General features: G+C 41.6%; 2 protein-coding genes across 12 annotated transcripts; one reads left to right on the top strand and one right to left on the bottom strand.

Annotated features, from left to right (window-relative positions):
• Positions 1-18,346: 18,346 nt before the first annotated feature.
• Positions 18,347-23,755, top strand: TMEM271 (transmembrane protein 271). The gene is made up of 2 exons (XM_053932713.1): positions 18,347-20,424; positions 22,907-23,755. The coding sequence occupies exon 1, from the start codon at positions 18,358-18,360 to the stop codon at positions 19,429-19,431; it is 1,074 nt and encodes a 357-aa protein (XP_053788688.1). The 5' UTR covers positions 18,347-18,357; the 3' UTR covers positions 19,432-20,424; positions 22,907-23,755.
• Positions 23,756-64,876: 41,121 nt separating this feature from the next.
• PIGG (phosphatidylinositol glycan anchor biosynthesis class G) lies at positions 64,877-139,640 on the bottom strand. 11 transcript variants are annotated; one of them, XM_053931596.1, is made up of 13 exons: positions 139,406-139,640; positions 136,009-136,214; positions 134,805-135,014; positions 133,109-133,297; positions 131,426-131,564; positions 127,840-128,052; positions 119,553-119,770; positions 115,460-115,741; positions 107,878-108,335; positions 99,989-100,180; positions 97,973-98,282; positions 88,576-88,739; positions 64,877-65,308 (listed from the first exon to the last, which is right to left on the bottom strand). In XM_053931596.1, exons 1-13 carry the CDS (start codon positions 139,563-139,565, stop codon positions 65,083-65,085), a joined length of 2,967 nt encoding a protein of 988 aa, XP_053787571.1. In that variant the 5' UTR covers positions 139,566-139,640; the 3' UTR covers positions 64,877-65,082. The 11 variants fall into 11 exon arrangements, 10 of the variants coding, with proteins under 10 accessions (XP_053787571.1, XP_053787572.1, XP_053787576.1 ...); XM_053931598.1 differs by lacking the exon at positions 64,877-65,308 and adding an exon at positions 87,018-87,114; XM_053931597.1 differs by lacking the exon at positions 133,109-133,297.
• Positions 139,641-144,179: the final 4,539 nt, after the last annotated feature.

Raw genomic sequence — 144,179 nt, 5'->3', positions numbered from 1 at the left:
TCTCTGAAAGGTAGGTCCACTGGCTATTTTACAACTGCCACTGGTTGCCAGCTACATTCTTGTAGCTGATCTCATGTTGCTGATCTCATATAGCTCATGCCCACTGACAGCCTTTCCTTCTGCTTCAAGAGAACTAAATCTTGGCAAGTTACAAGTTTCACTGGTGTATTTCAATGATTTTCCTTGCTGGTCCTCAAAATTCATTATCTTTGAAAAACCTTGCCAATGAATAAAAAAAAAATGGTCTAATTCTTTTATCTTTGCAGCAGTCTTTTTCAAGTAAGAGTAAACACAGTTGTCTTGTCTTTTTTCTGACTACTCCATCTGACTGTCGAGTCCTTGTCTTATTTCACAAACTCCTCTGATTTTCACAGCACCCTTCTGTGCTCCTCTCTGCAGTGAACAGGGATCTGAGAACTGCACTGAGGGTTGTCCTGCAGCAGGTTTACTTGTTTCACTCTTTGCTTTCCCTTTAGTGCACCCTGATTTTTCTTTCACTTTCTGCCCAGTAACATCATGGTTTTGCCCCTATTTCTCTGCTGGAGGTGCACCCACTGGCACAGATCCTTATTACTGCCTACATTTCCCATTTCCTTGGCCTGATCTGAAGGATACTTGTATTTGCCTTCCTCTCCTTTAAGGAATCATCAAATGTAGGGCAGAACAGGAACTGGAGGTGGACTCTCACATTTTTCTAATAGTCACCAAATGGAAAAAAAAAAATAAAATAAACACAATCTGCAGCTGAGAGTTCAGGATAGCCATCAAATTGCTCTTCCATTACTGATCCTGCTGCACCATGTCCAGACCCACTATTCTCTCTGACCAGCACCAGCTTCTGAGTTTCCTGAGCTTTATGAGACTAGAAAAGCAGAATAAGTAACAGTTTATTCTGAATATAACTGTGTGGACAAGCAGAGACTCCAGGTACCTTATCTTTCCACATGTAGAAATTCAGTTTTCCAGCACCTTTTGTTCACTATTAAATACTAAATTAGGTGTCTGTCACTCTCAGCAGCAACATTTCTTACCTAAACTGCCTGCTTTTCCCTACTTCATCTCCCCTCTTCATCCCTAACTCCCCTTAACATTTTTTCCTCTTTTTGTTATATCCCTTATTTCAGGGTTATGCATATTTCAGTTCCTAATCCCTTTTGTATGCCTCCCTGAAGACAAAATCTGGGATTGAAAAGGTACATCACTCATGCAGATGCCTTTCCCTGGCCACTGCCCAGCATTGTAGCTGTGAGCTGATGTGCTGGACTCTCCCCAAACTGTGACACAAGTGATACGGTCCAGGTAAAAATATCCTGACAGTATTCCTGAATATTTGTAGTGGCCTTCAAATGGGCAGAATACTCCCTGCAAGTTAAGTGCATTCATCAGTCAGAGGGTATAACAGAGACTGGCATGATGGTACCCATGGGAATGAGTACAATAAAAAAATAAAAAATGTGAGTTGCACAGTGAAGTATATCCTTTTACTGAAAGGGAAATAAAACTAAAAAAAAAAAAATTTGCCTGTTCTAATCCATGGAGTTCTTTGCACATCCCAGCTTTTAAGGAGAGGCAGTTCTGGAGATGAGATGTCACCACTCCGTACATCATCAGTACTGCAGCAGGAAGTCTCTTGCAACATAGAGAGAGCAAGTGCTAGGTTTTGACATTTGTGTGACTGTAAGATTTCATCTTAGAGAAATAGTGACACATCTGTAGAGCCTGTCGATGCAAAATGCTTACAAATGGGCAGAGTATGAGACAAGCAACAGAGAAAAGATGCTATCTTTTTTATAAACTCCATCTCCATTGCTGGAGTTCACTGGAGAGGAACAAGCACATAGAACATGAGCTATTTAATAAACCACCACAGAGATCTCCCCACCAGGGAACAGAGCAAGGAAAGATACACACACACAAAACAGATATTAACCCTATTCTTTGCTCACGGCAAATATCTGATGTTGTGATAATGGACACACTAACAGGACAGAAACGGACATCCTGCTGTGGAAAGCAACACAAGTCTCAAGAACTGCACCCAAGCAAAACCATCAGCAACCCAAAAGCCTTCCTATAACCTTTCTGAGAGATTAAAAAGAAAAATACATACATAAGCAGCCTCTATTCAGCCTGTGGAGCTCATAGGTTTCCCTGCAGGAAACTACGTGCGTTCTTCACCCACACACAGATGCTGCATGTCTAGCTGTCTCTGAGCTGCTGGCCTGCATTAGTGGAATGGCAACAAGGCACCAATTAATGGGAGACTACTACCCAAGCTCGTTGATAGTTCTGCTGGCTCAGTTGTTGTGCCATCTTCATCAATGCTGCAGACCACTGGTAGTTACTGGTTTTGTGTGCTGCTAATGCCATGATTTATTTCCTTTGTTCCCCTTCCTCTTCCCCCGAACTCACCCAGATGGACATACACCACTTCTGCATGCTTTGCAGCACTGATCCAAGTGGAATGGAAGTATTTGCCAGGTGCAGAATACCAACAAAGGAAGCTCTTCGCTTCCCCACACCTTGATGGAACTGGGAGCACATAGATTTCATTCTAGCAGCTCTGTCTGTTGCGATCCACAAGCACTTCACTATTAGGAAACCTAGATCTGGATGTACTGACACCAGAGCTCTGCTCAGCCCACCTGGAGATGTGGGAGCAATGATCACTCCAAGCTCCCTCCTCTTCTAGCTGCTGAAGCTCTGGGGACTTTCCAACAGCATAAAGGTGCATATCCAATGAATTCTGCAACAGATTCCATGCATGAAGTGTCAGATTAGTTCCCCTGTTGAACATGAACCTCTCTAAAGCATTGTTAGCATTGCCTCTAGTCCCACCTTGAGCCCCTTTAGTGCTGCTTTCACCTAGTATCATTCATGAACATGGTCTGGTTCAGGTTCTCCTCATATGAATGGGCTCTGTTAAATCTTTTTACCTTTTGCCTATGCAGGCAGCATGCAAGCACATTCATACTTCATGCACTAACACCAAATGCCACCAAAGCAAATTTAAACAATAAATATGGTATGATGAAAAGGCTAATTTCAGTATTTCAATTATAGTGCTTGATGTTCATCTTCTGTATGATGTTAATCTTAGTCTTCCTTTTTGAAATGTTTTTGCTCTCCACTGCTTCAAGTGCACGATGTCCCTAACACAGCTACAAGAGAAATTACTTGACTTTTGCAGACTGCATTTCTAATGAGAAAATTGTTCTGGTTTATTGCAACTTGATGTATATAAATATTCACTGCAGGATAAAACTCCTGAAAAAAAGTCTTATTTTCAAAGTGTCCTGGGACACAGCAGGGAACAACAAACAAATTAATTCACAAAAGAATTTCATATTGGGAAAATATTTTTTTACATCAATTCCACTGAAACAAAATACTACTACTACTACTACTAGTAATAATAATAATAATAATAATAGTAATAAATTTTAAAACATAAACCCAAACCATGCAGGCATCCCATTTTAATTCCAAGGGAGATAAGGCACAGAAAAAATACAAGCATAGGCAAAACTACTTCCCAACAGAGAAGGATGGTTCCTGTAATCAGAATTTTGGAAGAGGAAGGAGAAGGGAAGGGGAAGGAGAAAAGAAAGGGAAAGGGAAAGGGAAAGGGAAAGGGAAAGGGAAAGGGAAAGGGAAAGGGAATGTTTCATGCATCCAGCAGACCTATTGAACTAAGTATGTCCAGAGGCCTGGCAAATGGATTCAGGGAGACTGAATCAGGTTTAGAAGTTTTCACTGAAAAAGACACAGAGGTGGCTCTAGGCAACTGATCAAATAGACCCAGGAACCAAAGCACGGTGAAATGGACCATGGAATGAAGTGGAGAATGAAGAAGAAAAGGCAAAGATATGTATAGTCTTAGCTCTGTACAGTGGCAAAGACTGAATACACTCACATCATGAAGGTTTTAACAGCTGAAATTTACAAGGATCTATCCTACTATATTTTAATATACTCTAAATCTGAACTTTAGTTCATGCATTAGATATTTTTAGTATTTTCTCTAACTTTTAGAAAGTGGGAAGTACACCATGCACAAATCAGTGTCTTGGCCCCTGAGATCTGGATGCACAAGAAATATGGCTGTGTTCACAGAGCATTCTGCACAACTGCAGTCCCTAAAAGCTTCACAGGGATTTTGAAACTCTCTCACTGGAAGTAGCAAAGTGCTGGATTTCGCAAACAGAGTGTGCATGAAGTTTAGCAAGTCTAAAAATGTATGGAAATGCACTTGAACAAAAATAGCTCAAACTTTTATGTAAGCTGATGTTCTGCAAGTGAACTTTTGTATGCCATCAAGGGAAAGCCCTCTGAGTCACCACACCTAAGTCAACACTGTCAGATGCCCTGAAGCAGGTGAAGCAGCTACAGTGTGCATATGTGCTGTAAAGCATGCTATCAAGATGATCTTAGGCAACTGCATATTTTCTTCTTAGTATAACAAACAGGAGTCTGGGGCCAGTGCTTAGAGACAGTTGTCCATACAGCTTTTCCTTTCATAGACCAAATGGAACTTTTCAAGGAGAACCTGGAGCAGCAATTAGGGCTGTTTGTCCCAGCCTAGCTTTTCAGCTCTTCACATGGAGAAACAACACATTGAAAATTGCAATAAGTGCAGCCTCAGCCATCGCTCTGCTCCAAATTTTGTTGCTTTCAGGTTGTCTTAAAAACCATGGCTGGGAGTGGGGAGGGAAGGGATTGCATTTTTTTCCCATCTTTTCTGAAAGCTCATACAAGATGGGGAAAGGGGTGAGGCTGTGAAAATGCAGTATACCTTGTGGGATCCCTGTTCTGACATCTTACAATTGCTCAGGTATAGACTTTTTGCTGCCTTTCAGTGCCCTGTCCCCCAAGGTTGACTTGTATAGCAGATGAAGTGAATGGGTAGGGAGGATTCATATTTTTTAAATTCACATTTAAGTGTTGCACCACAGGCAAAATCTTGTGCCCTCTCTCACTGTTTCCAGAGAGTGCTATGATAAGCACCTTTTGAAGGTTCCTAGGTGATGGGCCATCCCAGAGGCCTGAGGACACCCATGGTCCGGAGAATTCATCTTTCATCTACATCAGGCCCATAGAAGCACAGAGACTTTTAATTCACTGAAATATCAAATAGAACCAAAAAGTACAGCAGTGTGTTAGCCTCTCAGAAAAGCAGGCTAAAGAGGCACCTCAGCAGGAACAGCTCTACCTGAATGACCTATAGCACATACCTGCCAGTCTGTTATTGGATAATTTTAATAACATCGTTTCTATATGTTGTCAAGCCATATGTTCCCCAGGAAAATATCCAGACAGACTGAAAGTTTTACTTAAAACCTGTGACCACTAATCTTGCCCGTAGATATGACAATAGGTTACTCATTTCTTCAACATGGTAGTTTTCGCAACTTACAGTACAAAGCCTAGGGCCTCTTCCAGCCATTTCTCCAGAGGCAGATTTCAACAGACTAGTATCAACACATCTTCTAGTAGTCAGCCTACCTTCCAGACTCCAAGCCATGCCAAGGATAAGGTCAGCATGGAAACTGACCCCCCTTCCCACCATTGCCTGGACTCTTTCAGATCAGGCAAAGGCTGGCCAAATGCTGTGATAAAATCATTTCACTCCCCAAATTTTCCATGAGGTGTTTAGCAACAGCTCTAAGCTAAATACCTTTAAAATCTATGAAAAACAAAACAATCTCCAAGCTGCCCTCACACGCATATCCACACCCACATAAAGGCTAATTCTGTTTGTAGTTCAGCATTTTTGATTAAAAGTTGCAGGAGGTAACACTGCTACTAAAATTGCCAAGTGACAGGATTTTCTGGCTTTCTGTGTTGGCACTACACTTGTGGACATCAAGGTTTCACGCAGCCCTGACTTGAGAAAGGATACAGCTTCAAGAAGAATAGGCCAGACCCAAGGTTATTTGAAAACCCCACACCACAAAATCAATATTTAACACACTGGATTTCCTAGTGAGTCTTCAGAGACAAGTGTCTGACATTTGAGTTGTCCTGGGTCAATATTAATTGTACATATCTTCTCACCTGCATTTACTGCCACATTTCCACAATTAAATTATAAAAACTAAATGAAATATCTGAATTTCATAGTTAAATCTGCATGCTAAGTTAATTAACACTGTAATAGAAACCACAAAAAAAAAAAACCCTCTGGCCTGTCTGATCCAAAGTCCATTAAAATAAGGGACAGCTTGATTATAACCTGAGGCAAATTAATAGCCGTGCAGCTTTAAAAAATGGGGTAGTGATTAACTGTTTCATAGATGTCAAGAAATGGTTTTGCATGGATGCCAATGGAGAGACCTCCTTCTGCCAATGTCAGCATTTCTGGAATCTACTGTCTGTGCACTCCCTGTTTTCCATCAACAGGACACAGGGCAGACCTTGCAACACATGCTAGCAGTCTTACTGCTTCCAGCTGCTCTTTAGGAGGCAAAATGCTAAGATATGTGTCAGCCAGCATCTAAGGTATAAAGAGCCATTGTCACATGATGATGGGCTGAGCTACAAAAGAAGATGCCAATTTTATTTCATGGGAGGTGCAGGATGCTGGGCACCAGAGAGTGCCATAAGATGCCATAGTATGCACACATAAACTGCATCTTGCTCTTATTTGTATTGGACTGCATTTGTATTTCAATCAAATGCTTATTTGCATTTGGACTATTGTATAAGACTGCATTTGTATTTCAATCAATCAACTGTTCTTTACAACTTCCTAATGCATGACACCTCAGAGCACTTTACAGCAAGAGCAAGTGTAGCAGAGGCCCTGAAAGGCCTCCATGGCGGTCACTAGCCTAAGATAAGAAATGCAGAGTCATGATGAGTGGAACAGAGCTGCCCCTCTTCCGCATTCAGACCCCTGTTATCTCTCTGTAAGGCTATAGGTCGTATGCTCCTCGACCCTAGCCATTGGACAATTTCCAATCCCCCAGTACCCTACTTAAACCGTCACCTCTGCCCAGTTCAGTGGAAGAGCTGTCACTGGAACCCTTTGCAGAAGCTGCCAATAAAGACATCTCCACAGAACTCCACACAGCCTTCACCTCTCTCCATCCCTGCGTCTGCCGAGGCACTTTGCGAGCACTGAGCTGAAATCACTGAGAGCTGAACTCACTAGAGCTGAAATCACTCCACAATTGCTCGCTAAAGTTGCCTGCGGCTCGGAGCTAGCCGGAGGGCCCAGACAGGCTGTGCCTCATCAGCACAGCGCTATCCGGGACACCTACCGCGGCAGCTGCCCTGGGGGCCAGATGGACCCCCGGGACCCCAGGCCGCTGTAAGCAACACAGCAACAAAATTAACATTAAAAGGAAAAAATAGGGAGAAGCAGACTTCAAAAATAATAAAAGCCAAAATTTTGGCTCAGTGGTTAAATTAGAGGTGAAGGCTCATTCACCATGTGTAGCACTTGGGCCTTTGTCAAACATAGCACATACTCATCCAACCAGCTTTGGCAAGGTAAAGAGTTGTAAAATAGGCACTGAGATGCTGTCATGACCAACAGCTCCCAGAAGCATCACGTGAAAAGCACCAATGATGCGCTATGAGGATCCTGCAATCAGAGTCCTACAAGCTGCAAATTAATTACGCAGATAACTGAACCACAAATTATTGGATTCAAAGTCATAGTACTGAAAGAGAAAAGTGAACACCTGGAATATGGATGAGTTTGTATAACCTGAACCTGCAAATGTGGATTTCTTAGTCATAAGCCAGCTTTAAAATACGGCAGAAGTGTTGCAAAGCTTAATATGGTTAATTAAAGTTAATGATATCTAATTACGTATGTAACATATTGCAGAGAGTTACCTCAAAACAAGTATGTTTAATAACTACAAACAGCACACATAATAGGGAATGCTACAATGAAGTTTTAAAGAAAAATCATCATCTATATGCTCAAAAGCAAAAGCAGAGTGACAAATGTTGTTGAGCAGCAGCTGCTCACACCGTCCTTCTGAGAGTATCTGTCAGGGGATGCCCTGAACTCCCTTCTCTCCCTACACTCACTTGGTGAAAGAAACCCACCACCTTCCTCCTTCCAGCCCTACCCCATGGAGAGCACACAGGCCTGACCATCCAGCTGTGCCCACAGGCACAAAGCCTCATCGCAGAAGGGCACTCTGGCATCTGCAGTCCCCACAGGCTAACACAAAATGTCACTGCTGGATCTTGTGGACAAAGAGGCCAAGAAACACTATCCTGTCTCTGTCAGCAAGTTGTTCCTGCTCTAGGTTACCAAAGGAGATGCAACTGATGGTCAGGTCCAAATATCTCACAAAAACACTGCCCGATGTCCTGCATCAGAAAAACAATGTATTTGAGCACAGCCCCCTGGACTGGGACTGCCAAGGAAACAGGCTCAGAGTTGCTGGGATGAGCTTCAGAGAAGGGAAAAAGTAACAAGCAAACCCATCACCAAATGAATTATTTTACAAAATGGTAATGGTGGGATACAGCACAGGCTTCTGATTTAGCAAGACTCTTATGAGGTGAAAGGGGAATCAGACCACAACCTCACTAAAGAGTAGGAGGTAGTTGAGTCCTTGCAGGACTTCTTGCTTTACAAATTGTGTCACTTATGAGGTGTTCAAGTTTCATCCCACCTTGCTGGGCCTTGAGAGCTTGCTCAAGACAAATTAGTTCAACATGCCGCCAAGAAGATGGTAAGGGCCGGAGGATACTTAAGACCCCCTTACAGAGACCTATGGTAATGTAATACCAACATCTCCTATATTTAAGTGTTCACTCACTGTGACTGCTATAGGAAATGGGTTTCATGTACCTAAAATCATTCTTTGTCCTCCAAAGCAAAGTTGGACTACATGATGGATTCATATAAATCAGTTTTTCCTAGCTGTCAGTTCCTAGGCCTCAGCTGGGCTTTTCCTAGCCAAGGAAAAAGAATTGCCTGTGCAGCACTTCAGCTTTGAAACCCGCAACTTTGCCCAAGGTTTTCTGCCATCAGAGAAGACCACTGCCTATCAAATGATGGAAAGTATAACTCACAACACAGACCTACAATGAAGACAGTAGCATCAGATCTAGGGAAAGAACTGTAATTCTCTAACGTAGCAACTGAAGAAAAAATTACCTTGACAACTGAGTGAGGAATCCAAAGAGTCCATAGGCAGGAATGAAGGGATCCAGCAACAGAAATTAAGTTCTAAGTGCAGTGGTAGGTTCTTTCATGCTTTTGAAAATGAAGGCAAGAAACAAAAGTCTGAAATCATGGCAGTGATGGGAAGACCTTAAAAATTTGTAGACATCGGGAGCAGATGAGAAGAACAGGCATGGCAAGCATCCTTTACAGCATTCCTGAGTATGAAAAAGAATCTCTGACAAATGCACCTCAAAGTCAAATAGGAATCTGCAGCCATGACAGAGGAAAAGAAAGACAAAGAGAAGATGGCTGAAGACATATAGGACAGCACAGATCTTTAGCTCTGGTCAATGCACAGAGCAGAAAACACACAGCAAAAACAGACTTCCTCTAGAGGAATGAGGCACTCCCATTAGAGGTGAGGTACTGTTTGCACCCAGATAATGAAAAGGAGAATTAAGCAGAAGGAACTGTGATAGTAAAGAAGAAAGGAGCAGAAAGTCTAACATGAGAAATAAGGGCAGAGAGAGGCTCTATGAGGGAGCAAACAATATCAAATAGACAGAAAATTATAACAGAGAGAACTGGAAGCCAGCCTACAAACAAGAGAGGGGCAGATTTACATAACAAAGGACTCTGGGAAAAAAAAAATCTGTCATCTGAGGAAAAAAAATAAGGTTCTTTAAGTAGCGAGAGGCACAAGGAAATTTTCAACAGAGAGAGAGTTTGAAATATCAGAAAGAAAAAGATTTAAGTACCTGAATGTAATAACAGAAATTCGGGGGAAAACAGACAAATAGAAGGAAAGGTCATCAGTGCCCCCAGCTGGCAGCCCCGCAGCTGGGTAGAGGACAAAGAATGAGGTGCACTGAGTACCAGTATAGCCTTCTATGGGAAAGATCTGGGTAAAAAGCAATCAAATTCTAGGAAAATTGGGAAAGGACATTCTACTAGAGATGAGGAAGCTGTAATACCATCATTCAAGGCCTTGGTAAAACCACAAAAGATACAGCATACAGTCCTGGTTATGTGCTTAGGGATGAAGTCAAACTGCAGAGTATAAAGAGTTTTTAATACAAAGGGGAAAAGAAAGAAAAAGGGAAAAGAATAAGAAAAAAAGATCTGGCCTGTTTAGCAAAATGAAATCTCAGAGGGAGTATGTTTGCTGTCTATAAATACATCCAAAGAGTAAACATCAGAGAAGAAGAAGAGCCATTTAAGTTAAATGACAATGTTGGCGCAGAAAAATGGGAGCAAGCTGACCATAAAATACACTTAGCATTGAGACGGGCAGTTTCTAATCACCAAAGGTGTTAGGCTCAGCACAATCTTCCAACAGGTAGACAAAGAATTCTAGAGAAAAATGGGAGTTCTTCATGGTGCTATGGCAGGGATATGATGTATGCAAGACCCACAGCCTTACAAGCTGTCTTATGATGTCCCTTGTGTCCCAACATTTGCTAACAATTTCCACCCTTTTTTAACCTTAAAATATTTCCAGTGGTCCTGCAGACTCAGTACAGTGAGTTTATGTCCCCTGACAAAAGTTTCCCCTTACCAGCCCTTTAAAAGCAGTCCACCAATGTCCCAGGGAATCAAGAACAGTCCAATGCTACCTGTTTCCATGGAGAGTGAGCTCTTCCCCCAGCAGCTGCTGCTATGGGCAAAAATGACAGTGTGTCTGCTGCTCATCAACTGCTGCTCCTTCAGTAGTACCAGCTTCACTGCCCACTGCTCACCAACCTACACCTCCAAGTGTTCTCCACTGGCATGGAAAAGGATGCACTTTGATGGGGATCACTTGCAATTACAAGCTAGGGAAAGACCAGGCAAGCAGCTGAGATAGAGCCTGAGACCCCTGGAAGAAACAAGCTGCGACAGGCAGCTAGGACAGCAGTCTTGTTACCAAGCTACAGCAGAAACCACCGCTCAACCACAAATGCAAAAATCTGTAGGCATCATTCAGGCATCAGCCACACTGAGCCCTCAGGCAGCAGGGAGGTACTTCCTAGGCTACAGATCAGTGTAGATCTACATGAAGGCAGACTCACCATGCTCTTTGCATTCAAGAACCAGCCTGATTATTCCTTGTCTCAACATCCAGCCAAAGGAAGAAATCATGATGCAAGTGAGCTACACCTTCCTAGCATAACTTTTGCTTACAAGGCAGCCACTGGTATGAGAATGATTTCCCTATTATTCTGATTGAAGAAGATCCTAATGTACACTTTCCCAGTATGACAACTCTTGCTGGAGTGTAGACCTTCTCTCCCCCTCCACTTCTGCTTTGTAATCTCCTTCTGTAGAAAATTCAAGGTTATTTAGGCTAAAAAAGAAGCACCCCCAATAGGGCAACAAAGTTTAGTAAAGTACTCAATAGAAGGTGACTTTTAGTCCCTCCTTCATGAGCAATTTATGCCCCTGATATTAAACAGTCACTGAATGAAATGCAATTCAGGTGCACAGAAATTCAGAAGTACAGCATTTTCTGAGGACAGTCTCCTCTAAGACAAAGTAGCATCAGCAGAGTTCTCAAGATGCCTGTGTCAAGTCTGGTACCTAAATTTTGCACCTGGGCAGGTGAGACTGACAAGACATCTTCTTGAATAAGTGAGCAGCATCTGATCCATCTCAACTCACCTCATGCACATGCAATCCTTCCTCTGCTCAGATGCAAACAGGTTTGTTGTCCCAAGAGATGGGAGGGTACAGTGTCAAATTACAGGACACAGAGCTAAGTAACCCTTTTTTCCCAAATTAGGAAGCTAGCTCCCCTACCCCTAAACCTGAAATAAACCCTGCTTTGCTGATTTTGGCTTGGCTAGAGTTAATTTTCGTCATAATGTCAAATATGGGGCTGTGTTTCAGATTTGTCCTGAACACAGGGTTGATAATACAGAGATGTGTTTGTTATTGCTGAGCAGGGCTTACACCAAAGCCTCTTCTGCTTTTTGTACTGCCAAGCTAGAGAGGACGGTGGAGGTGCCTGGGAGGCTGGGAGGAGACACAGCTAGGACAGGTCACCCAAACTGACCAAAGGGATATTTTAGACCATTTCACATCATGCTCGGTATTTAAAATGGGGGGAAGAAGGAGGAAGAGTGGGACACATTTGGAGTGATGGTGGTTGTCTTTCCAAGTCACTGTCAAGTGTGATGGGGCCCTGCTGTCCTGGAGATGCCTGAAGACCTGTCTTTCCATGGGAATTGGTGAATTAATTCCTTATTTTTCTTTCCTTTTGTGTGCAGCTATTCCTTTCACCATTAAATGATCTTTATATCAACCTACAAGTTTTCTACTTTTTGCTCTTCCAGTTCTCTCCCCAATCCCAATGGTGGCGGAGTGAGACACTGACTGCATGGTGCTTGGTTGCTAGCTGGGGTTAAGCCATGAAATCATACAGATCTTTCAAACTTCTTAATGTCTTTATGAGCACACATTGCTCAGAAGAAGACAGAGCACAGATGTATAATTGCTGCTCAGGTCCTACGCTGAAGGCCTAACTAGAAGCTAAGAGATAAGTCAGTCTTAAGCCTTTGTATAGCACTGATCTCAAAGATATGGGAATATATAAAATATGCAGACTGAACTGAAAGACTAAACAGAAACACTCTTCAAAATAATCTGAAAGCCCAAAGTGAAGGACTTTGAGACACCTTTTGGCTGGCAAAGTGCTCAACAGTCTTTTATGATCAACTTAACAGCTTCCTAGAACCTACACACTAAAATACTGCCCAGGTCCCACCATTGGAACAGTAGTTAGGAAACTATTAGTTTTCCAAAAATTTGCCATAATTTAACAATTTTGTGACATAAGTAAAGAAGTCCTTGTTTAAGTAATGTATCAAATAGTATCAAATAGCCCCAAGCAACCCAGTCCAACCCCGGAGACGTGCCTGCTTTGAGCAGGTCTTATTAGACACCTCTACTGGTCCCTTCCAACCTAAATTACACCATGATCTTAGAGTGCAAACCACCATGTTGTTCTTATAACCCTAACTTCTCAAACATTTCTTCCCTTATTCCAAAACTCCTAGCAGCAACAGGAAAGCCTTACATGTTCAGCTTCTAGCATAGGCTTTGCTTTCTCTATTTTAAATCCTTATGTTATCTTCCTGACCTCTCTGAAATGTCACCCATTGAAGCAGCATTTGCAGAAGTTTTTTTCATCAGTGCCCAGTGATCAGTTAGGTCCAGACTTTTAGCCTTATATAGGTCCTTTTCTAGCATGTGTTCACCATAAATTCCCTGCAGAGATTAGTCTTTCCCATAAAACACTGTGAAAATTAGAGAACAGCAGGCCTCTAGCACACAGAAATATGTTTGTGGACCTTGTAAATGGGAAAGAAGATGAATCAGAAAGAAATACAATGGGTTTCACCTTCAGAGTTTCAAATTTCTAATTTCTAATGTATTCTTAGTAACTGCGTGTATAGCAATTTTTGCAAGGAGATTTTACAGTCCATAATGTCTGCTATGGAAACAGGAAAAAAACTAAAAGGAAGAAACAGAATAAGGTATGGTAGGTTACACAGACATCATGACTGAATAGTTAAAGCTATGACAACCGTTTATCAAACTGGCACAGAAATAACAACACATATATCTTATAAACACAGTGTGGGAGAAGAGGCAGACAATAAAATAATGTAATGCACTTCGGTGGCATAAACTGAAGATCTCCATCTATTTTACAAGCATGCATTTTAGCTTTAAGCCTAAAGTACAAATAATTAATATCTCTGTTGTCCTTTGTGCCACTGAGTCACCACAAAAAGTTAAGAGGCTGATCTGCACGTTACTGAAAACATCCAGTTCTGTGCACATTAAGCAAAGCAAGCCCACCCAGTTGGTCATGGCAGTGCCTACTCTCAACAAGGCATCCAACCCAACAAGCAGGGCTCCCTCAGCTCCCCTGTGAGCCAAACAAAACTTCGAACCAAAAATTTCCTACCATTCTTTGGAGACAGGAACTGGCCATAAATGACTACCACTGCAACACACAGAAAGCCCAGACTATGATTGTGAAGACACTGTTGGGAACATATGTTCCAGGCTGGTGCTACTGTACAAAACCTTATACACTTGCTCCAAAGCCCACCAAAATAACTCTTGAAAACAACTTATAAACTTTGGAAAATGAAAACATGACTAATAAAGTTTAGTGATAAAACAGCTGCCAGGGACTCAAAACTACCTGCAACAACTAATTTAGCGACTGATGTCTGTCAAGGCCAAGTGGCTTGCAGTTCTCTCATCTTTTGTTGCATACAGATACTCTTTTTTTTTTTTTTTTTCAGCAGGCAGACCTGGCTGAGGAATTAGACACACACAGATCAGCTATGAACATGCAAATGGGCATCCTAACTGTACTGGAAGGGGCCACTAGCTAGCACTGAGGTGATCAGCATTACCCTTTGGGGTCCAGAGAACTCTTCAGTGACCTTTATTTGCAACAGGTCAGCCCTTCTGTTTACAGTAATGCCAATTCAGTCATCAACAAATCAATCAGAATAGGTATACAGATGTTTTATAGAGTCTTATGTCTACTATTATTAATGTACCAATATCATTACAATGTTTTTAGACCTGTTATCCAAAGAAGTTGACCTTCAATGTGCAGGATATGCTAATGACCGTACTCTGTGTGCATGTGTATATGTGTGTTTAAAAAGTATCTTGTCACTGAAAATGTGTCACAGTGCAAAGCTGTAAGTAACCTGGTGAAAAACTGGGCTAATTCAGAGCGGCAGTGAAACACAGGAAGTTTATGAATAAATAACATGTGGTGAAACAAGTTGGCAGTGAAACTTGTGGCTTTGCATATTGAACATGGTGCTTGGAATACAAAGAGATGTTTTAGGGAGAAGCAAGTAAAATCTGGAAAAGGTTAACAGCAGCAAGCTGCTCCACAGGAGGAATAAAAAGGTACAGCAGAATTATTAATTACACTATTAACTTTGTGTGTTAGCCTGGCCTCTCACAACGCACAGCTTTGTGGGATGCAATCAAAAATCAGTCTCCTATCACAATCACATGGAAGAAAAGGTCCTTTCTTTAGAAGATAACACACAAGATGAGGAAGACAATACCAGAAACAGCTGTAGGAACACCTGAAGAACCATGCTGGAGAAGCCTTGTTGGCCACTTCTGGCAGTTGCCAAAATGAGAAGGAAAGGAACACCAAGAAAGGCTTTGAACAAAAAAGGAACAATTTGCTGCCAATGGAAAGTTTGCTTTTTCTACTCTAACCGTTGTAAGTTAAAGGCTGATTAATAAATTGATGCATAAAGGCTTAGAACTTTTCTTAGTTTTGTATTTATTTAGTGTTAAATTAATGTTCTCACCATTCACAGTAAATATTTCATTTTTTAAAGGTTTTGACAATCAAGTTATACAAATCAAACATTTCCCTCACATATAAGTTTGTTGTGTGTCAGGGAGTGTTGTATTGTGTTTTTATATCTCTGTAACAGTTCTGTAATGTTTTGCCCCTTCACCCCCATTTTCTCCCGGTGGTTCCACCCCGAGCTTTTCCGCCTTTCCCTCAATGCCAATCTCCCTGAAAATGCTCAGTCATTCCCCTGTCCCCTCCCTGGCACCCTGTCCATCACTCGGCTCCATCCCACTCTCCCAGAATCTTCCACCTTGGGCACCGAGTGAGTGGACGAGGGCCACGGGTCCCTCCCTTGAACTTCCCCCATTGGTTTGTGTGTCTGTCTGTCTTTCTGCCTTCCACTCCCCTGAATCCCCCCACTGGGAGGTGGGCGTCCCTTCCCCCTGGTTACCGCCCCAGTATTTGTGCTGTTGCGAAAGGCTCGAGTGTATTTTTGGCCCGGTCGGATGCAATGGCATTCAGAGCTCCTCAGAGCTCGGATTAAACCTGAGACTTTTTCCCCGGCCTTGAGTCGACTCCCTCATTACTTCGTCGGACGCCACCTCTCCTCCTTACATGGCAGACAGCGAAGCACTCTGTCTTAGCCGCTCCCCGACTTTCCACAAGAAACAGGGGAGTGTCCCCCGCTGCTGACTGTGCCTCTGCCGGGCAGGCGAAGCCAGGGAGCTTCAGGGCAGACACGGTGGCAAGGGAGTAAAGCACTTTGCCCATTCTACATATAATTAGTTCATTACGTGTTTACCCCCCACTAACTACATCTCCTCATCCTCCACAGAGAATGTGTCTACCAGGGTTCTCCGGATTAACAGCTGGATTGAGAGTTTACATGTGCTTTCCAAAGCAATATTTTGGTGCTCAATAGAGATCTCAGGAGGTGCATGCTATAATTTATAAAATCCTGTGTGTCCTCTATGTATCCATGTTTTAAGAGTGATGGGGTGAGTTCTTTTCCAGACACCTGAAGATCTTCCTCAGCAGTCCAGGCACCACGAGCAGAGCCAAAGTCACAGATCCTGCAGCAAAATCTTCACATGGCCATAGATCAGCAGGCCAACACACTCAATCCAAAGCGTAAGGGAAAACTTGAGGATGACTGGGGATAAGATATCCAGCCACCCCTTTTTCGAGGGACACAAGACAGGTCTTTTGTCAAAACACACAAATCAGGATTTTTGTGTTTTCTCACATACTCAGTGCTCCATGAACCCTTTGTGAACAAGAGGGAGAGAGCAAAATTCCCTCGTCTATGGGGTCCCACAGGGCAGGATGGCACATCCCTTAGATGCTTTTGGATACTGAGCCAATGATAATTCTGGATACTGCAACTTTTAGAGAGCTGGCCTCCAGGTAGGACAGCCTCCCACCAAATGTCCCTGGGAGGACCACTGCCCCATGCAGGGCCCAGAAACCTCTCTTGGGGAGGAGCAGCTGCTGCAAAGGAGACCTGTGCCCATCTGCCCGAGATTACAGCTGGGTGCTGTTGCTCCTCAGGGAGGTGCCAAGAGGGCCTACCCCGACGGGACAGAGGGAGTAAGGTCGCATCTTGCAGAAAGCTAAACGCTGGATAATGCCACACATGCCCCTCCTGCCACCAACAGGTGCACTTGCACTGCTGGAAGAGAAAACAATTTGGAAAACTGCTTTTTCTCTCTCGCTTGCTCCCCTGAATGCTAATCAACGGTGCCGGCTAAAAATAGCCAGCAAGGCTGGCGTGTGCACGGCAGATAGGGAAAATGGGGGAGCTGAAAGGTTACAGCTTCCCGGAAGAAAAAGGGACTGGCGAAGAAGAGCCTTCCTCAAGAACCCCTTGCCAGACTTGCCTGCTCCAAGGCTGAGGTTCCAGCCTCTCCTTCACAAGGCTACTGCAGGTCCTCCCGGAGGAGTCGCCGGGCCACCATCTACCGGGGCGACTTTTGGCACCACCCCCAAACTGGCTTCCACCCCGGGCGCTGCAGGCGCTCCCGGACGGGGCGTCCCGAGGGTGCTGCCGTGGCCATTCGTCCCTCGAGCCCCGCCGCCCACGGGGTGCAATCCCACAGGATTTCGTGCCGGCGGTGCACGAAATAAAGAGGGCTTATGGGGACCGCCGCTCCCGCCGGCACGGAGGACTTGCGCCGGGCACGCGGCCTGGGGGCCTTGGTCCACTCTCTCGCTGCATCAGAGCCGCCGACAGACCGCAACGCGGTCATAGCGATGCACGGTGGCTCGCCAGCCTCCTGATGAGCGCAAGAGCTAAGAAATAAATAAATAAAATTAAGAGAGGGAGAGAAGGCAGGAACACGGAGACTAGCAGCAGCCCTCGGCAACGGAACCCGCGGGGGTGTTCAAACCCCCGCCAGCCCCTGCCCGAGCCGCGGTGCGGAGCCGGCCGGAGGGCGACGTGCGGGCCCCCGCGCCACGCGGGTGGGAGGGCGGGCTGTGTTGCTCCGCCACCCCCGGCCTCACCGGGGATCGCACTCTCCCCCTGCCACCCGCGATGGCCCGGTGGGCCGCCCCCTCCGTCCCCCCGCCCGCCGCGGCTTCCATCCATAATTAATCGCCCCCCCCGCAGCCGCCGCGATAAGAGAGGGCGGGCGGGGACGAGGAGGCGGCGGCGACCGGGAGGCGGTGGGGGGAGCGTTGCGCGCTCGCCGCGCCCGGCTCACTGCGGCCGGTAGCTGCCTGCCGTGCAGAGCGGAGCGCAGCCGCCCCGTCGGGGAGCGCCGCGCTCGCATGGCCGCGCCGCGCCGCGCCGCCGCCGCCGCCGCGGGGCCGGGGGGGTCCGCGGGAGGAGGATGAGGCGGACGGCGGGGCGGCGGCGGCGGCGGCGGCGCGGAGGATGAAGTGGAGCGTGCGGGGAGCCTGCGCCGCGCTCTCCAGTTGCCTCCTGCTCGCCTGCGCCCTCAGCGCCGCCGCCGTGGGCCTCAAGTGCTTCTCGCTGGGCTCCGAGCTCAAGGGCGAGCCCTTCCGCCTGGGCACCGCCGCCGGCGCCTTCTACTCGGGACTGCTGCTGGCCGCCGGCCTCTCGCTGCTCGCCGCTGCGCTGCTCTGCTGTCGCCCGCCCGACGAGGCGCCCGTGGCTCCGGCACCGGCCTCTGCTTTGGCCCCGGCCGGGGACCCGGGCCTGGCGAGCGGCGGCCCCGGCGGGGCGGAGGCGGCGGCCGCACCGTCGGGGCCAGTGGAGAAGGCGTCGCCCGGGGGGCGGCAGAACTTCCTGCTTCTGGGGGTGCTTGTGTTCATGCTAGGCGTGCTGAGCGCCTTCGCCGGCGCCGTCATCGACGGCGACACTGTGTCGTTAGTGGAGAGGAAGTACTCGCACTATTGCCTGCTGCAGCCCGGCGGCGCGACCCGCCCGCGGAGCGGACCCGCGGCCCCTGACGGCACCGCCGCGGCGGTCCGCTGCCAGAAGCTGCGGGACTACCAGCAAGGCTTGGTACTCTCCACCGTTTTCAACGCGCTGGAGTGCCTCCTGGGCCTGCTTAACCTGCTTCTTGTCAAGAACTACAAGGCCGCGCAGCAGCGCGGACGGAGGCGGCGGCGGCGGCGAGCGGCCCCGGCGGCGGCGGCGGCGGCGGCGGGCGGGCGGCGGCGGCGGCGGAGGGGCGGCGGCGGTGGGCGGCGGGTGCCGCGCCACAGCCAGGGCTCCCTCTTCTCCGGAGGCGAGCCCGAGCTCAGCCCCGGGGATTGCCCCTTTCGGGCCGTGTCCTACATCAACGTGGGCGTCTTCCACGTCTTCGACGAGGCCGGCGTGGAAGTGCACTGTGGTGGACATCCCTCCGTCGAGCTGCCCGGCTACTCGCCCATGGACCCCGAGCTCAGCGCCTCCTATCCCTATTGCTACCCTCTGCCCAGTGAACAGCCACCTGCCTACGAGGAGATCTATCCTGGGGAGCCCAGCGCTCACGGCACTTAGCGTCGACCGCCGCCGGGACGCCCGGCTCCCCGCCCGGCCCCCGGATCGCCGTGACAGCCAGGAGCGGGCCCGCCAGCGCTTCGCAGCCGCGGGGCTCGGGGACACTTCTTGCACCACTGACGGGATGGTCCCGCCGTCGCGGGCGCAGCGGGACACGGGCGGTGTGCCGCCGTGCCTCTGGCTCTGCGGAAGCTTCTCCTCCCTCCCTTCCTGCTCTCCTCTTCCTTCCCCCCCTTCCCTCCCCCACACCGACCCTTCGTCCGCCGGAGGCTGAATTTTCCGAAGGCTGCGCAAGAAACTCCTAAGGGTTGGTTCCTCCCGTCGCCTCTCCTCTGTAGCCAAGTTTAGTTCCCTTCAAGTGATTCATCAGTCTCCAGCTTTAGCAGTCCAGAGTTACCCATTTATGATAACCAGCCAGTGTAAGGAAAAGGTGTCATGAAGCTTCTTTACCTCTCAAAAGAGCTAAATTTCTAAACAACGCAGAGACATTTGTGTCACGTTTACTAGAGGTGTATTGGGGATCTTTAACGTTTACACTACTCCTTGGGAGAATTGAGTTCTGTTTTAAGATTTAGTGAGTTAAAACATTTGTTTGTCTTGTAAGATGCACATTGAGAAAAACCTGCACTTTGAAAAAGAAACAGGAAAAAAATCAACAACGTTTTTGTACACTGACGTGCCTGCTTTTGTTGATAACTTCTTACTGTAAAGGCTTTCAGAAGTCTATAGTGAAAATGTTTGGTAAATTCACTGCAGTTTAAAATTGATGATTAATTCCTTTACTAAAATAACTGAGATGTTGCTAGGATATGGCAGTTAAAAAGGAAGTCCAAATGTAGTACACATTCCTTTTTGTAAACAGGTTCAGTGTTTTTAACGCAAGGCAAGATTTCTTTTTGTTTTGCACAGGTGAAGGGCATAATTCTATTTTGTACAACTACATGGTTTACCTTGTAAAGAGTTCCATTTTACCTGTTACAATTCATCAATCTGGTAAGCTTGAATATTAAAAGTTTTATTTGAAAAATATATATATTGTAAACAGCCTTAACTGGTGCAGTAGTCACAGTTTTAAAGGATAAATAAATATATATATATATATATATATACATACACACACATATATATACATATATATATATAAAAACCATCCTGGAAGATATGTTCCAAATGTGTTTTCAAACAGTATTTATACTCCTATTTTAAAGCAAGGATTTTGTTTTGTTTGTTTGCTTTGTTTGCTTATTTAAAGAAAGGCCAGTCTGATTTCTGAAAAGGGGGAGGGAGGATGTGATGGGATCATATGCTGTTAACTCTTCATGTACTGTGAGGTATTAAAAAGGGTTTCTGCAAAGAGAAGAAATGCTAAATTCTCCTTTTGGATTCTACTGTGGAATGCCAGTACCAGATAGTATTAAAAAAGTGCTAATTAAAGAGAATCAGATGCGACATATTTTATTACATCATTTGAGAACAAAGGCTTGATTTCATGTTGCACGAAGAACCAAATAGCAACTCTTCTGTTTGCATTTGGTTCAATACCCCCTCCTCCAGTTAAGGTATATTGAAATGAAGTATTACAAAATAACCTTTTTGTTAATCCTGTGTTTGGAGCCTGCTGCATAATGCCAGTGTGTCAGCTACCCAGGGGCTGGGGGGGTGGGGGGAAGGTGGAAGAGGAGAGGAGACAGAGTGGAGAGAGAATTAAGAGTATGCAAAGTTACAGTCTATTTCTGTGGTTAATGGAAAATTATTTTGAACTTTTTAGCTGCAGAGGGGCTGACGTAATTTGCAGCCTTAGAACTGGAGAGAGAGAGATTTGATTCTAAAATATTCAAGTATTTCTGCACTGTTGCTTTCTAAAATGTTTTGACTTGCACACTGTATAATCTAAAATGCAGAATGCCTGAAAAGTCTTAAAGTTGCAAATTGATGTCTGTGAAGCTCACATTTAAAGTTCTAATCTAGAGAAGAGAGTGAAAAGCAGCAGTTGCCAATTTGTCAAGTAGTTCTAAATAGCAGAAATTTAAAATAGAGCTCCTTTGGGCCAGCAGATTTCCTGGTGTGGAATGCCAGTCTAAAACATATGCCCTAGCTAGGTCCCATTTTAGTACTGAAGATTGGTTTTATGCTGCCTCTCTGCAGATGCACCTTCTTAACCCCTTATGGGAAAGTGAGAAGTCCAGTAATTTTTGCCTGTAATGTTGATATAGGCACAAGACCAATTCCATAGCATACCTTATTGCTCATACAAACGAGATTTTGCAAAATGAGTAACAAAAGCAGGGAAACTAAATTCTTATGTAGGTCTCCAACTGAATGAGTTGGAGATATAGTACCTGATACTGAATTAAATGGGAACTGCTAGACTGCAGAGTGATTTTGAAAAACAGACAAACCAGCTAGGTGCCTAAATACAGATGCGTAATAATAGTTGTTGGTTTTTTAAAAATTGGCTACATACATTGTAGTTCATGGAAGTTGTATCCTAGTTTTACTTAAGGAATTGGTTTTTTTGTCATAAAAAGACAGCATTTAGGAATTATGAACTAGACAATTCTGAAACTCCAGATGTTCCAAAGATCAGTGCTCAGGGAAATAAATGGAAAGTCAAGAAAGCTACCTATTATACTCAATTGTTTAAATGTAAACAATTTTAGACTATGGATTTTTAAGATTGTTAAAGTCATAACTTTTTTTTGTATGCATGTGTGTGTACATGCCTGTGTAAGTGTGTTTGTGTTTTATTTAAGTATTTTCAGGATGCCATTGAATTAGAATATTTATTTGCAGCTCTGTTTTAGTTCCCAAATTTCTACTTTTCTTCATTTGGGCTTTTATCTCTGGAGTAGTTTAATTTAGTGGTGGACAGATTGCCAGAATAATATCCAAGTCAGACTCCCACGGAAGCCAGTAGGCATTGTTTCATTGACTTCAGTGGATGGGCACAAATGATATGTAACACCTACTCTAAATAATCTTCAAAGTAATCTCGATCTTCTGGCATGACAGGATGCAGCATATTATTTCTCAGTTATTTGTGATTTCTATGGATAGCTGTATTAAGGGAGGTCACCTATGGTGTTATACATATGTTTTTAAAAGCGGGAAAAGAAATCGGCAGGCAAATTGACCAAACAAGTCATGTTTTATTAAAGATGGTGTATCAGTGTTTCAGGTATCTGGTGACTAACTTTTCTGACAAAACGTGAAACACCACACAAATTTATTTCTCAGTGAGAAGAAACTTATAAATACAGGATATGAGATGAAGCTTCACAGGCATGATTGCAGTATTGTGAAGCTGTTTTTAGTAAGCCTGAGTCATCATTCTATCTTCTTGAGCAATAATGTTAGAGTGTATAAACTATACTGTGCCAAAATTGAAAATAGGCTGGTGTGGGAAGCAGTGGAGCTTAGGTTAATTACCTGAGAGGACTCATACTGTCCCTTTATTTCCCATTCTCCATCACAGGATTGTCAAGGCGAATGTGAACCTGATCAATTCCTGTCACCGAAGGGTGATAACTGCAAGGCTCCTGCCTTAAGTGGCAAAACCAGGGAGAAGGGAGGAGAAACATGTATGTGCTATCAAATCTCCATTTTGCCTTCCTGAAGTAATGACAAGACTTCTTTTTACCTTATGGCTTCTTGTTTTAATTTGCTTCCAGCTTTATTCACATCTGTTCAAAGGAAAGGAAGAATAGGCTCAATAGTACTCTTTTGGTCACAGTGAAGTATTGATTTAGTAGCAAACTGCTCTCAGCTTTTGTGTTCCTTCTGCAGGTAATAGTGGCTAGTCAAGGTGGGAAATCAAGTCTGCTGTGTTTGATGAGACAGGAGTTGCCTTCATGTGGAAAAAATTTATTCCCACCAGCCTATTAGCAATTCACATGAATTATTTTCACACTCCAACATCCTTGCTTAAATCTTACTTATACTTTGCATTGTAATTGACAGACTGAATATACATTAATCTAAAAACAGGAAAAAATATTTTAGAGGGAAATTGTATTAAAGTAGTACAGATTTTACTCAAAGTTTGATTTCACTGTAGGACTTCTTTGGTTCACCAAAAAGTGTTATGGAGGCTGGTATAACTTCAATATATTTCAGACATACTGTTTAGTAATCAGAAAAGGTTTCTGAATGTTCACAGGAGAATGGCAATCTGTTTCTGCTTTTGGATATAGTACATATGAAAACCTTTTCTTCATTTTGCCATTTAATCCAAGATTGATCCTCAAGAAAATGTCAGTAATTGATCTTGTAACTTTAAGATCAATAAAATAAGTTTTAAAGCACAGCATATCCTATAAGAAAAGCCTAATGCTCTTCATTTCATATTCTTTATTGTCTTAGGTGGATGTCTAATAGTAATAATAACTGAAACTAGTATTTAATTACCATTTTCATTACAAAAACTTGGTTTTCAGATACTTAAAACTGGTACAAGAGGAACCATGGTATAAAATTCCAGGTTTTACCATGAAGTTGAGTCTGTTTCCATAAGTCAGGTATTTCTCAGTTACAAGATGTTCAGATATTTTAGATAAATTCTGCTGGTAAAAATGTGTTCATTTTGTATGATGGCACTCTATATAGGTGTTAGAGTTACCTCTCCTTAATACAGGCACCTATTTCCAATTAAAATGCATAAGGGTAGGACTCACATTTGTCATGATCACTGTCCAGTTTTTAAATTTCTTAATTATTTCTCAGTAGTTAACGGCATGGGGCTAGGGCTGGTGTATGTTCCAGAATCAGCTGCAGCTCATCTAATAACAGTTTGGCAGATAACAGATGGACTTCAGGAAATCCACAGGCTAATGGAGTGCTGAGGGAAAATCTTCAATCACCTGTTGCAACGATTCAGCATACAGTGTTTCCCACACCAAAGGAGGCACTGCCTAAACAAAATAACTAGAAGAAATCTGAATTTTAATTTTAGTATATTGTGTTCTCATTCTTGCACTACCAGTTCTGAAGTTCTTCCCTTGCATAGCTTTTGAGGAGTGAAATCCTTCTAAAAATATGATTTGAGTAACTGCCTCGCTTTCTATTGGCCAGGTGTGCTATGTACTTTCTAGCCAATGTTGAGGCACCATGGGGAAGTTCAGTTGAAGTTTATGGCTATGTTTCCCTGATGTCAGCCTAGATAGTCTGTAATTGAAGACCAATTCATCTAAGAAGCCATAAGACTCTCTTAGGTGTATCTCCTTTACAGATGAAAGTCCTGCTGTCCTGTTTCATTCATTTTTCAGACCCAAACACCTTAAACTTCAGTGAATTTGCCTTGAGGCAGGAGTGGAGATGACATTACAGTTTGCCACTACTTTGATTTTAGAATTTTAGATATCTGGAAGACCTCCTTAGGCTTTGTGGAAAGAAACACTTCTAGTGAAAAACATATACTGACTCATCACCAGAAAAGTCAAGTGTAGATGTATTCCCATAGCAATACAACTTAGCAGAAGTTACCAGGGTTTCACTTATGGACTACTTCTGGCACGGGTCTGTCTGATGGGGAAATTCATTTAATGGTCTTTGCAAATTAATAATTTGTTTCACTTCATCAGGTAGGATTTAAACACCTACTAAATACCTCAAGCATCCTTACCAGTTTGTCTCCTCTGTGGCCATTGTTAGTAGAGGATAAAGTGAAGTGTGGGAAGAGAGAAAGCTTATCATGATCCTCTTAATGGGTTCAGAGGACTAAATGTTCCAAAGCATTCATTGGTTTTATATAAAGATTTGAGAATGGAAGAATACCTATAATATCTAAAAGGATTATTTTCCAGGGTTTATATATTTGGAAATCTAATACTTAGGTTTAGAGAAGGTTCTTTCAGAATTTGCTTTTTCTCCCAGGTTCTACATTTTAAATGAAAGCTCATCTCACAAAAATACTCAGAGAAATCTCCAGGCATTTAAATTATTAAATTTAGGGAGATTAAGTAGAGCTGTTCTACAAATTACTGAGTGCCACCAATTCCTGTAGAGGTCATATAAGGAATTTGTCACATGGTGGGGATAAGGCCTTACTTGCCAACATTAAAATTCTGGCATTTCATCACAAATGAAGGAGGCAACAGCACAAATTTGTGCTACAAAAAAGGAAGTTACAGGCAATCAGACAGTCATGGGTTTTGGATTAAGTATGTACAGTCTCAAGGTCTATGCAACTGCCATCCATTCATTATTAAAATGTGTGCCCGCACACAGGATTGTCAATGGTGGATCTGAGTAGAGGCTGATCTTGCTACATCTAGGTCCAATGGCTCCTAGAAACATGGAAAAGTCCTACCAAAAGAAACTCATATTTCACTAGAAAGGAAAGAGCCACTGAGACATTTCTATTTCCTTGCATTTTGGAATCTTTACCATTTCCTGAATGACACAGAAGCTACTGGTATATGCAGATTGTCTAAATTAGACTTCTAGGAAGATAGGAAATGGAAATGTAAGTGTTGAAAACTACTTAATCTGTAGTAAAACCTTTTGATGTGTAATCAAAAGTTATGTTAATTCCAGTAGCATTTCCTCCTGACCTGGGCACTCAAAATTACTAGAATTGAAAAAATTGCTACCACCAAAATAAGACTGAAAGATTGAAAAAAAATTAATATTCTGCTTTCTGATTCATCTTTTGCTCTAAATCAAAAAGAAATTCTGATACAGCTCTTTGTGAAACTGTTGCTAAGAAATATGGTTTGTTATTCTGAATGGAACATAAGGGTGCTTCTCTCAACAAACTGGGAGATGATAGCTGCACAGAAATACATTTGGCTACTACAGAGACTTCCTTATCAATGAAGTCCCTGGAGAGCTAAAAATATATTGAAAGGCACCATCATCATCCAGGTTTACCTGGACCATTGTTAACTGCATTGAGCTTCATGTTCCCCTAAGCAATGGAGCTTGTCTTGTCAGTGGGAACAAGCATCTGTCTCTTGTGATGCACTAATCCAGGACCTGGATACATGCAGGGAGCTTCTGGCCCCTGAGAGTCAGAGTGCTGTGGCATCGTGCTGTGCGTGTGTCGAGAGTGGGTGAGGTGCGCAGCCCAGGTGAAATGCTGTTCTGTTTTAGAACAATGAAGAAAGCAGATTGCTGTCACAGTGCCAAGTTCCAGACTTGTTATGCAGTGGTCCTGGGGTGCAGCCAGAGCTTGGCTGCATTTGGGAAGCTGCTTCTGGGTAATTTCTGCTAAAGCAAGTTGTTAAAGACAAGTGGAATGGGAAAAGAAATAAATGTCTTTGTTGCTACCCTCTCCCTCCCCCTCCAAAAACAGTAAGTGATCCAATTGCAGACCTTCACAACAGGGGTGTTAAGTTGTGTCTTGGCTTCAATATTTATCCTCTGCTTCCTCGAGCAACTTCTCCAAAGGACCAGCCAAGTCAACACTGTCTGTTGTCTCTTTGCTTATGGGGAGAGCCTGCTAATGGTGTACTGAATTACTCAATCAGCTGGTGGGGCAATAAATAGAAATGAGCAACAAATTATACTTGGCACATTACAAGAGCGATGAGCTGCTCTGGGCTGTCCTTGAAGGGCTGTGGCAATTCTTATCTGCTTAAGGTCTGCAAGATCTAGAGGTCCAAGAATGAGGATCCCTGTTGGAAGTTTTCCTGGATGAATTTATCTCAGAAGTGAAAAAGCAACTGTTCCTGTGTTTCAGTAAATGCATCTTGGCATCCAAGCATGAAAAGGAAAAAAGTATAAACAGTGAAGAAGCGTTGATTCATTCAGGGTTCATTAATTTTTCATCAAGGGCAAAAAAACCAAACATTAGTGTTAACATCTCAGATTCAGAGAACTGCTTCATTGTAAGGGATTTTGAAGCTGACTGATAAGGAAGCAGCAGAAAGTACATCAAAAGAAAACTGATATTTCACAATGCTACTGTCAGACCATTCATAATGTTAGCAAAGGCTAACAAGACCATGAATTTCCTCTTCCCTTATACACGCAGCTAGAAATACAGCAAGTCTCTAGATGGTATTCAAAACCTTCTATACATGACTAGACTAGACTTGTGGTCCAGTACTTTCTGTGTTCATGTTGGGACTTTTCAGTGGTGTGTGTCTGTGTGTCTGTGTGGGTTTGTGTGTGTGTGAAAAATGTGTACACTGGCTGTGGACAGATGGCCATCTTCATCTTCCCTACTGCCACTGCAGAGCCAAGCTCATTCATTCTGTTCAACACTGCAGCAGAACATCAGAGCACCCCCACTTAGGCACTAAATCTCAGCAGAAGTGCAGGCACTGCCAGCATCGTGGAGCCACACCTGACTTTTCTCCCATCACACTCCATGGGGGTTCCCAGTAGAACCTGCAGGTCTGTGGGCAGAAAGATTCCACCATAGATTTTCTCAGGAAAAAAAAAAAAAAAAAAAAAAAAAGCCAGCAGGGTACTGTTCAGATCTTCAGCTTCTCAATTTATACTGCAGGCCCCTGATATCCTCAGCAGCAGAGACCCTCAGTGCACCCAAGGGTGCAGCACACTAGACTTTTGTCAGGTGCCAAAATAAATGCCTTTCTTTCCTGGAGGAGGAATCACTGCCACAATATGCGGAAGAGAAGCCAAAGCACTCATCTCCCTAACTTACAGAGTTATGTAGTTTGAGATAGAGAGGGCCAGGGTGCTGTCCTCTGATCTCCAGCCCCTATAGCTTATCACCTGATGCACATTGATACATGGGGAAGCAGAGGGAACAGAATGACAATCACATTTAACCACTTAAATTAAATACTGATGGACCAGCCAAGGGGTAGATACGGAGTTAAAGCACACAGAGGCAACCTAATCCTCCTCCTGCTCTCTCCTGGGCACATACCTAGAGAACTTCAATAGGGAGAGATTTTGTGAGGGGAAGTTTCAATTGCATCAAGTGGAAAGAAAACCCCGGTTTACAATGGAAATGTTGCCCCCCCAAAATGGTCACCTTGTTACAGCAATATAGAAACACAAAAGAAATTCCCAGGAAAGGCAATGTAAATGGAGACATCCAGCTAAAACCCACGTAAACGGAGTAGAAGCTGATCTCTTAAAATTCCACACCTCTTCTTTCTTTTGGAACAGTCACATCATTTTGTTCTTTGCATTTTCAGCTCGAGCTCTCGGGAAAGATAGAAGCTGGTAGGAGACAGACACTGATAAAGGCTGTACTGGCAAAGTGTCAGGTAAAGGGAAACCATTTTTACATTTCTGCTCTGACAAAAGAGGACAATATAGTCTAGACTGAAAGCTTAGATGGCAGAAGCAGCAGTGATTAATTGCTCTAATTAGGGCTCCAAACAGGAAAGAGTGAGTTTCCTGAGCTGTTGCATGCTAAATTTCCTCGTTCCTATGAATAACTGTATTGCTCAGAGGAGATGGGCATCAGAGTGCATCATCAGAACATTTACCCACTTCAACCTAGAAATGCCACTACAGCCTCAACACAAATAACTAATGCAAAGAGACAACAGGCCATTTTGGCACCTGGGAGGCAGCGTAACAGTCCAGCTCCTCTGCTTCCCTAAAGAGATCATGAGTCAGAGAATCACAGAATCATGGAATGGTCTGGGTTGGAAGGGACCTTAAAGACCAACTACTTCCAACACCCCTGCCATGGACAGGGAGACTTTTCACTAGAGCAAGATGCTCAGAGCTCCATCCATCCTGGCCTTGAACGCTTTGACGCTTCTGGCAGCCACAGCTTCTCTGTTTCAGTGCCTCACCACCCTTACAGTAAAGAATTTTTTCCTTATATCTAATCAAAACTTACTCTTTTTCAGTTAGAAGTAATTTCTCCTTGCATGTCACTACATGTTCTTGGAAACATTTCTTCCCTTCTTTCTTGTAGGCTCCCTTCAGTTACTGAAAGGCCAAATTAGATCACCCTGAAGCTCCCTCTTCTCCAGGCTGAAAAATCCCAATTCTCTCAGCCTTTCCTCATAGGAGAAATGCTTCATTCCTCTGATCATCTTGGTGACCTTCTCTGCACTTGTGCCAACAGGTCAATATCCTTTCTGCGCTGGATGAAAGTTCATGTATTCTGTACCCAGAGCTGGATGCAGTGTTCATGTACTAAAATGCATGCATGAAAATGGGTGAGCTCCTAGTCTACCACACCACCATGTGCTGGTTTTAGTGAACTACGAATTTCTGCTGGCCACCAAAGAATTAAAAGGAGATTTTTCTGTAACAGGGCTGGTATCTTAATCCTTTTGTGTTCTTTACTGATGTTTATACCCTTCCACCACCACCTGCCTTTTACCCACCAGTGAATAAATGTCAGGTCCTGATTCTGACCACTTGTGGTAGATAGGGACAGGCGAACGGAAGATTTCGGAATGTAACGGAAAGCAAAACCCTCTCCCCCTCATCCTGCGATATGTAACCAATCACCCCTGAGACATGTAGCACCTCCTAACACCAGTAGTCCTCCACTCCCTACTAACCCTAGCCGGGCCCACCGTCCCCCTTTTGACGTAGTAGGGCCCCTTGACTATTTAACCACACGAGATAAAGTAATAAACGCCATTTTGACCATCCACCACATTAGTGTCTGTGCATGTTAGAGTGGCCCGAGTGACCCGGGCAAGGCCGGGTTACCGTGAAACCAAGTCGCCTGCCTTCTCAGCAAAAAGCAACACCACTTTGATGTGGACAAATGGAAATAAAATCACTACAATCAGTAGAATTACACAAAAAAAAAAACTACCTTATATCACTAGAAGGAGAAGAGATCACATTAAGTGTTGACTGTCAGCTTTGCAAAATGAAAAATGCATTATGGGAAATTCTGAGTACGTTTCTTAAAAAAAAAAAAAAAAAAAAAGCTGTAAAGCGTTTAGCAAAAAAAAATCCCACAACATTCTTGTTGGAATATATCCTACATGGCCTGAGAATCAGCCAACTTTAGCAACACTCTTCTGTCATATGCAGGAAAAAGCTTTTGCTTCAGCTGAGTCCAGCTGCTTCTTATTGACAATCAGATGTACTGGCACAGAGAGCATCTAATCTGGATTGTGGCCATCTACAAGTAGCTAGAAGCACACAGATAATAATGGTTCATCATTGCACACTGATTTATATGAGGCAGGCAGCAACATGCATATGTCCATTATTTTTCTTTCAGTCTTTGTTTGAACTCCTCACTTGCCTGACTAATAAAACACAATGATAGAGGCCACCAGGAAAGGAGGAGCTTAGCATAGGTGCATGCCAGCAGCACTTCACATTCACTAAGTACAGGGTTCCTTTCACTGTCTGTGCCTGTCAGAGGAGTTTCTACAGTGCTGCATCACTAGAGAGGCTGCCATCAGGTCTGCAGAGGATTGCAGGCTGGTCTGAGAAATGTGCCTACTGGTAAAGCAAAGCAGAGCAGAAATATGCAAAGCAAGCCTCACTGCTGATTGTACCCTCTCATTTGTATGCTCAGCACTCTTCCAGTAATGAATCATCAGCCCAAGTTCTGCTCAGCTCATCATGGCTAGAAATACTGCAATAGCAACAAACTGGGTGGGGGGGACACAGATTCATCTCCAAGTGACCAAGCAGGGAAGATAGTGGATGGCTATGAAGCTGGCAAAATTATACCTTGCTGATGTTGAAAGTGTCATAATATACAGATATCCATGGCAGAGTTGAACAGACAAAGAGATATGCCATGACAAGGTGCATCAGTGGTGAATCAAATGTTATTCCCCTCTAGTCAGAGTACTCTAGAGTACAGCAAAATTACACAGCTATGTCCATGTCTCCTTTAGTGAGGAAAACTTTTCATGTCAAGGCAGGGGGAAGCAATGTAAGCCATGGGAAAAGAACACTCCATCCCTTTCCAATAATCCAAACAATCTAGGGAAAACCCACAATGTTTTAGACAAAATGCTTCATACATTCCCAACCAGAAAGGCACACTCTGTTCCAGGTGTCTGCAGCACTTACATAGTGCCTGGAAATTGCACCCTGGCAAGCAACAGAAGGGAACTACCAGTCCCATGGACACCTGAGATCAACTATGAACTTTTTCCTAGTGATCCCATCTCTAGAAAAAGATACACCTGTGCCTGCCAAGAACAAAGCTTACAAGTGGAGATAACAGAGCAACACAATAGGGGTTTTTACAAAATTTTATGATGAGAGAGTGAGGGAGTTTTTTGTTAACAGCTCAGTTTTGGTTACAGAGATTTATGCATCAGCTTAGCCAAGTGGAACAAAGCAGAGGGCTAGAAGAACTGGAGGGACACACCAACTTCCTTCCTCATGGGTTGATCATGTGGTTCCTTAGACAATGTATGCTCCTTTTCCTCTGTCTCAGTTCCAGAAATTGCTGCCTTTGCCATTTTTGCTGCCTGGCAGTGTTGTGGAAGGAGGTAGCAGCTCTCCATACCATTACAACCAGGACAGATAGGGCCAACAGGCCAATAGCCCTGAACAAACACATTAGCTCCAAGAATTAAGACACTTCCTTTTTCTGCTATATTGTTGATAGGGAGCTCCTGAGGTTCCCCTGCATACCATGCAAGAGATAATAAAATGTTGTCATCTGTCTGAACTGAACAGTAACTGCTACCAATAGTTTCTCTTGTTTTTCTCTCCTTTTTTTTTTGTTTGTTTGTTTGTTTGTTTGTTTGTTTTACCCATCATTTGTCCCCAAAATCCAGGGATTGCCTAGGGTTGGTTTGGCATAGGCAAGAAAGCAATAAAATAATGTACATTCAGCCTTGCTTATTGTGCAGACACTGAAGCAATGCTGAGCCAACACTGAAGCTGCTGTGCATGTCAGTACCTTTGTCTGAACCTGCTGGGAGAGGCAGAGATATGTTCAAGGCTGTGACCTAATGCTTATGTTGAGCCCAGGTCCTCATTACATAACACAGCAGCACTTCTAAGGTGCATCCACAGCATATCCTTGCCTCTTAGTCACTCTCCTTGATTGCCTGAGGTATCTGCTTATGTGCACCTCAAAATGCATGTAGCAAATTAGATTCTGAGTTGAAGCCAAAGAAATAAATACCTTCTTGTAAACCACTGTGACCCACCCATATGCTGCCTGTGAGGATGCAGACTGGGGAACAGCATGTCTGAAGCAGAAGAAGAAATGTCAGATTGGCTGGAATCATGAAGTAAAGCCAGAAAGGGAAAAGTGCTCCATTCATACCTCTGCCAGCAAAATTTGAAGAAGATGGTTTCATCAGTTGGATTTCCAAATGAGCCAAGATTCAAACATGCAGCATCACTGAAGTCTTGTTCATGTACCTTTCAGCTTCCTGAAAATCCCATTGTTTCTCTATACCCCCAATATTTCATGTTCAAATCACAGCACAGATCCTATCTGCAGAATCTGCAAGACTGAAAAAACTTCACAACCAGAACAGCAGGTACAGACAATCACTGTAACAGATCTAGCTGAGACCAGGTACCAACAGTGATACATCATGTCAGCTTAAGCAAGAATAAAAAAAAGCCTGCCCAAGGCTCTCAGTGGCCTAACACATCTCAAGTATGATAAAATCTCAGCAATATTAAAATTATTCTACTAGCCAGCTCCAAAACCTCCCCAGTAATCATCCATTGTTATGGGGCCACCTATAGCCCTTTGGTGAAGGCAAATAAGTCCATCTCTATATTTTCAGTGACAGGAATACTGCCTCTTCTCAGCTCTCAGCAGGTACTGGCATCCCCAATGAAAATTAATTTCCTGGCTCCCTTCAAGGAAAAGTGAACCTTGGAGTCCCCAAGATCAGCCAGAAGATAGGTGGGGACCAAGTTAGTATGACCTCTTATTCAATGCATTTTTCTAAATCAGGACAGAGATGCTGAATGACTGATATTTGAGCATTTGCTTTCTTCCGCTTTTCAGATGCTTTTCCTATGCTTTTCTTTCACCTGTGAGAGGAGTTCCTATATTTCTCCTTTTGCAGCAACTTGCCCTGCAGAAGAATGACATCATTCCCCACCTTAGGACTGCACTGGCACACAGAGCCCAGACCTTGGAGCAGAAGTGGGATACAACAGAAGGTCATTTGCCCAGCTTCTGTCTATTAACTGCTGGCCACAGCACCACTAAGCTCCCACTGGTGCTCCTGAGGTGCTGGCTGGGTTGTCTGGTGCAGAAGGAAGGGAGTACCAGGTCAGAGATCCTAGCCAGTCCTGAGCTGATAGTGTCTCTCAGCCATAAAAAGCGGCTGCTAGAGCAAGATCAGCCAAACTCAGCAGGGTGTGTGGGGTCTTCTGCACACTGGCCTTTCTCCTCAGGGCCAGCAGGCAGACAGCAGCTCTGAGCTAAATAGGAGACCTGCTGCACTCAGGTCTGCCTCAGTCTCTGGCAGTGCATTCTCCAGTTGAAAGACCCAGAGCAGCAGCTGGGATAAATTGCCCAAATTCAGCTCAACAGTTATTCAAAAGCCAAGAGAGATACTGAGAGGAAGTCTTGACTCCCTCAAAGGCAGAGAGGCTCTGCAGGGAGACCTAACAAATTACAGGGCTGGGCAATCACCAACTGTGTGATATTTAACAAAGGAAAGTGCTGATTCTGCACATGGGACACGTGGATGTACGGATAGATTAGGGAACAAGAGGCTGGACAGCAGTGTCATGGAAAGGGTCCTGGGGGTCCTGGTCGATGGCAACCTGAACATGAGTCAGCAGTGCTCTGGCAGCCAGGATGGCCACTCATGTCCTGGGGGGCATCAGGCACAGCATCACCAGTCAGGCAAGTGAGGGGATTGTCCCACTCTCCTGTAACTCAGAACCAGCTCCTCCTTCTTCCCTCCAGGCAGCTTCTGGGCAAGAACATTTGTTCTCACCATAAGCCATACATACCCACAAATGTAAACTAAGCAAGGACACCAGATACAGCAAGAGGAGATGGCTTATTTTGTCACCACTGTTGCCCTGTGATAATGTTCATAATATATTCTGTCCCTTCAGGTTGTGGTCACCACATTCACAGCACTCTTAATCTGTAGGGGGTGAATCAGCTCTGCCTCTTCCTAGGGCACCACAAGCAACAGTGCCATAACCGTTTTGCAAACCACACAGGCCCAGCAAAGCCTGGCTTTTCACAGGCCTCAAGTTCAGCTGCAAAGGGTTATCTCAATAGAGAGACATGAAACCCCCACCCTTTGTGGATAATAACTCAAAAATGCAAAGCGAAAAATTAAACCTGATGGCCATGTTCTGCATAAAAGATATTAATCTGGCAGTGGTGAATTATCTGCTACATTTCACCTCTTCTCTTCACAGATCTTTAAATTACAAAAAGGGTATGTCTGCTCATCCATTTCTTCCTCAAACATCAGCTTCAGGGTTGTGATGAAAGAAAAACATTAAAGTAAAAAAAATATATTAACAAAAATATCTGTATAATGAACTGATTTTTTATACTTCCCCACAGACCACCATTGACAAAAATGGCTCCTGAGAATATAACGCCAAGAACTCCCTGCAGAGAAGGAAACCCAAGCCTTTGTAAGTGCCATTAACACTTATGTCAGGACTGCTCTGATCTTCTCTCTTTCTTTGTCACCCTCAACCTTATACATCATTTCCCATCCTATTTGCTCAGCTAGGCACATCCTTGATCTGTATTTCTGAGATGATGCCACCTCACAAGGCCAGGAATAATCGGCAGTACATACACAGCATAACCTAACTTAAGCATGTGAGCTGGAAGCATGTACTCTGCAGTCATTAGGCAGAGAAAAAGGCTCTTTTAAAGCACAAAGCAAGAACAGGAACCTAATTTGGCTGCACTGAATTGCCCTCCGAAGAAGAACAAGGTGCTTGATGTTAAATCAGGAAGATAATCTCTCTAGATAGTTGAGGATTTACCAAATATAGCCAAAATGATGCAGCATGCAAACTCACAGGCACAGGGACTGCACCAAGTGCAGAAATGGAAATTGACTGTGCTGCATGAGGCTAATGGGGAGCTCACCCATGGGCTGGAGCACACTACTGCTCAGGCATAGCTATTTTCCCACAGAAATCAAGAAGGGAAGGCCACTTGCAGCCCTCGATGCTCCAGTCCCCTGTGATGGCCAGCAGGTGTCCAAATATGGACAACTGCCTTTGCATTTTCATTTTCCTGAACTCTAGCTCAGGGGAGGTCTGTGCTGCAGCACATGCCATCACACAGTGCCTGGAGATGAGCCCTACCAGCAGGGAAAGCACAGCCCTGTTCCTGCTCAGTGACTGCTCAGAGGGTGGTTTCCATTACTGCCTGACCCCCACTGGCAGGGAAGTGGAGTAATTCAGCTGCTTGGCTAAAAATAGGAGGAGAGACTTCCCTTTCTCCCTTTGGCCTGTTCAGTGAAAGCTCTCCATACTGATTTGAGCCACTTTAACTGCTGTCTGCCTCTTTCCTTCACTAGCCTTTCACAGGTCTGATATTCTCTGCCCCTACATTTCATACCCAGTCTACCCACCTCTTCTCTGCCATGCCACTTCAGACTTTTTTGTCTTCTGCTTTTGCATGTGCATCCTACCCCTGCAAGTTCCCTTTCCCCATCACTATTTGTGTTGTCATGTTTAGGGCATCACAGATGCAAACAGAAGGTATATGAAACCATCATTTTGAGTTCAGCCACATTGCTGCCATGCCCTCTGATGGTGACAGCTGGCAGGAGTTGATGTCTGCTGCAGGCATCTGGACTGGTGGATTTGAAGTTCTGCATAGCCAGAGAGCAAACCAAGTGCCAAGCAATACGATCCTGATCCTTTACACAGCATCCACCCTCCTGTGACAGCACAACAGCATCAGGTTAGCAGCTGCCTGAGCACTGGGAGGAAGACTAAGAGGATGGACTAAGGCATGTGGCAGCTTGGACCAAACTGAGACTCAGACTGTACAGTAGCTGTATATTAACTATCTTTGTTTAAATTCTTGCATTTGCTCCACATAAAAGTTAATCCAAATGAGAGCAGAATCTGGCTTTACTTTCCATGTGTCCCATATTCTATTACATAATCCCTTCCAAAAGTATTTAATTGCACTTGTAAGTACAGTGTCTCTGATACTAGAAAACTCCAGTGATGTACCCTACTAAAATCCTTTGGCCAGCATCTACTGCTCCATGGAAAGACATGAAAGTCTTGGGCATTAAGTTATTACCAAGTAAGCTGCTTGTAGGTTGTTTCTTTCCAGCCTCCAATGAAGCTGAAGGATAATCTCTGCCTGAAAGCATAGGACTGAATATGCTGATTGCTTTCTTGTAACTCCTTTTTTTGTAATTTAAGAAGAATACTGTTTTTGATCCTGATTACAAATGCTGTGGGCTAGATGCTAATAAACAGTTGGGAAAGAAGTCATCAAAACAGTACATGCCTTTCTCATCAGCTTTGGCACAAAGGAGTCATCATGGAATTTTACTGTCATTACAGTACCTAACATTAAGAGTTGTGGGTAGAAAGATAATTTCACGAGTCAGTATTCTGGTCTCAAAGCTGCCACATCACATTTATGTAAGATGTGGACTACTGACCACTTTTCTGGAAAGCAGTCCACACTTCTAATGTTTTTCAAAACATAATGTTGTCAGAACTGGGTTATAAAACAAACAAACAAACCCCAATAAAGGCAAGTTTATTATAGTAGCATTGTCAGAATGTAATTATTCTACTGAAAATATAAATCACTGCATATTTATTTTAGACCGACATGGCAGAATCTGTCCCACTCCTTTGCAAAAATTTCAGTGAAAAGCAGAATTTACACTAGATGAAGCAAAGTATCCCTGGTGCAGAAGATGTATAACTACATAGAAAATGTATTTCCCAAAGGAAAAAAATAGCTGACAACTTCTCATTAGGTAATTGCAGATACTGTCATGAGACATGAGTTATCTATCCAGTGACTAAATGTCATTCATCCTTCCCAAAGGTAACTTATTAGATTTACCACCTCTCAGGAGAATATGAAAGGCTATTCCTGTGTGGTCTGTATTGCTGACTCCCCAGGACAATTTCCTGGAGTCTCCCATACAAACTCTCACTCATGCCTGATGGCCACACACAGATTGGTGCCTGGACTCATGCAAAACATCTAACTGTGCAACAGGTTTTTACTGATTTTGGAAGGAAAAGGATTTTCTGATAGAGGAGCTGTTGGCTGGCTTGCTTTCAGTTCTTGTGAGAAAGAAGGCAAATGAAAGTAAGAACTGAATTTAGTGTTCAAATGCTTTGTATTGTTCCGGAAAAGTTACAGTGCTGACAGCAAGAAATTCTGGTACAGCACATTCACAGTGATAGTGGCAGTCACAGACTGTGTCCAGGCCCTGTTTTATCATTTTTCTTTAATGCACTACGTCCTTTGCATCAGGTGGGACAGCCTGGGCAGCACAGGAAACTAGTCAGACTGAAAAGGAGTAGTGTCCTCTTCCAACTGGAAAACAGATAAAATCCAACTGAGGCTTCTCTTGAACAACCAGAGCTTGTGCAAAGGATCAGGTACCAGGTGTCTGGGGAGAGAAGTCTCTTCAGCTAGAAGAGAACTAATGCATTAGAGGTGAGACAAAAGAGAATCCCAGCCAGGGCAAAGGAGACTGGAACATATTGGTAATGCAACAAAGGTGTTCTTCTCTTTGCTCTTTGCAGCTACTCTACAGTTGCAAGATGATCATCTTCAACCACCTCACAGACAGCACAATCTGCAAAAACTCAGGTGAAAGACAGAATTCTGCTTTGGGAAAGCTGTCAAACATTACTCCCAAGCTCTTACTTTAACAACTGAAGGCCTGAGTAAAAGATTAAATTGAAGAAGGTAAGAAGGGTAGTTAATCAACACAAGACTTTTCTTTAGTTGAAACCAAACAAAACAACATGTTTTTGGAACTTGCAATATCATACCTCCTGTATAGAAGTATTTTTACTGACATCCTTACAAATCCTGTGATTTTGTCAAGAGGTTAAATGTTTATTTTGTTATTCAGCTTAAGATTCAGGAATCCTACAGATGCAGATTTTGCTCTCAAAGGAAACTTTGAGAGCACTTATGGAAATTTTAAAAGCTTCATAAATCCCTTTCCCTGTCTTCTTCCTGCCCCTAACCTTCTAACCCTCAAGAATAAAACAATAATAAAAGAGGCCCTCTATGATTTTTACATCTCTGCCATAATATAGAGATGCCACTTTAACAATATTTTTCATGGAAAAGTTATGAAAATTTTTTGCTACCACTAAAGTTACATTCCTTGATAATAATCTAAGCTATTAAAATAGATTTTTTCCTTTCAAGAAAAAGACTGGAGCATTTAAATTAGCCTTCAAGAATTAGAGATAATTTTCTCTAATTAACCATTCCAATTTCTTCCTAAATGACTTCCCCCAGTAAGGCAAAGATATTTTCCTTCTTAATTCTGCTACTACTGTGTCTAAAATAAGTCTACACTCATTTTTACATGTCATTTTCTGCTACAGTGGATCTAATAAAGCACCTGATTTACAGAACAGAATGCACAGTGCTTAGGGGCTACAGAGAGAGGTTGTCCAACCCGTTGGTTTCAGAGAGTAATTAAAATTTACCCTCTCTCCATCAAATAAGAGATATTTTGCAAGCTCGCTTCCCAAAGGTCAGCAAAGATGGCCATGACTGGAAGAAGAAGATGATTGAGGTGATATGCTCTGAGGATCAGTGATTAAGAGCTGGGAAAGAGTGGGAAGTGCTGGTGTTCACACAAGGTGACCTGCTGCTTGGTGCTGCAGGGGTGGCCACATCAGGCAGAATGGCCAGAGACAGACAGTAGGGCCAGGGAAAGGACACATGCAATGAGTGACAACAAGTGGCACAGATTTCTACTGGGGAGGGACAGCCAGGGGTGGTGAGGGCAGTCCTGGAGTGGCAGAAATCACTACGCCCACACCAGAGAAGAAGACCCATCACTGAACTCTGCAGCAGCCTAAACACAAAATAGGAAAAAGCTTCTTGTCCACAAAACTTAGCTGTCAGAGGTATCAAGAAGAGGATTTTAGGTGAATTGCCAAATTGTCTTCCAATATTATCTCACATATTATCCTTGTCCAAAAGAACATTTGTTACTAGTCATAGTCCAAGACTAGATACTGGAGCTGGGTGATCTGTGGTCTCTAACCCCAGTCAAGCATTTGCTCCATTTCACTTACAGACTTCTGTTGCATCCTGGGTCTGGGTTCAGATTAGGGGTTCTGATCTTTGTTAGTTTGTCGGTTCCGTGTACCTTCGTGCATCCCCCGTGTCCCCCTCCCTCCCCCCCCACCCCGCGGTGGTTAGCTCCAGGCTGCCTGCCATTGGAGCTTCCTCCTGCCACTCTTGTAACCACTCCCTGCCTACTCCTGATGATTCTGTGTCCGTCACCCCATTCCCGCGATCCCACATGCCCCAAAGCCTCGTGTCCACCCCTGCCATGTTCCCATTGGTCGCTGTAGTACACGTCATCACCACGGCGTCTGTATTCATTGGGTGGAGGACTCCCTGTCCTCCCTGTCCCACCCCTATATTATCCCGCTCCTCCCCAGTCCTGGTGCCACTTTTGTCCACACGAGGTTGGGAGCGGGCTGCGGCTTCTACATTGCAGTCTCGCGGCCAATAAAGCATCCAGACGCCACATGGACAGATTTGGACGTTTTCCCTGCCTCTTTGTTTCCTCCCTCGCACCGATGGCAAAGCGTGGCCAGCAGCCCGCCCCGGAGCGCAGCAGCAGAAGCGCCCGGAAATCGCGGCGAACACCGGCCCCGACGAGAAGCCGAGACGCTCAAGCTGGGCACTCAGGAGCTGACCGGGGCCAAGAAAAATAACACACTGCCACTGACTTCTCCAGAAAAAAGGGAGACCCTACTCTCAGGGGGAAGATAATCTCTCTTATCTTGTGAAGGAGAGATTTTCAATATCTTGTTAATCAAGATAACTTTAATCATTCAGTATCATATATATTCCCCCCAAACAGGCTTGCCATGTTTCTCCTCATGGAGGATTTTCTAGGACAGAAATCATGTCCATGCATGGAGAGAAACTTTTTATAAGGACATGCAGTGATAGAATAAGGGGGAATGGTTTAAAATTAAAAGACCAGAATTTAGATTAGATATTAGAAAGAAATTCTACCCTATGAGGCTGCTAAGGCACTAGAACAGGTTGCCCAGAGAAGCTGTGGATGCCCCATCCCTGGAAGTGTTCACAGTGACGTTGGATGAGGCTTTGAAACATGTGGTCTAGTGGAAGGTGTCCCTGCCCATGGTGGGTGATTTGGAGCTGGGTAATGTTTAAGGTCCCTTCCAACCCACACCATTCAAATAGAAGTTATTCTATGATTCTGTGTCCAGCTCACTGCACAGAACAAGTTCCATCACAGACAAGATTGTGCAATGAACCCCTGGGATCCTGAGTGACTTCCTCTGCATTGTGTACAAATGGTTCAACACATCCATTTCAGTGTGTAACAAATACGGCACTTGCATAGAAGAAACCAGTTCCTCTGCAGTGCTCCAACTCAAAATTACTGCATAACAATTCTGATCAGGACATTGAACATCTGGAATTACAGGCAAACATCCAAATATCGCAGATTTCAACCAAACATCCTTTTCAGCAAAGTTGGTATATGTGAAAGAGCTGGAAGCATAACAGCTTTATGAGCCCAGAGCCAGCCGATCCTGTCAGAACAGAAACCTCCTACTCACTCATTATAAAATCAGCTCTTTTTTTTTTTTTTTTAACAACAGAAAGCAAGTATTTTTGGCCCTTTTTTTTTTTTTTTTTTTTTTTTTTTCCCCAGATTTTTTTATCAAAGACCTCAGGAGAGCCATCCCATCTCTCTTTCTATTCTCCCTGTGCTTCTCAGGTTCTAATTCTCTGGGTTTCCATGTTATCACTACTGGCCTGACTTTCTATGCCTTATTCAAAGCCTAAGGAGTCACTGGAAATTTTTCTGCTGATTCAAGCCCTGAGCACACATGCAGTCTCCAGAGAGTTTGTCAGGGAAGGATTTGCCTTTATCCAGTCCAAAACCATTTAGATTGGAAACTCAAGAGAGGCCTCTGGAGTCAATAAAAGGAAGCTGCAAGTGTCTCCCGAAGCTCACTGCGTCCCAGCACTTGCTGTCTCCTCCCTGCCTTGTGAAGCAGTACAGACATGAGCAGAACAGTGGAGAAACAAGGTTCCCACCATGGGAAACACTATGAGAAAAGAAAGAGAAAGAAAATCCCAGGAGCTGTAGCCAGTCTCCCCACAGACCAAAAAGCAGGGGAAACCTGGACAACCAAAAAACACATTTTCCTCCAAAACACAAATTTGGCATACACAGCTGTGGGGCCACTGGAGATGCACATGCAGAGGGCACATCACCCAAGTCTACAGCTTCTAGACTGAAACGTTTATGACAGAGGAAGAACCAGCATTATACCTCTGGTCAGAAGAACAGTATAGCTTTGGGTAACACATGGTCACTTCTTGTTATCATGTCCGTGAAATGTGTTAAAACTGGATAAAAATTTAGGTATAAAAGCAACTTATATCATGCCTACAGTAGCCTTCTCATCTTCCTCCAAGGGAAGAAAGATTGAACCCAAATGATTCTTACAGTCTTCTTCCTGGCAAACAAAAAATTTCCTCTTTACTTCAGTGTTGCAGTGCATATTTCATAAAGAGCAGAAAATTCTTTGCTAGGGAGCAGCAATTTGCTATTAACAAATGCAGTGTGTTACTGTCTAGTGGAGCAGAGAAGCTCACAGAAAATCTCTTCTCCCCTTTTGATTCAAAAGGTCATACAGTGTCTCAGAGACAGTATCTACTACTTTCATAGCTACTTCTATAGCTTGGATTGAACTTTGCATAGCTTCCTGAACGCTAGAATTAGTCCTTGGCATAACAGTGAAAATTCAGCCATTGAGTTACTAGTGAGAGTTTGGCCATTCAGCTAGCAAGGAAACCCTCTCTGAGCTTTTGTGCAAGGTCTTAGAAAACATTAATATATCCAACAGCAGGAATAGCAGTAAAGTAGTACTTCAATACAGCTGTAGACAAAGCCATGTCAACAGCCCAGGTCCAGGCTCCATCTGTTTCACTCCCAGATTCTGATCCCAGATTGATAGCAAAGATTTCCTTTGATTTAACACCCTCTTGGAGGAAAAATGCACAGCTGACAAGATATTTTTTACATTATTGTTTCCATCATGATCATCTTGCAAACCTGCACTTCTAAAGGTTATCCTGTTTCATGGTGCACACAACAGAGCATGGAAACTAGAATGCAGCAGAATTGTCTGCCATGAAATGGGGATGTGCTGGTCCCCTCCCCTGAGACAAGTCTCAGTTAGCCTAAGATGATGTTTGTCTTCTGCAGACCATCTAGAGTTGTGGCAACATAGACAGCCCAAATGTACATGCTTTGACTTCATGCTCATAATTCCATGTGCCTTGCCAATTCTTCTTCTGTCCATGGCCTTCCTTGCCTAGGCTAAGGAAGAAGTTTCTGCATCGTCTCTCCATTCCTGAAGTAGCACAGTGACACCACTGAGCAGGACGGGAGCAAAGAACTCCAGATCAGAAGGCTAAGAAAATGAACTCTCTCCTTTATTTCAAATGTACCGCTCTATATATAGAGAACATTGAGAAGACTAATTTCATTAGTCTAAGAGTAAAAACATCCCACATCATTGGTGGGCAGTGAATGACGCACAGTGTCAGAACAGATCTATAAACAACGTGAATAACAAGATAGATTAGAGAATTATTTACATTCTTTCCCAACCACTTCCCAGGCTGTCACCTGGTTAGAAAACCTTTCTCTTTCTCTCTGACTGAGCTGAGAATACCCACAGCACAGAGGAAAGGGTGATCTGGCATCCAGCTGTGGCACTTTTCCCTCAATTCTTCCCTCGCTCCCTTGTGCTCAAGCAGAACAGACTTGCCTTGCACTTGGATCAGCCAGGTTTGGGGCCCAGGAGGAGCTGGGGGAGCAAAGGGTTATGCTGAGATAAAGGAGAGAAGGGACATGGAGTCAGATCCCAGAATCTGCAGGCAGTTCCCTCTCTAGTATTCAAGTGGCTGGGTACCCTGGGGGTTATCACCAGAGAGGCAGTGCCTTCACCTCACACCCGTGGCCAAGCAACCCACGCCAAGACAGTGCTTCCTGCAGCACCATGGAGGTTGCCAGTAGTCCAGCCTGCCCCATGCCCCCACAGAGCAGTAAAGCAAGCCCTGAGATGAGCCAGGGGGAGGACGCATTGCTGCTGCATTCCTATGTGATTCCTCCACTTTGAAGGATGCAACACGTGCAAGTCACTCTGGGGAAGAAGACTGAGCCACAGTAGTGATTAAAGCAAGCCCACAGTGCCCTGTCAGCTTTCCCCAGACGAATGGCAAGGTAGGGATTGCTGCTCTGCTAAATGCATGTAGCAGGAGTGCTGAGGTTCAAGGGCAACCTCTGGAAGAGGGCTGAGACTCCATCACAGCCCTCAATTAACCCAGATGGGAGAAACTACCCTTCATTTCAGCTTTGAATTTGTTTTGTTTTAAGCTGCAGCAACTGGATCTTGTTATCTGTCTGCCTGCTTTACTGAAGAGCCCTCTGTCATCACAGCTATGTTTCCAGCAGGTACTTACAGATTTGGATCAAGTCAGCCAGCGGCCTCCTGGGTGATTAGTCAAATAAATTGAACTCCCAACTGTTTCATTACAAAAGCAACTTTCCTGGTATCTAACTTCTTTCCCTCCCTCGCCTCAGAGCCTCCTCCAAATTAGCAGCATGTTTCTGAGCTGCAGACTCAGGGCTGGATGCAGCATTTCTGCTGCTGTCACCCCAGTAGCAAGCACAGTGGTGACACCATTGCTCCACTTCTATCCCAGTGCTGCTCTTTTCATCCCAGACTCACTCTAGGATACTCCTCTGGGTGAATATCCAGCATAAGATCTGTCATGATGAATATGGGCTGCCTTCTTCATTGACAAGACCTTTGTCCAAATGGTTTGCTTGCACCCAGCTCAAATGGTGAGCTCCAGGTTCTTTTATAGAGTAGTAACATATGTCAATAATTATTTTCTAATATGTGTTTATTACAACCTTAGTATTGTAATTTCTTTTATGACCCCTGATGCCTTGATCTACATCCCACTGTTATCTGTTGTAGCAGTCAGAGGCCCTGCAAGGCCTCCATGGCGGTCACTAGCCTAAGATAAGAAATGCAGAGTCATGATGAGTGGAACAGAGCTGCCCCTCTTCCGCACATCAGACCCCTGTATCTCTCTGTAAGGCTATAGGTCGTATGCTCCTTGACCTCAGCCATAGGACAAATCCTGATCCCTCAACAGCCTATATAAACCCATACCATTGCCCAGTTCAGATGGAAGAGCTGTCACTGGAACCCTTTGCAGAAGCTGCCAATAAAGACATCTCCACAGAACTCCACACAGCCTTCACCTCTCTCCTTCCCTGCATCTGCTGAGGCACTTTGCGAGCACAGAGCTGAAATCACTAAGAGCTGGAATCACTCCACAAGTGCTCGCTAAAGTAGCCAGCGGCTTGGAGCTAGCCCAAGGGCCCAGGCAGGCTGCGCCTCATCAGCACAGCGCTATCCGGGACACCTACCGCGGCAGCTGCCCCGGAGGCCAGACAGACCCCCAGGGAACACCAAGCCGTAATAATCTGTCTCCTTAAAATTGACAGGAAGATTTCTTCTCTTCCTAGAAACAAAGACAGATTTACTTATCAATGGATATGTTGGCACACATCCCAGGCCATGTCAGGAAGTTTTGTCCCACTAGCTGTCAGTCTGAGAAGGGCTCCTGGGTGCGTGCCACCAACACACCCTTGTCATAGTTGACTGTAATATGCCAAACCAGCCAGAAGAACCTTCTAGAAGAGACAGTTTCTCCAGGGTAGAGTGGGATTCAGCCCCAAGCTCTGTACCTTGTGTAGCAAAAGCCAAGAGCAAGGAAGGAAGGAAGTGGTTCTGTGGCTATGGCCTCTTCACCACAGAATAGCGGCACTACAGGGAGGATCCATGCTCCTGTCCCCTTGCCATATCTGCTGTGCCAGGGTGCAGCCATTCCCAGAACAGTGATACAGCTCAGCAACTTCACATCATCATGTGAAGGAAGAGTGTCTCCCTGTCTCCCAGATCCCACCTAAGTTTTTATTCCTGTATCGTGGCCAATGTGTATTCCTTGAGCACCTGGGGCAACCAGGATTGGACCAAGGTGTCAGGCTGCTAGTCTCCAAACCTGTGTCATTCCTTCATCCAGCAAGCATCTGCAGCAATATCACAATCACTGCTATAAAGTTCAGGGTGGCCCCTTGCAAGGAAAAGAAGATGCATCAACATTGTCTCTCTGTGCCCAGCTGCTGGAAAAAACTTGAAGGTATTTCCAGCTGTTTGAGAGAGAGTTTAATGCATGGAAGGGTCTGTCCCAGCTCTGCTCCATGGTCACATCCTCTCCAAAGGAACAAGAGGATGCCTCCAACTGCTGTGAAAGTGAAGCTGTGCTTGGAAATCTGACCTAAGTCACCCAGCCTGTCATCAGAGAGTGTTAAAAAAGAACCGCTCCACGAAGACAACGAGGGCTTTTCTTCCTCATTATGTGTCTTCTCCAGGGTACTTATTTACCACAAATTTAAAGATTTTGCTTGGCACTACTCTGAGCCCAAAACACTCTGAGGCATTGGGCCAGGAAAGGCACTGGAAAACATTTTTTAGCCAAATAATTGTTTAATGTCTTTTCATTTAGAAGGCATTTTGACAACAAATTCCACAGGGATGTATTCAAACACTCTCTCAAGAGTCATTTAATGTGGGGCAGGTGATACATGACCATAAAGGGTTTCAATTTGATTTGGATTCATTTTATTGCCTTTCCAGAACATTTGTTCATTAACAAATGCTTGCTGTATGAACTTTTTTAACTAGTAAAGTATTAATTTAATATCAGTAGCTGTTTGGCTTGACTGTTACTCAAGACATTCTCAAAAAGCTCACATTTCCTTTGATAAATGGAGGTACTGTTGCAAGGCACTGAACACAACACGAAGGAGCTTGAGGGCTGAGTTAATTTTGTGTAAGTAGAAAACCTCAAGTGCAGATATTATCCTTTGTTTCCAAGAGCACATTTGTCAGCTCATTGCATAAGGAAAAGAAATCAACTCAGTAGACTATGGATAACTTTTTAGAATAGATGCAGATCAGACATATTTTGGTTTTGGGTTTTGGATGACAAGCCATGCAGAACTATGAAACTCTGTGTGTGTGTGTGTATGTGTTTGCAGTGAATTCATTGACTGAGTAGCAGAAAATTCTGTAAGGAGGTGGACCAAGAAAGAGGAGTCCAAGCAGCAGACAGAAACCTCTGTCCCTCAGGACTGAGCATTCACATTTAGTTATGCCTAAACTGATGGCTTAAAGCAGCAGGACAAGCAAGGAGGAAGAGCATACAACTTTTTTCATGTTGTGGCTTATCCAAACATTTTGTCATGCATGTTGGGGTTTTGGAGAGATTTAGTGCTTTACAAGCACACATTACAGGAAAAGGTCCATAAATGGGGACATGATTGCATACATAGAGGAAGGCGCATTCTGGATGCTGCAAGGAGAGCTACAGGAGTGGTCCTGTGACTTACAAGAGAAAATATGCACTAGTTTTATTATCCCTACAGGTTGTCCCTACCTTGCAGTATTTCCTTATTTTCAGAATAGCCCCCAGAATCTTACAAGAATACTCCTGCACACTGCAGATGTTCCAGCCTGTAATACAAATATCTCCCTCCCTTCCTCCCAGGACTCCTGCACAAGATCAGCTGGCGGTCCTGAAGCTACCTGAGGTTTTCAGAGAGAAGAAAATATTAACATTTTCAAAATCACAGGGTTCCTAGGGGGCAGCAGGGTGGCCAAAGCTGTATCTGACAGAAGCTCACCCCTCTGCATCTCGATCCAGTATCATGTGGCTTTCTCTAGCACAAACTCCTCCATCCAGAATAAAGGAACAGGCAAAAGGTTATTCTCCTTGCTGTGGAAGCAGCGGAAATTTTCCCACTGAAAGGAAAAATTTCTCCAATGTACAAAAAGAGAAACAATAAAACCAGCTATATAATAACAAATAATATTATTTGTTTTGAGTAGTCAGAACTTAGTTTAGTATCTCCATGTGAAGCTCTCAGATCACAGAAACCGACTCTTTATAGTGAATAACTTTTAAATCTGGTATGAATGGATATTGATAATGCTGTAGCAGTAGCCTGGAAGAGTGTGCACATACACACTTAATCCTAATCCAGAACACATACATGACTCCAGCTCTCTACATTTCCCACTCTATATCTTTCAACAGCACGAATTTCACATACAACCACTTCCAAATCTAGGTATCTTGTTTTGGAAATAATATTTTAAAAATATGTTAATGCTTTAAGCATCCCACACAGAACTGGTTACTCTGAGTTCTCCATTATTCTTTTAGCATAGTGAATGCATACTTAAAATTTCCTAATAGGTACTAAGAAGCTCAAGGCAGAAAAGATTTCTAAAATAACTCATGCTATTTTCAGAGAATCCAATTTAAACAAGTGCCAGCTAAAATATTTCTGGATTGAAAAGTTTTCTATAGTAACTTGCAAATACAAAATCAGTCACCAGGACAGTTCTAGCTGCTATCTTTTTTGTCACAGACCTATACTTCTGTCCAGTTAAAAAATCCTAGTTTGAAAATAGAAAGGTGTGAGATGAGCACTGATTTTTATCTAAATGTTCCAAAAAAACATATTCATGTTTCTAAACCACAGATTACAGGTGAGGTCAAAGGATAACTCTGTCCACGGGTTAGTACAAAGCTTGCTTCTATAGCTGCTGGAGGAAACAGAGCTATAGCTTCTGAACGCAGGATTGATGGTCAGGTTCTGGCCAGTGCAAGTTTGGGCCAGTTGTGGCCCACAGCCTTCTCTGTGGATCTCACAGACCTTGTGTTGCAGCATCCCAGACAAGTGCATTTGCAAGATCAAGACCAGAAGACCCACTTGTCACAATCCGCTTGTGCAGGGTGTCATGATGATTCTTTTCACCGATCCCAAAAGTGCAAAAAGGCAAACAACAAGGACTATCAGTTAATCACAACAAATGTGCCTTTATTAGGGGCCAAAACAGTAAATGTGATAGTGGGGATCTGAAAGGAGATAAAAGGAGAGAGAGAAAGAGAGAGAGAGAGAGAGAGAAGAGGGGAATGGGAATAACTACCAACACAGGCAAGATCCTCAGTGGTCCAGACGATGGGGATCCATCTTGTCGTGTCAGGGAAGCCTGCGAAGTTCTGGTCAATTCAGGGGTCCAGTTATAGTCCACAGAGGAAAAAGGGGGGAACATGCAGGACAATGAAAGTCTATTGTGATTGCTGCGGGGGGAACAGGTGAGTCCACTGAAACCACCAAGGCAGGATGAACACAATAAAGAGTAAGTCCATTGGAATCACTGAAGAAGAACAGGTCATGTCATTAGTGGTTTCCCCACTCCCTGTGGTAGGGGTCTCAGTCTCAGTCCTTGGGAGAAGGGTTCTCGATCTCCGTCTGTCACGGTGGTAATGAGGGAGATGAGAGGCCTTCAGTGAGAGACCACTAGAGTCACCCCAAAAGTTCATTCGGCTTAAAGGGTGGAGAGTGAGCAAATTTGCAGTAGGCCGTTCCTTGCTGGGTCCATGCCAGGTCTTTGCCAATTCCTTGCCAAGTCCTTGCCAAGTCCTTGCCAGGCCTTGTTCAGAACAGCTCGTGTGATGATACAGCAGTTGCACCTGCACTGCCGCTCTCTCCAAGCCGGAACTGCAGTGGGGGAAGAGGTTTCTCCTCGTGGCAATTGAAAGGCAAAAGGAGAATGAGGGGGGCTTCAGACAACCTCTTACACCACTCTATGCCTATTCTGTTTTTCATCCTGGCTCCCCCTTTAAATTCTCACTGCAAAGCAAAAGCTACTTTGTGATATAAAAAGGGGAGAAACTGGAGCTGGACGTAAAGAGAAGCTGAAAACCTGATGTCAGTTGCACAAAGGCTAATGGGTAGTTCTGTTAATTTGTTTCCAAATGTTTTCTGTTAAAGCCTTTGGGGTATTTTCTGCCCATCTGGAAGTCAGGCTGCAGATTTCAGCCTCGGTGTGAGATTTTAAGCACCTGCCTTTCAGCAAGCAATTTCCAGACTCCAGGCTCTTCTCACAGACTCCTGTGACCCTTACTGTGTGCACCCAAGTCAAAGAATCTGTTAGGAGGACGTATGAAAGGTATGAAAGGCATACCTGCTCAGGCAGGCAGGGAAACATGGCTCATCCTTTTCAACATGTGCTGCTGCTATGAACCCTCCTGCCCACACTGGTGCTGAGCTTGGGAGAGGGCAGGCATCACTCTGTGCATTCAGATCCTGGGACACAGGGTCCTGCTTCTGCTCTGAACAGCTTGGAGACAGCTTCTCTCTCACAGCAACTCCTCATGTCCCTGCACCACTCCCCAAACTCCCCTGCCACTTTTTCATAGCTCGATCTTTCTATTTAGCTCCTTTACTTCCAACACTAAAGACTGGTCCCCTGGGGCAGCTCTGTAAGTAGAATCAGCAGATGGAATTGTCTGTATCAAGAAGCAAACATCAAAAAAACAGCTTCTTTATCCCCAAAGAAGTGGATGTCAAGCACCTTCCCTTCCTGGAAAGATCGAGACTGTACAGGTCTCTAAGTACACACATAGGTCTCTAGCTGCCACACAGCAGACCCCAGCACACAGGAAGATTTGAAAGCCTAGATCCTAGAAACTCAACGAGATCAATCCCACTGGGGATGGAGGAGCCAAAGCAGAGAACTGACTAGAACACACACGCATCACTTCTTCCTCTGTCCCAGTTGGACAGACAGAGCACAAGCCATCAGAAAAGTTCATGCACTGCTGCTTTAAATAGCAGCTAATTCCCATAGCCCAGAACTCAACAGAAAGCTGGCTGAGGAAAAACATTCAACAGCCTGAAAATCCCAAATTAATTCATTCTGATCACTGCTGCCAAATAAACTGAAATGGATTAATGGCAGCACATAGTAGGCAACTGACCGTAAGAGCTGGCTTTTGGTTTGTTACTTGGCTCTCCAAAAGACATCACAGCACATCTCCATGCAGGGAGTTCCAGCTGCTCTGCCCCCAAGCAACATTTGTAAGACAGGAGGCCAGGGGCGGGGGCTTGGGTTCCACAGTGTGTGTGGGCATGCACCTGCTTTCAAGGACGTGTTGAAAATCCACTGAAATCAGCCTGTGGAGCCCCAGTGCAGCTGCTCACCTTCACAGAGTCACAGTGCCATTGCCTCAGCATAAGCACTGAACCACCCGCCCTGGCCCATCCACGTCTGCAGAGGGTGGCCTCCTCACCAAGGATCTCACACTAAATTCCCTTCCTGCCACGTTCTGCCTCTGTCAGACCCTCGAGGTAGATCCTCTTAAGACAGAAGCAACAGTTACCTCCAGGCAGTGCTAGTGCCCACATCACTGATATGGGGTTTCTGTCTTCCCTTATAACCCATCTGTGCCAGAACTTCACACACTGAAAATGAAATCTCCCAAATGAGCATGTGCACACCTGGGAAAATGTGGTGGCTTTCTATAAAGCACAGAAATTAAGAGCTCCCCATCTTCCATTTAATTTGGGAGTCTCATCCTCTGGCAGCCCTTAGCTCCTTGAAACAACGTCCCCAAGGAGCTCAACCCTCACCTGTCAGGGCCTCATCAACCGACTTCTTGCTTTTGTTGGGTGCACCCAAGAGAGGAACCTGCCCAGAAAACTGCTCCCCTCTTAGATTAGACACTGGAGATCCATGCACACCTTCAGGCTACCCTATTCTTGGCAGTACACAAGCCCCTTGAAACATTGTGTTACTTTTCTTTCACGCTTTTCACCTGGACAAGACAGCCCTGCTCACTTCATCCAGTTTAAGAAAGTTTTTGCCTTTTCTTCACAAATTCACTTTGAAGTCTGGAAAACAGTTGTCTTCAGGTCAGTAAAGTCTCCAACAGTTGGAAGGAACTACTGAAATGTTGCTTCTCACACACCAGAGCAGAGGACTCACCAGAGAAATCATTCCTGTCTAGACACTTACATGAACATGGACAAGTCTGGGTGGGACTGCTGAGTACTAGCTTAAAGGACATCAGTTTCTAAGAGCACCAGTTGAAAGCTTCCCACAGAGCTGCAGGAATTGCCAAGCTCTTCCTTCCTGCACATCAGCTGGCAGTGAGACGCTTTCAGGGCTTTGCCCAGCCACCTGCAATGTAGTAGGCTGCCTTCTTCCACAAGCCCTTGCGGACGGCCATATCAGGAAATGTCGTTAGTTGGGGCTTTGGAAGGTGGCACATGTTTTTCTCTGGCTTTCTAACTTTTTATCACTGATATTTCCCTCACATGCATATTATTTGTGAAGACATTCATACAAGAACTTGCCTGATTTTTGCCTTAGCTGATAAAACTTAGTCTCTCCCCTTTGTGCCTTGCCTTTACAAGAAATCATGTCCTTTCTAAATCTGACCCTGTCTTGTGCACAGGGACATCTTATCTGGTTCCCTGCAGGTCACATTGCAAGCTGTGCTGAGGGCAGTGCTCCTCATTTTCCCTCTCAGTCCTTCAGCTTGCCTAAGTAATGTAAATATCACAGCGCAGAGGAAAACAACTCATTATCTGAGAGAGGAAGCTCAGCTCTGATGGATGCTCAACTGCTTCATACCAAGGAACAGAAAGTCAGCAGGAGGGGGTTGTACTGGGTTTCAGTATGCTTTGGAGGTGGGGGGGACTACAAGAGTGGTCCCATGTCTTTGGATACTGACAGCCTGGTCAGAGACAAAAGGCCAGACAAACTTTCCCAGGAATTCTTCTGGGAAAAGCTGTGAGAAGCTCAGAGAAAAGAATTTAACAATTCTTATCTTAAGTTTCTGCACCTGGTGTTTGTGAACATATGGAATGTGTTATGGAAAGATCTTTACCAAAGGGTGGTTTTTTAATTAGGCAATGGTGACGGTGTGTTGATTAAAGGACCAATCAGGTCCACCTGTATCAGAACCATGTATAAAAAGAATGGGTTTCCTAATAAAATTATTGTTAGCCTCTGATCATGTATGGAGTATGTGTCACCTATCCTTCCCGATCCTGACTCAATGGTGACACATGTCCAACACAGCCAATGCCAAATGGCTCCAGGGTAGACCTGACTGGTCAGGACTGAGACAGCCAAGCATTATAGTAATGCCTCTGTGATAACATATTTTAGAAGGAAAAAAAAAAAAAGTTACTGTGCAGATGCAATTGCGGCCGGAGAAGACTGGGATAAGAATATGAGAGAGGAACAACTCTGCAGACACCAAGGTCAGTGAAGAAGGAGGGGCCGGAGCTGCTCCAGGCACTGGAGCTGAGATCCCCCTGCAGCCCCTGGTGCAGACCATGGTGAAGCAGCTGTGCCCCTGCAGCCCATAGGGATTCACAGGGATGCAGAGATCCACCCACAGCCCATGGAGGAGCCCTGCACTGGAGCAGGTGGATGCCTGGAGGAGACTGTGACACTCTGGGAGCCCATGCTGGAACAGGCTCCTGACAGGAACCTGCAGACCCATGGAGAGAGGAGCTGGAGCAGATTTCCTGGTAAGACTTGTGACCCTGTGGGAGACCCATGCTGGAGCAGCTGTGCCTGAAGGACTGCACCCTGTGTAAGAATGACCATGTTGCAGCAGTTCATGGAGAACTGTCTTCAGTGAGAGGGATGCCACCCCGGAGCAGGGGAACAACTGCCCCTGAGCAGCAGCAGAAACAATGTGTGATGAACTGACCCCCATTCCCTGTCTCCCTGATCCTTTGGGGAAGGAAGTAGAGCTGGGAAGGGGCAGAGGGAGAGGAGGGGAAGATGGTTTTTAATCCTTTTTTTTTTTCTCATTATCCTGCTCTGATTTTGCTAGTAATAAATTCAATTCATATCCTCAAGCTGAGTGAGTTTTGCCCATGATGGTATTTGGTGAGTGCTCTCTCCCAGTCCTGATCTCAACTCATGAATATTTTGTTATCTTTTCTCTCCCCTGTGCATTGTTGGAGAGGAGTGAGAGTGTGCCTTTGGTAGGTGCCTGGCATCCAGCCAGGGCCAAACAACTTCAGGAGTAAAAGCACACTTCAGTTAAAGCTCCTGACTGCCTAGAGCTAGAGGGACTCAGACAACTATTCCCTCATCTTGGTCATATTGAAGTTCTAATCAGAGGGCTCTAGAGAAAAACCTGCCACTGCCAGTTTTCTGTCCCACTTTGTGACACATCTCTAAGTTTTACCTCTAACCATGAAATCAGTGCTGTGAATTCAGCCTGGACTGAGGAAGATAAGCATGGGTAGAAGCTCATTTTTCTGTGACTACATTGCACAGCAGAAGAAAGGATAGGCTGTTTCCCTTTTGCCCTTCTTGTGCCTCCTCCTGCAAGATCAGAGCTAGACCAGCTGCAGTTTCCATGCCATAATATGCTGCCAGCCTCATCAGTTAGCAGACTGAAATACTCATGTTTTTGTGGTGTTTTACACAACAGACAGCAGTTAAGAAGAAGCATGCAGAAGAGGATGAGTTTGATCTCTGACATTTAATTTGGGAAAAAAATTAATTTGTCATTAAAAGGAGTAGAATCACAGAAACTTCTCCCTACCCCGTTTGTCTACCAACAAGGCAGTAATTGCCTTGTGAAAGTAGAGGCACAGCACTACTGATCTAAAACAACTTTTCTCCCTCTTGAAACATAGTAGTTTCTGTCAACATAGCTATATGAAATGCAGCAGATGGACTAAAACATACACAGAAAAGCATGCATAAAATTGTGAGATGCACCCTGAAAGAGGCACATGGTAGTGGTGTTCCCACAAGCTGGTTTGTGTGCAGCTCAGGAGTGCAAGGACTCAGCAGTTAAAGCAAGAGAGGGTAGAAGTTGCCTGAAAGCTAGAAGAGATGACACAGAAACAAGTGAAACAAGCAAATGCAGATGCTGTCTTCCACTTGGAGTGGTCTTGCATGTTCCTGTAAGAGGCTGTATTCAGAAAATAAGGGATTTCTAGATACATATCTATCACAGACTTGCTTTGTTTTTCTTCCACCAGTAAAACTCTCTTTAAAGCAATGAAAATTCTCAACCATTTTCTAGCTTCATCCTTCTTACAACAAGCTTCCCTTCTTCATTCACAAGCTGTGACAGGACCTTTCTTGAGATGTTACCTTGAGGGAGCAAGCAGCTCTGTGAAGTACGACCCATAAAATGAGTGCTTTGTAAAACATTAATGCATGAAAAAGGAAATTGCTCTGTACTATCAATTTCAGCAATGCTCAGGGTGCAATGTCTATGGATATTTGTACATGACTTTTACAGCTTTCCCAACCTATTCCTGCTTTTCATAGCATCATTGCTAAGAATGATTTGGCTAAGAAAGATTTAGCTTGTAAGGGATCTTTGAAGATCCTGTAGCCCAAGACTCCTGCAATAAGCAGGGACATCTTCAACTCTATCAGGTAGCTCATAGACCTGTCTAACCTCACCTTGAACATTTCCAGGAACAATGCATCCACTACCTCCCTGGGAAACCTGTGCCAGTGTTTCACCACCCTTATCATGAAATATTTCTTCCTTATATCCAGTCTAAATCTCAAAGAATCATAGAATCCTAGAATCATAAAATGGTTTGAGTTAGAAGGGACTTCAAAGGTCATCTAGTTCCAACCCCCTTGCCACAGGCCAGGACACATTTCACTAGACCAGGTTGCTCAGAGCTCAACCCAACCTGACTTTGATTGCTGGAGGAATGGGGCATCCACAGCTTCTCTGAGCATTACTCTCACAGTAAAGATTTTTTCCCTAATTCTAAATTTACCTTCTTGTAGTTTAAAACCATTGCTGCAGATCCTAATAAAATGTTTGTCCCCATCTTTCTTTTAGAGTCCCTTTAAGTACTGGATAAGTGCTGTAAGTCTTAAAGGAGGTTTTTCTTCTCCAGGCTGAACAGCCTGAATTCTCTCATCTTCCTAGGAGAAGTGCTCCAGCCCTCTGATCATTCTTGTGGCTCTTCTCTAGGTGGATCTGCTTAGGTCCATGTCTTTCTTGTACTGTTTTTCTACCTCCACTACATTGCTCTGTGCAGGTCTGAAGCTGCACAGAGGGTGATCATGACAGGATCCTATTAAGTGCTTACTAGTCAGCAAGCGAGGCTAAACACAATGAGACCTCAGCACTCAAATACTGTACTGTGGGATGCTGTTCATAAGAAATCATCCAGTGTGGAGCAGAATGAACGTTCCTTGAGATGAAGAGGGAGAGTTGTCAGTAAGAGCAGGGAGTTTTAATTGGCAGTTCTTATAAATGCTACTGGTCTTCAAACTAGATCAGTTTTCCAGCACTAGTTGTTTTGTCCAGCCTATGTTTTCAAGACCTCTTTAGTTTTCTTTGTATTTCAATTCACAAATAGAGTGGATTGAAGTTAGTCACAAGCCCTCAAGAAATACCTTGAAAACAGATTTCAACCTAGCTTTTTCACATTGCCACCAATAAGTTGAAGATTCAGTCCCTGACACTGGATTCACATATTTCAGTCTTCCTCATTTGCCTCTGTTCATTTGTCTTCCTGGTGTTTTCTATGTCACATTAGCTACTTCCATCTGATTCCAAACACTCCATCCACAGTGCTCTTTTCCTGCCTGCAACTGTTCTCACCACTTCTCCTCTCCTGACAAGTCTCTCCTTCCAACAACCAGCAGGAATAAGATGGAGAGTGCCTCTCCTAGTATCAAGTCTGCTAAATGCAGACCCAGCCTTGAACACAAGAGTAGCTGGATGTCTGTGACATCCCATCAGAAGGCCTTATCCACATGCTTAAGCATTTTCAGGATCTGGATCTTTGATGCCCTTGAATTAGAGAATGCACCATTCTCTTTGCATGATCAACAGCACTTAAGGCAATTACACTCAGAAAATAGTACTCAGTATGCATATGCCTACATAAAAGCAGCATGACACTAACATTTCAAATGAAGAATTAAACTTATTTGGTCTTTATTTGCTAAGAGTACTTCATACATCTCAAGCAATACAGCATCAGGCAAGTAAGAGATTTCAGTAATGGCAACTGGAAATTGTTTGCAAGTTAGGGCTCTCTTGGCTCTATGAGCAAAACACCCCTGATTTCAGTGGGAATAAGCAAGGCTCAATTAAAAAGCCCATTCCAGGGAAACAGTATGTTTAGTGGAGTTGGGGGGTGGGGGGAGTACATCACACGTAAGAATATAAAATTATCTAATTGTTCTGATGAAAGAAACCCAGCAATTTGATTTAAGCATCTAACAGCAGGTGAAACACTTCCAGGGAAGTTACACTTACTCTGTATTCAGCTAAGATATTTTCAAACCATCACATATCAAAATACAGGCTAATTATAGTCTTTGCATAAAAGAGGAACACTGCCCAATCTCTGTGCTTTTGTTTCATCTAATCTACGTTCATTGCACTCTTCATGCAAATGAGCATATTTGTTACAAATGAAGTAAAATTACTTCGCTAATCATCTAGTATTTTATCATCTGAGTTTCAGACTTTAAATATCTTGTTTGTCTATACCTGTCTGCTAGCTGTGGTATATAGCACATGGTATACTTTTGGTATCATGATGTTTGCTCTGCAAAATTCATGTGCTACATGTGTTGAAAGGGCAGATAGCCTTGACAGCACAGCCCACCCTTCAAAACTGCCCCACAACAGAAAAATTCAACACCATTGCTCTCAATAACTACCATTTTGTCTCATCCTTGCACATCCCTTACCACTAGCTCTACTTTCCCTTAAATGTTTATCACATCCCATCAGGGAATCCTCTCAGTCTGCTACTGCGAGCCTCAAAAATGAGCCCCAGTGCCCTTACAGGGATTCCCCAGGCTGTCCTCTGTGCACCCAGACCTGCCAGGCATGGAGCTTCTAATCACACACAGCTGAGAATGGCTCTCCACATATTAATATTTCACACACTTCACACATCAGACTACACTTTGTAAACCAAAGCTGTGCCCCACACTGCTGATCACCAAAGGATTTACCACTGTAGGCACCTCAGTGCAAATGACAATATGAAGTGCTGTGCTGTGCTGGGGTCCCTGAGGCAGTGCCACCCATTTCCCTCCCATGGTGGATCTCCACAGGGCTGCCCTGCACACTCATGGCAAAGCAGAAGGGAAGCCACTACTTATGTGCTGTGGCACACTGTTGAGCAACATTAAACAGGCAATATTGGAGACTTTCTGCCTCACAGAGCAGAAAGGAGGTGTTTGAACTCCCAGAAGCATGTCTTTGTCAGAGCTGTGGACAAGAAATCTCCAGTCATAACTGCACATCCAGCTGTGAAAATCCTCTCTAACAGGCCTCTCTGTCTTTTCTCAGCAGCTGCCTTGTGTTCCAGTTGTGAAAGGGAAGGACCAGGGATCTTACTCCAGTGACAAGGCATGTCCAAAAGGGTTTTTGTGGAGGAACTAGGCTTTCAGTGCCACTGCCAAAAGTCCTTGACCACTGATGTGTAGGGTGAATTCATGTGCAACCAAAATCTAAGAAGCTGTTTGCCTACTCCTAAGCCACTCACTGCTCTGGGCGGTTAACTCCGGCCATGTTAGTCTCTTACAAATTTATTCAAAACAAAAAAACACCCACAATACAAACCAATTTGTGCCAAACCAGCAAGCCAGACACTACACCACTCTCCAGTGCTGTCCCTGTGACCACAGTCTCAGCTTTCTCATGGTACCACCCCATACAAATAGCCTTTGCAGGTCAGCAAAACCTTAAGACCAAGAAGGGCTATTTTGGGAACTCCTTCAGCCTCTAAAGGCAGCAGCTTTTCAGGGCTTTTTTTTCTATTAGGAAAAGTTGAGCTCAAGTCTTCCTATCTACACAGATAGAATCGGCTCTCAGGATAACAGGTGCATGGTCTTCTGTGTGTTTTGGACCTCATGTCTTCCTGGTGGTGAGTAATACCCCAACATGCAGTACTGGGTGCTTATTTGCTGTGTGAGTGGGACTGTGTCAGGTTCTGCATCACCACTAGTCTTTGCAACAGACATCAGCAAATACAACACACAGCAGCAGTGATGTCAGAGGTCTAAAAGGTATAAAACAGGCATAGGTGGTTAAAGTTTTGCCATGTATAGTTCATCTTGAGACTAAGTACCATGCTTAAGGCCCATCTCTAATGGCTGGCATCCTTAGTTCTTCAAATGACAATGATGTCATGCAAAAACAGTGGTGCTTTGAGCAACAGATTGAACTTTTCACTGAGTTACACCTTAACCACTGTATCACACTGAAAATGTGTCTTCAGTACCTTGCAGGTGGGGAGGACAACAGTATTATTCTGGGTGGGAGAGACAGCTGAAGGAACAGGGCTATTCCTCATGGCAACCCAAGCTTTTCATCAAATGTTGAGGGACAGGTAACAAGTCCTTTGGGATGACCCCCTGGGAAAATAAAAGGAATTAATGTCCACAGGCCAATTTCTCAATCTGAAAACAGAAAAACAACTTCAGAAAGTTAGTCACCTATGTGTGTCCTACCAAACATACCCAACACAGACCTGTAGAAATCACAGCCAGGCCTGACAGGCAAGCTGAACATTTTGGGGAACCATCTGAATCATAACAGAGGCAATAGCAGAATAGGACACCTCTTGTAATCAAGTCTGGGAATACTCAAGGTACAGAGTCACTGAAGGGCAGATGACATTACAAATAGGGTGTAAGTGCATGGCTATAGAAATTAACAACAATTTTCAACTGTTAGGTTAATCTATTTCTTTAAAATGACACAGATATTTTCTTTTTTTTGTTTTTTTTTTGGTTTTTTTTTTGTTGTTGTTGTTGTTGTTGTTGTTTTTTGTTTGTTTGTTTGTTTTTGGTTGGTTTTTTTTTTTTTTTACTATGAAATCAATTACAAAGTTTTTGACTTCAGGAAGTAACCTGTGAAATGCTCACTAAGAAATTGCAGAGACAACTTCAAACACAGCAAAATCACAGAATCCTTACTAAATGTTGGCTGGAAGAGAACTTCGGAGCACACACAGTACAACTTCCAACACACATCAGGGGTAACTAAATGAGGTTGCTGCAGTGCTGGAAGATCTCCCAGGGTGGAGACTTGGGGCTCATCCCCACAGTAAACATGCAGGTAAGAAGAGTCCCCTGACCTCCTAGAAATGTTCTGCGCTCCTATTTGTGCCTGTTGCCTTTGAGGCTCTCCCTCTGCCCTTCTGAGAAGAATTCACCTCCTTTGAGCTGATGGCAGCCAAAAGGTCTTTGATGCATCCTCATCCTCAGGTTGAAACAAGGCACAAATCACTGCAAACTTAGGTGATAATAGACTGTTCATGATTGCACAAAGGTCAGATGGGCAAGGACTTGCTGAGGCTCTTAGCTAACCTAATTGCTTAATCAGCAGTTTATAGTAATTTATTTAGATGACAATATAATCACTCACTAAGCAACTGGACAATTATCCCTGGTGTGAAGCACACCAGAATTAGTAAAAAAAAGAGAAATATCTCCTCCCAAAGACCTTGTAGACTCAAGGAATTTATTGCCTGGAGGAGCATAGGACTCATGGCATCCACAGGAGAAAGCACTTCAGGATTCAGTAAAATTTATGGCATGTGTTTAAGGGGATTGATGGAACATGCAAGTCATTACATAGAACTTAGAGAAAAGACAAAAGGACAGGAAAAGGAAAAACCAAGATGGTTCAGAAAGGAATGAACATGGAAAAGCAGAGGAAAATGTAGAGAAAAAGTGCTGGCTCTATATAAACAGGCCTCTAGTGTGTGTATTTCTGTGTGTGAGTCCTTCACTTCATCACTGCTGAGTGCTCCCTCCTCTCATTAAATTCTACTTCTTTTGGGTGCATCCTCTACTCTTGATAGATGTTTATGAGCAGCAGTGAACTTCAAGCTGGACTCACTCGTAAAAGAACAGGTCTGGATACCAGCAACAGAAGCTGGAAACCTCTGGGATTCCCTTATCTGAATGACATCAGCAGGGCAGGCCACTGGGATCTAGGCCAAGTACTGGATAAACTGTCCATGCAGACGTGTGTGTGCATTTGCTCCTTGAACAGTGATGAGCTGGGGAACAGGATCAGGTTGTCAGGGCTGCTCAGCAGCCCATGGGCACCATCCTGCACCACTACCAGCCAGGGGCACGTGCCCAGGCTGTACTGCAGGTTGTCAGCAGCCCCTTTCTCTAGTGTGCCAAGCTCTCTCCAAAGGGTGGTCCTCTCCTTTAGCATATACGCCACTCCCCCTACTTGGTACCACTTCCAGATTTGCTCTGGTGTCTCCCCTCATCCAGTTTAAGAATGATCCTAAAGTACCTTGCCCTGGTATCACATCACTTCTTCTCTGCCAACCAAGGCTGAGATGGGGCGACTCAGACCACTGAAGTCTGAGCCCAGAGATCCAGTCCACCCTTAAAGCACACTCATCTATTAGCTCAACATGTAGCTGCCAAGTACACCCTGCTGAAGGCCTTGCTCAAATTGTCCAGCATCCAGCACACTTCCCTTCTCCACAGAGTCTGTCATCTCGTAAGAGAAGAAATCAAGTACCAGAAACAAACTGTCCTGCAAACACCCTCTCAGTCATTTTCCCTCCATCTATCTCTTGGCCAAGAGTCTCCCTCTGTATTATCTACCTGTGGACTGAAGAGAGGCTATGTCCCAGACTTTCCATACTTCTGTTAGATGGTGCAATGCCAGCCTCACAAACATCCCCTGATCACAGTCTTTCATAGTTAGGAGAGTGGGAGGCCTACAATAACATCAGCCAGCTCCTTCTCCTGCCCCATTGCCCAGTGGGATCACAGCTTCCTTCCCCTCCTTCTGCTGGAGAAGCACTCAGGAAAACCTTGGTTTTTCAGAGGATATTTCATGAAAACTTGCAACTGTGGCCCCTCCTCTGCAACTGTGCAATTGTGGAGCTAAATCTTGTTTAGTTTGCAAATGCCTGGTATGAGGGATTCCAGAAACTGCCCTGACCCTTACAGAGAGAACCATGGAGGAATAGTATCCTACCACACATGCCCTGCCTGCTGGAAAGGCTGGGGCTCACATTGTGCACTTTGTGCTGGCTTATGTAGAGGCAAGGAAAATGGAGGCTTCTTCTCCTAGAGAGCAGAAATACATATATGTAGTACCTGAAATATGAATAGATTTAATATTTTTTTCTTAAGCCTGAATTCATTTACAAGAATGAAACTGAAGCTTCACCACTGCGAATCCATGAGACCATACCGGACATCAGTTACAAGCCTGGAATTGTGCTGACTGGTGGTGATCTAGTGAAATTTAACAGAGCAAGCTGTAGCCCACAGTAACTGGTTGCACTGTCTGACCAGCAGTAAAGGTGCAGAGCAGAAATATTTAACACGGCAAAACTTTATTCAAACAAAGAAAACATCCCTGCTCAGAAGGTATTTAAGGAGGAGTCTGTGCCTGGGCACAGGGCACTACTGAGGAAGTCCAGACTAATCCCACATTGGAGCAGGGAATACAGGTGACTTGGACAGAAGAAACTGGTATGCTCAGAATGCTACATTCCCAGTAGCATTCCTGCTTCCCACATCACTTGTCTCCTTGTCTGAGGGTTTGAAACACTCTGAACATGACGAGAAGTGAGGTGAAACAACTAACTAGTGAGATAAGAATTTGTGTTCAGGCATTTGCTTTATATTGATTTAAAATAAAATTATTATAACATAATCCCCCAATTAAAGCCTGGTTGCCTGCAGCAGGAACTAATTCATTCCTTCACTGCCTAAGATTTGCATTACTAGAGCCCATAAGCTCATGAAGCATTATTTCATTTGCCTACACCCAAAGGGAAAGGGTGAAAAAGAATAGAAATGTCAATTCTGAAGTTGAAAGCACCATGTTTCTTTCACATATCATGCAAACTCATGAGCTGACTTGAGACAGAGATGCAGTCTCTTCTCCCTCTTCTCTCTTTTCCTAGTACTGAAGACCTAAGTAACAGCTTTCCCAAGCCATTTAATCCTACATCCAATGTGGACATCTTTCAACTTCAGAGAAGGGGGACACTGATCATTTAACTAAGTAATCTGAAAAATGCAATCTTAATACACACACAATAGTTTAGGTTCCACTATTTGATAAAAGAGATATACTAGAAGAAAAAACAAACAAACAAACAAAAAACCCAAACAAACAAACAAACAAAAAAACCCAGAAGGAAGGAATAAAAGACGTTGTAAATGTCATCCCACATTGTTTTAGGATTCTGCACACCAGAAGCAACTTCTGTTCTATCCCTTCCATCTCTTTATTAGCACCCTTTCTCTCTGACTCAAATGTCTCTATAAACATACTCTGTACAAATTTTAGGGAAGACTGCTTACAAATTAACAATGCAAGTAAACAGAGAATATGTTGATAATGCCAACATGGCTGCTAGCCAACAGGTAACAAAAAAAAAAGTTGAGAATTGTGAAAATGGTAGATACACATTCACAAATACAAGCTGTTTTAAATAATCATAATTGGCAGGAAAAAGTGATTTATTAGAAGTATTTAATTTTCAATCTTCCAGTAGGTCACAGGAAATGACATTAAGATCCAGTACTCTGTCCTCCAGGTAAAGAGCAATATGCTGCCAGTGTATTGAAAATTTTAGTTGTTTTATAGCTGAAAAAATATTTCATTATGAATAATCAAGATGGCCTATTATTAATGTACAAAAATTAAAGGCCTACATTTTGAGATCTGCATTATCTGTAACATGAGACAAAAAGTTCATCAGCGATTTTAACTGTGCTGTCAGCTATATCAGTCTTGAAAGCTTTATTTTTCCACATTTGTGCGGCGTTCTGGTATCTCTCCCGGGTCCAGAGCAGCCTCCGTGCCCAGCAGGGCATTGCAGCTCCTCCGGTCCTGCTGCTGCTCCCGGGCTCCACGGCTCCGGGAAGGTGGGTTGGCCACTTCTACCACTGTGTGCGAGGGACCTCGATAAAAGGGGGTGAAGGAAGGACCAAATTCCCCGCAGCAGGAGCTGAGAGCATTTTATTGGTGTACACCCAACCCCTGCGTTGAACGATATGGCCAGCTGGCCACATTGCACAGAGGTTTTATAGGGGGTGGAGTGGGGGGTGTCACGTGGTCCAGGGAAGCCAATAGGGACACAGTAGGGGACGGCACCGGGGCCTGGGGCGGCCCCAGGGCGTGGCGTGGCCCAGGGAACCAATAGGGGCACGGCAGGGGGCGGTGCTGGGGCCCAGGGGTGTGGTGTGGAAGGCAGGAGCCAATGGGGAGACGCCAGGGGTGGCGCCGGCGGCCCGGGGCGGCCCCAGCCGCGGTGGAGGGGTAACAGCAGGAAAGGATCCACAGGAAGAGACACGGGGGATGGGAGCCAGGCCACATGGTAAGGCAGCTTGGGAACCGGGTACTGCAGCGGGGATGGGGGGGAAAACCGGGGGATACATGGGGGTACACTGTATTTGCTAAGACACACTAGAACCCCGACCTAAACCCAAAGTCTGGGATGCAACATATTTGTAACAAAATTTAAAAGGTCTCTGTATGCTTCTCTTCTGATACACCTCAAATATATTTAGACTAATTCATATTAGCCACTAAGATGGACAAAACTAAGAGGCAAAAAGACCCCACATGAATACTGATAGTCAGTAAAGTCATTAACATGTATCTTTTTGACAGAAGCAAGGAAAATAACATTGTTAGAAATTAATTACAGCACATTCAAGTGAGATGGCTAGACAGGTCACTAGGGGGATGGTGATGCAAGCTGCAAACACACCTTTTACATATTTTATTCTTCTGGTAACTTAATCCATTAAACTGTTTTCCTGTTCACTACTTGCAGCTCTTTACCCATGTGTGGAAAACATGATCAAATGTTCAGCATAGCTGCACTGACCTGATTTATCATTTATACATTGATAAGAAGAAACAACATTTTAGCGGTGAATGGACTCCATAAAAGATTCATTACTTTGTTAAACAGTAAGTGTTTCTTATTCAGGGTCTGAAGTGCAGACTGAAATCCGTTACAAATAATGATGGCATGCATCTTAGAAAGAAAATGCTGCTTTTAAACAGAAATGCTTGCTGCCTATGCAAAACAAACAAAATCTCTTACCTAGGATGTTTGTACAATAAAAATTTCAATGTATCTACTAGAAAGAAAACAAACACAAAAACCCCCTGAAGCTAATGGAGTCAGAATCTTGTGAACAGCACCTAGAAATCCTGCACATTTTTAGGATTCTGTGGTCTAAGGAAGTTAAAAAATTGTATGCACACAAGATTTTTTCTGTGCCCCTGAGGCACTGTTCTGTATTTATATCAAGATGTATATTTTTAAAATCAAAACATGTAATATCACCATTCAATTATTTGGGAAGTGCGATAATGACAGCTATAGAACAAAAGGTATCCATGACAAAACAGTTTATTTCAATTCAACATTTTTAAAGCAAACTCAGTTGTAACACAAGACTGATCTTGACTAAAAAAAACCAAATAATTTAACAATTTACTCTTCAAAATCTTCACAACAATTTAAAGCCGGTATTTTCCTTCTTCCATTCCAGTGGCACACTGGACACTGCAATGCAGAACCACATACCACACACCTGTTTTCAGTCTTGCACTTTGTGAGAGTGGTTCTGATCTATTACTGTGAAGAACATGCAGACAGCAGCTGTGATGAACACATGCACTCCCTCGTACAGGAGCTTTGGCGAGAAAACACTCCATATGAACAGGTGGTAGCGCAGACCTGTCACCAAAACAACATAAACGGCAACTGGAATTGAACGCATTAGAGCGTAGCAGAAACAGCCGTGACCCACTGCTGCGGAATTCCTGGGAACAAAAACAGACAAGTTCATTCTAAGGTAAACTCATAAAAGATACTGGAGTTCCTCCCCTCTTTAGCATTATTTCACAACACAAGGAGTCTTTAGAGATCTCCACTTTGTGTTTGATTGTTAATGCAATGATGAACCAATAAAATTTGTTCTTGTCACCTCTATATATCCTATAATGTGTATGTCAGGTGTAAGCATAGCAACTGCCATTGCAATAAAGGCGCCCAGTAGTTCACTTCACACTTAGATTGTTCTGTATTTTAGTGTATTTTATTCTAATTGTCAAAGTTTCCATTAAGCAGTTTCAAGACCGCTTTGTCTCCTGTTGGTCTTACAGTGCCGTTCCACAGAACCTGAATGGTAGGAGAAGAGAGGACAACAGTATTCCTCACAAAGCTTTCTAACCTGTTCAACAGACAATCAGATGGAGCCTGTGCCTCCCTTATAAAGAGCATAAAATTTGTTAGAGTGCACTGCTGCTCACAGCCAGCAATACTGTACAAAACAACATAAAAAACTGTGCTATTGGAAAACTTTGCAGAGCTCACTAAGATAACATTCTCCAAAGAATACCATATTCTTAGGCTCATAGGAGTAATACATTGCATTCCTGTCACAGCTGCTTAGCTCAGCCGGGTCCACTGCATCCCAAGAAATGTCTGCCCCATGTAACCTACATGGTCCATATCAGCCATTGATGTATTTTGGTAGGTGACAAGAGTCAGATGAAAATGGAAGTGAAAACGTTTTCTGCACTTTGATTGTCCTCTCTCTACTGAGGCACTAACTCAAAGCAATGCTGGGTTGGCCACTGTCCAATTTCCCCAAAATACATCTGCAGAGATTAATTCACATTAAATTTAGATGTTTACCCCTTCAGACAAAAGGAAGGGAAAAACTCTTTCACTGGAATAATAAGCGAACATTTTCCTCTCCCCATCAAAATATTTTACATAAGCAGTTCCCAAAAGAACACACTGGCAAAGAGTGGAAATGTTTTACAGTGAAATCCTGATTTGAGAATCTGTTCTTCTCCTCCCAGTTTTTAATTCTAATCTTGTTCCAAGTAATAAAAATTTAACATGGCTAGCACTTCTGCAAGATGTTAATTAGTCACTTATGACTAAGTAAGCTACAGAATGCAGTATTTTACATAAACCGTTAAACTTCTTACTCTTTAAATAAAAATAACTTGGATACAGCCCTGGTTTCCAGTGAAGTCAAGATCTAAATTCCCAAGGCTTTCAGTAGAAGGAAGAAGAGGTCATGAAAGCAGAGTTTTAAAATCAAGAACAGCAGGCATGAATGACTGAAAAACATACATTCAGTTCACAGAAAACTATTTCCCTTGCTGCTTAGCCAAGGAAACTGAGACTTGGGAGTGAACTAGACTGCTCCCTGTTTCTGCATAACTACCTTAGTCTTCAGTGAGCTTGTGTAAATAAGCCAGCTTTATGTTTAATAACTGATTTTGTTGACAAGGATTAAACAAAGTGCAGTTCACTCAGTCTTAGTTGTTTTCATGCTGATATGAGTTAAAACAGTATTTGTAGTAAAAATACTATTTGTAATAGATGACCACTGAATAAACAGAGGAAGTGGCTTTTCAATCAGATAAACAGACATTTTAAAAAACATTTTATAGAGTTAAAAATGCACTTGATAGACCATATAGATGAATCCCCAGGTCAATGATACAATTCTTTCTGTATTCTGGTATCATAAAAATAGCTAACTGTTTTCTACTTATAAGATACCTCTACTTATAAAAGCTCTCAGCATTCACTTCACCTCTTTAAGACAACACAGACACATACCTTCAGAGGTAAAACTTGGACAGTTTCACTGTATAATGCAGTGCTGCAACTTAGATAAGGCAGCAAAAGCACACTGTATTCACAAAGTTAAACTTAAGTGGGATTCAGCAACAGAATAATTGGGTTTATCTCAGAGCTGGTGAAAGCATTCACACATGGATCACTGTGGACAGAGCACTGGAATGACTGAGCAGTTAGACCTACTTGGCCTGATCCTAAGGCAACAACTTAGCTTCAAGCACATCATCATTCTTTCCTCTTACTTTAGCCAGGGACAAAATTTGAACAGCTAACAGTAATGCCTTTGTGTGCTCCTTCTCTTCATTCTACAGACATAGTGCACACAGTATCTCCAGGCCACAAGGAAGGCAGCGTCCATGGATCAGGCAGCTACTGATAACATGATGATGACAATCCAGCTAGTTCCACTGGTTTCTGAGTTACTCCGAATGAATTCACCAGAGGAACAGAGAAAGCTGGCTGTGGGATGCCACTCATGTATTCTCATGTTTATGATCTGGACCAGCCAGTAATGAATAACCTTGCAAATTCTCAGTGCTGTTTCAATTAAAGTAATGGTAGACTACAGGACATATCTAAAGTATCAATCTGTAACTAATCCACACTGAATCGTCTCTTCAGCAATTAAAACCTTTCATTATTTAAAGGAGAAGAGCACAGACAGATATAAACTACCTCCATGTTCTGACAAAAACAGTCCACTATTAAGAGCGCTGCACAATGCAGGACTAATAAAAAGGAATACTCAGCTTCTAATAATCAGCTCATGTAGGAAGTTAGCTTATGGGGACATGAAAGAGAGATCCATATGTGTTACAGATGACAAAGCATATTCAAACTTCATATGAGATCCAGGAAAAACAATGTTTTTGGAGAGTTCTGAAGCAAAGAATACTACAGATTAAAATCACTAAACTTGCAGTAATTAGAATGCAAACATTAAGTATGGTCTAGAAAACATACCAGCTTTCAGCAAAATTGTCTCTTTTAATGGAAAATATTTAATACATAGTAAAATATGCCCAAGAAACTGTTATATTAATAGGTTTAACACTTCTTTGGATATCCTAAACCCTAAAAGTAGATGTTTCATCAACAAATTTTTCACCTCTCAATCCATCTCTAAGGTGCTGCTGAGTAATTCAAGGCTTGCAAAATTAAAAAACTACGATGCCAAAAAAAAAAAAAAACCAACCCAAAAAACCCCAACAAACCACCAACAAAAAACCACCACAAAAACAAAACAAAAAAACCCCACTATTTTATTGTGAAAACATGTCTCCTAGTCATATAGAATACTTGGCAGCGGGTGGCAACAAGTTTTGTAGCTTAAAAATTGTGAAAAATGCATATTTTATGATTGGCTTTACACAATAGTTACAATGAATATTATATGTGTAATGTTGGAAAGTTATGCTGTATTAATTCTCTCAAGTAGTGTGTTGAATGTATTTTTAGGTTATAACACAATGTTAAAATAGAAACTATACTATGTAAGATACTTTTTAACTAGCTCAAGAAAGAGATGAGATAATCAAGGAATTCTTCGCACAAGGATAACAATTACAGAAACCCCTAAATCTTCCAGAGGAGAGGAATTTATGGCTTTCCTTATCAACAGAAATGAACTTCTTCAAGCCTGACTGAGACTCAAAGGCACCTGGGAATAAACAGAAACTTTTTGACAAGTACCAGATGAAGTTCTTGTTTTAAATAAAATATATGCATAATCATGAAGTGTTTTGTATATGCAACAGGCTATTGCTTTTAAGGTTATTCCTTTGTTCACAAGGCATGCTTGTCGTGGCTTAAGTGCCCAAGAGCATCCGGACGTCCGTAATTCTTTGCTTTTTATTGTCTTGTAATTGTCCTAACTCTAAATTTTTATTACTCTAATTGTCCTGGTTTGACATGGAAGTGAATTTTTTCCAGGAAGTTGGGTCAAACCAATCAATGGTCAGGTTTGGATATTGGCACCTGGAGAAAATTCACTTCCATGTTTTTTTCCTTAGTTATTAAGCTTGGGCCTGCTCTGCTCTGTCCCTGATAACATCTCACAGCATTTATTTAGGGAAGGTGCATTTTCATGGGGGTGCTGGCATTGCGCCAGTGTCAAACCATGACACTAATTGTATTACTATTTTTATAACCATTTTATTATTATTAAACTTTTAAAATTTTAAAAACCAAGTGATTGGCGTTTTTCACAAAAATCAAGCAAAAAAATCTCCATAGACAGCCCTACAAATGCATCCACAAGGAATTTTAAAATACACTTTACAGTGTTTAAAGTGTTCCAACCCTTTTTCCAACACACCATACCAAATAAACAGTTAAGAAATATATAAGCATATAAGGGTGGCATACCCTAGTATTGTTGCTCTTCTAGGGTTGGAAGAGGAGGGTCATTCTGGAGAGTTTCAGTAAGAATGTACTGAATCCTTTCAATGCCAGTTACCCTCTAGCGTTTCTGCCCTTCCACCCCCCCCACCCCCCACTTTTCTAGCTAAACATCACTGCCTAAGTTATCTCCTACTGGAGATACTGAATTTGCCTGTTTGAAGGCAATTTTTACTGCATTAGCAACTTCTACAGTATTAAATGGTGTTTCTCTTTCTAGGCATTCTACATTTCAAAGATCTCCCTGTTTAGTGCCCTCTGAAAAAGACCTGGCATTTTGCTCATCTGCCCCAGATATACTAATGAAGAGTTGCACTCAGAAACAAACTGTGTAGCACTCCAAATTTCTCCAACATCTTAGAGTATCTGCAATGCGTAAGAAATTTCTCTGATCTAAGAAAGTATCAATTGGTTCAGCAGCAAGAACAAGCTTGCTACATCTCTCTCATATGTCCCGTTCTCACTTAGTATAATTCTACAATACTATTTTAGATTATAGAACACAAAACTGCATTGTCATTGAGAAACACTTTATATTTTTAGCAGTTCCAAGGGAACCAGGAGTCCTTTGGCAATTTACATTATTAACTCTGGTAGAAACTAGCAATCAGAACAAGATTTTTAATCCTATGAAGTTACAAGTTTTGTCACCACACCCTATCAATGGATAGATGTCAAAAATGGTGGTTGCCAGCAAGATAAAAGGGCTGTAAAGTGTATTCTGCTGCCATGGAAAGGATAGAACTTGGGAATGACTAATTTTTCTCTGCACTCTGCATTCTTTTTCCCAGTAAGAAAGGCAGAGAAGGTACAGCTACCTGAGCAAGGTCAATGTCTGTGGCAGTAAGTTACAGGGGACTGTAGCACATGTGGATTGTAGTACAGGGTTCAGCAGGTTCTCACAAAGACTTAGCTGTAAAATGCTATTAGGACTTGAAACTTCTCTTAACTTCAGCATCAAGAATACAAAAAATAGAATTGTATCAATGTTTTTCCCTGTTCTCACTGCTGGAATAATCGGTTGTGCTGTGAGCTTTGTGTCAGCAAAATAAGCAAAAAAAATCAAAAAACCACACACACACAAAGAACCCAAAACAAAGACACATACACCAAATAACCCCCAAAAAACCAAAACCAAACCAAAACAAACAAAAAAAAACAAACCAAAACAAAAAAGCCCTCTAAACCAAACCAGCCTATTCCTGTCGACACTGTCCCAGATTTTATTGCAGCAAGGTATAACCAAACCATCTTAACAAGCAAAACACAAAACATAAGCTATTTCAAAGCCCAGCATCAGTCAGTTTTCTGTGACTTTTCTTCAAGAATTCACTGAACAGTTCATAAGGTTTCCAGTAGGAAAAAAACCTGAAGCATTTTACACTGGCGTCATACATGCAAGAAGTAACAAGGAAATTTATAGGTTTATTTTCTGTTAAGGTGCATCTGCAGGCTTTCCTGCTCATCTTTGTAAACAAACCGTTTTTCTTCATGACCTTAGCTAAAGGTGTAAAGAAAAATTGCATCCAACAATTGTTATTGACAGATGGGATCTGAAGAAATTTAACATAGACTCTTAATGTCCAAATTATTCAATTAAATTCAAGTGTAACATGTTAAAATATACCAGTCTAGCAAGACACATCAACAGTGACACAAGGCATTTCTAGAAAGGTAAAGCACAATTTATTTAAGTATGGACAGGAAACTGGCCAGGAAGGCCATTTGGTGGTGATCTGTGTTTTTTACTCTGTGTGGCAGCCAGTCACGAGTAGGGTCCCACAGTGAACATTACTGAGCCCCAAACTGCTCAACATTTTCATAAATAATCTAGATGGTAGGATTGAAAGCACCTTCACTAATGTGCTGTTGGCACAAAACTCGGCATTGAGGTGGACACAGTAGAAGGGAGAGTGGTCTTACAGAAAGATCTGGTCAGGCTATTAAGATTTATATGAAGTTTAACAAAGACAAGTGCAAAGTCCTGCACCCAGGTTATGGCTAGGATGCATGTGGCTGGGAAACAGTGCTGCTGAAAGGGATCTGGGGGTACTGGGGGACCATAAGCTAAACATGAGTCAGTAGAGCAGTGCTGCAGCAACAGTTAAATCATGTCCTGGGCTGCATTCTCAGGGGCATTACTAGCAGGGAGAGATGTGATTATCCCAACTCTACTGAGTGCTTGTCAGGCCATACCTGTAGTACTATGTTCAGTTCTAGTTCCCCATCCTTCCAAAAAGACATGGACGGGCTGGAGGGGCTCTAAAGAAGGACTGGAGAGCATGAAAGAGCTCCACAACATATGACAGTAGAAGTTAAGTCTCTTCTTCACAGAGAAGGCTCAGGGAGACTTCATCACAGCATTCCTGTAATTAATTATTTCAAGATGCCAACAAAGGATGGAGGTGCTCTCCTCACCAGGTGGTACATGGAGAAAATATAGGGCAATGGGTACAAGTAGCACTGGGAGAGGTTTCATCTCAGTATAAAAAAGACACGATTTATAGTGAGAACAATCAATCACAGATACAATCTTGCCAGGGATCTGGTAGAGTCCCCATCACTGTGAATTTTCAAGACAAGACTGGACAGCATGCTAGATGTTTTAATGGAGGCTCCTCTTCACAGAAAAGGTTGAACCAGATCATCTTTTAAGGGTATCTCCTACCTGGGGTGTTCTGTGGTTCTGCGAAGCAATGCTCACTCTTCTGCACTGAGGGCAGAGTCAATTCTTTCTTGAATTTTTTCACTACAGTAACTATTTTTAAACTTGTAACTTAAATAAAATAACAGCTCTCTCCTCAAATTACTCTTGCCATCCCAGTAACACACATATTCAAGAAGAATTTGTTAACTTCAAGAAAAGGTGTGAGAAAAGATTATAGAAAAATCCTAGATAAATGCAGAATGACAGTATGTCATGTACAGTCCTATCCACAGCTACCAGAACTAAACAGTTATGTTGGCCATGGAACAGAGGAGAACAGAAAACTAATGGTGGAAAAGGAAAAAACTTGTAAGAATAGTAGGACTAGGCCAATACCAGCAAAAGTACAGGTTACACCTAGAAACACTGCTACAATAAAGAGGTATAAGTATAGAGGTAAAGAGGTATAAGAGGTACAATGAAGAGGTACATAAGTGAAGGTCTACAAATATGACCCTCTCTTTCCAGTAGTGCTCTTCTGAATGACTCTGCTTCTGCTTAAGCAGCAGCATAAACCACTCAAGAGTCTAACATCATCACACAGCTCTTGCTAATTTAAGAGAGCAAACCAAGTTGGTAACTATGCTCCAATCTGTTTCAGAATAAAGAGGAAGGAATATGCAAAGTACTGAAGACAAAGGAGTGATGGAGTAATTTCTTCAGTGAACGGTACGTTCATGCACTGTATCAAAATATTACTCCCAACTTTCTTCACAGCTTTTTCTAGCACAATGCACAGCATATTCTTCTGCAGAGACTCTTTATTTTTTGTGGTGCAATGAGATGCCTTCTGGGACTACACCAGGATACTCTTACTAAGCCCAAGTGTCATATACACTTTTTACTTTGTCAAGTTTATAGGAGTGATGGACTTCTTAGTAATTCAGCTTTGTGCAAATTACTTTTAAGAGCAACACTCAGCATTAGGATAAAGACTGCAGAGTCCCACATACTTTCTCTGGAAAAAAAAAAGGATTACAGCATGATCTGTAAACCTATACCCTAAGACCTCTGCAAAGGATGAGACACTGCTAATACCATTAAGTGTAAAAGGAACAGTCAACAAAAATAATTTCATCTTAGGAAGTAAAAAATTGCAAAATCAATCTGATTTTTTATGAAGATACCTTGATTAGTATCTGCAGACCCTCCTCCTAGTTGGACCCTAGTTGAGAAGACAGGCAAATCAGCACAGGATTTTTTAGGCCCTGATTTTGATGATACCATAGTTGTAATGGCTCTGAGACAGAAAATGTAAACAGACACAAGTTTCAAAAGACTGCAGACAGTAATTTGCACTTTGAGTAGGGGAGGGAGGTAGGAAGGACTCCAGAAAGGAAGGAAGGACTCCAGGAAGGAAGGAACGAAGGAAAGAAGGACTCCAGGAAGGAAAGAAGGACTCCAGGAAGGAAAGAAGGCAGGCACAAGAGGGGAACATATATTGATTGAGAGGGACCAAGAGTGTGTAAAAGTGATAAATATTCACAGTAGAGACAAGGGACACTTGTGCAAACAAGAGGTAAATTGTGTATGGGAAAGTGAAAGAGCCCATTAGAAAGGGAATGCACATGACAGAGCAAGAAATTGAGGAAGAGGAAGTGCATGGTAGAAATATGAGAAGTATGAAAGAAAGATGAAAAACAAGAGGGAAAAGGAGGGGAAGTATACCAGGGACATACACTGAATGTATGGCATATGGGGAAGCCAGAGAGAAAATGAGAGAGTATGTGCACAAGAGAGAGGAATGGTGCAACAGAAAGAATGAAAAAGTGTCAGAGAGGGGAAAGGCAGGGGGAAATGTATACATGTGAAATCACAAGCATCTGACAGAACAGGAAAGTACACAAATTAATTGGAAAGTTTCCAAGTCAGCAGAGGAAGGGAGGGAAATGGCTGCGTAAGGGAGGGAAAGTGTGCCCAAGACAGGGAAAGTAAAAGCAATAGAGAGGAAGTCTAAGACTGTGAGATGGGGAAAGTGTACCAGAGAGGAAAAATACATGCAGAAAAAGGGGGACACACTATACAGAGAGAAGGAAAGCATTCATGCAAGGAAGTAGAAACTTGAAAGATGAGGAAATCAGTGATAGAGCATGAGGCAGAGAGGGTGGAGAAGCATACACAAGGGAAAAAAGTGTACAAGGGCAAGCAAGGAAAACTGCAGCAGACCAAAGGAAAACCACATGCAACAAAGTAAAGGCATGAGAGAGAATTCTAGGAATTGAAAGCATTAACTAAAAGGAAAGCATAAAAAACAGGGAATGTGTGAAAGAGGGATGGAATGGGTGAAAGTGAGACAGAAAGCATGAGCAAAAGAGAAGAGGGGAAGTGAAAGAGCAAGTGAAGGCATGGGTAAGAAAAAGGTAGTATGCATGAAATTAGAAAAGTACAAGCAAGAGAGACTGGGATGCTGTTCAACTGAAACTAAATGTGGTCAAGAGAAAGCATTAAAGACAGTGAAGCAAAAAATAGAAACAAAATATGTGAGACAACCCACAAGAAAAGGAAAAAAATGTAAGAAGTGCCACAGGGATAGGGAAGTGCATATGCAGAAGAGCAGGAGCCAAGACAAGCATGGTAGAATGGAACGCCCTGTGAGGCAAGTGTGAGAAAGCAAGAAAGTGATAGAGGGAAGTGTATGAAAAAGTAAAAGAGGGTAAGAGGTGAAAGACATCTGATAGGGGGAGCCAAAGGTACAGTGGGTGGGAGGGAAGGGATGTCCAGAGAGGGATGAAGGGAATGCAAGTGAGAGGGAAGGGCCCAGGAGAGACAGACTGATGGGGAAGGAGCAGGTAGGAGTGACAGAACCTGTGTATGCCAGTGAGTGCCAAGGTGTGTGAGAGGCAAGAAGGAAGCAAGAGAAGGAGTGTTAGGGTGAATTTTGGCAGGAAAGTGAGGGGGCAGCAAGATGAATTAAATTATGGAGGAGAGAAATGCAAAGAGAGAGGGAACTAGCAAGTAGACAGTGAGAGGAGTGCTACTGAGTGAGAGACACGCAAGAAGTACAACCAAGAGTGACAGCATGTGGTGGGGCTAAAGTGCAAGTGCGTGACATGAAGAATGCAAGGGAGAAAACTACAAGATAGCAAAGTGAGAGATCATGATAGAGGGAAAAGTGTGGGGAATATGGAGAAAAACAAGAAATCATGTGCAGGAGGGAAGGAAAACAAGAGAAAGAGAAAGAGAAAGAAGGGAGAAAGGAAAGCAAAAGAGATAATAAAAGATGAAAAGGGGCAGCATGAGAGAGAGAGAGGAAAGGAGAGGAAAGGAGAGAGAAAGGAGCACAGGAAATTAACAATAGGAGTAAGAGAGGAAGTACAAGCACAGGAGAGGAGAACTGTGTGCCTTGTACAGCAATGCAAGAAAGGGGGGCAGCAGAAGAACAAAGGGACAGAGGGCAAGGGTGTGCAAGAGAAAGATCACACACACAAATGAATTAAGGCATGCAAGCGAGAGATAGAAAGCTAGAAAAATAGAAAGAGAAGGGGTCAAAGTGCATCCAAGAGAGAGAAAATGCACAGTCAAGAAAGAGGACATGAACATCAAGGACAGCAGTAAGGGCATATGACAGAGAGAAACATACTATGAGAGATGTAAAACTAGAAGAAGTGTGAAGGGCAGCAAGTGGGACAAGGACAGAGAGCAAAAAGAGAGGGAGGAAGCAAGCTAGAGGGGAAAAGCATTATGCTTCCAAAGGCTGGAAGCACAAGCAAGAGGGAAATCAAAGAGGAATAATGTGAGAAAGGTGGGAAAGAGTGAGACAGGAGGTTAGTGAGAAAGACTTGACACAAGATAACAAAGGAAACCGTACAGCACAAGGGAAAGAAAAAGTATGCAAGGGAAGCAAAGCATTAAGAGAGTGAGCACGAAGTGCATGTCCAAGACAAAAACCACATGCCAGACAGACAATAAAACTGAATGACAGCATGAGGCAAGATGTGTGTGACAGAGGGAATATGGATGAGGTGAAGATGGAGAAGGGATGTGAGAAAGTGCGAGATGAGCAGAACATGACATCCATGTAAAGTTCATGGAGAAGCACATGACAGAGAGAGGCAGGGCATCTGAGAGGGAAGCAAATCATATACTGCTGAGAAAGTGTGTGAGAAAGATGAGGCAAGTGACAGAGAGGGTAGGAGTTGGAGAAAGAGAGAGGTAAGGGGCACTGAAGACAATAAGAAAGAGGGAATGAGGAGAAAGGGAAGGCTAGAGAAAAGGAGAGGGAGCAAGACAAAGGGATAGTGACAGCAAGAGAGAGGGAACAATGACATTAGACAAGACAGAAAGCACAAGTGGCAATGAAAGTGCAAAGAGGAAGGGTAATTTTGTGAGACAGAAAGCATGCAAGAGAGGGAGAAAGACATAGAAATGAAGAATAGTAATACACATGACAGAGGGGAGTGCCAGAGAATGATAACAGCAAGCAAGGAAAAGCACACATGAGAGATAACATAAACATGACAGGCAGAATCCATGTGAGAGAGGAAACACATGAGAGTGAGGAGGATGCATGTGAGAGGGAGGCTGTTGAGACAGACAGGCACAAGGTGCACCACACATGGGTTAAGGACACAGAGAGAGGAAAAGGGTGTGGGAAGCCTGTGAAAAGGCAAGTGTGAGGAAAAAAAAGTAGAAGAGGCAAGTGATAGAGCCAGAGAGAAAGGGATAACGAAAGGAAAAGAGAAGGATACTCAGGGAGAATTACAGAATCACAGAATGAACTAGGTTGGAAAGGCCTCTTTGAGGTCATCAAGTCCAACATATGAGCTAACAGCATCTTATCAACTAAACCATGGCACTGAGTGCCATGTCCAGCCTTCTTTTAAACATGTCCAGGGACGATGACTTCACCACCCTCCTAGGCAGATAGTTCCAGTGCCCAATCACTCTTTCAGTGAAGAATATTTTCCTGACATCTAACCTTATCTTGCCTTGGAGCAGCTTAAGACTACATCCTCTTGTTCTGTCAATTGTTGCTGGGGAGAAGAGACTGACCCCCACCTGGCTACAACTGTAGAGAGTGATAAGGTCTTCCCTGAGCCTCCTTTTTTCCAGGCTAAACAACTCCAGTTACCTCATAGGGCTTGTGTCCTGTACCATTCACCAGCCTTGTTGGCCTCCTCTAGACACGTTCAAGCATTTCAACATTCTCCCTAAACTGAGGGGCCAGAATTGGACACAGCACTCAAGGTGTCTCCTCACCAGTGCTGAGTACAGCCCTGGCCCTGTGTCCTGGTTCAAGGTAAATTTGGGAGAGAATCCCCAAAAGGGTTCCTCTAGAAGGCAGATTCAACTGGCCCCTCCCCCAACCGGTTCGGGGAAAAATACTTCCTTGGAGAAAAGTGGAAAAAACTGTTGATTAAACAAGAAAACCTAAACAATATTAAACAATGAAATTTCTTGCCACTTTAAAAGAGAGACAAACTCAGAAAAAAAAAAAAATCCCCCCCTGCCCGGGCTGCAGCTCGGCTCACTCAGTCTTTGATCAGTCCCTCTGGCACTGGAAATGCCGCGGCCCAGGCCCGGCCCGTTGGGCCACAGGTACGAGCTGCTGGTGCTCTTCTGGTTGTTCAGTCCAGAGTAGTTTGAGCAGGTCCAAAGAAAAGGAAAAAACCACAGTCCAGGGAAGTTCTTTGTCTCAGCTAACTAAAACTAACTAAAAAGCAAAGGAGAGCTCTGTCTCGCTGTCTGTCCGTCTGCCGACAACACAGTCCGGGAGAAGGAATGTGGAGGAGTGAGTGCCGTTTCTGAAAACAAACTCCGTGCTTCTTCTCTCTCCCTTCACTCCTGGAACAAGTCTTAAAGGTGCAAAACTTATTATTCAGCATAAACAGAACAGACGACTGGGGATAAAAGCATCATACAGTCAACCTAGGACACCCTGCTGGCCACACTATTCCTGATACAGGCCAGGATGCTGTTGGCCTTCTTGGCCACCAGGGCACACTGCTGGCTCATGTTCAATCACCTGCTGACCAGCATCCCCAGGTCCCTTTCTGCCTGGGCACTGTCCAGCCACTCTGTTCCCAGCCTGTGGTGCTGCAGGGGCTTGTTGTGACTCAAGGGAAGGACCCAGCACCTGGACTTGTTAAACCTCCTTTTTGGAGTCCTATATTGGACTTGGCCTATCTATCCAGCCTGTCCAGATCCCTCTGCAGAGCCCTCCTACCCTCTAACAGATCAATACTCGCTCCCAGCTTGGTGTCATCTGCAAATTTACTGATGGTGGACTTGATCCACTCATCCAGATCATCAGTGAAGATATTAAACAGGACTGGTCCCAGCACAGACCCCTGAGGGACACACTGGTGACTGCCCACGAAGTGGATGTGACACCATTCACCTCCACTCTCTGTGCCTGGCCATGCAGCCAGTTTCTAACCCAGCAAAGAGTGCTCCTGTCCAAGCCAGCTTTTCCAGGAGTGTCCTACGGGCAGATGGTGTCAAAGGCATTGCTGAATGTCAGGTAGACAACATCCACAGCCTTTCCCTCATCCATCAGGTGGGTTACCTGGTTATAAAAGGAGATCAGGTTGTTCAGGACCTGCCCCTCCTAAATCCATGCTGGCTGCATCTGAGCCCTGGGCTATCCTGTAGGTGCCATGTGACAACACTCAAGATGATCTGTGCCATAATCCTGTCAGGCACTGATGTCAGGCTGACAGGTCTGTAGTGTCCTGGATCTTCCTTCCTACCCTTTTTGTGGATGGGCATCACATTTGCCAGCTTCCAGTCATCTGGGACCTCCCCAGTGAGCCAGGACTGCTGGTAAATGATGGAGAGCGACTTCACAAGCTCATCTGCCAACTCCCTCATCACCCTGGGATGGCCCATCTGGGCCCATAGACTTGTGAGCATCTAAGTGGCTCAGCAGGTCTCTGACTGTCCCCTCCTGGATTACAATTCTGATCCCTATCCCCATCTAACAGGCCAGGAGGACAACTTGCCTTTCTGTTGAAAACTGAAGCAAAGAAGGTGTTAAGTATCTCTGCCTTTTCCTCATCTTTAGTTACTAAATGCCCTCCTGCATCTAATAGAGTAGGGAGATTATCCTTGCATCTCCTTTTGACATTAATGTATTAAAAAAAAAAGTAGAATATTGTCCTTCACCGAAGCCAGTCCTTTACCACCAGGAAGCTTTCCAGCCATTCTGCCCCCAGCCTGTAGGTTGTTGTGATCCAAGTGTAGGACCTGGCAATTGGTGTTTTTGAGTATCATACCATTGGCCTTGGCCCATCAATCCAGCCTGTCCAGATCCTTCTCCAGGGCCTTCCTGTCCTCCAGCAGATCAACACTTCCACCTAACTTGGTGTTGTGACCTGATCCCTTGTACAGATCACTGATAAAGATACAGATGAGGCAAAGCACATGAGAAAAAGGCAAAGCCTATCAGAGAGAGGGAAATGTGGGTGCAGAGATAAGAGAGAAGAAGCTTCACAGTGAGAAGGGGAAGAGATGTGGGAAAGGAAGAGAAGAGGAACAACTGGAGATAATGACAGAGGGGAGAGAGGAAGGGAAGCCACTCTGTTTTGGGAAGGACTCAAGAAAGCTTGAAAGACAGATAGGAAATCCCCAAGAGAGAGGAAATGCAAATCTAAGAGGGAGGGAGGTTCAAGACAAGCTAAAGGCGGTGTATGGCTAGAGGAAGCTCTACAGATTTAAAAGAAAAACTATAGAGATGGAAAGGACAGAGAACGAGTGGGAAGAAAAAAGCACAAGTGAGACACTGCAAGCTTAAGAGAGGCATAGTGCATGCAAGAAAGTATGTCTGTCAAGAGACTGGAAAGCATACAAAGGAGAAAGTAAAAGACAAAGAAACAAAGGGAATGAGGGAGGGAAGTCCTAGAGAAAAATGCACGTGAAAGAAGAAGGGTGGGGGAGAAGATGAGGACCCAGGTAAAAGATTTAACATGGGACAGAAAAGGAAAATTGCAAGCAATTTGCATTTAGGAAGGCAAGAGGTGGGGGGGGTGCAGAGAGAAGACAGATGTAGCACCAGACAAAGAGAGAGACTGACACAGGGAGAGAGGAGAATGAACAGAGGTGTTAAACCACATCCAGGTGCCTCAGTTTGACTGGGATACTTCATATGCATAAATAAATAGTTACTCTTGTAATCCTATGCTTTCCATCTTGATCTCTCTCCTCAGTCTGCATGTAGCAGCCTTATCTTGATGCAACTGTGAGAGAGAGAGATGTGATGCACATGCAAGTGAGAAAAAGTATGAAAAACAGGTGCAAAGTGTGTCCAAGAGAGAAGGGAAGTTTGGGGTGGGGTGGTGTGGTGGTGGCAAGCAGATAACGAGGGATAGGGAAGATACCAAACAAGCTAAAGAAAGGGATACAAAGGAATGAGAGGAGAGACAGCAAGCAAGATAAAATGAAGGACAGTGAGTCAGAGACAGCAGGAAGGCACATGGGAAAATGAAATTTCATTTTATAGCAGCACCAAGATTCACAGTTCTTCATCTACTATCAGCGGGGTTGACAAATCAAAATTCTCTTACATGGTAGTGTAGAAAAACCTAATCCCTTTCATACAAGCTTATTAAAATTCTGCTTATTGCAGAATGATGTGTTTTTTGAAAATAACATACTGCATGACCACCTATTATCCTGCAACTTTGTGGAAAGTTAGTTTTCCTCTGTTAAGTTCCAGTTCAGTAACAATAGGAAGGACTGACACAAGTTTATTTACAGACACAAAACTTAACCAAGCTTTCATTATTATTTTTCAGCTTTTCAAGTCCCTTTAGAATCCTGCGAACAGTTTCTGACTAGACTGTCATTATTCTCTGAGGATACCCTGCATGCTTACCATTGGAACACACAACTTCCCCTAGGTTACTCATGCCCAACATGGTTAATACCAATTGTCTTAATATATTCAATAAGCTTTGCATGTATCAACATTTAATGAACTCTTTTGTGTAAGCAACTTTGGGAAATCTAACCATACAGGATGGCAGAAAAATACTATCTCACAACATGGAGGTTCCAAACAAAAATAAAGAACAAATACTGCATCCTTTTGTACAGCAAAGTGGTACAACATACATGCACTGTAGGTAGTTGCAGTTCTAAAGATGCAATGCGAACTGTCAACTCTGTTATGTGCTCTTGAGCAAAAGTCTCAGAAGCAAAACCAGAGCAAAACCAGAAGAACAAGAGGAAGAAGACAATGTAACCATGACAACCTCAAATCAGAGCTTGGGCAGAAATAAAAAGTATTTTCAGAATCCTTTCAATTTAATATTACCCAAAAAAAAAGTCATAGACTATTTCAATTAAAAAGTATAACTGATATTACTCAAAGTGTCTCTACCTAAGACTGCAGTTCTATTGATGAGAACAAATCTCATAGCAATTGCAATAAAGAGCATCAGTAAGACCATTTAAAAGCCAAATGAGTAAGTCTCAATGATTTAGGCAGTAGCTAGCACACTGGAGGACAAGTTCTCAATTAGTCATCAGTCATTACTGGAAAGCAAATCTCATGTTGGATACGCTAACTCTACCAAAAACTGAATCGTAATTTTTAAAGTTCTAAATCTATTCAGATACCTAATTTTACCTATAGAAAGCAAAAATAACCTAACCTACCCCAAAACTACAAAAACTGATTCATGGAGCAAAAGGATGATATTTATTTTGCAAATGGATTTGAAGTAACTTGCTATTTGTTTATAACAGAAGCAACCCTACTTTGACAGATCACTTTCCAATTAGAAAATACTTTTCAATACTGAGAATCATGGCTGCCTAGAAGAAGCCTCATAGGAAAAGTCAGTGTCTTGACAACGTGAAAAATGAATTAATGAAAATGTATCCATCACAGAGCAGTAATGAAGTCCAAGAGAAATCTTCAGCCATCTCTACAATGACACCATCTCAGGAAAAACATAAGTGAGCAGAATACTCTTCCAGCTTGTGGCAACAAAACCCCAGCCTAGTTTTAGCCAATCACTTCCAGATTTCTATGCATATCCACAAACAAGTAGATAACCTCTGTATTTCTTTTTATTTATTTAAAGAATGAGACTGCTACAATATAACAGATAACAAGTGTTAACAATTTTAGAGAATGCAGCAGCATATACTCTTAGATGCCAACATTTTTTCAGCTTGCACCTTTTTCTTTTTTAGGTTTTGCTAAACTAAGTAAGACAGAATGGATTTAAACAGAAGAATTAAAAACTACTTGTATAAAATATTGAAGGGTTCAGTGGAAAATGTTTGGACTGTCCTTTGTCTTTATGGAGACACTTTCAACCTAGGACTCAAAAAAAAGGTATATTGAAGCACTCACTGAATGTCCACCTGACATCAGAAGGAAAAGTTTTTAATGCATTAACATGGGTAGTGAACAGGATTAGATTGCAAATGGGGGTGTGTATTCTATTGCCATCTGTTAGAGGTGAGCCACTTTCTTCTGTTAATTGGGCCACCTGTTAAAACCAGGTGGGGCAATTTTCTTTATCTCTTCCATGACCCATTCACCCTATAGGAGATATCTTCTGTTAATGGCCATTGAGTGTCACTGCATGACTGATAAAATTACATCATCCCACTGTGAGATGCTCTGCCCAGGGGGAGGGGCCAAGCATTCCTACCTGGATATAATCTGAGATCTAGAACACCACAGGCAGCCTTTTCCTACTGGATTCCCAGAGAAGCAGCTTTCTTCTCCAATGGATTCTCAGAGGAAGACCAGGCCCATCTACACCACCACTGGATCTTCAGAGGAAAACTGCACCCTTCTACAGGATCACTGCTCCAAAAGAACCACATTTGTCACTCCAGGAGGACTGCAGCCAATTGGACTGCATTCCAATTGGACTACTACCAACACCCTGACCAGCAGGGTGTCAGGTTGTATTTTGACTCTGTCAGTGTTGTTTTGTATTACTGCATTTTTATTTTTCCTAATAAAGAATTGTTCCTACTCCCATATCTTTGCCTAAGAGCCCCTTAATTTCAAAATTATTGTAATTCAGAGGAAGGGGTTTTACATTTTCTAGTTCAAGAAAGGCTCCTGCCTTCCTTAGCAGACACCTGTCTTTTCAAACCAAGACAGGGGACTCAATCAATCCAACACATTAGGCTGAAGATGGCAAAAACTGACATGAACTGCTGAAATACCTTAGCTAGCACACCTTCCTAATTCTGTTTAGATCAGCATCATAAAAGAATTCAGAGTAAAATTTAAGTTTGTTGTGCCAGAGCTCTACATTAAGAAAATCAAGGCATAACATTAAAGTTATGCAACTATTAACACCTTCCGGTTGGGCATACATCCATTTTTTGTTATCTTAATGCCATTTACTAATGCAAAAGCACTGTTACAACTTGATATCTGAGGAACAAAAACTAATAGGCATGCAGGCTTTTAGTGCTAGGAAACACCCACCCTGACACCTAACTAACTAAAGCAACTAAAACACAGATTTCAATGTGCTGGTAATCTGAAAACTATCACGATGCCTAACTGAAGAGTGGTAATTACACAACACTGTGAACATCACCGACATGACAATTTTGTTTGGGTAGGAGCTTGGAAACTGAATCCATCTGGAGTGTACTGCACAGTGAGGTCATATAATATAGGTCAAATTATCCAACAACATGGCCCTTTTCCATTTTTAATGACCCAAAAACCCAAAGTTCTAATTCAGATCAGAGCAACAGAGTGGTCACTGTAAAAACTACCTTTTATATGAACCAGGTACTCACAGGAATTTATGCAAGTCACACACAGAACACTTGGTTAAGTTCAGGCATCAGTTTAATCAGTACTCCCCATCTCAAAAATAGTTTCAAGAGTTATTGCACAGTTTCCATGGAAACTGAAACTAAAGAGTTCTTTTTCTGTCTGCGAAAATCCCTTCACATTTATGCTGCCAACTTTCTTAGGAGAGCCTGAACGATTAAAAGTGGCAGTAATATCCATGTTAGTGTCTATCACATGCCACTTAATTATTTTAGAAACACATTTACCTTTCCATATGAGGAGAATATCTTATAGTTTCATGAGTTTATTCAGATGAAAGCAAATTATTTAAGGACTTCCAACTACATTTCCACAGCAAATGTACAATCTGAAAACCTCCTTATCTTCTATCCCACCTTATCATACCAGCAAAATATATATGGGCTACATGTATCTAATGCACTTTCATCTCACAAGTAAGCTCTTAATGTCTCTCATCACATCTCCACAAGCAAACTGATGAAGTCCAGGCTAGGAAAAGTGGACATTCAGGTGAACTGATAAACTATTGAGATGCTGCAGAAATTCCATCTGAAAGCCAGTCACCAGTGATCAACCACAGGATGTCACTCAGGGGCCACTACTGCTTAATGTCTTCACTAATGAAGTAGGGTGATGGGCAGTGCCACCTCAGCAAGTCTGCACACAATACACAGCTGAGAGTCTGTGCAGGAGCAGGAACAGTCTGTGCAGGAGCTGGGTTTGCAGATGGGTCTGCTGCTACTTAGGGGCATCTCGACAGGCTGGAGAAGTGGACTGATAAGAAGCTCAAGATGTTTAACAAAGGGAGACGCCAAATTCTGCACCACACACCAGAACAGGCTTAGGGCTGACCATCTGGAAAGCAGCTAGGTAGAGAAGGACATACGTCACTTCTGCTGGACAACAAGCTGAGCATGAGCAAGCAATGTTCCCAAGAACCAACGCAGGGCTGTAGTGTGAAAAGTGGAGCCAGCAGGTTGAAGGAGGTGATCATCCCTCTCTATTGAGCAGTTGTGAGATCACACCTAGGGTTCTGGATCCAGTTCTAGGGTCCCCAGTACAAAACAGACATGGGTCTACTGGAGCAAATGCACTGAAAGCTCACAAAGATGTCTCAGGGACTGGATCAGCTGACAAAATGAGAGGCTAAGAAAGCCGGGATTGTTTAACCTTGAGCAGAGAAAGTTTGGCAGGGTTCTCACCAATGTCCATAAATGTCTCATGGGCAGAAGATGTACTCAGACTCGTCTCACTGGTGCTCACTGAAAGGATGAATGATATACAACAAATTGCCCTTAAACACCAGTGAACGACTGTTTAACTCCAAGTGCTGCTATATGCTGGAAAAGGTTGATCAAGAAGACCCTGGTGTATCTCTGCTTGCTTTGGCTGACCCTCCTTTGTGCAGGGGGGTTGGACTCCAGATTCAAGTATTCTGTGGCTTCATAAATGCAAAGTGCCAAAAGAGGGAAGGGTATGTATGCCTACTTGCATCTAGGCATCGCTGCCCAATGCAACACAGCTTTAAAGAATTTCAGCAAGAAGCTCTGGTAAACCAACCCAACTGATGCAGCTGTAAATTACATTCTGTTAGAATGGCTGAAATTAACAAAGACAGCCTTGGAATCAGGCTTTCCTATCCAGGCCAACCTCCTCAGATGCAACAGCTGTTAAACAGGCTGCAGAATGCAAGGCTCTTTGCTAAGAATGACACTCCTGAGTGGTTCTGGGCACATCTTAATCTTGCTCTCAGAAAAACAATCAAAAAGCTGGGGTTTGAATTTCACTGACCAAGGCACATTGCTATAAAGCAGTTAATAAGAAGCTTTTATAAAGAACATCCTAAAGCATCTAGCACTTTTATTTAAAAAAGTTCAGCCTCCCATACACTTAAGAAAACACATGAAGTAGCCAACCTCTTGCCTTCTGCAGTTTCAGCTTTGGTTCCAAGAAGTAACAAGCAAGTAATAAGAATCATTTGGACAGCAATGGCAAAGCACAAGAATAAAAAATAAAAAGCATATAGACCAAGTTCTAGCAGATTAACATACCAATTTAAGCAAGTCCCAGCAGGTAGAGATTCCAGTCCATATTTATGGACTGTTTCATTGAGGAAACAGCCTTGACCAGTTGATTTAAATGAAACTTAGATTGACTACAGACACAAGCTGCTTGATGGAATCTACTTGCATAAGTGATGTGGGTGTTACAGGCTGTAGCTACCCACTTAGGAGCAGGTTAAGCCAGCTCTGTGCCTGGCAACACTACTAGCTGAGATTTAATCTGCAAAAATTCAACCAGGAAAACATCAGAACAACAAGCAACACTACTGTAGAGACACATAATTTGAAGCAATATCAAACAAGTACAAATACTCAAAGATTTTGTCACCGAAAGTTTTTCGTTATTTTGTTAGAAGACCTTTTCAAAAACATGCTGTATGTTATCATTTCCTCTTCATTGTATATTAGTGTTCCTCACAGTCTGCAGTTTAGGCTTTAAACAACAATAAAACTGCAGTTCTTTAAATTACAGGAGCTGTATCTTTTTTCCTACTTCCCCACACAATGCCACCAAGGTAGTGCTCTCTACTCTGCTTGGAATCCTCCAAGGTCTAACAAAAAGTGCCAGTTCCACAGCACCTACAGTGTAACGAGGAAGAATGAAGAGTTAGACCGCAAAAAAAAAAAAAAAAAAAAAAATCCAACATGGCAGAAACACGGATGTCAACTGTTAAAACAGCACAGAGCTATTTTGAACAAATCACAGCAGAGGTATAAAGGAATTGGGAAAAACAGGACATTGACAGAATTCAAGCATGGGTACGATATTTACCAGAAGACAAGTGGCAACACTTTTTATATGCACAGGTTCACTCTTTTGTAAAATAGAGTGAAATAATGTAGAACACTTTAAGAGTTTGGATACTGGAAAAATGTATTGGTTGAGCAAAATAGTAACTAAAACTAAACCGGGGAACATTAAAAGAAGAGTTAAAACTCACTTTGGTGTCAAGTCAGCAGGTAGTAAAGAAAATTCAAGAAAGGGCTTTCTGAGGTTACATAAATCAAGACATCAATAATTAGTGTACTCCACATATACTCCTGCTGAAGCAAAAAAAAAAAAAAATACTAGAATGAACAGAGAAAAGACTGGCTTTCAGAAGTATCATACTCAAACACCAGTACTTAGACCTTATCAATCTATTTAAGACCAAAGACAACTTCAGGCTAGTTGGCCCCAGACTAAGAGGTAAGGTTCTACAGTGAGTCTCAATTTACACTAAGGAGTGCATGAGTAGATCAGTACAATGGCCCAGCACTGGTCTGCATAAACCCACAGCAACCAAGTAGAGACTGCTAGACATCTTTAGAGAGCCATGTAGCAGACAGGCAAATCAGTGAACAAAGGTTAATCACTCTGAATACCTGTTAAGGAGCCTGTTAATCCAGAAAAATGTACACAGGGACTGTGTACAAATTTAGTCTGCTAGAACAGATCCCTCCTGGCTCAAAAACCTCACTTGGTCAGATGGTGATCCCATCTCCTTACTCCTCTAATGAGCCAACACAAGGACACAGTGTAGGCATAGACCAAAACAGAGAAGCAAAATGAGAAGAGAGAAGCCAGAAAACAAAAATCACTAACAGATGACACTGTGTAGATAAAAGGGAGTCAGAGGTTTACAGATGTTGACAAGTAAGACAAAAAGTTGTGATAAACTAAATATTGTCTAAAATCCCACCTGCTAAGTCTACTGCAATATTTTTACAAAAAACAAACAAACAAAAAAAAAAGTAGGTAACAGAGAAAAGACTCTGAGATGGTAAGAATTTAGTCACTGTCAAATGTCAATTCTGTGAAAATTCATGAAGTTTTGGCATTTGTGAATTGATATAATACGATATGGAATTCACAACTCTCCTATTTTAACATTGTATCACTCAGTTTAAATACCCTCAACGATGAGTTAAAAGCAATTTTAGAGTCCGACTGGATTTTATATGCACACTCCTAAATTTCATTAGCATTTTACAACTGTCTTCTTAAAATTCCAATGCAATAATTCATTTTATTTTAACTCATCCACTACACAAGATACTCAGAAAAGTACAAATATTTTAGTTCCAAATGACTGCAATAACCAGTAACATACAATAATATTAGTGTGTTTTATTTATAAAACTTTCTATGTCACTATGTCAAAGAAGGACATTCAAAGAACATCATGTTAGTTAAGTTTGAATTCTATTATAATACTTTAAAAGGCCATTCTCCAGAACATGCTGTCATTAAAAAAAAAAAAAATTAAGTAATTTAGCACAGCAAACTGAGAAGTCATTAAGAAACAAAATTAGTAAAACATACATGTATATTCCCAAAGAAAAACTTCTGTAGATAAAATGGAACTGGAAGAGTTAGGTGAACTTATACTGAAAAAAGTAACATGCATATTTTTAATACAAAACTAACTTTCAGGGAAAAAGATTATGTGAACAAAAATTTATTTGAAAATAGATATACTTTATGGATGGTGTTTATAACTGCAGTGCATAGAGGAGCATTACCTGCTAACTTCAGAACTCAAGTAGCATAGCAGATGGATGGCCCAAAGGAAGGGTCCTGCATATGTTGCAAATGCTGTAAGGAAGATAGCTGGTATCTCCACGTAGCTGTCTAGTCCCACAAAACCTGCTGAAATGTCCACAGTAGCAATGCCATTTGAATTTCCCTGAAAATAGGGATAAAATAGTAAATATACAAATACCTCCAAAAATACATTTAAAATACATTAGAATCATATTAGTTATTGCACCCATTAAGGACTTGTTCATTAAATTGCTTTACAGTACAGCCATATTCTTTACATCTGAATTTCAATAAAACAGCTTACCAAACAAGTGCTTATAATTAAAATTTACAGATTCAGAAAGGCATAAACAGCATGCTATTTTGGGAGTTTTGTCTGCAAATTAACATGCCTATTGTTTAATAAGTTACATTTAAAAAAAAAATTAAAATAAACAGCTCCACTTGCTGATTTCAGACACATTAATGAAAAATATGTATTTTTTTGCCACACAAGGTTAAAACAAAAGATTTTAGGTCTGCTGCCTAAAATTACACCAGGAAATAAATATTTCTTGCCCTTACAGACAGCAGGACTCTAATTTAGAGCTGTAATGGAACATTACATCACGGCAGAAGTTCCTGCATGTAAACAGATTAAGACAGGCAAATTTAGAAATGTTTCTCCTTCTCCAGTCTCTCTACCACGTAAGATTGTACTGAAATAGACCAGAAGTCAGTCTAGATAGCCTGAATTATCAATAAAAGGCATTTAAACCTACCAAGAGAAAAACAGAAGGAACATACAGGAATTAAAGTATCAAGAGCTGTCAAAGTTTGGTATGTTTTACCTAGTTTTCTTTTCCAGTGACCAGGCCCACTAAATAACACGGAACAATGTAAAATGGAAGGAAATGTTTTCCATTGAAAATCCAAAAATACTTAACTTTACCCAAACACCTAAAGTAACAAACACACCCTAAGATTAAGGCAGAATATTTCTTAAATTAACAGGTCATAGATAGGTTTCCTCAAACTAGTGAGAAAACTCTTAGATAGTCTATCTGTACCTTGAGAAACTGATCAGCTTCTACAGCACTGATATTCTAACAGCCATCAAACCCTCTTTGTCCACCCACGGACTCCCAGAACAACAATAATTTAAGGACTGTCACCACTGATAGCCTTAGACTCAATTCCAGCAGAGCCTATGAGGAGTGGTGGCTCCCCATTTCCCTCAAACCTGACCTCGGGTCACCTTAGTGACTGCAGTCCTCTTGAACTGCAAGTTACCCCAGCAAGGAAGTGTTAGCATCAAATACACACTTCTGTCACAAAGCCCAGAGCACACCAGAGCAGACAGTGTGATGAAGTCTTGAGAAGATAACAATAAAACAAGAACCTAAGGACCAAAAAAGTCTTGTGCATCTACTTTCCTAACAAAGAACTGCTTCAAGAGGGTTCCCCCCTCAGGGGAGCCCTCAAGGAGTTGCTTGATGTGGGATCTGCAAACTCACAACTGGTGCACAGAAGATAGACAGCTTTTTTAGGTACATAACTAACTAGGCACCAGCAAAAAAAACCCTGATCCTGAGACAGCTCTAAAATTTAAGAGAAAAAAGGCATCTGTATTGATGGAACCACTCAGAGTCCATTATGAGCAGTCACCATCTCCAAACTCACCATGAAGATATCCCCATAATGTAAGGGAAGCCTGAAGCTGTAAAAGAGCTGTATGGTATGGATTTTACCAAGATATCATACAGTAAAAAAATCTTCACTTATGACTGTTAGTCTTCCTCACTTTGACTTTCATCATGCACCACAGTAGTAAATCACTGCACCCATGTAATCAATTACTAGTGCAGCGTCCAGCAATGACAGGAGCAAAGCACAGTACAACTAATGATAAACAGCTAAAAAAAAAAAAAAACCAAAAAAAAAAAAAAAAAAACAAAAAAAGCATGTCTGTGCCCTAGAACCTGTAATATGAGACTGTAAAAGAAAGCTGTAAAATAAGGCTACTCCTCAGGTTTAACCAGTATAGACTGAGGTCATGGCAAGAGCAGAAAGGTAAGTGTAACACTTTAAGCGCTGAGCAGGGTTGTACTTCTCAACAAGCTGGTGTTTGACAGGGACAGGTAGGGAGGGAACTTGCTCTCTTTTCCTCCAGTCCCTGTCCACAGCAGCAGGTCTTTTGCCCACCACATCTACTTATTTTTCACTGCCTTTCTCCTCTGCATGACACGTACAGAGTAGAAAAGCTGAGACATCAGGAGATCCTTCCCACTCGTGTCATGAGGAGCTGAAAGGTCTCTTTACACTGTTTAATCCACATGCACATGGTTGATCTTTGGCACCTTGGGGCAACTCCTCATGCCATTGTATATGAGAAGAAGCAAGAATAAATGCAGCAGCGCATGTCACTGGTCCTGCAGAACCACTGCAGGCAAAAAAAGATGTACTTCCCTGTGGAAGGTAGTCAGAGCAAGTAAGGAACCTGGAGGAAGGAACAGGTTCTCCTTCTCCTCAGCTCCCTGAGTCCCTTCACCACAGGGCTCACTCCATCTGTCTTTGACTTTGTTTAAAGTGACACAGCTGTAGAACAAGGATGCACACATTTGGATCCACACACAACTCCAATCACAATGTGAAGTGCCTGAACATCTTACTCCTACTGTGAATCTGCTGAGCCTCATGGATACTACTGCCACTGTTCTACTGGAGGAGCCCTGGTGAGTAGTAAGAAGCATTTTTTCTTTACATTAAGTATTTTTCTCCAAGAAAAATTCATATATTTACACTAAATTTTCATAGCTATAAATTCTAACACTCCACCCAATAAATAACTGACAATTCAGAGTGCCTCCTTTTATTTTAACATATCACTGTAGTATTTCAGAAGAGGTTGGCCAGAAAGGTTCTGCTGTCTCCAGATAAACCTTGGAGGTTTTGAGACCCTGAGCCATCTAGTTTGACCTCACAGATGACACTGTTCTGAAAATGGGACTGAACTGTGAGCTTGTTGAAGTCCTTTCCAATGTCAATTATCCGACAATGCTTTGAAATCATAACAAGAAAAAGTTAAAATCACTTTAAAATGTCACTTAGTCCATCTCTTTACTTAAAGGCAAGTCGAATTAGATATAAATGATTCTAAATATACAAACCTATTCTGGTTTCCTACCGTGATAAAAACCACCAGAAACTAGAACTGTATTTTCTTTCTCCCATTCCGCAGATATACTGCTCTAAGCATGGCAACAAAACCCTGCAACACTAATAAATACATACATAGAATTTGTGTTCATTTATGAGGATTCACGCAAGGAAATGAAAATATTTTTAGCAATATTTACAGCAAAATAAGTTTTTAATAAGCTGGTTTATTAAAGAGGAAAAAAACCAAGTTATTTATTTCTATTCTTACTGCATTTTAAGGACAAATAGTAATCATAAAGATACAACACACTTTTGGGAAATGACTGCTGAGTTATGAGATGTGGACAACTCAGGGCTTAGGAGAAAATAATCAATTATTCAAGCTCATTGCAAAATTCATCAAGAGATTCTCAAGCTTGCAATAATATCCTGAAAAATAGGTAGTATTCTGACTAAATGTATTAATTTCATCTATTTTTGACAATACTGGAGTATTTTAAACTTTGTTCACTTCATCAATTCACACAAAGTGATAAATCAAGCAAAGACCTTAATTACTTAAACAAGACTAGAAAACAAATTGGATTTACCCAGCTCCATATTAATAACACAGCACTTTATCCAGACAATCTCTAAATACCTCCAAGCATGAAGACTGAACAACCGGTGTGAGCAACCTTTTTGTGGCCTTTGCTTACTATTCACAAAGATCTTGCTAAAATGCTAGAAAAATGACATCACACATAGCCTTCCCATTTAATTTACAACTGTTTCACAAATTTGCCTTTTAGATCTGAACTGCCAGAGAGCAGAAAAGGACTTCCTTTGGTTCAGCAAAGGAAGGTATGCTGGGAAATGAATGTGAAAACAAGGCAGGTAAGAGCAGTAAGACAGGACTCTTCAGTGGCATGTCCAGGCCAGGGCTGGATCCAGAGACAGTGATCAGGGCTAGATGCAGCCCAGGGACTTCAAGTCTGTAATGACAAGTTCAAGATTAGGCCAGAAAGTTCAAGATTAGGCCAGAAAGCCCAACCATCAGGTCCAGGTCCAGAGCACGATGAAGAAAGTTTAAGACAGGCAGACACATACCTGCTTAGACAGCTGGGATAAAGCACAGGCAGTAAAACATCAGACTAATAAAGCAGAACCAGAATGGAAAGAAGAGCCAGGCCTCTCCCTCTGCTTTTCTCCCATCAGCTCCTCTCTCAATCAAGGACATGACCCTGCTAACTAATCTCTGAGACAGGAGATGCACTTAGGGTAGGGTTCAGACACAGATGAAGTGTAGAATGCAAAACCAAGTGTAAGATCAAGGTATTTGTTTTCAACCCATCCTCTTTTTTTTTTCCCTACTTACATTCAAAATCAAAAAGTTAGCTTCCACACCCAGGCACTTCATGTTTTTCCCCCATGTTCATCAGCTATAGCAACTGATTAATGAAAAATAGTATCTGTTCCTGTCAGCTTTGTTTATTCTATACACTTGGAATTTTTGCAGATCTACTTCCATGAAGTCTTGAAGGACTCTACAATACTTTTTTGAAAGAACAGTGCCTCATTCATTGAATATGCTATCCTGAACAAGGCTATTTTTATTATCATATTCAAAAGGCCATCACTTATAATCTACACTCAGCAAAACAGAGTTACTGCTTTAGTCATTATGTACCATATTGTCTACCAAGATTTAATAATGGCTCAGCAACATGGGCAAGTGTCATTTACTTCATAATCACACCAAGTTGTGCAAAAAGTAGTTCTCCAAACCTCTCTCCTATTTCCAGATGGAAGCATTCATTTTTTCATATATATTTCTCTTCTCCTGCCTCATTTAGCTAGCACAGTTTAAATTTAGTATCCAGTGTGATCTACATCACCAATGAATTTCAGTGGTATTCAATTTTTGTATTTCAACCATAAGCCTACTATTTTTTTTAATGCTACATTAGATCTTTATGTCTGTCTGGAAATTAAAACCCTAGCATCACTCTGAACTCAGTCAGTTTAATACTGAGACTCTAGTGACCACAAAACTTGGAGAAACAAAGCCAGGGAAGACATTTAAATCTATGCCAGCAGTACATATCATACCTAATAATACAGTTGTGCTTCCTTCACATCTCTCCCCTAGAATTCTAGCATTGGTATTGCTTGCTCCTGAGGCAGTAAAAAAATGACTGTCTGTTACCAAGAGCAAGCTGAACAGAGGTCAATACTGAAGGGGAGAATTTGATGGACTCCTCCAGCAGAAACAGCCCAGCTGTACTGCCTTAATGCTTATTCAGTGTCTGAGAACAAACTATACATGCTCTGATTGAAAGACAACCCTGTCCTAAGTCAGTCAAAATGTAAGAACTCAGCACTGATGGTCATGGACAGAACAGGTAGTTGCTAAGACCTGGGACACATGAACTGTACTTAGTAAGAACATTGTCACTTCACGGGGAGGCACAGAAGTAAGGTGAGGATCTGAAAGGTGTCACCAAGCAAAGACCTTCCCGGTTTTCCCACAAGGTAAAAGAAAAAGATCAAATGGCTTATTCAGACAATTAAAATCTGTTACTAAACTGGTATGGGTACATCCAGACCTCCACCCTTCATCACTCACTCAAGGAAGAGCTGGAAAATGTACACAACCATGCAGAATCATCTACAGCTTCACCTGAGTCACTTGCCTATGGTACTCTCAAGATACATGAAGAAAGCTTGTGTGCTTGCATTTGGCAAAGGAGGTGTGAGTAAACAGGGAGAGGTTACCTCCATGTGTTTGGGAAACTGGTGTCCCAGTGCAGGGGATAGATTGTTTTTTTCCAAATGAGGTACACAAAATAGCATAAATATTGGTAAAAATTGACCTGTTGTTTATCTGGTATGGATGCTGCATCTATAGTCCAGTGACTGGCAGTTAATTATCAATATATAATTGTCAGTTAATTATGTGTCACTAATAAACTAAAGAAACATTTCAATCCTGATTTTAAGCTGTACAAAGTGAGCACTTTTCCCTTTGCAACAAGTCATTCATACTCTAGACAGAACTCAAAGGAAAGGAAAGAAGATATTTAAATACATTTTTAAAAATCTAATAATGAAGAATCTGCTCTTGTATGTTGCCAGTTTTTTGATTTTCCCAGATAATGCAGATCAGAATGCCACACTGAGAAAAACAACATAAAAGAGGCATGAAATTACACATAATTTCTGTAAGAAGTTCCTTCTGTCCTTGGAAATATGGACCCAGACTGGAAAAACTATTCTCAGAACAAACTGACTTGACCCTTAAAAGCTCTTTTTTCACTAGCAGAATTGATTTCTCTCTTTCTGAAACATTTCTAAGATGTTCTGAAAACAGGAAAACAAAAAGAGAAATAAAGAAAGACAATAGAGGAAATCCTTCCTGTTCAATTACAATTCATTTGTCATTCTAATCAGTCTTCAGCATCGTAAATAGGCACACATAGTTTTTGTGGACAGACACAAAAAATTCTAGAAGACTGTTAGCATGTTCTTCTGAAATTGATACTTTTTAAATGGTACTGTGCTAAAATAACTTAAGAATTCCTCAAAACTTTTGCTAAGCCATTGCTAATTCAAAATAATCTTTTCAAAGCTAGAGCTTTAGGACATGTGATGGGACACAAAAAGGCAGCTTCTTAACTGGGCCTGCTCTATTTCATACATCACAGCATGGGAAACAATATGGGGGAAAAAGCTTTGCTGTGTTTCTAATAGAAGTTTTGATAAGTAACTATCACCCAGATTATATAATTTTCCAGATCTTACCGTGACAGGACATGCATAAAGACCCATCTAGAAATCTGGCTCATAATAGAGCAATAGATATTTTCTCATTTATGAGATTTGGATGCTGTGACTCAGCAACATGTCTATGCGGAAGAAATTCCCTTGTCAGAACTAATTTTTCAAATACCCTAAAGTTCACTGAAATCTGTATCATACTAGAAGTTATTATTTCCAAAGGAAACACTTCTAGAAGAAATGTCAAGATTGCCAGCAGAGTGATAGGGCCTAGGCAGATGCTCTGAAACTGCAGGATGTGAAAAACCACAATTTGCAGTCACATAAAATGGAAATCACTTCCAATCTTCTAAAAAAAAAACAAAAAACAAAAAAAAAAAACAAAACAAAAAAAAAAACCCAAAAAAAAAAACACAAAAAAAAACCCAAACTGGGAGAGTGGCAGATACAGCACATGGGTTGGCTGCTATCAGAGGTGCCATCAGAGGCACCTCAACAGGCTGAAGGAACGAAATAACAAGAAATTCAGCAAGTTCACCAAAGGGAAATGTCAAATCTAGCACCTGGGGAGGAATAAAATCATGCCTTTGGTGACACTGGCAACTAACCATATGGAAAGCAGTTTGGAAGAGATCAGCCAGCCATTGTCCTCGTTGTGCAAAGACCAACAGCATCCAGGACTCCATTAAGGGCCTCCCTAGCTATATAAGGGCGATCTCCATTCTCTCTAATAAGCAGTGGTGAGACCCACATTTGGATGCCTGGGTCCAGTTCTGGGCTTGCCACCATAGAAAAGCCATGGGTGTGCCAGAAAAAGTCCACTGAAGCAACCACAGCTGATGCAGGAACAAAGCACATGTCATACAAGAAACTCCCTGGGTCTTTTTACTCTCAAGAGGAGAAAGCTCAGCAGGGATCATAACTACATATATGAGAGGAATGTACCTGATGAGAGGAAGTACAGAAAATGTAGCCAGACTGTGACTTTCTCAGTCACCCAACAGTGACTACCGAAGGGATGAAAAGCAATACACAGAAACAGAAATACAAGAAGTTCTGATTAAAATCAGAAAAAGGTTTTTTTATTAGCTAGGGTGGTCAAGCTCTGGACCAACTACCCAGGGAGCTTGCAGAGTCTTCACCCTTTTGGGTATTTAAAATAGGGAATGGACACAGTTCAGACCAACCTGGTCTGTTTGACCTGCTGATTCATGTCAGGGTCAAGTTGGACTAAATGATCTCCAGAGGCATCTTCCAGCTTCAACTCTCCTGTAATTTCATGGTCATGTGAAATTCTCAGCCAAGTATACCAAGAATTCAACATTGAAAACATTTATGAACCATTTGCTGCTTTATGAAAAAATCTGAACCATTCTTTTTTTAGTCTCTTTTCCACTAGGATTTTTGTGCCAACCTCCTCACCATAAAATTTTTGGTAGTTCTTTGTTTGGTACCTCAGTATAGAGATGGCTCTGTCTTCAGCATTTTGCCAGCTGCACTAAGGGGTGCTCTCAGAAGGCTGTAATCAAAGCTGACTGCCTGAACAGTAACATTCAAAACATGCAAAAGCCACTCAAGCAAGACATGCTCTGCCCTCTAAACAGGAAAAGTGGGTAGGAAGGGATGAATCATGATGATCTTACCTGCATGACCAATTCCCTGTCTACATATACTACTCTCAATCAAGCCAACTCTCAATCTGCAGTTACAGTACCCTAAGTTTGACCGAGTTTCAACATCCCCAGCCATGGCTCAGAGGTAGTCAGCTGAGGTCTCAGACTGAAATTTTGCAAACCCCACCTCTTAAACCTTAAACCTTTGTCCCAGGTTAACAAATGCTCTCTTTAGACAGCCTGCTATGTTAAGTTCCAACAATACCAGAAGTAGAAAGATCCTCTACAGCTTCAGTGCAAAGCAAAGTTTTTGTGGAATTGCAACCTTATTTGCAATGCAGAGAACTAGGTTATTGAAGTCAGTAAGGCTCCTCAGGAAAGAAAGTATCATTTGATATAATAAGAAAAAAATTAGTTCTGGTTCTTATAAGAGATCTTACATGCACTTTCTTTCAGTCTTAAACAGTATATAGACCTATCGTAATTCTCAATAACCAGTGACAAAAGCCACCTGTCTTTTACTGGTATTAATCAACTCAGATGAAATTTTTGAAGTAATTATCACCTGAAAAGTACTTATGACTTACTTATGACATTAACAGACCAAAATCATCCTGGTATAGGTCTCTGAACTTTGTAACACTTTTGGAAATCTGCATTGAGGATAAGACACTAAGGTATGCATCTTTCCCTGATTCTGAAAACTAAACATTATTAAAGCATTTAGAAACCAAATCCTTCTGAGAACTCAATAAACTCTTCCACAGTAATATTTAGTTAGCATTTTATTCAAAATGGACAATATTTCTTTGAAAAACTATTCCATTTCCCACCTCTGCAGCAGAGAGAGTATTCAGCTTACCTGAAAATAGAAGAAAGCTTGGCCAAACCAATAGTGCATGATAGTAATCTGTGCTGCATCAAATTTCAAAGGTATCCAAATATATTTTGTCATCATTGTCTGAATCAGTAGACAAAACACCAAGACTGGTAAATTGTGAGGTCTAAATAGAAGAGCTGCTAGTAGAACCAATCCACTATATACTTCCCATAATCCTGTGCTCTTCATGTTGGAGTCTGCAGAAATAACCTGTGACTTTAGTAAATCTTTAGTGCCAGTGAAGACTATGCCAAGAACAAAGACATAAACAAAACGAGCTTCCGTAATCCCCCTAAAGAGAAAATAAAATTGAAAAAAAGTTTAATAAATAAATAAACCAGAAAGATTAGTTACTTACTAATACCTACTTTAGAGCCTTTCAAGAGAGGTCAAGACCAACCAGTTCTGCTGAACAGGTTAAATCCAAGGCCAGTATTTTTGAAAGCCCTAAGCAATTCCATTACAAAACAATGTATGTTTTAAGATGTAAGTGTGATTAGCACTTACATTATCTTCACTTATAAATTCAGTTGCCTCTTAATTTCCAGCTTCTAAGGAAACACAGCATGTTGTCTAAAAAAGTTGACAAGAACAAGGATCAGTAAGCTTAAGAACTGTGACCCGCTATTCTAGAAGTGCAAGGTCTGAGAAACTAGGACTGAAAGGGACTACAGCAAGTCATCTGATCCAATCTTCCTGCTCAAGGCTCAAACAGGGTCATCCTAGAGCACATTGCACAAGATTGTGTCCAGATGGTTCTTGAATATCTCCTGTGAGGGAGACTCCACAACATCACCAAGCAACCTGTTGCAGTGTCTGGTCACCCTCACAATAAGGAACTTCCTCAAATTCAAGATGAACTTCCTGCGCATCAGTTTCTGCCCATTGTCTCTTGCCCTGCTGCCTTTCATCACCAAAACGAGCCGGGATCCATTCTCTGACACCTCTTTCAGAAACACTGCTGAAGTTGTCTCTCAGTCATTCTCTTCTCAAGGCTGAACAGGCCCAGCTCCCAAAGCCTTTCCTCGTTGAAGAGAAGCTCCAGTCTCCTAACCACTTTCAGAGTCCACCTCTCAACTCACTCTATGACCTCCATGTCTCTCTTGTCCTGAGGAGCCCAGAACTGGACACAGAACTCACCAGGGCTGAGCAGAGGGACAGAATCACCTCCCTCGACCTGCAGGCAATGCTCTTCCTAATGCACCCCAGGATCCCATTGGCCTTCTTGGCCCCCAGGACACACTGCTGGCTCATGGACAGCTTGTTGTCCATCAGGACCCTCAGGTGCTTCTCTGCAGAGCTATTTTACATCAGGTCACCCCCATTCTCTGCCCAACTCTTCAGCCTTTTGAGGGCTGCACAAATGAGCCATTCAGCCAAGACCTAATTGTCCACTCATCCAGTCCACACTTCTTGAGCTTGTCTACGAGGGTATTGTAAAGAGAGAGTGTTGAAATCCTTGCTGAAATCAGGGTAGACAACATCCACTGCTCTCACCTTGTTCATCCCTGTATTTGTTTCATTGTAGAAGCAGTCAGATTGGTCAAGCATTATCTACCTTTATTGAAAGCCCATGTTATAGAACACTCAACTGCAAAAGCAAGGTATGGAAAAGCAGCTGTCTGAACTACTAAGCACTTTTGAAACTAAGAAGTAGCTAAATGAGCTTGGCTTGTGCTCTGCTAGATGTGGCAAATCCATCTAAAAACAATAGATGGTGCATTTGGAGTTTTTTGTATCAAAAGGTATAGAGTATAACTATTAGATTTTCCTTATATTAATTTTTATCTGACTGGCTTCTCATCTGTCACAGTGAAAAGACACTTCATGTGGCTTAAAATCAAGCACACATCACAAAAATTCAGTGCTGGTTACCTACAAACTACAATTCTATTTGTAAGAATGTAATTCCAACCTAGAACTATCCAACTTATCCCCTGATAGCCAAAGTGTTCAACACCTTGCTGAAAACAGTTACTTATCTGCTGATGAACTTACTTTGAAATATCTTTGCCACCATATTGCCATGGAAATGTGACATTTCCAATAGCTGCCCGGTAACTGTAGACTCCCAGGAGCCCGAGTGCCATAGCAATTTTTGAAACCAGGGAGCATCTTCTTTGAACCAGAAAGAAGATCATAAGAAGGGAGACTGCAGCCAAGAAGGAGAGTTCAGATTTATGTTCAGAGCTGGGGAAAAAAAAAAAAAAGACAAAATCCCTTTTAAAAACAATAATTAGTGCTAAACACATTTGATAAAGCCTTAGCTAAAGCACTGTATTAAACAAACTGTATTAATTAATGCAGCACCAAATTAATCACTGCACTGGTGTCTGTTATAAACTTTCCAAGAGGTATGGTAAAATATTCTAGTATTTTTAGAAAAGCAGTTGTATTAATGAGGTTTTCTATTCAAGCATGCATATTAAAAGTGTAATTATTGTGTTCCACTATAAGCTAGTTGTTCTGTTAATCATATAAAAACTGAGCTGCATATTGCATAATGGAAAATGGTCTACTGCTTTTAAACTAGAGTTTTGTGATTTATGCATTTTGAAAAAGTGTGCTTTTCTTATACTACAGTATTTTATTTTCTAGCGCTACACAAAAGATTTTTGCATTACAGGATTAGAGCTGTCTTTTGAAATAACTACATACGTATTTGTTTAATTTTAGACACATTACCTATCCTACCACCTGTAGAACACTTTACCTACCCAAAATGACCAAAAATATACTTACATAGTTTAAAACACATACACACAAAGACACACAAATTCATTAGCACAATATGATTCCCTTAAGACTATAGAACCTTGTATTATGTCAATACATACAAGAGACAGAGAAAATTTGCATGATCGGTAGAGAAGATCACAGATACAGCTTGTTTGTTTGTTCCCCTGCATCTTAAATAGGTAACACTCATTCCAGAAACAAGAGCATTCCATTGAGCATGCTGCCAGTGTTATATATTTAAATCTTCAGTAGTAGGAACCAGCACTGCAAAATGTAATGGGGTAAGGCAAAGATCTGCACCCACCCCTTAACATGTAGTTTCAGAAAGCCTGCTGTAGTCCAAGGATTGCCAAGCCATGCCTACTGAAAATATTCCCAGTATCCCAAATAATATAAAACCACTACTTTTGTTAAATTTGCCTTCAGCTAAGAATAATGTGTAGAATTTGAGAGCTAAGGGCTCCATCTTCTGTTTTCCACAACTCAAAATCCCATGATAAAAGCTTATTAACTTCAGGAAACTAACAGTGTGCCTGGGCTGTTAACTGCATTGAATTCAACCACACTTATGAAACTCCAGTTTTATCTCTGATTTAATAAAAATTATTGTACTTCAGAAACAGGTTTCCAATTCCTTAGTATACACTTGGGAATATCAGGAGTTACACTTATCAGGAGCTTGACCAGTAGCTGTTCCAAGTGTTGTGCTTGAAAAGTCATGGAGGTAAGGTTGTAGGGCAGATAAATAGTCCTATTAGTTCTGCATTCAGGACCCAGTCAAAGGAGCTCGTACACCTTAATAAAATTCCCAAGAGATACACTGTTCTCTAAAACCCAGTGGAGAAAAATGAGAAGCGTAAGACCTAGAATACTATGAGACAGAAAATGTAGTCGACAGAAAATGTAGATGTTTCTCCTCCCAATTATTCTTCCTCTGCACATGGAGAGAGCAGAAACAGTGGACTCCTGCAGCAACCTATGAAGATAACGTAAGCAACACCTTCTTTATGCTCAAAATATAACAAACTAATTTAGTAGCCACTAAACCTTTCAAATGAGCACTTACAGAAAACTCTAAGCATTCCAGTCATATTCTCCTTGGCTAGTCGTATGAGAGCAAGACAAATCAGGGATCAATAACAGCACACCTCATCATCATCTTTGTCTCTTTATCTAAAAAACTCAATATACATTGAGTTTACATTCTTGACTGCTAGCACAGGGATTAACATACAACTCATGTCCAGGTCTTCTTGGAACAGTCTTCCGTGATCTCTTGTTTGGAATTTTTTTGAATCCTATAAATCTGTTGGAAAAAACCCTACCCATGTGTTTCATAGCATATGCTGAAGAAACAAGGAAAGGATTTACAGCCAGCAAATCAAGTCAGCAAAATCACCTACAGTTTCAAGGTTTTCCAGCCAAGGTTCTTACAGTTAGGCAGCTAAAAGATATGTAATTAGCATATATTTTGAAAGGAGATGGTAGTTGTTTAACACAGAGTCCAATCATTTAGCAAAGTTCTAAATGGTTTTGATAGTCTGCTCAGAAATACAAGCACAAACAAGCTACTCTGATTTCAACTGCCATGTCCTGTGTTTTGCACAAACCACAAAACTGAAAGTGAAGAACCAATAGCTCCCTGAGAGAAAATCTGGTGAGAAGCGAAGGAAAAAAGAGGACTTTGGCTCTACCTTCCTACTGTAACAGCTTGTTAGGTCTACACTCATACTTCTGGTAATAGAATGAAGGTTGAAGACATTTTCTTCCACTGCTTGGACCTTGTATTTATTACTGCAAATACAAGTAGAGTGAAACAAATTATAAATGTGCATGATTAATAACTTAAGTGGATAAGGTCTTTTTTAATTGTTTCTTTCATTTTACAACTGAATACACAGAAGTAACAAGGTGTGCTAGCTATGAGGGGAAGGGCATTTGGGGATGGTTAAGTACATTATTTAAAGAAAATGTTATCATCTTCCCATGCTGATGCTTCTTGTCACTTCTCTTCAAGCTGACACTGCTATGTAGCATCTCTGACACCTTTCAAGTATCAGCACTGACCAAGATTAACAGCTAACTGAATACCAACCAAACAGTCAGATTTAGATTGCATGTTTTCTTCTATTTCATCTACTGTTTGATTTTCTTTTGCTCTTTTTCCCATCAAAGTATTTTTCCGGTTTCACAGTCTGTCTGCAAATAACAAAGAACATTTTCCTTATTTCAGCACTGCTGAATGCTTTCCTGGTAGCCAAATTCAACACACTATAGGTAGATTGCTTTTCTGTGCTTTGATGCTTACATCAAACAGGAAAATCTGGACAACAGTCTCTCTCTTTTAAATGCTGAGCCCCTTAAGCACTGTCTAGTTAAGCAAAATCCTAGTCTGAGCATGAGCACAGATGTCCAGAAGATCAATACAAGGGAACAAAAAAGAGGGCCATTTGTTCATTAGTTTCTCTTAGAGACAAAATAGAAGGCTGGCTAGAAAAAGCCTGAGTAGCCCAAATTCAAGCTAACAACAGCACACATGATCTAAGTAAGATTCTGTCCTAGGGTGACGGTATGGTGCTTGTATCCCAAATCGTGTGTTCTGTTCATGCCTGATATTATGTTCTGTGCCTTCAGGACTGACTCTGAAAGTGAAGGATTGTTTTGTCTTGTTATCAGCCGGCTCACCTCCCCCCATGCTCTGTGTCTAGGAGAGGCTTGGCTGGCTTGGTTGGCTTGCTTGCTGGCTTGCTTTTGCTTATTAGTTAGTTTAGGTAGGCAGTCCAATTTTTACCCTGGACTGTTTCTTTTTTCCTTCCCTTTCCCTTTCCTGAATATCATCTGAACCCGCTCTGGACCTGGACCTGGGAAACATCAAGAAACACTGAGAGTCTGCATTTTGTGACCTGCAGCAGCCATCCCCAGCGCCGGAGACTGATAGCTGGGCGACCACTCCCAGGAGAGACTTTCTGAATTTGTCATCTCTTCAGAACGGTGAAAGGGTTTTCTCATCTGGTATTGTTTTTTTGTATTGGGGAGTGTTTTTGCTTGTTAAATAAACAGGTTTTTTTTCCATTTCTCTCTGAGGAAATCCTTCCCGAACCAGGTGGGGGAGGGGCCGTGGGGGGTTTGCTTTCTGGGGGCTCCTTCCGGAGGTCTTCTCCCAAATTTTGCCCTAAACTAGGACAGATTCCTAATTCTTACAAGTAGAAAACATGCTATTAAGACATAACTACACCAGTTAAACTAATACTAAAAATAGAATAACAATCAACCTTATAGACTAGCAATGCATTTTGGGAAGAAGAATAAGTGCTTTATGCAACTCAGTTTATCACTAACTTTTAATTCATACTCTAAGGAAAACACATAATCTCAATACTGATCAAATCACTAGGAAACAGACATCTCTACAACCCTAATATTATGTGAAAGAGAAGGAACAAAGATGTTAAAACCCTTGACCAAATAAAATGCAAGCATGGAAATTCCAAGGAACAGGAATTCCCAGACACTTTACAGACCACAGGATGTGTAAAGATTTAGCTGCATCATTGACTAACCTTTCTGAAGCTTGTTCAGTGAGGCATAAAAGAGTTATACACTCAACTACATCCTATTATTCAAATCCAAAAATTGTCATACTTCGAATATTACTGATCTTTTAACTCTATATTGTAACTGAAGTTTATGTCACCATGGACACATACATAATATTCTCCTGTTAGGCTGAAAATTGCTCCATTGTTTTAAGTCAGGATGTAGCCCCACAGTAGCCTGAGCCAACATGTGCCAGGGCTGCCAGGGCTCTGCTCTTTCACTTGGTCCCTAAACACAGCAGAAGTAATTACACCAATGAAAGGGAGAAGGCAGAACTGTGATAGTGACAGTCCTAATCACATATCCTCTTAGCCTGCCATGGCACAACACTCTGGACTGTTGCATAAGCTTTTTAAGCCTCCCACAGTACAAGGTAGGTAATCATTGCTTCTTTCTCAATTAGATTTGAAAGGCAAGTGGGTTTTTGTAAGGACTACTTGACTACATCAGAAAGAAAAAACTGTTTGTCTGCAGCACTTCCAAAGATGCAGACACCTCCACGTTCTCTTCATACAGTAATTTCAACAACAGCAGTGCTGACTTGTATACACTTCCCTTCCTGCATTCCTGTTACTAAGCCAGCCCACCAATTGCCTGCCAAGACTGATGGTAAATCAGAGTGAGAAGAGATCCAACTGAAAGCCAAGAGTTTCCCATGCCATCTTGAGTTATTTTTCCAGACACATCTACTCAGTGATGTAGTAGCTCACCATACGTACACAGGAACAAGTAAAATACAGGCCAGTGAGGTGAGGAGAAAGAGAGCAAGTTCCTTGCCTTGTATGGCAAAATATAGAATTTTAGCCAAACGATCAGTCACAGCCTAAGACTACAGATGTAGAATCTTTTCTCTTCTACTTGCTTCAAGACCTAAGCAAATACACTCAATGTGAGGCTGTAATTTGAGGAAGAAATTAATCTGTAAAATTCTGATGTTGTGTTTTAGTATCTAGCTGCTGTACTTCAGCTTTACTGAAGGGGAAGGCAGACACTGTTAATAATAGGGTTAAGATGGCTTTATGAAGGAGAATACTTTATCAACCTGACAGATTTTTGTGATGAGACAAGCTCAGCCGAAGAGCACAAAGCAGGCATTGTTGTTTTTCTGCTCTTTAACAAGGTTTTTAATACCAGCTCCCATAACAGTTGCATAGGCAATCTCATGCTATAGAAGTGGACAGTCAGATGGACTGAAAAGTACTCAAATGCTGGATTCACAGAGTTGCCATTAGTAGCACAAAGTCCACCTGGAGGGTAGTCTGTCAACCCTAGGATTTGGGCACTGGCCCCCACCGGGGCCCATATTGTTTAATGTCTTCACTAATGACCTGGGCGATGGGGCAGTGCCCCTTCAGAAAGTCTGCACACAATACACAGCTGGGAGGAGTGGTTGATATGGTTGGTGGGTCTGCTGACACTAAAAGGCCCCTTGACAGCCTGGAGAAATTGCTCACTAGAGATCTTATGAAGTTCAATGACCGCAAGAGGAAAATCCTGCACCTTGGAAGAAACAGCTACAAGTATTGGGACAGACTGGGGGTTCACCATCTTCTCAGAGATGGTCAGCCTGGGTGGACTCGACAATAAGCATGCAACATGCCCTAGTAGCAAAAACAACCAACAGCATGTGGAGCTGCATATACAGAACCCTACCAGAAGATGGAGGAAGGTTATTTCTCACCCTGGGTTCAACCATGGCTCCAGTTAGGGGTTACCCAGTACAGAGAAAGATATGGACATATTCAAATTCATGTGAATTCCAGTTCTCAGGGACAAAAACCAAACACAAAAATAGAATCTTCTCTCCCTTCTCCCCTCTCCTTCTTCAACAAAAAACACAAAAAAAAAAACCACAAAACAAAACAAAACAAGACACACAAAAAAAAAAAAAAAAACCACAAACAAAAAAAAACCAACAAAAAAAAAACACCAACCCAGAGTAAATCAGAATAGATGTAAAAATATTTGGATTTACCGGAGTAGGTTGTTTGGAAGTTCTTGACAGGCAACTAGTGTTACAGCTGGGCATATAGGATTTCCCACTTTTGTTATAAATTATGAAGCACCTGCTCTATCTGCAGGCTACACTCCATCTATGTTATCCCCCTGAGACCCCTACAGACCAAGGCTACAGAAGGTTTTGCTGCTTTCCAGGCATACTTAGCACAAAGAAATCAGAGGTGGGAGCATACTAAAGCAAGACAGGATATTTGAAAGTTAAGTCCATGCATGCACACCCAATTTTTAGAAGTCTGGTAACATTTCCAAGAGTAAATAAACATCTCTGGCAGACCACATGAGTAAAAGCATGTATCTGAAACAAACCAATTTTTTCAGCTGCAGGAGTATCAGATCCTTGTTTCATGGCCTTGTGGCACCAGCACACTCCAAGGAAAAGGACTGACAGTCTGAAGAAAAAATCTGGCTCAGGACATTACTGGGCAAATAAATCTTCTGCAGATGCACAGGATTAATTGTAAAAATCCTCACAGTCACACCAAATCACACTTCATCCAGCTCACACAGTGGCTTAGCTCATAATGAAGGAGTTATCTATCATATGGACTTGATTTAGGAAATATGACATTTTTTCCTCATTTCCTCACCTCAAGAGCAGAAATGCACGGTGAAAACTCTGGTATAAAATAACCGCTATAATGCAATAAATTCCCTCATAACTCATGTCTTTCAGCACTCATGCCTGTCACTGCAATTAGCATTTCATCTGTGAGGCTGCCAATAAATAACAAGTCTCATATTAATCCATTTGCTCATGTAATTTTTAATGAATGATTAATGACATTTCATCCATGTGTTGTAAAATACTAGCAAGAAATCTACTTATCTTACATAGCAGAGCCTCTTCATTTGCTGTTTGCAAAACCTTGACTAGACAGTTAAAAAGTATTGCATCTCCATCCACTAACTGAAGTACATGAGACAGTTCATGTATCACTGAATAATAACTGCAGTTGTTAAAAATACTAAAAGTATTAGAAAAAGCAGCAGCTCTTCTCTGCTGTACTGCCAGTTATAAAAATTCCCTTTCTTGTTTATCATATTGCACTCAATAAATCCCTTCGGCTTTTCACCCATTACATCACATTACAAGCATGCAATAGACAAGGAAGAATTTTATATGTGGCATCTTCTCTTTTGACTTCATAAAGTTTGGAATTATGCAGAACCTTCCTGCCTTAATTTCAGAAGTTTAATTCTATCAAGGGATTTTTAATTTCTCAAACCAGACACTGCTGACTTACACATGGAAAATATTTACTTTTTGCTTCTGATAAACCTATCACGTATAATTGGCATTAATTAGATAAGTCATGGTGCAGGGCAAAGATTATAAACTATTGATAGTACACAAAGACTCCTGCATGAAACAGAAATGAAAAATTCCTTATGTCATGTCATCTTTTATCTGCTTTGTATGTTTGCAGCACTTTCTGATCAGAGACTGTACAGAAAAATATGTATTTCACCAAATGAAACACACATTAATTTTTAAATAAGGCAGAAAGTGTGACAGGAAATCAGATACCCACCTTGTCAACCAGTGTCCGAAGTCTGGCCGATGAGCCCACTGAACACCTGTCTGATTCAAGGACCGAAGCAGCCGACAGCAAATAAGGATGATCCATGGAGTTGCTAAGCTTATCCACTTATCTGATCCTTTTATGAATTCAGATGAAGAGCTGGCCTTGCCCAGTTTCGAACTACTTGCTGCTGGAATGTCTATATTCTTGCACTCAGAGGATTCTCCAATACTATCAAAAGTTTGTTTCACATTGGTGCTATGTTGAGGGTCACATTCTTTCAGAAGAAAATTATTTCTACAAAGTTCCTGACACAGCACCAAACAAAGTGTATTGATAAGGAAATACCAGGTTTGATGTTCCTCTTCTATAAAACTGCTTGCCGCCAAACTCAAAACATGGCCAATAGTTCCAGCCAGAATCAGGACATCTGTTTCTGACCAGTTATAACTGGACACAACAGGATTCTGTTAAAAAAAAAAAAAAAAAAAAAAAAAAAAAAGAAAGGAAAAAAAAAACCCAGTGGTGAAAGAGTATGTAAAACTTTCACTTGTAAGTATTCACAGTGTGCTTACAGCAATTTACAGCAATGAAAACAAAATAAATAGCAGGACAACTTATTTCTATCTTTAGAAATCTCAAAATTTCAGTGAAGCATACTCAGCATTACAACATAGTAATAATTTTTAAAACTGCATTCTGTTTGAGGAATAAAACTTCTCTATGAATAATCATCACAACTGTATAGATTAAGATTCCCTACCACCCTGTAACAGAATGTTCAAAAGAAGTTCATGCCCTGTTGCATATTTGTAGAAGTAAAAATAGAAATCCAGCAGAAATCTTGAGATATAGATAATAGGTAATTCTCTAGTAGTTGAAATCTGTGATATCTTCAACTCAATACAGTAATAACCTTCACTACTCAAGTTAACAAAGTTACTGCCTGATGGCACCCCTTAACCTTGCTTAGCGTCTTTCATCATAAAAACTACTTTAAACTGTTACCCATCCATTATTTACTTTACAGACTGTGCTTATCTAAAACCACTATATTTTTTTGTCTAATGCCTTCATTAGCTAAATTTCCTGTTCTCAGCAGCTAGTTGGAATTGCCTTAACATTACTAACTTCAAGACAGAGCTAAAGAGAAAGCGTTGAGAGTACCCAGTTTATTGATGTTATCAGGTAAAGAACCATTTCAGCACACAGAGAAAGCCATAAAAAGACCACAGAGAGACACAAATGTGGTAAGTATGCACTAAGGAAGATCATAAAGATGACTGAAACTCTTCAGCCATTAATTGACAGGCCAGTAAGAAATCTCAGGCATAGCTCTGAAGAGCGTCAGTCTGGACTCTGTAACAGATAAGGGAAAAGTGACAGTACATGGGCATCACAGATACCTGATAGGGCCTGTGGATCTGTACCAACGCATTAAAGAGAGTTTCAAGAAAGTGTAAAGGGTGGGGAAGAGGGGGTGGTGAGGAACATACTGGAAATAGGGACAAAGTAAGAGGGGAAAGGAGAAAGGATTCAGTTACATATAAGTTACTTTGAGTTACATATAAGCAGGAGCCAGTGCACATCTGAGTCCAGCGACTGTGGTCTATCCTGTCTTATTAAATCCTCTCCTATCTTCTCTACAAACCCACTCCCTGTCCTGCCTGTGGGTGTTTCAAGATGCCACTGCAAGTAGCTGGGGACAAGCCTGCACATCAAAAACTTGAGACCAGAGCAAGTAAAAGCAAGAACCAGAGGACACTGGAACCACCAGGAGCTTCCTAACAGGCTTTAACAAATAGGCTAACATACATGCTCATGAGGAATTTTGGGAAAGATACTGTCAATACACTGTCACACATTACTATTTTATTTCATCTCATTTTGCACTATTACAGAATACGATGGAGAATCTCTTAAAATGTATTTTAAGTACTTAATGAAACAAAAATTTAGAAGCCAGATTGAAATTACTGCATGCCATTTTTACTTCAGAACAAAGATCTCTGAAACTACTTTCACATTCACTTCTTTAACTGTGTATTTTAACTACATCATCCTCCTACATTTGACCTATGAACAAACTTTTAAAAAAATCTTGAATATTCACAGGGATAAATTTCACAGAGAATCTACTAAATTAAAAAATACATAGTGTACTACAATTCCTACACAGTTTAAGTCATGTTAATAGAAAATCAAACCAAATTGACCTTTAAGTCAATAACAAGAAAGCAAGTATAAACTTTACAAGTATCTCTGAGCATCTTAAATGCAAGTATCACTTGTGTTTATGACTTACTGACAGCAGCATATATACTTTTGTTCAATAAGCAAGACAATATAACACAGAGAAGACAACAAACAGATGACACAAGAAGATAGTTAACATTATTAGGAATTTTGCTTTAGGGAAAAAAAAACTTTCGCAAAATCGAAATTTAATGAGATGTATCTGAAAGAATGCAGGAGCTGTAATTACAATTATGATCTATTAAAATCTTCTTCATTTCTTGTGTTGTTAAAGAATACATTACATCAAAGTAATTTCATTTTAAAAAACCCAACACAACAAACAACACAAACACACAAACAAAACCCCACACAACCAAAAAAGTCCCCATGAGGTTACATACAACAATAATGTGGGGAAAAATACCAATAATCAGAAAAAATGCCCAGGTTCAATCTAAATTTACTAGCACTTGAAATTTCTTTGGTGTTCTAAAGACCACTCAGGTTTGTTTAGTACTCTATTCTGAAAAGCAATTACCATAAGCTGGTATTTGGAACAAAAGGACAAAGTAGTCTGTGCAAAGACCAAAGAGCATGAAATTCTCAAAGCTGGGACAAGAACAGTACATGACATATCTTCAGGAAGTTTAAGTTCCAATAATTCTATCATGCTGACCTTAAAGTTCTTGGCTAACTAAATAAATGAGCATGTAAGCACCATCTGCTTGCAGAGACAAAGGAATCTGCGATCCTAAATAAATGAGAATGAACAAGTCTGTGATATAATTTGTCTTCTTTGTAAGACGTAATATAAAATCTATAGAAGGATTGGTCTCTTGTATATGGTTTCTGTCAGCATCTGATATGAAAACTGAAGAAGTGACACATTATCAATAGGGAACATACAAAAACGTCATTAAAATGATGGCATTAATGTGAAATGTCCCAGGGTCAGAAATCTGTATTTCTTGCCCGCTTGTCTCTCATAACTTCAGTGAAAAGAGAAAAAAATTACTCCTACATTTACACCAAAGCATTAAAATCCAATGATATTTACTGATAAACCACATTTCAGATTAGAGTTAAATCACTATGCAAAATTATTATGCAAATTATAATCTCCTGAGCCTTGATAATCTTAAGAAATTCTAGAAATACCTTCATCAAAGTTTTCTAAATTTACTTCTAATCCCTTATATATTAACTGTGCCTTATTACAAATATCATGAGTATGGTGTCATATACAGTCTGACCTTAGATTATTTAGATTGTACGTAGTTTTTAGATTTGGTTTAAAGGCATTGAAATGTAGGTCTTACTCTGATATTCACAGTTCTGTTTTTCCAGCTCCTGAACATTTCCAGCCCTCAGGAACTCAGCAGACACTCCAGATATTAAAAAACCTGTATGACTCTCAGTTTGTTTGGTATCTTGGCAAAAAAAACTTAAAACAGAAGCTTTTGTTTAGAAATCTTTAAATGCCAGGCTTCAAATGATGTAAACATATCATCTCCCAAGCCAAGGTTTTAACAACTGATGTATCAGCACTAGTATTTAAGCAATACAGAAACCGACCTCTCTGCCCTATCTTTGAACATACCTTGCTAGCTTGCGAAAGTGTCAGTACATAAATGACAGAGTACATGCACCTTTGATCATTAAATTTTGAAAGTTCTTCAATTTGAAATAAAGCCTCCTGTAGTCTGTGTTCTGAGTCTTATTCCGGTTGTCCTTTTTTGCGGGGGGGGGGGGGGGGGATTAACCATCTACAGTTAATGCCTGAGAAATTCTGCAAGTACTTTTCAGATGAGAAACATTTTATTTTTCATGCTCACCATCACTCACAATTTAAACACTTATCATTATGTTCCCTTCTGATACCTGAGCTCCCTGAACTCATGATTCTCTATGATGGTAGCGTTTCCATAACAAAGTACTACAGATCACACTTGCTCCTACATTTTCACAGCAGTTTGGGATAATTTTTGAACGCTATCTAGTAAAGTCACCACCCAATCAGCTTTTGTCTCCCCAGGTCAGAAAATTCCAAAATATTTTATGTGCAATTGCATAAAAATGTAACATTGTTCAATTCATCAAGAATATCAAAAATGGAGGAAAATAAAAAATAGTATTAAATGAACAGGTGCTTTAAAATAAACTGAAAGAAGGATATTTTGTAGATGTGATAAAAACTCACTATAATTCTGTGTAATGAAAATTCTCAAAACCTCTACTTGACAAGCCTTAACTTCTGTATTCTAGTTGCAAAAAAATGATTAGTTTTTATTTCTATCAGAAACAGAGCAAAAAAAACCCCACAATTAGTAGTAGTAAATACCATGCTTAAATCAACTACCAAGCAATTACAGTGAAACTATGAACAAGAAGTTTAAATTTTCAATGATTTTCTGGAATTCATAAAGGGCTGCAGAACTATTTAAAGCCTGAAGTATCATTAAAAGAAGGGACTGGTTCTGCTAGAAACACAGCAATCAGAACCTATAAATAACAATCAGGAAGCAGATGCTAACACTGCCTGCACTGGTTCTCAGAAAATTCATGAACTTGGTAATCAGTTTCTATATTCAGCTACAGTGGGGAAAAAAATCATTACAAATGAGAAGCACTTGAGAGAAATCTTTAGAAGTGAAAGGAAACAATTGGAAGGAAAAAAATTCTGAAGCCATTAACAGGAGAGCTTATCTTAATTACTTTTAAAATACCTTTTATTTTATTGTATAGCTTGAGCTTAAAAAAGGCTTTTTAGCTTTTTTTTTAACCAGAAAGGCCAAAATTCAGGATTCTACTCCCATCATCAGAAGACGAGGGCTTCAGAATTCTTTCAGAAGTGGACTCCACAGGCAGATTCGCAATGTGGAGATGCACAGGTCACAAAACACTTGGATTCAGAGCTATTTTAGCATAAGTGATACTCACAACTCACACAGAAGGCCCTCTGAGATCAACATACGACATATAAAAACAACCCATTTCTACCCCAAAGCCTAGGCTTTCTACTGGAAAGGGGATGAAAAACGGAGATTAATGTTTGGACCACATCTGTATTACAAGCAGCACCAGATTTACACACTGCTACTTTCACCTTCTCCTGGCTCTGTATTTGTCTAAGCAGACACAAAAAAAACCCCACCACATCATTCTACAACAGCCTTGAGACTGGTAAAAATGTCATTCAGAACCAAGTCACTCCTTTTACACCTATCTAGAATGAAGGCACATACTAACTAAACCCAAGAAATATTTCAAGCTTTCTTTGGAACTTCAACATAGACAGCAAAGGCTCTCTGATGCGATGAGATACATCCAGTAACTCAGTCACCTATGGAATAAGAGTGAAGACAGGATGACAAAAATGTATTTCTACTGGTCTGAATACAAAGTCATGCCTGCCTAACCAGAATTACTATTGCCTAAACTTCATAAAATATACTTAAGCCTCCACATTTTCAGATATATCTCAGGTAGCAATATGATCACAGACCAACCTGGGATGGAGAATCCAGTATTTTTTATTTCTATCTGCCCCAGCCCTGGAAAAACACACATACAAACAAACCTGGAAAACATTGCTGAAAATCTCATTTGTGTATTATCAACTTGAAGCAGATGATCTGAGGGTAGTGGGACACTAGAACAGGTTGCCCAGAGAAGCTGTGGATGTCCCGTTAGGGTCAGGCTAGACAGAGCTCTGAGCAGCCTGGTCCAGTGGAAGGTGACCCTGCCCATGGAAGGGATTTGGAACTGGATGGTCTTTCATATCCCTTCCAACCCAGACCATGTTATCATTCTGTGATTCTTTGAGACTATCCACCTAGAGAAGAAATGTATCATCTGTTGTAATTGCTCTCCATGCTATTGAAGTGGCATGTATGCAAATTTTATGCAGATCTACAAAATTCATCGTATTTAGATTTCTACTGTTTACTAAAATTAGAAAAACTAGTAACAAGATGAAAAGCAAGTTTATCTTTCATAGTTGTGTTTGTCATTGCACACCAAGTACATGTGCGATTTCTACACTGGAGCATTAATAATTATTTCAAGGTTAAATTTTTCTTCTTTTTCTAAGAAAAAAAACCACTTAGTCAGAAATTACATACATACAGAGAGACATGGAGCTCCTTCAGCAGATCCAGTGGAGGGAAACAAAATTATAATCTGGTATCGTTAGAATAAAATATATTGGCAACCCTACTTATAAGAATTTAGATTTAAATCTACATTCAGGAATTACAACACATATCTGCACAGACTGCAAAAATTTTCTGAATTGTAAGAAATATAGCTGTTACAAAATGTTTCTTCAAGTCAGAAAGTTTGCTTTATTTCCTTGATAGAGCATGTTGTCATATCATAAAAGCAATGTACTTGCCATATTTTGTCAGACACTTAAAAAAAAAAGGTACTAAACCCCCAAGCTTGATTCTATGAAACATAGATTGATGAAGGACTGTACTGCAGAGAGACTGCACCATAACATGGAGTACTATGAGCAGTGAAGCTATTGAACATCAGAGACCTTTGAAAAATATGACTAACAAGCAGTAGAAAAAACAGCTAGAAGCTGATTTTATGGTGTGACTGATAGCTGTTGGCACACTAAGTTTCACAGTGGAAGAAAAGACATTGCAAATTCTATTTCCTTGGAATTACCTGTATTCTACTGAATATAACAATAAAACTCATCAAGTGACATACAGAAGGTAACTCCTTGCACTGAGAACACTTCGAGAACTCCAAAGATTTTAACAAACTCTGTTTCTTAAGCTCTAAAAGTAGAAAAGGCAGATTAAATTATCTCACTCACTTTCCAAACTATTAAAAAAAAAAACCCAAACGTTAATAACACCAATACAAGAAAAGGTATACTGGAAAAGTATATTCTTCTTAGAGCATTACTGTCTGTGGTATCTTCCCTTGTCCTTTGTTCGTATTGTTGTAAAGTATTATACATCTGGCTTTAATTGCAATTGTGAAATCTAACTATGTAAAAGCATAGGATTTGTACAAGGCATAACTGTTTTCGATCTCATAAAGTCAACCGAAAAATACTGTACAGTTTTTAAAAAAATTCTTCAAATCATGTCAAAAAAAGCACTTCTTAGATCTTCATCAGGTCAGTATCATGCCACAGGGACAACAACACATTTAGCTTACAATTTTAAATAATAACACATATTCATATTGCATTACAAATAAGAATTTCTTTAAGCACACATAGAGAAAACAAAATTTTAACTGACAGTATTATGAAAGATAGAAGACCATATATGAAACACAGTATGTGAAAGATAAAACATTTTGAACCATAATTAATGAATGCTCTCACCTTTGGTGGAAGTCTGTAATTCTCAAAGATCTTTGCAATAGCAGATAAAATACCACACATGAGTGCAGAAATCAGCATCATCACTCCAACTGCTGTTAACCAGGACATACTGCAGAAATAGCACAAACTTTCTGCTGATGTGCATACAATGACATGAACAGCACACAGCATCAGACACATCAAGTAGAACAGCAGAGAGAATAGTAGAGGAGAGAGGAGCACTTCAAATTCTGCCTGCTTACTCAAGGCTTTGGGAATACTGAGCAAAAGCAGTATCAGAACCTAGGAAAAAAAAAGGAGGATTAATACTTTGAAAATTGGGGTTAGCTAAAGCATACAGTAAGAAGTCACATAGAAAATCATGCTGTTGTCATCCATGTTACTCTGCTAATATGCATACTTTATCAAAAAAACCTGTGAAGAACTATGTTGGATTTCTTCTCTCCCAGTCACATATTACCATATAAATGGGAGAACCCAATATTGGCTTTTCATTTATTAAGGGCTTAAACACTTAAGTTCCCAAGTTTTATAAATCATCATTTACCTCCTCATCTGTGGCAACCAATGATATGTATGACCTTTATTATTTGTAAAAGATCTTGAACTCCCAGTATCAAAATAGTTCCTAAGCAAACAAATTTGACCCATTGTTTGTCACCTGCAAATGTCTTAAGTTAATACGTGCTGTCAAAGGCAATTTATTTCCTGTACGAGAAATACATATGTATGAGATCCTGCTGAGCTAAACAGCTTCCCAAACGAGGGGAAGTTCTCACACCATCACACAAGTGTATTCTGAATTTTTAGCTTATGAATTCTCCAAGTATTTACTTATTGTATCTCTCCTTATCATAGTTGAATTTACTGGTTTTATTTTCATTTTGTTCTGACCTGCACATATATCAAGCAGAATTCCAAGTTTTCTCTTACATAACTGTGGCAGCAGAGATGAACAACACAAAGAAACTTTCTGCTACTCATATACAAACCTTTACCAAAAAGTGGGAAACTTCAGCCGCACACTAAAATGTTTGCAAGCTGCAGAGATGGAGCTAAGACTAGACTGACCTCAATCAGCTGGTGCTAGGGCAAGATTAAAACAAATCAAAACTGTTGCATCCCGGACTTTGGGTTTAGATGGGGGTTCTGATGTGTGTTAGCAGATTCTGTGTATCCCATGTATCCCCTGGGTTTTCCCCCCTGCGGTGACCGGTTCCCCAGTTACCTTACCATGCGGGCCTGGCTCCCATCCCCCCGGTCCCTGCCTGTGGATCCTTTCCTGCTGTTACCCCTCCACCGCAGCTGGGGCCGCCCCAGGCCCCCGGCACCACCCCTGCGGCCTCCCCATTGGCTCCTGCCTTCCACACCACACCCCCGCAGCCCCGGGACTGCACCGAGCCCCAGCGCCGCCCCTGCCGTGCCCCTGTTGGTTCCACCGGGCCACGCCACGCCCCGGGGCTGCCCCAGGACCGCCCCAGGACCGCCCCAGGCCCCGGTGCCATCCCCTACTGCACCCTATTGGCTTCCCTAGACTACGTGACACCCCCCACTCCACCCCCCCATAAAACCCCCCATGCAGCCGAGGCCATGCGGTCATATTCCCCAATACAGGGATTGGGAGCACACCAGTAAAATGCTCTTAGCTCCTGCTGTGGGAAATTTGGTCCTTCCTTCACCCCTTTTATCGAGGTCCCTTGCACACAGTGGAAGAAACGGCTGACCCACCTTCCCGGAGCGCATGACGCCCGGGAGCAGTGGCAAGACTGGAGGAGCCGCGGTGCCTGGCTGGGCATGGCGGCTGCTCTAGAGCTGGGAGAAACAGCAGAAAGCCGCACAAAACAAAAACAACTATATTAGACCACAGTCACCCTATAATCTTTCACTGTCATTTGTGAAGACCTATGCCTAAAATTTTTCCCACACTACAGTGAGACATAGTAGATAAAAAAAAAAAAAAAGCTTTTCACTAGTCTGCTGTTTCTTCATATTCTGCTGCATATTTCATTTGGTTATGAAAATATGCAGTTTTGAGTAGCACACTGGCTTAAGTCTTACATTTCAGCCCATCACTTAAAACTAAAACAGCACTCACAGCAGAAAAATGCTCAAACTGTAGGTATCTACCAAACTAAATTTAGGTCTTTTGAGTAAATGTACCATTATCAGTTCACGTCTCAGAGGTATTGTCTTCACCTGAAATACAGGATAAATGGCATTTATAGCATAGTGTAGTTTGAAGAGACATCTGAGTTTCTCTACTATTATTTATTCAATGAAGGTGGAAAATCGATATCAAGACAAAAATATTTTGGAGAGCCAGGCAGCTTCTTTAGTATTGCAGTGGAGAAAAGAAATAACTCCAGCCATTTTGCTGGAGTCTTACAGCTATGCTGAGCATACACTTCTCAACAAGTATTTCTGTGGTTAGTACCTGCATATTTCTTTGATGAAGATTGACTGTGTATAACACCTAAGATTTGGTTTCCAGAAATAGTAAACATCTACAACTGCAGTTCAAAAAAAAAAAAAAAAAAAAAAAAAAAATCCAGTGCTTCAGACCTGAAGTAACTGTCAACAACTTGAATGCACAGGTCCTAAAAACAAAGGAACAAAAAAAGATATACATCTTCAGCTTTGCACTGAACTTTGTCCACCTCCAGATTTTCTATCTGTAGAGCAGGAACACAACCTACCATCCCATCTACCCAAAAGCACCATGGAACTCATTCCTGTGAAATGATCAGCAGACTGACAAACCCCACTGAGCAGCCATTTCAGAAGCACTCTGTATGTAGAGAGCAGTGCATGGGAGACAAGGCACAGAGTGCTGCCTGGGCAAAGGAGACCCAGCAGTTGAATTTTCCCCAAAACATCAGTTGGAGAGATCCACTTAAAATTAAAGATATGTGCCGCCGTGACTGCCCTGAAACTCCCTGGCTTCACTTGCCCGGCAGAGGCACGGTCAGCAGCAGGGGACACTCCCCTGTTTCTCGAGGAGATTCGGGGAGCAGCTAAGACAGAGCGCTACACTGTCTGCCTTGTATAAGGAGGAGAGGTGGCATCCGACAAAGTAATGAGGGAGTCGACTCAAGGCCGGGGAAAAAAGTCTCAGGTTTAATCTGAGCTCCGAGGAGCTCTGAATGCCATTGCATCCGACCAGCCGAAAGTGCCCTTGAGGCTTTCGCAACAGCTCAAATACCGGGGCGGTAACCAGGTGGAAGGGACGCCCACCTCCCAATGGGAGGATTCAGGGGAGTGGAAGGCGGAAAGACAGACAGACACACAAACCAGTGGGGGAAGTTCAAGGGAGGGACCCGTGGCCCTCGTCCACTCACTCGATGCCCAAGGTGGAAGATTCTGGGAGAGTGGGATGGGGAGCTGAGTGATGGACAGGGTGCCAGGGAGGGGACAGGGGAATGACTGAGCATTTTCAGGGAGATTGGCATTGAGGGAAAGGCGGGAAAGCTCGGGGTGGAACCACTGGGAGAAAATGGGGGGTGAAGGGGCAAAACATTACAGAACTGTTACAGAGATATAAAAACACAATACAACAGATATGGTATATCTTATCCTTGTAACTACAGGAGATATGAAGAGGTAACTCCACAGCAAGGATTTATTTCAGGGTTCTAAATCTATCAGTACAAGGAACAATTCCTGGAACTGTAAGAATTTTCCATATAAAAAATAGTGCCTGTTCAGAGCAGCTATACTCAATGTTAGATAAAGAGGAACAGCTAGGGATTTACTTGCCAGACTCTTTTTTTTTTTTTTCTAATGTAGTAAAGCTACTCAAAAATAAAAGGTTAACTAATATGGGAGTAATTGAAGTTGTAGCACATCTGTGTATCTACTGTAACTAGCTACACTAAAACATAAGTAATGCATATCAAAAGCATCTTGAATCATTCTAAAGACCAGATTTTACTTTAAAAAGAGTAGTAATCCTAAGCAAGCAGAATGTCAGCCAACCCTAAGAACCTATATTCAGTAATTTTAAAGACTAATAAGTGTATATATAATATATCCAACACCAAGATACTTTACTTTTGTGCACTTAACTTTTACACAGAAAAATCTATTTTCATACCTCCATAATGATCACAGTCCCCACCATCATTGAATACATGTCATATTGTGCCACTTGTTTGCTTAATGAAGAACTCAAAGTCTTGAGGGCCTCCAAGTATTGCTTCAGGACCTTCTTGCCAAGATTTAAGAGTATTTCTGAATTATTTCCCTCTAAATACAATTTGATCCAATTACCATGGGATTTTTCTGCTATCTTAAAATGTTCATATCCAGGATCTGGAGAGAGGAGAGAAAAGAAGCAAGAGGATTCATGAACAAAGAAAGATTACTTAGAGATGTGATCATATTTTTATATTTGCTTGCATAATGTATAAAAATATATAATTGCTATGACAGTTGAAATTTTTTTCACAGGTACAAAATTACATTATCTTTCTGCAGCAATACCAATTACTTGGAATACAAGCAACTAATTCTAACCTAATAAACTGTCAAGACCTCTAACAGTTGACAAACTTATTAAAATAACCATTAATTTTTACAAAATGTTTCCCAGACAAACAATTTAAATGCTTCAGATACTGCAGGGGCATGACATGAGGGGCGAAGAAAGCAATGTTGTCCACTAGAACTACTCATTATCTAGAACACAGTGTATAAGCTAAGTAGGAAATGATCAAATAGCTGATGTCTAGTGAAAACACCAAAGGAGACAACACACACACCACATCAGCTGGAAGTACAGGCTGGATGATGGATGGTGGAGGTGGACTGAGAACTAAAAGAAAGGCAGAGCTCAGAGGGTTTTAATCAGAAGTGTAAAGTCTATCTAGTTGGAGGCCTGTTCGTAGCAGCGTCCCCCAAGGGTCAACACTGGGTCCAAAGAAGTTTAACTTATTCACCAATGATTTGGATGAAGGCACAAAGGCCTCCCGTGAAAAAATTCCCAAATGACACAAAGCTGAGGAGATGGCAAATACCCCAGAGGGATGTGCAGCCCTTCAGAAGGACCTTGACAGGCTGGAGGGATGGGAAGAAAAGATCTGAATCTGAAATTCAACACAGGCAAGTGCAGGGTCCTGCACCTGCGGAAGAACCCCAGGCACCAGCACAGGCTGGCAGTGACCTGCTGGAAAGCAGCTCTGTGAAAAAGGACCTAGAGGTCTTGATGGACAACAAGCTGTCCATGAGCCAGCAGTGTGTCCTGGGGGCCAAGAAGGCCAATGGGATCCTGGGATGCATTAGGAAGAGCATTGCCAGCAGGCTGAGGGAGGTGATTCTGTCCCTCTGCTCAGCCCTGGTGAGGCACATCTGGAGTGCTGTGTCCAGTTCTGGGCTCCTCAGGACAAGAGAGACATGGAGTTCCTGTAGCAGGTCCAGTGGAGGGCAACAAAGATGATGAGGGGACTGAAGCATCTCTTCTACGAGGAAAGGCTGAGGGAGCTGGGCCTGTGGATCTTCAAGAAGAGATGGCTGAGAGGGGACTCCATCAATGTCTGTAAGTATCTGAAAGGAGGGTGTGAAGAGGATGGAGCCAGGCTCTTCTCCATGGTGCCCAGCAACAGGCAGGAGTCTGCCAGTTGATAAAAGGCAACACAGGAATGCAGGAAGTTCTACCTAAACATGAGGAAGAACTTTTTTACTCTGTGGGTGCCTGAGAACTGGAGCAGGTTACATGGAGAGGCTGCAGAGCCCTTTTCTCAAGATATGCAAAAATTGTCTGGACACATTCCTGAGTAATGTGCTGTAGGGGACCCTGCTTCAGCAGGGTGGTTGGACTAGATAACCTGCAGTGATCCAGTCCTACTTTACCTAATCTGTGTTTCTGCTTTTCAAATATTGGTCATTGAATACAGTATGCATTCACAATACAAATTCAGTTGAAGCAAGAGTGTAATTTTCAGAAACTTGTATCTCACCGAAACGTATGCTATGCATGAATATTCACATTTATATGCATTTTTCTGAAAAATAGATGTTTCATTTCACTTCACACTAACAGTACTTGCTATTTCCCTGCAATTTGACTTGAAAGGTAATGATAACTTAAGTACAAAAGACTGATTTGGAAATTGTATGTAACTTGCAGTTCTTCCCTTCTTAGCTGAAAGTAGGGTGAAACATTTGCTGTACAGTTTCAGACAAGAAAGGTTAACACAATGAGTGAAATAACTTTGGTGTCACAAAGACTTAAGTTGCGGCTCTTTTTCACTCCTCGTAGATGAAGAGTGTATTCTACTTGGAAAAAAAAACTTTATTTTTTGTTAAGCCTTTTCAACAACATCCAGGAACATTTAAAATTTTATTTCAAGTGAATGAAGGTGAATGAAGTATTTCTATTCTCAATTAATACAGTCATGAAAGAATTGTGCTTACTATTTACAAGTCTCTTATCATACAAGACATTTCATATCTACTGTGGGCTGAATTCAAGGTGAGAATTTTAAAAGGCAGTGTTTAACTCAAAACGTCCAGTCTGTTTTCCCAAGACTTCTAGCAGACTCCAAGGCATGCTGACCCTGCTATGCAGGGGGCTTGCAGGGATCTGCCAGAAAGTACATTCCAGCCAGCAGCAAACACCTGAAAAGAAAGCTGCCAGTGCACACAGAGGATTTCATTTCCTTCTTGTAATGCTTTTAACTTCCCTGTAAAGTTTCTCATTCAGTATATTTGAAATAAGAGTTAAATATTCATACGTTTGAGGACATCCATAAAGGATCATCTAAAATGAGCTTTAATCAGACTGAGATTTGACATGACACTTTTTCATTATACAGAAGACTGAAATGAGTTCAAGCTATATTTTGAAACATAAATAAATTCCTTCCACATCTTCTGCTCCTGTTCTGCCTCCTTTTTATGTTTCTTGAGTAGTCTCCCTCTTCATTCCTTTTAGCATTTTTATTTCATTCTCATCTACTCCTTTCCATACTAACTGCCCACCAAAACCACTGTGTCCATGTTATGAAAGATTACTTTTAGCCAAACTCTTATGTGATTTAAAGATCTTTCAGACAGGAATAAAAGACCATGGTTGCCAAATTTCATTGGAGAACTCCAGTTATATTGGTTCAGTGCACATTTATATGCAGAAGGCATAAAATATTAAAGGTCATGGACACTAAGTTGTTGGAGAAGCATTTTGGTAACAGGCAGGTAATATTTTTGGTAACAGGCAGCAAGTCACTCCCATACAGGATACTTAAAAGACAAGTCAAAAATGAAGCAAAATACAAAGCAAGCTTGCCCAGCTGCACATTTCACAAAACACTGGCAGTGTTCTACTTGCATAGTATTACATTAGCAATTTGTGCTTCAGCCTCACTATCATCTTATCGCAACCAGATGGATAAGTTTGCAAGCATCTGTTTGACAATATTTTCACTTTGTTCCAGTCACAGGCAGCAATCATTTAAAAAGAGTTATAAGGAAAGAATGAATAATGTAAAAGTGACTTCTCCAGTTTCAACATATACATGTCCCAGTAAAAGTAAAATTATTTTAATCTAATACAAGTTCACGATCAGTCCCAAATTGAAAAGCTTGCACTCATTTTAATAACACCAGCCAACTTGCTCTCAAGCATGACTCTTCATTCCACTGTAAAATGTCTTTCAAAGAAAAGGTCCTAATTTATCATTCAACTACATGTTCAGAAGTTCAGAACATGAGGGAAGCATTGCTATCTCACACTGAGGTATGAACAGTGTGTTTTTAGATAATTCTTCTCTCAGCTTTTTAATTTTTGCTAGCTATTTTTATTCTCCTTTTTCAGATTTTTTCTTTAGCTGCATGTATCCACATCTATCAAAAGAAAACCTAATGCCTCACATTGTAATTTATTAGGATGTTGCAAAAATATATGTTTTAAATAACAAAGCCCTTAGTCAACCTTCAAGTTTATAATGTAAAATTTAATTTACTTGATGATATGTTTAAGTGTGAGGATTCTTCTGAACCTCAATAAAGCAAAGCCCAAGTCCCATTAAATGTTGTGCAACCTCTTAGTTTGAAAATGCGTGTTTATATGAACAAACATGGGGGGGAAAGTTACTGACCTGCCTTTATTCTGCTCTTTATTTAGTAACAGATATATTTAAAACACTTGAAGATGAAAAGAAATTTTTGTGTACTGTTACAGTTTGCTTTTAACATTGGAGCAGTTGAACTCAGGGAAATCCATGGCTTCTTTATGAAATAGCTTGTTAAAATTATTTTGCCTTCCCATCTGACAGCAACTCAACTCAACTGACAGCTGACTTCATCTCATTGTGTTAAGAAAGAAACTAGTATTCCACCAAAAATGAATGCTTATGTAACGATATAGCTTAATATGGGTGAGTCTTTTCCTGACTCAGTAATCATCCTCATGGTCCCAACAGCTGGTGCTCTAACCCCTGTGCTGTAAATTACAGCACTGGACAGGAATGCCATGTTTTCCCCTTCAGTAGAGCTTACTGGTTTTGACCTCAAGAATTGATTTTTTTTTTTTTAAGCAGCAAGGCTTATGCTATCCTTGCAAGCATTTTCAAGTATATCTTTCACTTTAAACTGAAGTTCCAGTCAGAGGTATTTCTCTTGGCATTGAACTGAAATGTTATGATCTACTAGTTGCTACTAGAGGAGAATCTGCATTGGAAAGCTTGAAACTGCAGCAGCAGTTTCAATGAGTGATGTCCAACTAAGCAAATGGGAGTGATGTCCAACTGACTCCAACTATCTTTCAGGGTTTCTTTCACTCAAAAAACCTGGCAGAAGACCTTGTCTGTGGAATTCAGAAATTATATAGCCCAAGAGCTTTCAGCAGAACTCTGATGAGTGTTCAGATGTTCTACAAATACAAATTAAAAGGCTCTGAGCAGTGTGAACTAAAGAAGATTGCTCAGATCTGTGTTCAGTCAGGTCTTGAATGTTTACAGGTATGAAGCCTCCACAACCTCTCTTGTCAACTCATAACAGTGTTTGACAAATCTTACCTGAAAAGGTTTCCTCCAGATTTTTTTTGAGGATCACCAATTAGACCCTGGTCTCATCTTGTTTATTCTCTCCCATTATATAGTACCTACACTGATAAGACCCCTCCTAAACAGTCCTAGCACCCTCAGCCCCTCCTCATATGATAGACGTTCCAATCCCTTCATCACCTTCATGACCATGCACTGCACTTACTATGTTATATCCACTAAATTATGGTACTGAGAAGCCCAGCACCAGACCCAAGACTTCTGATGCCTGCTCACCACAGCTGATACAAGAGGCAGGATTGACCAGCTGATGACTGTCCTCCTAATGCCACCTTGGATGTTATTGCCCTTCCTTTCATGAGGGTGCTCTGCTGCCTGATATTCAGCTTGGTGTCCCCAGTCATCCTGTGGTGGTTCTTCCAGCTGTTTCCAGTCAGTCAAAACCCAATCTGCTATGGTACATTGGGATTACTTCTTTCCAGGTGTAGGATTTGGCATTTCCCTTTGATAAACCTTAAGAGGTTCCTGTCAGCCCATTTCTCCAGCCTGTCAAAGTGCTTCTGAATGGCAGGAGACCCACCTATTGCATCAAGCACTTCTCTCAGATTTCTATTGTGTCCTTCCCTTGCTGAGACACCATTTTGTCCCACTGGCCAGATCACTGATGAAGATGTTGAATAGTTCTGGCTTCAGTCAAGGCCTGTGGTTGACCACAATAGCCTTCAGGGGGACTTTGTGCTGCTGATCACATTCACACGAACCCAGCAGGTGAGCCACTTTTCAATCCATCTCACTGTCCAGTTATCTAGCCTGAAATGCAACAGGATGGCTGAAGCACAACATGAGCACCATAGATGGTGAAAGTAAAACTTCCTCTAGTTGTCTGAATAGCTACGAATTCCTTACAATCCAACTGTCTGCCCTAGACGCCTATAAAATATTGCCCACGTTGGTCTGTGCACTAATCTTGACCCAGAAGTTCTCAACTATTTCATCATCCACTCCCAGGCATAGCTACATGCCTGTCACCACTCACTCACATAAAGATCAATTTTCCATCCTCAAATTCCCAACTTACAATCTTAGAATTGTAGAATTATTCAGGCTGGAAGTTGATTTTAAGATTATCTCATTCATCACCAGCACTGTTAATGGAGACATCTTTTGCTACATCACCACTCATTATTTATTTCCAATCAGACATTAAGCCACGAACTTGACAGACACACAGCCAATTTCTTATTCATTACAGAGTCCATTTGTCAAACCATATCACTCCAACAACAGCAGCAGGAATGTTCAGGGAGGCCTTACCAAAGGCCTTACAGAAGTCTAAGTAGATGACACATCTTTTGTCCACTGATGCATTTACTCCATCATAGGACACTAAATTAGCCAGGCACAATTTGCCCATGGCAAAGTAGTGTCAGTAATTTCCAATAACCTTTTTGTCTTCCACATGTTTTGATACGTCTTCCAGGAAGATCTGTTTTGTGATCTTACCAAGGACAGAGGTGAGGCTGACTGGTTAAGCAGTTCCCAGGATCCTCCTTTTTTTAAAAAGCAGGCAACCTTCTTGAATATGCATCAGATTACTAAATATAGTAACTTCTCTGCAAGGTAACCTCCTTCTAGGGGAATCCTGACAGATGTGTATGTGTCTGTATTGGGATAGTGGGATGGCATTTATCTTCATTTAAAAGCCATGCAAAACAAATGGCCATCCATGCATGCTCTTGAGTTACATATATTAGTTACTGAGTTAGTGACATTGTCTTTAGTATTTCTAAGCCTGAAGTACCCACATCAATCAAACAACACTAAACAAACAGAACATACTGTTTCCCTGCCAGTCTTAACTGAACAGACCAAAGCATTAACCTATAGCCTAGCACACCTAGGACACTCTAAGAAAAACAAGATCCCTCTAAGAAGTAGACAAAAACAGGAGAAATCAACATTAAGACTCTGTAGAAAAAGCTACCATGATTTGGACCTAGATTTGCACCATGTTATTGAGACTTTCCATGACTGAAAGGAGAGAAAGTCATTGTGGATGCTTTGCCTCCCAAACTCTTTCCAGTAAGGTCGCACCTCTAGTAAGTTTGCAGTCACAAGCAAGCACCATAAAAAATTCTCACATTTTTATCCTCAGCAATTTTGACTTTCATTTCTCAGATGAAAGCTACAAGTCAAAATTAAGCTGTTCCCAGACAAAAAATAAAACTAAAATGAAGATACAAACAAGAAGCTGGTAGAAACTCCAGCCTGCATCATCAGTGTTTGCAGAAATACTGTCAGATGGAGTTTTGTGATGGCATTTTCAGCAACACAGTCATATCCTGAAACCCCTCAAAAGGGCAAGTTCCTCACTTGACACAACTGGGTTCAGTGAAGAAATCTGTGCAGAAAAAAAATGTCAGAAGAGATGGAGCATGGGTCCTGCTATAGGTATGTTGTTGCTACAAGCAGAATTGTTCTGTTGAGAATCCAAGGTTTAATTATGATTAGAAGCTGTGATGTTGAAAGATAATTGATTCTTGACCTAGAACAATCATTTTGCTAATATCTACGTTGCTACCCACTTTAATTATTCCTAGCTGTAAAACAGCTCTGCATTCTCATCTAGTTATTTTAATAATTCAACATATTACAAATCAATTGACAAGCTTCACAGTCACTTTAAGACAACATCTTCTAATGTCAATGGTAAAATATTCTCCTTCACCCTCTAACTCAATTTTTTTCACAAAATTATCATGTTAACTTAATTATTTATACTGCAGTTTGTATCATGCTTCCTAATGAAATACCACATTTTGCTAGGCTTGGTTTATTTTTTCTACTTGTTTTTTATTTTTTCCTCCAAATATACACACATACCCCCATGCATTTTTAATAAGCAGTTCTTTAGGTTCTCATTCCAAATAAATACATAAAAATGAAATAAAAAAATAACTTACCCTAAATTATCTCCCAGCTCTACTTGAAGCATCTTTTTAATTAAACTAGAAAATTCAGTCCATTGTGTTAATTCTCCAAATAGCTCAGATTCAGTGCCCTATATAGAACACCTCACAAACAGCAGTTATGAAATCACTGAGATTTAACTACACTGGCAGTTTTACTTTAATCTTACTCCATCATTATTTTTGCTCCTTTGCCAACTAGGAATATTAGCAGTCATTTAAAAAACTGCATTCAGAAGCAGTGTATCAAAGTAGGTTGCAGTAAAGATTGAATTCAGTACAACTGTTCTGAATACTCTCAAAAGAATAGCTAACTTGCAGTACAATGCCACACTATTGAATTTAGAAGTCCGAACTGTTTTATAAACAATCTCCTTGTAGTATATCTGGAACATCTTTTTAGCTAATTTACCTTTTCCATATGCAGGCGTATTCTCTTGCAGCAATCTGCTAAGCTGGAACCCATTCAAGTGCACAAAACGTAGCTGTTCTCTCATTGTCTTGCCTCCAACAACTGGTAATATAAGGTTCCCAACACTGTTTCTTGAAATTGGTAGGCCAAGACCTATTGCCAGTGTGCTAGCTAAATCTGTTTGCTGCACATGTTCAGGTTGGGCTAGAGGAGCTAGAATTAACAAAAAAAAGAGAAAGAAAAAGAGAGAGGAAAAGAAGTATTTCAATAACAAGCCCATTCTATTTCTCCAGAGATAGCTGGCACCTTATTATTTTCCAAATTGTTTCATTGGTGTTAGATCAGCTATTTTAAGTGGTCTACAGAGAGCTGACTGATCTTTTTCAGCTGCTATCCTCTGCTGCTGTAATACAATATTTATTAAATTCTTAGCCAGCGCCACTTTTCAATGCTAACAACTACTGTAAACACAACATAAATGTTATACAAGTACAAGTAAGAAAACAGATGGTCCAGGACATCACCTTAATATCAAATTGCAGCCTACATCGTAAGAGGGTTTCATAACTTTTACATTAGAAATAATAGAAACCACTACAGTAGGCCAATTTAATATATGAACAAAGAATGAGAACCTAAAATAATGTTGACAGCATTCCAGAAGCTTCTCAATATAATGACAACAGCTCAATATTTACTTAATACCAGGTTGCTAGGAAAACAGAATTATACATCAGGTAAAGAATGTTGAGGCTCCAAATCCATGGCTACATGCAGGCAAACCCAGTGATTTTTAAAGGGTCCTGTAAGATTCCATTAACTTATTGCAGTTATCAGGATTAGGCTTCAGTCCCACAGAAATCTAGAGACATTAATGATTTTATTAACATAAGGAACCTTCTGCTTAAGATTGTTTTGCCAGCTGTTCCTTTTCGTGCTGAACTAGTTAGGTAACGGTGTTTTTCTATATGCTTTTATTTCATTCTCTTTGTAACTTCAGGCACTGAGTGTTTTGACTTAAATGCAGTATAGAAAGAATTCTATATAGTCTTTATTCCTTTCAAGGCTGCTTTTAAGAGCATTAAAATTTGCCTCATTTCTCATCTAGCCCAAATTAATCCCATACTTTTACAGAATGCCATCTATAATCCGTAAAGCCTTTTTGCATGAGTACCTTTATGTCAGCAGTTTTCAGATTTTATCTTTAAAGGCAAGTTCTTAACTGGTAAAAAAAAGCCAAACTACCAAACACATTTAGCCAATCATGGGTGACACATCTCTGTAGAAGGCTATAAAAGTAATATCCTGACAGCATACTGAATGTAAAAAGCCCACAGGATTACTATTTTGAGGTCTAACAAATTAACCACAGTCCATTTTGTTTACAGTAGGATCATAAGGGGCAGTCACTAGAATCCTGATTACTATACCAATGAAAAGTAAACTGCTGGATATTTACAAAGGCATTAGAAATCACAAACTCTATCCCAAAAGACAGGTAAATAGATATATTTTACTGTATTGTAAAAACTGCTCATTCAGGTTAAACCTCAGAGAAACTAATTCTAACAAGCAGGAGACTGCATTTACAGAATCTATACTCTTGTTGCCTGGCTGTCAACACATGCTAGTGAAATTCATAAAATAAATATTTAGCCAAGAGATTTGATCCACTCTTGACTTTGTTTTGTTTACAAACCTGAGACAAGGTCAAGGACTCCTCAAGCAGTGCCTTCTACTGCAGCTCAACAACTTTACAAACAACAGGAAAATCTACCTCCACCGTGCTGCGGGAACCTCCAGCAAGATAAATAAATCAAGGTTCTGCACACATTGTTTTAGAGGAAAAGAAATCACATGGAAATGAGCAAGTGGCAGAATGAAAGGCAGCAGAGAGTATTATTTTGGGGAAAATATTCACTCCTGGTATAACTACATTCCACCAATCCACTCAATCAAGGAGCTTGTTTAAGCATAACTCTACAAAGTAGACTAAAGATTCTCTACCACTCCATTTCTTTATTGCCTCTTGCCTTTAACTATCTTGCTTTTATTTTTTATCATTATGTGCAAGTCGAAAATCAGCTTCAGAAACATGTGAATTCACATCAATGATATAAAATTAACTAGCCTATACAGTAAACACACTCATGGTCCATATTCTATCCTTAAGACTTAGCAATCAACAGTCATGTTATCAGTGCCATCACCTCTCACCTGTTCACAAGGGTCAGATCAATTTAATATTAAAAAATAATCCTATTTCCAATAGTCTGTAGTCTCCCAAGGACTTTCTTCCTCCTTCTGGTGGACTCTGTGTGAGAAATTGTCATTCATTCTTCCATCCTAGCTGTCTGAGAGAGAAGAATGGAGGCCAAGGAAATATTCTGGCCACAAAAGACAAAATTTCAACCTACTTCAAATAGGATTTTGGATCTACGCCTATTCATTTACCATTAGCCCAGTATCCTGACAACAGATCTCATTAGCGCTCAACATTCAGACAGGACAGTGATGTAAAAGATTATCATCTCAGAAATACACAATTCTCTCACTGGTTACAAAGCTTGATTCATGGTTTCACCAAGATACAGATGCTAACTTTGGCTTAAACCAGAGTTTTAGATTACATAGAATGGGCTTTCCCAAATAACTGTAAAACAAACCAAAGCACTTTTCAAAAATAATTCTACCATAATATAAATTAAGAGCTGCCAGTGTGTTCTTGTCCTGGTTTCAGCTGGGAGAGAGTTAATTTTCTTCCTAGTGTCTGGTACAGGGGCTGTGTTTTGGAATCAGTATGAGAATAATGTTGATAACACACTGATGTTTTAGCTGTTGGTAAGGAGGGCTTACTCTAAACCAGTAACTTTTCCACTTCCTGTGCTCTGCCAGTAAACATGAGAAGCTGGGAGGGAACGCAGTTGGAGCAGCTGAACTGAACTGGTTGAAGGAGTACTCCATACCATAGAGCATCGTAGCCAGCCACACAAACTGGAGGGAGTTGACTGGGGGCTATGGACTGTTGCTTGAAGGTGGGCTGGGCACCAATCAGCATGTGGTGAGCAATTGCATTGTGCATCACATGTTTCTCTTGGGTTTTATTCCTCTCTCTCTCTCTCCCCTTTCCCTTACAGTAATAACTACTATAATCTAAAATTAAATATAATAATAATAATAATAAAGACAGGGGGAAGAATAAAACCCAAGAGAAACAAGTGATTCACAATAAAATTTGTCACCCCTGCTGACCGATGTGCAATCCATCCCCAGGCAGTGACTGGCAGCCTCATTTTATATACGAGGGATGATGTTCCGTGGTATGAAATATACCTTTGGCCAGTTCAGGTCAGATGTCCTTGCTATGCCCCTTAATGGCTCCTCTTGCACCTGCTCAATGGCAGAGCATGGGAAACAGGAAAGTCCTTGATTTAGAGTAAACACTAAAACACCAGGCTGTTAACAACATTATTTCTCATACTGAATCCAAAAAACAGTCCTGTACCAGCCACTAAGTAGAAAATTAACTCTATTTCATCTGAAACCAGGACAGTTCTAAAAAAGTTCATGCTTCTTTGATCCTTACCACTTCTCTTCCCAAAAGCAGAGCTGATAAACAGCAGTGGTGTGTGCACTTCTCCTGCTGAAGAACCACCATGACTGCCTGTTTCAGACATTCCATGATCCCCACAAACAACTAACAAATTGGGAAGAGAAGCTTCCTCCTGCAAATCACAGAAAAAAAATCTAAGTTACCATACCAACACAAATAATTTATATCATTTCACTATCTTCATCATTTTCAAACATGAATATGTCTCAAAATTAACTTCAGTTTTGAAACTTGCTCACTCTGGGGCGGATAATAAGAGACCACTGTAATTAAGTGTAACTCAGTCATTTTAAAAGTTAAGGTACATTCATATCTAACACACTTGTCAGTATCTTAGCAAAAAAAAAAAAATCACAAAAAAAGCTTTAAAAAAAACCCCTGAAGTTACAAATTTACAAGAAACTCTCTGTAAGATTAAAAAAAGGCTATCACACCATGAGAAGAAAATCAGGAGTCCCAGAAGAGCATCATTAATACAAAAATATTCCCCCTCTTCACTTCTTCAGCTTCACTAAGTTTCAATATACATGCTGAATTACTCATATTGTAAATACTAACATAGTATCAATTCAATATTAAAAAATAATCTTGTTTCTAACAGTCTCTAGTTTCCCATGGGCTGTAGGGATTGAAATCTGACTGATGTGGGGTTTAAATCTGACCATCAATGAAGACTAATTGTTAATGCTTGTTGAAGAATGATGTTGAATGAGGTATATGTTTCTGAATAAAGAGAAACAGAAACTTAAGTGAGGCCTGTCCAAGAATCTTGAGCTAACAAATCAAAGCAGCAGAAAATTAACAGTCATTCAACAACGAAGTACTTTTTTATCATCTCTAGTTATTATCAGTACATATTCTATAAAAAATATAGTGCTTTTATTATGTCTGCATTCTAAAACAGAGATCAAGGCTTGAATATAAATGGTAAAAGCAAAGGTACTAAAAAACAGCAGAAACATAACTGTAACATTCATAGAACTTCCACACACAGGATTTAACCTTTCTTTTCATGTAATAGTATCCACTTGACTAAAAATACTATTAAAATTTCATGATCACCTATTCTGAATTGCAGTAGCTAAAAGCAAACAATAAAAAGAGCTTCAGGCTACCTGGAACTAGGATTTGGTATTTCAATATCCAGACTGCTTAGGTAAGTGACAACCAATATTTACAAATCTAAAAACAGATTCAGATGTGCTACATTTACCATAAAAAATACAGATCAAGACCACCACTTCCATCTGAATTTATCAAATATCTAAGAATTACATATGCCTTCATAATTCTGGACATCAGAGCCATTAGCAACACATGCCCATTACTCCTTCTGCAGAATTTCATTAGTAGAAAGCATACCAACAACCATTTTAATTCACAAGTGATGGAAGAATTTTGGCAGGCATTGCTCTCCTCTTCCCATACATCAAAGGGATGTTACTTCCAACAGCTGCCCAGAAGAGGCTGTTAGCAGATGTTATTAAGGTCAGCCACCAAATCCTTAAAAATGCTACACTGGGAAATGGCCCAGGAAGGCAAAGAACAGAATACACACTTTAGTCTATGAATAAAGAAGCTACCAACTACAACCAGCAAGCATTTTAATGTCCATCCACAATTAACAGACACTGACCCAAGAAGAAGCTGTTTTACCTTTGAAAGAAGGGAAATATGAATCTTCTTCAGTATGTTATCCATTTCACGAAGTTTTGGACCCACTAATGGGCTGTTTGGCCCAGTCATATGACCAATATGGTCCAACCCCAGGTAATGTAGTATTAGGAGATCCCAGTCTTCTCTCTTTAACACACTATCCAAATGTCTGGTAACATTATCATCAACCTCAAAGAAAAGGAAAACTACTATAAGGTAAAAAAAAACTTTCCCTTTTAAAAAGCACAAAAAAATTAACTACACTACCATGAAAATTCCATAGAAGTTGATGAGATTACAATCATGCACAATGTTAATATGAAAAAAAAAAATTAGTTCAATGTCAGGCAGTCAAATATATTTGTCTAAAAATAGATTCTTCACCCCATTTAATCTTTTCTGGTAAGGATGCATTGGATCACATGCAGACAAGGCAAGTGGGTTGCCAAGTTTCCACAGAAACTTTTAAAAACTGTTCCAAGAACTTTTCAGTCACTTTCACCCTGCACACTCCAGACTATCACTTCACATGTGATGATACATCGTATCACAAGTACAACAAAACATCTCAGTTTCGAGGTGGGAAGCTCAGGGGTACAACAAACCCTAATCTCTCAACTCCATTTTTGCTAGCGTGCAAACACAAGAAGATGGTACTTCTTCAGTAAAAGAACTGACAACATAGTGAGAAAGAAAAACTGTTTGAAAAATGCTATTTGGGGCCTAACTCAACTGTTTTCCTGCTTAGATTGACAATACATTTTTAGTTGCATATACTCTCTTCAGTTATTAAAAAACCCTACAATATTTCCCATGTGATACTATTTTGTTGAGTCTGTATATAACTACCAAAAGAACTATAAAAAGCTGTGTGTTTAAGACTATATTAAGGCACTATAAGGACTGCATAAAGAGCTTGGGAGCCACATAACCACATATCTAGTAGAACAGTCGTACTTTTTACTCCCGGTAGAAGCTTTTGCAAGTCTCATCAGCATAACCAATTAAACATGTCTTCCAATTCACATTAGACCTTCCTAACTTCCTTAAATAATAAAATACTTCAGTCAGTAGCAGTAGATCAATGGCTTAAGGTTTTACAAATCATAAAGGTTCAAAAATGAAGTAAATTTGTCAAAGCATTTACTCTTCTAATGTGACCCAAGTAAGAATTATTAGTTTGTTTCACTTACTTTCTATGCTCCCTCTTTTACAACATGAAGAAGCACTGCTCCCATTGCAATCACAAAAATGATGCAATACTATAAAAGTATACTTTTAACAGACTAATATATTTAATATATTAATAGACTTCTTAAGGATTCTTAAGGATTGCACTTACTAAAAATATCTGATAGCAAACTGAAAATGTGGACAGTAGAATTTTTAAACAAAACAACTAGTCTAACTTCCAATCACAACAAGTTTTGTGAGAAAATGGCATGTTTACGTTAAGTTATAGAATGATAAATTGATGAGTACACTATCATTGCAACACTTTTTACAGCATATGCGTGAGGGATTCAAATGCTTAGCTTTACAGTGCCCACACCAAAATTAGACACAAATTCAATTTCTATTTAATTGCCAGGTGAATATTTCAGAACAAGGGCAGATTTACTCACTCATTCTCAGAAACTAACACTGTTTGTTTGTACTCAATTCATTTAACTTGGGATCATACAAAGCCGCTCACCTCTGTAAAGTCTGACACAAAAAACGATGTTGTTCCATCATATTCCACAAAGTGCTTTGGGAACAATTTGACCCAAGTATCATCACCATAAAATATTATTCTTTTCCCAGCTGTTTTTGCCTGCCATATCAGATTGTCATCCAAGACAGCTGGAGAATTGAGGTTCACAACAACATCGATGAAACCAGGTATGCTACCTGTCATCAAAGCCTAATGAAAGAAGAAAAGAGACACACTGAACAGGAAACTTCCAGTGCTCAGAAAACAGTAGCAATGGGAGGGAGCAATAAGCCAGATGGCAGACAAATCATTTTTTTTGTAAGGAAACATAACAAAATAAAAGAACACAAGCTGTCTTGCCACATAACCTCATCTGCCACAGCACAGCGCTAGTTGATGTCTGTGATAACTGCTTTACAGAAGGTAAAAATATTACTGTCTCAATTAATTAACAGAAAAAAGACTTTCAGTCTTTTCATCAAACAAACAGTTGAAGTTTGTTTCATTTACTGGTCATTAAACCGCCAAAAGACAATATAGGTGTAAGTAAACTTACTCAATATTAACAACAACAGTACCTTCAAAACAGTAAGTAAGAAACTTCCAGAAGAAGCACTGAAGTCCATCTATAAAGTTACCAGACTGCCTCTCCCTCACTCTCCTGCTAGTTGACCTACCAATCATCACTCCCTCAGCCTCCTCAGTGCACAGAGGTATTACTCAGATCTACCACTGACAAGCCTGGATGATCTAGTATTTTGATGACACCACCAGAATTCATCTTTTATTTACCTTTGCAGAACTTTGCAGAATTTCCTTTTTAAGCTCTTTAGAAACATCCCTATGAAAAAACAATTTTATACTATTTTCTCTCAGAAGTTACAAGAACACAGAGATATACAATAAAAATGATCCTAGATAGAAGACAACTGGAAAACTGGACAACTAAGAGACTACCACCTTCCCATGATTACAAATAAAAAGGCTATGTCAATCATTTAAGCCTGGACTGGGGCCTTATCTGTCCTTAACCTCTTGCCCATGGCAAATCAAGAGTCAATTAATTGCACTACTACAGCAAAGAGACATTCAGCCATAGATTGCACTAACACCACACACATCCTTTATGCCAACTCCAAGCATATGAAACAACTCATACTTCAAAAGCTTATCCAATGAAAAGATAGGAAAAAATCCCACTTACCTTAATTCGAGGCATAGTCACAGTGGGTGGCTTGGCTTCAGCAATGAAACTGTAGGAAGTCCCTTTTTCAACAACTTGAGTAGTATAAGGCATAAACTGTTTACCTTTGGATCCAAACACAAAGTCATCTCTCAAAGCATCTATCAGCACAACGACAACTTTTTTGAAAAGCGGTGGAGGAATCTTGGTCCAGTTAGAAACTATTCCTAAGCAACAAAAACAGGGCATATATAACTCATCAACAAATTTTACTGAAGATGATACAGAAGTTAAAGGACAACTTCACCACATAAATGAGAGCTTTCAACTTCTTTATTAATTCTATACACAGAAACAAGAAGCTGCAAACAGCAAACCTGAGAAGTAACCTGAGGAAGATGAGTTTTCAAGCCATCCAGCAAAGGAATAACACAACAACTCCAATACCACCTCCAGGAAATAAAACAAGATGTGAAAGGAATGTGACATGAAATTGGGAAAACTAAGGAAAAGCTTTGAAATGGAGAGTGTTCAAAGTAATAAGAAGGAATAGCTGCTACCTCCTCTCTTTTTACTTCAGTAAAGCTGAACTAATTGTATCTGACAGAAAACTTCTGTTAGAAAAAAGACATAGCATTCACCTGTGCTAATACCCAATTTTGCACATCACAACATAAACCGTGCCTCTGTATGAAATCTCACCATAAGATAAAAGATTACAAAGAAAGAGACAATTTCACTGAAACTTGTATGAAACAGATTTATGCACATTCACTCCCTTCAAGGTAGAAGACTATATGACAGACTACTTCAGTAACGGCAGCTGCAGGGCCAAAATCCAATTCCAGAATTCCCTGAACATATAGGTGGGTACAGGAAAATGCTGGTGTGCATCAAGTAGTAGGCAACACCATGCCTTCAAGCCCACCTCTTTCTCTTGCATGGACTTAATTTTGGCCACAGCAACTCTTCATCTGCATTGAGCTTGGTCCACATGGTGACATTCAGGTCTTACAGCAGCATTTTTGCTCCAAGCTCTACAGGTCTCATTTCTCTATCAAGAAATATACAAACACACAAGGGCAAAATGGAAGCAGAATATATCCTACCCACAGGCCTCTATCCAGACACCATTGTGTTGAATTTAACTGCTCAGTACATGCATTATATAAAGTTAGGGGTTTTACAGTCCTTTACAGTAAAGGTTTTTTCCGCAAAAGTGGCTGACAACTTGGAATGGTCACAGATAATGGTGTGTCTAACACAGCAACATCAAAAACAACCTGAGAAATTTTACTTTGGGGTACACATATAAGCATCAACAAACTGACATTCACTGACTAGTTACTGCTAGTGATTTTTCCAGATCAGGAAATGGGAGAGAAGGGCACAGCAGGGAGTAGAAGGAAATCACAACAACAAAATGCTGACTGCAAGCAATCCTAAATAAACTGATAATTTTGTTTTTTCCAGGACTTGAATTATCAACTTATCCAGCATACTTTGGCTCACCATGAAAAACAAGAAGGCACCACCAGATGTTCTCTTAGTTACATCTTTCCCCTATCCACTGCTTAGTGAAAGAAAGCTTGCTGTACACCAAAAATGTTCAGATCACAAACACATATGCCCTACTCCTAACTTCCTCCTGCAATGTGATTTATAGGAAAGTCAAAGTGTTGAGAAGTTCAAATGAATTTGGAGTCATTTACAAGCCATGTGAAAATACTTACTGTAAGATAGCTAAAGCAACACTTTGTCCAAGCCTTGCCATACAGCATGCTTACTTGTCTCTGCCAGGTTTACTTGGAAAACAGTTACTCTAAATGGACCTGAACTTCTGTGAAGAAAATCACAGATTGTCTATCAAGAACTTATTACAATAATGTGCTGCAAGCATTCAGCTTTCTCACAGCCAAGACAGCATGCACTCAACAGCAGTCAGGACTGTTCACAAAGGGAAACATTCAGGAGTTAAAGAAGCACTGGAGAAATATTCTTTTCTGAACAGGTCTAAAGTAGGTTGAAAGCCTTCTGCATCATGGTTTAGTAAGCACTACCCTGCCTTTAGACCTTATAATCCAGATATCACTCTGCAAGCACATCATAACTAAGTACTACAGAAAGTAAGTATTTTTCTACTGTCACTCCATTTTTGCCTACTATACCTAGGCTTGCTCATGACATACCTAAATTTAAACTGCTTGTAGAGCCCTGTGGCACACACTTCCACTCTTCAACACAAACCAGTCCCTTCAAAACCAAATTGTCTGACATCTTTTCATCCAGTCTCCTTCTACATTAGTCTTCTGCTAATAATCACATGTGAATGCAATATTTCACTCACAGAAGCCTATCAGATATCTGTGACAGTCTTGGTAAACTTCAGCTAAAAATCAGCCGGCCCTTCCGCAGAAACCACTTGGTCTGTTACCAGATTAGATTCTTTCAGTGTTCCTGCTCAACCAATACCAGCACATCACACTCTAAATCACACAACCTTCTGTTCTCTCCACTGCATCTCAAAATTCAAGTAAGCCTGTCCCTACAGGCACAACATCACACACTTCAGAAGAATTAACAGTAAATATCAAGCAGCTGAAGACCCAGTTTGGGAGTTACAGTCCTGTTCCAAAAAGTTAACCATAACTTGGTGTCCCAATCAAGAGCTCTGTATGAGCAAAATATTACTCAATCCAGCTGCCAAGTGAACCTGAAGTTTCATCCCGCAAGCTCCAAACTGGTGAAAAACAGTCACTCAAGTACACAGTCCTCTTCACTTTAATACAGTTTGTGATTGAACATATGAGACAAGTACTTTATTAGCACATCCTCTACAGGCTCCTTAAAAAGATTCTTGAAAACTCTGGTTTCACAAATACAGCTCTGGAATGGAGCATGACCTGTAAAGACAGTGATTTCACAGAAATAGCGATGGACGGCAATACTGTACATATTGCAACCTGCATTAGTACAGTTGCTTTGTCACTACTGAGGTGTTAAAAGTCTCACTGAGGCGGCATTAAAGCACTCACACACCACAGAAATATCACAGAAAATGAACCTCGGACACAATACAGCCAGCGAATGATCACAGGAAACGCGTGAGGCGTTTTAGCTGGGACGGCATCATTTAATGTAAACAACCTGCCATTGAACAGGACCGGGTATTACGGCTCCATCAGAGTCAGGGAAAGGGAAACAAAACGACAGGAAAACACACCCTGCAAGAAAGTGACAGCTGACGCTTGAGGCTTTTCGACTGCGAGCAGGTATCCCTGCCTGTGATCCATAACTACGTGAAAAGCAGTTAAGTTCTAAACTACTCGGGAAGCTGGTCTGGAAACACGAGGGCGCTACAAAAAAGATGTTCCGTGACACCGAACGACGGGGTGCGCCTGGCAGCTGCTCACGTTACCTGGGCCGGGCGGGGCCGGCTCGGCGGGAGCGTCCGCGCGGGCCTCTCGGCGGGGCACGGACCTGACGGGCAGCGGGAAGAAGCCGCGGAGGAACAGCGCGACGCCCAAGGCCTGCACGAGGAGGCAGGAGGAGGCGAACACACCCGAGCGCAGCCGCATCCTGGTTGGCCACCAGCGACAGCAGCACCGACCCTGCCGGCGCTGCGCCGGCTCTGCGGGGCGGCACCTGCGGCACCCCGCCCCTCCCGCCTGGCCCCGCCTCCAACCCGCCACCCGCCAACCACCGACGACCGCGCGCTTCCACCAAGCCTCGCTATTGGCCAGCGGCCCGGCAGCCCCTCCGCGAGCGCGTAACGGCAACACCAAAACGGAAGTACAGCCCCTCGTTCCTCCCCCACAACCCTCCTCCCGGACCCGCCTCCGGCCTCCGCATCCGGCCTCCGCGACCCGCCTCTGGGCCCACCTCCAGCCCCACTTCCGGCCTCCCGATCCCTCCTCCGGATCCGCCTCCGGGCCCACCTCCGGCCTCCACATCCCTCCTCCGGACCTACATCCCACCTCCTGGACCCACCCCCGAGCCCCGTGTCCCACCTCCGCAATCCGCCTGCGGGGCCCACGTCCCATTGCGCATCCGGTCTCTGCATTCCAGCCCCCGGTTGCCACTCTCGCATCCCGATCCCGCGTCCGACACCTGCGACCCAACTCGTACCCCCCCACCCCGCGTCCCGACCCCGCGTTCCCCGCGGGAGGGGAAAGGAGATTTGATGGATTGCTGCAGCAAAGAATGTGTGGCAGGTGAGGAAGGAGTCCTGGGCAGTGACTGTTGCGGGTGTTTGGCAAGCAGAATCTTTCCCTGCGCAAACACACCCCTCTTAAGAAAACTGAATAGTGGTATCTCTTAATCTTTCCGTTGGAATGGAAATGGACTATGGTAGGCAGATCGTGTCAGAGGAAGAGGAGAAGTAAGTTTTAAACTTTAATTTTCTGAAAAAGGAAACCGAAGACACTCTGCAAAGTGAAGCAGAGTTTATACTGGTCTTGCTATGTGTACTGAAATAGGAAGACAGCCTCCAAATTTCATTCTCCCAAAGAAAACTGCTCCTCATTTCTACCCAGGCAGTTTTTCTATGGCCCACCACTGTGCTAGAAAGATGTGGCACACGTTTCTGCAGTGTACACAAGTCCTTGGCCTTATCTGTGAGTGGCACGTTTTCTTAAATCTAACAAGCACAGCCCCCTGCCAGCTGCACTTCTACTTATACCTGGATGTGTCTCGTTGTGGTCATTCGGGACAAAGCTGCACTGCCACAGTCTGCTGCTGGCATGGCACCTGTTTCCAGCCACCACCCACCCACAGCTGCATGCCTGTGCTCCCGTGTGACCCTGCAAGAACCATGTGAGCAGATTCCAGGGTGGTTTTCCCACTGGGTCTTTTCCCTCAGCACAAAGCATGACCTGTTTTGTGTTAACACAGGCCAAATGCGTTGTACTGTGCCTTGAGAAATGTTTTCCTGCTGCAGTTGGTCAATTTGTGGTTTTACTGCCAGTTTCACTGGCCAGCTGTTAATTCTGGGCTTTGCAACACCTGCCACAAGGCAAAGTTTCTGTGATGTGAGAAGCATGTGTAAGTGAGGAAGCATGAGGTTCAGGATAAAAGCTTTGTATTTGGCGTTTCCTATGGTCTCCAAATACAGAGAAAAAAAGTCAAGGAGCCTGAGTCCTGTGGATCCATGCTCTTTATGTATGAGCATCCCTGAGCACTATGCTATCTTCAGGCTACCTGAGTGCTTTTTCTGGCCACTTTTACTACTTCATGCTTCTACTGAGAATACTGATAGCATTTTCATTTCTTGAGATGATCCAAAACCATTATTTTTTAAAATAAATTTCATTTTTGCAGACACTATTCACTTGTTTCTTTGCAGAAGCACAAATCTGAAGGCCCATGAAAGTTAGTATTCAGTAATTAACTTCAGCTGATTATGAGCAGTGCAATGAACTTCAGAAAAAACATGCAAGGAATGAAAAGCACCTTTGGGCCATCGTATTTAAACTTTAAAATGGCTTTAGGTAATATGCCTTAAAGTGTACATCCAAGACAAGCTGTTGCTTTTTATGGGTGTTTTTCCTCTTCTTTAAACCCTGAACTAGTTAGACTCTCCAACCAGTAACTAGGAAAGGTTGCCTAACGAATATAAAGCAACCTAATATAGGCAATGTTTATGCATCGCAAAACAGCATCTAAGAAATGTCTGTCTTCTTTTTATTTCACATGTAAAGCTTACTTTCCCTTTCAGTAAGTGGAAATTCCCCAAGCTGCATCTTTCTCCCATCATTCAAACCTTCAAATTCCCACAGATCAGAATTTGTGTGTTCAGGAAAAAGAGTTTCTCTACAGACATAAAAAAACAGTATCTAGCATGTGATTCACACTCCCTGGGACCTATCACTGGGTATTTAGTGAGTACCATCACCATTTGTCAAGTTCTTGCAGCAACATGCTTTCAAGTCCATTACTGTAGCACGTAACTGCAGGAGTCAAATACAGGAAGAATCCTGAGCATTGTACAAGACTTTAAATCTGTCTGTCTGTGAGTCTACAAGCATGTTACAACATCATATATTGACAATCACTGCTGTGCACTGCTTTGGCCATTTTACAAGCTCTTGGGTATAACCTCCTCTGTTGTGCATAACGCATTTATGCCCTGAGAGCTGGTGATTTCATGAGCATTCAGAGGAAGTGTTTGTGTGCTTCCCAGTTTGTAAGCACACAATCAGTGTCACGTGCACCAATTTATGTCAAGGGTACTAGCTGACTTAAATAGCGTTTAGAAGGTTAAAGGTTCATGCCAGAGTGTCTGGAAAGGTGCAATATAGTGCACTACATGTGATTCAGAAGGCTTTTGTTTCATCTGAGCCAGCAAATATTTTAGAACACAACCCATCCCTGTGGGAGATGAATTTGCATCTTTCCCTACAGGAGAGCATGTTGCTACTGCTGCTGTTGCGAAGAGCCACTCAAGCAAATGTACATCTCTGTGTGCTGAGGAAGAAGAAGGAATTTAGTGCTCTGTGCAAAGCCCTCTCTAGAGGCATTTTCCCAAATCTGCTGAGAAATCAGCAGACTGAAAGCCAACCAAGCCTTGTCTTCAACAGACAAATGGAGGAACCAGTAGGAACACATTTTGTTGAGTGTCTTTGTCACCAACATTTAAAGCAACCAGGTGATATTGTTAGTCACTCTGGCAGCCCTTTGGCCTTTCTTCACTGAGGCAACTAGTAAAAAGTAGATAAGATAAAAAATTGGTATGTCCCATGAGGGAGGAACACAGTCCTCGGCCACCACTTAGTGAAACACTGCCCATTAATCAGCATTCAGTATGTCTGCTTCCCCAGCTCCTTCTCTCCTGATTCTTTCACTTCTTACATTTCACAATTTGGTTAGAAAAACAGGCCCTATCTTCCCTTCTCCTCTTGTTTGAAAATATGCAGTAAGTTTTCTCAGTTTTTTTTTTTTTTCAATTTTTCCATTCTCTTACTTAGCTTTATTTTGAATAATTCCCTTGTAGATTTGCTCTCAGGCCTGTTTACCTGCTGTTGATAAGTTCTGGGTATCTGCAGCTCACCACCTTGCTTTTTGAACTGCCTCAGTTATTCTCCCTCTCTGGGCCTAATTTAACAGGATTTCACATCTGAATATGTGTGTTTGTGTGAAATCTGCACATTTCTTCTGACACTGACAATGTCAGATATGTGAACACCTCATGCCAATGATTTAAACAAGCATCTCTTTTCTGTAATCAGTGATAGCCCTTAAACTTGTCCCTAATACATTTAATATTGTATTGGGGAAGACACAAGTGGAGCACGAGTATGGACAGTGGCAAAATTGACATGTATAAGCAAAAGCATTTTTACATGCAAGGGGTGTGAGGAAGAATTAATTCAAAATTAAGTAAAGCTGTAATAAAAAACTGGACTTCCCAAGGTGATCTGACACTCTGAAAGCACTGTGATGTAGTTAGAAATTCAGAAGGACACATAGTAATTTTTTCTCTCCTATCATTTCTCCATTCTTCAGTACATGGCAATTTGAATGTATGTCAGGTCTCTGCTGTATTTAAGACACAATATAACATCAGAAAAGGTTATAAAAGACTGTTTGCTGAAGTGTGACTCTCCTTCCTGCGTTCTAGTGCACTACAAAGCCTCCAGAGATTTGTAGTTGCTGAGGCAAAAGACAAAGCGGAAGCATTGCACTGTAAACCCAGCTTCTGAAATCTGAGACTAAACAGGAATTTCTTCCAATAGAAAAAAAAAAAAAAACATGGTAAGAAATAATTCAATAGCTTTATCCACATAAAATAATTGATTGTCTGTCTTTGTGCGCACATGCACAGAAGTCTGCCTTCAGATTTAGCTGTTTTGGAAACTCTGCTTGCAGAGCTTATGGGATTTGAGATTGAGGCAACGAGGGATCACTGAAGAAGATAACCCCTGATAACCCCTGAGCTGGTAAGCCGTAGGGAGCCAAAGCCTGGTTTGTTTCTGTAGACTGCAAACTTGCTACTTGCCCCAGTATGAGATTACTTGCTTTTGAAGGGGAAGTAAAGCTGCAGAGCAAGAACTAATTGAAGAAAGAAGCTGCTTAGTTTCCCCCAGAGCCTTGCACTCAAAGCTTACACAGTTTAGTAGCAATATCTCTCTTTCTCTGCACAGGGTAGTACAGAGATGTAACTAGTCATTCCTGCTTAAGAAAGCCCTGGCTTT

Source organism: Vidua chalybeata, chromosome Z (genome assembly GCF_026979565.1).
Source record: "Vidua chalybeata isolate OUT-0048 chromosome Z, bVidCha1 merged haplotype, whole genome shotgun sequence".
In the NCBI taxonomy this organism is placed as follows: Eukaryota; Metazoa; Chordata; class Aves; order Passeriformes; family Viduidae; genus Vidua; species Vidua chalybeata.
This window is presented reverse-complemented; position numbering and strand designations above follow the sequence as displayed.

Excerpts from the sequence above, each read along its gene's own strand:
- TMEM271 (XM_053932713.1), top strand. The coding sequence starts at position 18,358 with ATGAAGTGGAGCGTGCGGGGAGCCTGCGCCGCGCTCTCCAGTTGCCTC.
- PIGG (XM_053931596.1), bottom strand. The coding sequence starts at position 139,565 with ATGCGGCTGCGCTCGGGTGTGTTCGCCTCCTCCTGCCTCCTCGTGCAG. Across the intron at positions 108,336-115,459 it reads ATTACAGACTTCCACCAAAG|AATCCTGTTGTGTCCAGTTA; the intron begins GTGAGAGCATTC and ends TTTTTTTAACAG. Across the intron at positions 65,309-88,575 it reads TTGAGTTCTGAAGTTAGCAG|GAATTCCGCAGCAGTGGGTC; the intron begins GTAATGCTCCTC and ends TTTTGTTCCCAG.